The sequence below is a fragment of the Hirundo rustica genome, chromosome W (assembly GCF_015227805.2).
Source record: "Hirundo rustica isolate bHirRus1 chromosome W, bHirRus1.pri.v3, whole genome shotgun sequence".
In the NCBI taxonomy this organism is placed as follows: Eukaryota; Metazoa; Chordata; class Aves; order Passeriformes; family Hirundinidae; genus Hirundo; species Hirundo rustica.
This window is the reverse complement of record NC_053487.1, coordinates 13,223,214-13,367,392: the sequence shown is the minus strand read 5'-3', so window position 1 is coordinate 13,367,392 and position 144,179 is coordinate 13,223,214. Positions and strand designations below refer to the sequence as shown.

Here is a 144,179-nt window from a genome sequence, read left to right as displayed (position 1 = left end):
AGAATACCACTGAGACAATGACAATGGAGGAGTGGAAAACAATCTGGGGACCTAGTCTGTTAGAAACTTATAGTTACCTAGGGAAAGTGAATTGGTGCATAGTGTGGGAAGGGAAAAAGAATCAAGATTTTGGGCAGAAGTCATTATTCAAAGAACAATATAGGGAAAAGGTGGAGATGATGGAGTTATGGAATTGTACACAGGTACTAACCTGTGACACTCCACCAGTACAGATTGGACTTGAACCAGTGCGAGTGCTGTTGCAGTGGGGATGTGAATGTAGAGGATATAATCACACCCTTGCAACAGAAAGAAAAGGAGCCCTGGGATTGCAAGACGACCACGGTTAGGAGCCCAGGAAATTTAGTTTGGGTTATGGGACATGGATTATGGACTACGCACATGCCCATAGATGGTGCAGTTACACAAATTACATTAGGGGTTCCTACCTTATGCCCATTCTGGAAAACTTCTAAGCTGCAAGAAAAGGAATTGGTAAGCAGAAAGAAAAGGGAGATAGGAATGATGCTTCGATTCTGGAGATTGGCATGAACCTGATGATGGAGTAAAAGTAGGATGGATGTTAGAATCACTGTTTGCCCCTATATCATCTTACAGAAACAGGGAGATGTTGTACCGATTATTAGGACAGACGGAGAGGCTTGCAGCTACAACTAAAAAAGGTTTTAGAGACTTGAATCTTCAGCTGCAAGCGACTACTAGAATGACATTACAGAATAGAATGGCATTAGATTTGCTGCTACTTAAGGAACATGGGGTTTGTGGATACTTAAGAAACAGAGTGGACCATTGCTGCGTGCACATCCCAAACGTGACGGAGGAAATAGAAAAAGATATAGATCAATTAGAACAAATAGAGTCCAAAACAAAGGAGATACAAAAGGATGCTGAGCATAATTGGGTAGGAGCCCTGTTGAGCTCCTTAGGGATCCAGGTTTCCGGTTGGGTATCATCTATAATACAATATGTAATAATGTTTGTAACCGTGATAATTGTAGTGATCATTGTATATAGATGTCTTTTAGGAATGATTCTGAAAGAAGGGGCTCACACCAAAAGGGTAATTGTCCTGGTTTTGAAAAGACAGGTGTCTGCTATGGAGAGGCAGGCCTCTCTAGGAAATGAGGAATTTGAATCCTTCCCTCTGTGTTATTATAATTTGGAAGATTAAAAAAAAAACAACTTTTCAGTCAGAGCTATGGGGAAAAGGAATAACAGTCCTTTACTAGTAAATATAACAGGACAGACAAAAAACAACAGCAATTATAACAATAGTAGAACAGAACCAAGAACCCCGAGGGCAAACGGTGGAAGCTCCGGCGCTGATGGCTGGAAGCCGGGTGCGGCGGACTGTCCTCCGCAGGCAGGGGGTGTCCTGGCAGGCAGTGCTGGAGAAGCCGCAGCGGCGGGACCCGGGCTCACCCGAAATCCAGCAGGACAGCGAAGAAACTCCGAATTCCTGGATACTCCAACAGATGGTAGAATTCCCAGGACCAGACTCCTTCGTTAACCGTGGACTCCAGCAGCCAGCAGCCCCCTGATCTCTGCTCCCCGGAAGACCAGAGACACCCGACCCCCACCCTCAGCTCTCTCTCCCGGAGCTTTTTTTTCCCTCCCCCAAACTAAGTGATCAGCTTCTTTTTGTCCAGGTTAAGTACTCAGCATTTAGTCTCCTAGCAACTTGGGGGGGGGGGAAATTCTACAGGAGACTTAACCCTCAACATTATCCACCCTGAATTTTTCCCACACCAACATATTATGTTGAATTTAAACCTTTAAATAATATACATATATATACATGTGAATATAAATACAGACACAGTCACAGTGTTCACCGAAAAACAAGGTCCCCTTGAGGTATGCAGCGGGTCTCACCATCCTTTTGCATTACCCACCATGTGCAGCCAGGTCCCTGAGCAAAAACAACCCCAGGAGCGGGATTGTCTTTGCTGGAGGCAGAATTAATCCAAACAGTTTTTCCCAGCATTCCTCTCATGTGTACTACTGGAAGTTGATCTCCATCTCTTGTTCCCAGGGGCTCAGATTGGGCGGGGCCTGCTCGGTTGGTAGAACCTCGAGTGTTCACTAACCAGGTGGCCTTTGCTAAATTATTCTCCCAGTTCTTGAAAGTCCCTCCACCCAGTGCCTTCAAAGTGGTTTTAAGCAGGCCATTGCATCGTTCAACCTTCCCGGCTGCTGGCGCATGATAAGGAATATGGTACACCCACTCAATGCCATGTTCTCTAGCCCAGGTGTTTATAAGGCTGTTCTTGAAATGAGTTCCATTGTCTGACTCAATCCTCTCAGGAGTACCATGTCTCCACAGGATTTGCTTTTCAAGGCCCAGGATGGTGTTCCGGGCAGTAGCATGGGGCACAGGGTAGGTCTCCAGCCATCCTGTGGTGGCTTCCACCATGGTCAGCACATAGCACTTGCCTTGGTGGGTTTGGGGAAGGGTGATGTAGTCAATCTGCCAGGCTTCCCCGTACTTATACTTGGACCATCGCCCGCCATACCACAGGGGCTTCACCTGCTTGGCCTGCTTGATGGCAGCACACGTCTCACAGTCATGGATAACCTGAGAAATACTGTCCATAGTTAGATCCACCCCTCGGTCTTGTGCCCACTTATAGGTGGCATCTCTACCCTGGTGACCTGAGGCATCATGGGCCCATCAAGCTAGGAACAACTCTCCCTTGTGTTGCCAATCTAAGTCTATCTTTGACACCTCTATCTTTGCAGCTTGATCTACCTGCTCGTTGTTTCGGTGCTCCTCATTAGCCTGACTCTTGGGGACATGGGCATCTACATGGCGGACTTTTACAGGTAGCTTCTCTACCCGAGTGGCAATGTCCTTCCACTCATCTGCAGCCCAGATTGGCTTTCCCCTACGCTGCCAATTGGCCTTTTTCCACCTGTCCAGCCAACCCCACAGAGCATTGGCCACCATCCACAAATCACTGTAGAGGTAGAGCTTTGGCCACTTCTCTCTTTCAGCAATGTCCAGGGCCAGTTGAACAGTTTTGAGTTCAGCAAGTTGGCTTGACCCACCTTCTCCTTCAGTGGCTTGTGCAACCTGTCGTGTGGGGCTCCATACAGCTGCTTTCCATTTCCGGTTCATCCCTACGATGCGGCAGGAACCGTCAGTGAAAAGAGCATAGCGTGTTTCTTCTGCTGGCAGTTGGTTGTATGGTGGACCCTCTTTGGCACGTGTCACTTGTTCCTGCTCCTCTTCATCTGTGAGACCAAAGTTCTCACCTTTCGGCCAGTTTGTAATTATCTCCAAAATCCCAGGGCAATTTGGGTTTCTAATGCGGGCACGCTGAGTGATGAGGGCAATCCATTTGCTCCACGTGGCATCGGTGGCATGATGGGTGGAGGGAACCTTTCCTTTAAACATCCACCCCAGCACCGGTAGTCGGGGTGCCAGCAGGAGTTGTGCTTCTGTGCCAATCACCTCTGAGGCAGCTTGAACTCCTTCATAGGCGGCCAAGATTTCCTTCTCTGTTGGAGTGTAGTTGGCTTCGGACCCTCTGTAGCTTCGGCTCCAGAATCCCAGTGGTCAGCCTCGAGTCTCCCCAGGCACCTTCTGCCAAAGGCTCCAGGACAGGCCATTGTTCCCGGCTGCTGAGTAGAGCACGTTCTTCACATCTGGTCCCGTCCTCACTGGGCCAAGGGCTACTGCATGAGCGATCTCCTGCTTGATCTAGGCAAAGGCTTGTTGCTGTTCAGGGCCCCAGTGGAAATCGTTCTTCTTGCGGGTGACCAGGTAGAGAGGGCTCACAATCTGGCTGTACTCAGGAATGTGCATCCTCCAGAAACCTATAGCACCTAGGAAAGCTTGTGTCTCCTTTTTGCTGGTTGGTGGGGACATTGCAGTGATCTTATTGATGACCTCAGTGGGAATCTGCTGCCATCCATCTTGACACTTTACTCCCAGGAACTGGATCTCTCGGGCAGGTCCCTTGACCTTGCTCTGCTTGATGGCAAAACCAGCTTTCAGGAGAATTTGGATGATTTTCTCTCCTTTCTCAAACACTTCCATTGCCGTGTTCCCCCACACAATGATGTCATCGATATACTGTAGGTGCTCCGGAGCCTCACCCTTTTCCAGTGCAGCCTGGATCAGTCCATGGCAGATGGTGGGGCTGTGTTTCCACCCCTGGGGCAGTCGGTTCCAGGTGTACTGCACGCCCCTCCAGGTGAAAGCAAACTGAGGCCTGCATTCTGCAGCCAGAGGAATGGAGAAAAAGGCATTAGCAATGTCAATTGTGGCGTACCATTTTGCTGTCTTGGATTCCAGCTCGTACTGGAGTTCCAGCATGTCCGGCACAGCAGCGCTCAATGGTGGAGTCACTTCGTTCAAGGCACGATAGTCCACAGTCAATCTCCATTCTCTGTCAGACTTGCGCACAGGCCAGATGGGGCTGTTGAAGGGTGAGTGGGTTTTGCTGACCACCCCTTGGCTCTCCAGCTCCCGAATCATCTTGTGGATGGGGATCACGGCATCTCGATTTGTCCGATACTGTCGGCGGTGCACCGTTGAGGTGGCAACTGGAACTCGTTGCTCTTCTAACTTTAGAAGTCCTACTGCAGATGGGTTCTCCGACAGTCCAGGCAAGCTATTCAATTTCTTAATGCCCTCTGCCTCCACAGCTTCTATTCCAAAAGCCCACCTGAGTCCTTTAGAGTCTTTGTAATAACCATTCCGGAGGAAGTCTATGCCCAAAATACCCGGGGCCCCTGGGCCAGTCACAATTGGATGTTTCTGCCACTCCTTCCCGGTCAGGCTCACCTCAGCTTCCAACAGAGTCAATTCCTGTGATCCCCCCGTCACCCCAGCAATGGAAATAGGTTCTGTCCCCACATATTCCGATGGTATCAGGGTACACTGCGAACCAGTATCAACTAAAGCTTCATATTTCTGTGGCTCTGATGTGCCAGGCCATCGGATCCACACCGTCCAATAGACCCGGTTTTCCCGTGCCTCTCCCTGGCTAGAGGCAGGGCCCCTCTAGCACTGGTAATTATTCCCCTCCTGGGCATACAAGATAGAGGTTCCTTCACAGGGATCTGACATATCATCCTCACTTCTATAATACCTGGCAGCCTGGTCATGCGATGTCGAGGCTACCTTCATCTTAGTGGGACCCCCTCGGTTAGTGTTTCTCTCCTTGAGCTCGCGCACCCATGCTGCCAGGGCAGAAGTGGGTTTCCCATCCCACCTTCCCATGTCTTCCCCATGGTCACGCAGAAAGTACCACAGGTCAGCTCGTGGGGTGTACCCTCTCTCTCTAGCTGGGGGCTGTTGAGCTCTGACTCTGGGGCCTATAACTTGCACCGGTGCCACATGGGAACTCTTCCTCCTCATCTCCTCCCTCACCTCCCTTATCTCCTCTGTCACCTCCTCCATCCTCTCCCTGAGTTCCTTAGCCACGGCAGAGACCTGAGCCTGCATTGGGCCACTGATGATACTCTCATAATTTCTGAAGCTTGTTGGCTACAGAACCCACTGTCTCTCGGTTGGTATCAGGATGAATTGTTGCAATGTATGTGGCGTATTGAGATGGTCCTAGAGTTGCCAGATTCCACAGCATTTGCCCTGTGCACCTGACTTTGTCGGGGTCATTATCATGCTGTCCACCCCTCCCAAAGAGTACCTCCAATACTGCCACTTCTCTCAGCTGTTGGATCCCTTCCTCAAGGGTCTTCCAGCGCATTCTATGATGGTGCTCCTGCATTCTGTCTCTGTGGACAAACCTCTCCCGTACACTCATTAAAAGCCGCTCCCAAAGGGAAAGGGGCCCTGGCTCCCTTACGAATACCTGATTCACACCTGAGTCCTGGGTCAAGGGTCCCAAATTCCTTGCCTCACTACTATCTAGCTGCATGCCTGTACCTATAAGGTCCCAGACCCTAAGCAACCAGGCTGTATAAGCCTCACATCCCCGCCGTGCAAGATCTTTTTGCAGATTACGGAGACTTTCATATGTCAGGGACTCAGTGATGATCTCAACCTCTGTCTACCCCCGTGGTTGTGAGGGCCCTCCTTTCTTATCCTTGTTGCCTGGGTGCTCTGATTTCACCTTATACTTCTTTGTTTCCACAGGGGCCACTGCTGCTGGCTGTGGCTGCCCCTGTGGTTCAGCTGGAACCTGGACGGTTGTAATGTCTGTGGGTTCTGCTGCTGCACCATCAGACTCTCCTTTGTCGGGGCAGGGGGAGGGTTTCCCAGCAGCTGGGGCTAATGAGGCTACTACAGGGGAAAGGTACTCCCTCAGCATCTCACCTATCTCCTTCACCCAATCTGGGTGGTTTATTCCTGAGGCAGGCTGTGGGACAGTGTCAGGTTGTGGGGCAGGGTCAGGCTGTGGGACGGGCTCAGGCTGTGGGGCAGGGTCAGGCTGTGGGGCAGGGTCAGGCTGTGGGGCAGGGTCAGGCTGTGGGGCAGCATCCTTATTCTCTAGGGTAGGTATCAGGGTAGTTATCCAGGTCAGTGTCCCCTTATCTCTAAATGCTAAACAGAACAGGCATACCAGCAACACCAGCCACTGTATGATGTCATTAACATTCAGAGATTTGAACCCTTCAAAGACTGGTGGGGTAGGCCCAAAGAGCTGGGTGAAGGGTTGTGAAAAAATTTCCCCTGGTGTCATTTCTTCACAGTAGGTACCGTTGTTAAAGTAACTCCAGAAACACACAGTTAGTGTATGATAGCCCTGAATCCATGTGCCTGCCTTCCAGAGGAAATTAAAAATCCACGATTTCCTCACTTCGTTAACCCATATAGCAAAATTGATGACAGCCACAGTAACCTTAGTTACAGGGCCCATGTTTAGAAAAGGGCCTGCAAATGGGAGAAATACTGGCCACACCCACATGCCACCCAAACCAGGTTAAGCCAGACCACATGATATCCAGTGCACAAGCAATGTAGGCACTTAAGAACTGTTATTCCTTTTTCTCTCAATGCCCCACGATATGGGCGCCAAATTCTGTCCTTGGTTTTGAAAAGACAGGTGTCTGCTATGGAGAGGCAGGCCTCTCTAGGAAATGAGGAATTTGAATCCTTCCCTCCGTGTTATTATAATTTGGAAGATTAAAAAAAAAAACTTTTCAGTCAGAGCTATGGGGCAAAGGAATAACAGTCCTTTACTAGTAAATATAACAGGACAGACAAAAAACAACAGCAATTATAACAATAGTAGAACAGAACCAAGAACCCCGAGGGCAAACGGTGGAAGCTCCGGTGCTGATGGCTGGAAGCCGGGGCGCGGTGGACTGTCCTCCGCAGGCAGGGGGTGTCCTCGGCAGGCAGAGGTGGCAGTGCCTGGAGAAGCCGCAGCGGCGGGACCCGGGCTCACCCAAAATCCAGCAGGACAAGCGAAGAAACTCCGAATTCCTGGATACTCCAACAGATGATAGAATTCCCAGGACCAGACTCCTTCGTTAACTGTGGACTCCAACAACCGTGGCCCGCGCGGTGCTCCCCCCCGGAAGAAGAAAAAAGAAAAGCCGCGAGATCCCCCCACCCTCCGCTCTCTCCGGGAGCTTTTTTTCCCTCCCCCAAAACTAAGTTATCAGTTCTTTTGTCCACGTTAAGCACTCAGCACTTAGTCTCCTAGCAACTTGGGAGGGGGGAAAAAATTCCACAGAGACTTAAACCCCAACAGTAATACAAGCAGTTACCCGAAGAGAAGTGATACAACCTCGTGTAGCTGAGACTCAAACCTAAGAAATTGAGCATCCTTGCAATGGAATTGAAGAATGCTCAAGAGGGGGGACTTGCTGGAAATTAGCCATGTTGCTAGGAGAAGTACAAGGAAAGAATGTGCTGACAAACGAAGCATGAGGAACGGACCAAGACGTCGCGGTTAGGTGCTCACGGTGGTCAAAGAAGAATAGAATTTATGGTGGGAGCCTTTGTGTAAATAGAGATAGGGAAGCAGGTGTTGTGGGAACGGGATATAGTCTATAGAAATTAGAAGATTAATGTTAAACTGAAATGTCATGTATAGCACGTACGTTGATGATGTAATCTGTAAGAAATAGTATAAAACCTGTAAGAAAATGAGGGTCGGTGGGATTCTGATTTGGGACGCTAGTCCCCGGGTCCCTGGGCCCGAATAAAGCACCGCATAAACTACTTTGTGGTTTGTGTTTCTCTTCGTTGGGCAACAGTTTAAAGTTAGAAAGTGTATGTTTATTATGGCCGGGCAGCACTCGGGATATTTCCCTAATTCAAACTGCGAAATTCACAGGTAATTACAAAGCCTTTTATTTACAAAAGTGTTGAATACCCAAAAAACAAATGCATATTCATACCCCTGTCGCCTCTTATTCCTTGCTTTGTATGCTAATTGGCAAAAAGGCTATTAAGCATGCGTACTTTGTTTCCTAAAATGAGTCGGGGGTCTATTCTGGGGAGGGGGTCACCTGAAATGAGGAAGTAAGATGAGTCTTCCTCGTTCTGACCTTTCTACCTTTTCAATGCATTCGTGACAAAGAATCCTTGGTAGAACTTCGTTTCCTGCGTTGAATGGGTTCTTAAGGCCCAAAGTTTGGTAGCTGGGGTTGCAGTGTGTGCCTGGAGCAGGCACGGCACCTGGGACAGACAAGTCTGGCTTCAGGGCTTCATTTTTAAGGCAATTTCTCAGAATTACTTTGCTCAGGGGGAAAGTGCTTTCCAGAACCCAGCACTTTGCTTAGGGGCAATCTTTAGAGTGAGATCTCAACTTTATGTGTCTGAGGACACTGGGGGTCAGTCAGATCAATGTTAATTAGATCCAAATGACAAATATTCCAGTTTCAGTGGCATTGCATTTAGCTGCAGCAGCAGAATTGACCCCTAATTGGAGGAAAATGGGAGAGTTTTTTGCCTTCAAGATTACTTGGCTAATGCACCAGAGTCAGACTGTGAGGCATATTATTTATTTACTTGTGCTTTAATTATTACTAATTATTATCCTGCACACACCCCACTTTATCCCTGCTGTCTTGGAGAAGCAGCACCAGTTAGTACCTTTACTGATAACAGATGCCTCATAAGGGAAATCTTTGGGGTACACAGACAGACTCAATCTTTTTAGTGTGTTTAGTAGGAAACTGTGCCAGAGAGAGAATGTGAGGAGAGAAAGCCATGAATCCAGGGACTGGGTTCTGGTGGAGGAGGATATAGAAAAACGCATTTTCAAATGGTTATCACACTGCTCCATGCCCTTAGAGGAGTTACCAGGGGGTGATGACACACACTTCTGGTAGGGAGGAATGAAGAGAGCATTATTTTGCTCGGTAAACCCGTTGCCAGGTTAATCAGTGTGGCGGTGCTCCCAGAATGGCAGTGTGATATATGTTTTGAAAAAAATTCGTGTTTCAAGTGTATTATATGTTATAAAAACTGTGTTACAAGCTAGGGTTTCCAAAACCTGTGGAGACATTTCTGGCTGCCGAAACTAATTTGCAGCTGTAAGAATTCCAGACAATTGTAGGGCCTTACAATAGAAAAGGACTGGCTGGACAGGAAATGCCTCATCCATCAAGGGTGGGTCCGCTACTTTCTCCGGTGATCAACACATGATATAGATTTAGGAGAGGGGGAGATGTCACGTATCAGCATCCCAATGGAGTTCTCAGAACCCAATTCAAGCCCGACTTTGCCAGGAAAGGCATTCAAAACCAAGCAGCAAGAGAAAGAAAGTATCTGAATATGCACAGTAGACACAAGCTAACAATAGAATTGCCTCAAGGAAAAAAAACTGTATAAAAACTGCTCCCTGAACCTAGGAGATTGTGAACGGGGAGGGACTGGTTCATTTGTGGCCATCCCTGCATTCACCCAGCTTCTATCGGAATTGTCTTTTATTGTGGCTGTCCCAGATTGCTTTTAAATGGTGAAATAAAATTACTTTATATTAAATTGGCTATGTATCCTCTATAACAGCAGGATGGAGAGAGAGCTCCTCTGCCAAGGAGAAACAGCAGGACCCTGACTTGCTCCAGTTGAGTTAGATAAGTGTAGTGGTTTCACGTTCACTAAATTTTGGTCTTGGTACTTACTATTTCTGTGGGAGAGAGACTAGGAGAAAAACAAAGCAGGCTCAACTTTAAAATTAACAAATAGTTTTATTAACATACACTAAAAGAATAGAAAAAAAGAAAGTTAGAAAAAAACTAAAACGGAATGAAACTTCAAAAAACACTCTTCCCTCCCCTTACAAATGGTTTACTTTCTTACAAAACAACATAAAGAGACAAAACTTGTAATTTTCAGTCAGTTTCACTATCTGACAATAGTATTTTATTAATTTATTAGGGGAAGAGTATCTTTTAGAGTCATGGATCTCACTGACAACTTAGAACAGTTCTCTTGTGGGCTTTAAACTGTCACAAAAACAACCGCCCAGAGAAACTTGCCTTTGTGACCCTCCCAGGAGCAGTTTCCCAAGCTGCTTATGGGTTATGGGTCTTAGACTTTTGCATACTGGGGTGTTACCTTTTAAAGATGAATAACTCTAAAGCAAAGGATTCTTTACCTCAAGGTACAGAGATATCTTCTCACTTTTTCACTGGCGCAGGGGGCTTCTTGTTGGGGAGGATGAAGCTAGAAAGCCTTATAAATATGACTGCTTAGATTCTGAGAATATGAAACCTGTAAGTGAGATAGAATTGAAAGCAAGTTTCGATGTCTGAGATGTCCTAGCTACTGAATGTCTGGAAAAAAAATTATATGGCCAGCTGAAGGTTACCTGCAGATAGGTCCAAAGGTCAAATGGGATGTTCTGTCTCACCCCTCAATGTATGGTTCATCCCACACCTGTAACCCTCCCTTGAAGTATCAGGTATCTGTAACCCCATTGGCCCAAGTCTTGTTCCAGCCCACCTTGAAGCCCCCTTATCAGGGGGCTGAGAGATTGGCTCTTCCTCTTTGCCTGGCATCTTGCCCCCAGGATCTTCCTCTTGGAATTTCCTCTCCCTACATCTCCCTTCCCCCACTCCATACCTCTCCCTTCCCCCACTTCCTAGGCCTTGCCACGAGTTGCGCCTGGCAACTCTAAGCAAGGCCTCACATTCTTTATAATAAACCTCACCTTCTAAAACCCAACTTCAGAGATCTCTCATCCACATTTCATCCATGCCATCCTGGAGTCCAGCGAAGCAATATCTACAGCTTCTCATCTTTATTTGTGTTTAAGCATTTTATAGGATATTACTTAGTTTATCACAAACACGTTTGCTCGAATCTACTCACAAATTAAAGCAATCATCTCCCCAAATGCATATCTCTCATGATTTAAAGGAATGACTTAAATATAGAGTTAATTTCCGTGGCTCAAGTAAGAATAGAACAACTAACTCTTCAACCCTCTGTCCCAATAGTCTTTTCACTCTTGCTTTACTGACTTTATGCTGTTGTTCTTTATGTTTACTCTGTCTTTTCTTACTCTCTCAGAGAAGGGCTAAGCTCTGGAAGCTTCATGTTGCTAAAAAAGAGTTAAATCTGCTCAGAGTCTTTGTGTCTCTCTCTGTAGCTTGTGGTGTTAGATGGTCAAGGCCGCGCTGGTGAGGGAGGAAGAACTCACAGAAACATCAGAGATTGGAGCACTCGGGCAGTCCAGAATCACAAAAAACCAGGCAGGATCATAAATGCCTCCTCAGCCCACCCCTCAGTGTAAATCGGGGTGGCTTCGGTCCAAATGGTGCCCATAGCTCTTATCAGGGGCCCAGCAGAGATCCCTCCCTGCTCCAGAGAAGTCTGAAGAAAGTAGCTGTTGCAAAACAGCAACCTCTCCTTCTACCCCCCCCCTTCACCTGGGAGCCGATGGAATCCAGGCAGGCCTCAGGCCAGCTTCCCCCCCCCCCCAAGAGGGGGGAGCAGCAGGCCCAGCTCGATGTTATCTGTCTCTCTCTGGCTAAAGGAAAGAAGAAAAAGGACCTACCTACAGGAAATTCACGGGGTTTTATATGGTACTTCCCAAAGTTGTAGCTAACAATTTCAGTGGTTAGAACAGACGCTAATATTCCAACTAACTCTCTGATAGGTTGCTGTCTCTTCCAAAGAAATTCCCAGGTCCTGACTTGGAGAATTATTCTACATTCTTCTATAACTAAAAAGCCAAACTGTACTAACCCATGACAATCTACCCCTTGACTTTGGGAATATACATATAAACCCCATTACTAAGGTTACATACAGTATACAACTTCATCTATTTAAAGTAATAAAACTATTCCACCCCTAGGCATTTTACTATAATTCTACTTAAGTAATACTTACTTTGCTTTTAGATTCTCCTAGTCAAACTTATCTCACAGTTTTATTAATTGCCCACATTCTCCACTAAATTGTCATAGTTTTAATTTTAAACCAGGCAGAAACACCAATTAATGTAGTGGTTTCACGTTCACTAAATTTTGGTCTTGGTACTTACTCTTTCTGTGGGAGAGAGACTAGGATAAAAACAAAGCAGGCTCAACCTTAAAATTAGCAAATAGTTTTATTAACATACACTAAAAGATCAGAAAAAAAGAAAGTTGGGAAAAAAACTAAAACGGAATGAAACTTCAAAAAACACTCTTCCCTCCCCTTACAAATGGTTTACTTTCTTACAAAACAACATAAAGAGACAAAACTTGTAATTTTCAGTCAGTTTCACTATCTGACAATAGACTTTCATTAATTCATTAGGGGAAGAGTATCTTTTAAAGTCATGGATCCCACTGACAACTTAGAACAGTTCTCTTTTGGGATTTTTTAAACTGTCACAAAAACAACCGCCCGGAGAAACCTGCCTTTGTGACCCTCTCAGGAGCAGTTTCCCAAGCTGCTTATGGGTCATGGGTCTTAGACTTTTGCATACTGGGGTGTCACCTTTTAAAGATGAATAACTCTAAAGCAAAGGATTCTTTACTTCAAGGTACAGAGATATCTTCTCACTTCTTCACTGGTGCAGGGGGCTTCTCATCTTTATCTCTGTTTAAGCATCTTATAGGATTAATATTACTTAATCTATCACAAACACCTTTGCTCAAATCTACACACAAATCTAAACAATCATCTCCCCAAATGCTTATCTTTCCCATGATTTAAAGGAATGATCTAAATATAGAGTTCATTTCCATGGCTCAAGTAAGAATAGAACAACCAACTCTTCAACTCTCTGTCCTAATAGTCTTTTCACTCTTGCTCTACTGACTTCATGCTGTTTTTCTTTATGTTCACTCTGTCCTTTCTTACTCTCTCAGAGAAGGGCTAAGCTCTGGAAGCTTCATGTTGCTAAGAAAGAGTTAAATCTGCTCAGAGTCTGTCTCTCTCTCTGTAGCTCGTGGTGTTAGATGTGTTAGGAAAATTAATCTATGAACACCAGAGGTTTATGTCCAAAAAGGAGACAGAGGAATCCTTTTACTTTATTTGAATAAAGGGAGAGCCCATGGGGCATTTCCCCTTGGGTCTCTCAGTTTTTCGGAGGATGCAGCCTCCTTTTTATCCTAATTTCCCGGCCGCATTTCCCTCTCTCTTTCCCCATTGGCTGAGGTACTTGAGAGGTACAGACTTCCCGAAATGCCTAAGACCTACGATTCCCCTTTTTATGTATAACCCCCCCCCCCCGCTAATTTTTAATTTTTATGGAATTTATGGGTTTTTCCCATTGTTGCTTTCATCTTTCAATATTCAATTTCATTTACAAACAAACCTATGGTTTGTTTGTAAAGGTAAGTATCTTCTTTTCCATTCATCAATCAGTAGAATCCTTCCCATTGTTTCTCTTATCACTCAGTGCTAGTTTTATCTACTAGCAGACTCAGAGCTTCTTTGTAAAGACAAATCTCATTCCTCTCAGATGTTCAAGGCCGCGCTGGTGAGGGAGGAAGAACTCACAGAAACATCAGAGATTGGAGCACTCAGGCAGTCTGGAATCACAAAAAACCAGGCAGGATCATAAATGCCTCCTCAGCCCACCCCTCAGTGTAAATCGGGGTGGCTTCGGCCCAAATGGTTCTTATAGCTCTTATCAGGGGCCCAGCAGAGATCTCTCCCTGCTCCAGAGAAGTCTGAAGAAAGTAGCTGTTGCAAAACAGCAACCTCTCCTTCTACCCCCCCCCCTTCACCTGGGAGCCGATGGAATCCAGCCAGGCCTCAGGCCAGCTCCCCCCCCCCCAAGAGGGGGGAGCAGCAGGCCCAGCTCGATGTTACCTGTCTCTCTCTGGCTAAAGGAAAGAAGAAAAAGGACCCACCTACAGGAAATTCACGGGGTCTTATATGGTACTTCCCAAAGTCGCAGCCAACAATTTCATTGGTTAGAACAGATGCTAATATTCCAACTAACTCTCTGATAGGTTGCTGTCTCTTCCAAAGAATTTCCCAGGTCCTGACCTGGAGAATTATTCTACATTCTTCTATAACTAAAAAACCAAACTGTACTAACCCATGACAATAAGTCACCCTGTGAAAGGTGTCAGGCTGTGCTTTGCACAGGCCCAAGAAAAGCACCAATAGCTTTTCTGAAGCCAGAGGCAGCAAAACCCATGGAATTATCACATACTTGGTTACAGCCACAGGCCTGGACCTAGTCACACTCCTGGCTGCACACTGAGCCATCTGCAAGAAAACTGCCTGGCTAGTCTGGATGGAGAGAAGGAGGGGTATAAATGTGCCTGAAAGACTTTCCTCCATGCAAATAATCACCAGCAAACACTTGTGGGTTTTTTGCAAGAATGGATTACAATTGTGCTGGCTTGAAGGCAAAACCAGCGAGAGACTCCAAGTCAGAAAAAACAATTTAATAGGAGAGGAAAAAAAGTAAAATAAAATAAAATAAAAAAACCCACATGCAATGGTACAAAAGATCACTGACAGAGTCAGAATACAACCTGAAACCGTGGTGGTAGCAGTCCAGATGAAGTGGTCTTGTTGAGGCAGTGTTCCCGCAGAAAGGTCTGGTAGCTCTTGTCCTCTGGGAATCCAGTGGGTAAGGCTGCCTGTGCTGTCCCAAATCCCAGATTATATCCAGGTGGGAATGCTTGGCTCCTCCCCCTGGGCAGAGCATCTCACAATGGACTGATATCATTTTATCAGTTTTGTAATGGGTCCTTGGTTGCCTATTAAACAGAGATAGCTCCTGGAGGGAGTTATCTATGAGTCATGCAGCAGGGCATTGAGGGGCCATTAACAGAAGATAGTCTGGAGGCAGGGGGCAAGGGAAACAGTGCACAACTTAGTTTCAACATCCCATGTAGATGGTGATAGAATACATACTTTGGGCATGTTGAGGGTCAAGTTTCCTGTAGAATTTTTCCCCCCCCACAAGTTGCTAGGAAACTAAATACTGGTAGTTAGACAGTGCTTAACCTGGACAAAAGAAGCTGATCACTTAGTTTTGGGGGAGGGAGAAAGCTCCCGGAGAGCTAAGGGTGGTGGTCACGGCTCTCAGTCTTCCGGGGAGCACGGATCGGGGGACTGCTGGCTGCCGGGAGTCCACGGTTAATGGAGGAGTTTGGTCCTGGGAATTCTACCATCTGTTGGAGCACCCAGGAATTCGGAGTTTTCTTCGCTGTCCTGCTGGATTTTGGGTCAGCCCGGGTCCCGCCGCTGCAGCTTCTCCGGCACTGCCCACTTCGCCTGCCCAGCCACCCCCCTGCCTGCCGAGGACAGTCCACCGCGCCCGGCTTCCAGCCATCAATGCCGGAGCTTCCACCGTTTGCCCTCGGGGTTCTTGGTTCTGTTTTACTATTAGTATAATTGCTGTTGTTTTTTTTGTCTGTCCTGTTATATTTACTAGTAAAGGACTGTTATTCCTTTTCCCCATAGCTCTGACTGAAAAGGTTTTTTTTTTAATCTTTCCAAATTATAATAACACGGAGGGAAGGATTTGAATTCCTCATTTCCTGGAGAGGCCTGCCTCTCCTTAGCAGACACCTGTCTTTTCAAACCAAGACAGGGCACATTTTACATTGTAACCTAGGACAACAATCTATTCACATTCTGCTGCATTAAATTAACATGACAGATTAGCTCACAGCAATGGCTCATTTAGGGGGAAGATATCTGGAACAGCTTGATGGGAGCAATGTTCTCTAAATGTCTTGCAAAAGACCGTCCTTTGACCTGTAAAAGGCTGTCTTTTGACTGGTTTTTAGTGGGATCCTCTTTATCCATGACATTTTAGCCTAAAGACATCATGCATTATTAAATCCTCCTCCTCCGTGCTCCATCCTGGAAGTCTCATGGCAACAGAAGAGATGTGAATCAACTCCTACCTTCCCTGCAATGCATCGTATGCTTATCCCTCTTCTTGCTAAACCCTGAGTAGTCTGGAAATTGCTGTGCGTCAAGGAAATGGTGCTTCTGAGATGTAACCAAGCTGTGCTGGTTTCAGGGCAGGGCTTTGCACAGAGATGATTCCCAGTGGTGCAGCAGCAATGGTGAATTATCTGCAAGGCAGTAGATTTGCCACCTGATGGAGGCTGTAATTAAGCACAGCAACTGCATGTAGAGGCTGCTGGGAGAGACTTCTGAAAATACCTTCCAGTGAAGTTTTTTCCACGCATGAGGCACTGTGCTGGTTTTGCATTGATTGACATTTAGTGAGAAGGGAAGAAGCCACCCATGGAAATGATTTTTCTAAGAGGAGCTGCTAAGAGTCTCCCCTGAGCCTGACAAAACCAATCAGTGACTAGTTTTGAATACTGATACCTTGTTAAACCACTAGGAAGCTGAACACGCCTCTATGAACACACATGTTAAAAATCGAACAAACCCCAGGAAAGCTCACTTTTCTTCCAGCCTAGGAACAGGTAACAGGCCGGCCTGGCCCCCTCTGCGCAGCTGTGCCCCTTCCTGAGGAGTCTGCCGGGTCCTGTCCCAGCCAGGCTGGGCTCCAGCAGCTGCCAGGCAGGGGAGGGGAGGCCAAGAGGCCCTGTCCATGTCAAGCTGGGCCCCAGCGGCTGTTAACATCCTGCCACCTGGCCGGTTACACCCTCCCGCCCCCCTCCAGTGCAGGCCTGGCAGGGCCAGGCCAGACCAGGCCCTGCCTCTGCCGCAGCGCCATCCAGACTGAGACCCGAGATCCTGGCACAGCCCCAGCATGGCCTGAATCTATCACCGTGACTGCTTCAGCCACCACCCAGCAGAAACCATCACCACAGGCCTCAGGTGGGATATTAACTCCTCTGTTGCACAGATTAAACTTGCAGGACATTGATCCTCTTTCAAGTAAGAGAAAAGGACAGAGTGAAAACACATAGAGAGACAACATGAAGACACCAAGGTCAGGGAAGAAGGAGTTAAGTCCCAGATGGGAGGAGAATGAGAAGATGCCTTATTCTTAGGCTGAAATTCTTTTGCAAGGCCATGGTGATGGACTGTTGATATACTAGAATATCCCTTTAATTCATGAAAACAGTATGGGGAGATGGAGTGTTCAAATTGCATATATGAGCAAAGGCATTTGTGCTGAAGCAAGTAAATGTTGAAGTAGCTGTGATCTCATGAGAAGCTTGAACAGAGAGAGGAAGATGAGAGTGATGAAGACCCTCTGCCCCCAGGGAAGAAGAAGACCTCTGTTCTTAGAGATGAAGATGATCTCAGAGATAGACGAAGAGAACCTTTGCTTTTGAACAAATCATCCTTAAAATAGTACCCCATGAGTTTGACATGGCCCATGAACACAGCTGTGGGAAGGCTGCATGAGATGGGAGGGACTTCACAAATGCAGATTTCTGGGCGGCTGCTGTTTGTGAGAATTGAAGCCATGAGAGAACTGTTTTCTTGTGGAGAAGTCTCCATGACATGGCAAAAGAGACTCCTCTCCCTAAAAGAACTGATGAAAGACTATTTTAGAGGTAGTCACATGACCTAAATCCTAAGGTTTTGTTTCAGTACATTGTCAGTGGGAAAGAAAAGAAGGTTGGGGGGGGGGGGGGGTAGAGAAGTGTTTTGAAAGTTTTATTCTGATTATTACTAAATTTTTTTTTTCTTGTAGTTTTGTTAATTAAGTTTTCTGTTGGGGAGGATGAAGCCAGAAAGCCCTATAAATATGATTGCTTAGATTCTGAGAATGTGAAACCTGTAAGTGAGATAGAATTGAAAGTAAGTTTTGATGTTTGAGATGTCCTAGCTACTAGATGTCTGGGAAAACAGTTATGTGACCAGCTGAAGGTCACCTGCAGCTAAACCCAGAGGTCAGATGGAATGTCCTGTCTCACCCCCTAATGTATGGTTCATCCCACACCTGTAACCCTCCCCTGAAGTATCAGGTATCTGTAACCCCATTGGCCCAAGTCCTGTTCCAGCCCACCTTGAAGCCCCCTGATAAGGGGTCCCGAGGGGGCTGGATGCCCTCTTTGCCTGGCACCCTTCCCCGAGGACTTTCCTCTCTTGGAATTTCCTCTCCCTACCTCTCCCTTCCCCCACCTCCCAAGGCCTTGCCACAAGCTGCGCCTGGCAGCTCAAAGCAAGGCCTCATATCCTTTACAATAAACCTTATCTTCTAAAACCCAACTTCAGAGATCTCTCTTCTACATTCATCCACACCATCCTGGAGTCTACAGCAGAGAAGTAATTTCTACAGTTTTCTTTATACCCCTTAAAGTTTGAGCCTGCTTTGCTCTTCTCCTAATCCTATCTCACATCAGAAAAGGAGTAAATAATTCTAGTGGGTGTATTGGCATTTAGACAACATTAGACCCACCACATTGATTGGTGCATTGGCTGGGAAACAAAAAATTGGCAAACCAAAATCACTACAGGCAGGAACTCTCTCCTGTGCTTCCCTTTAGATTGAGCCTGGCTCTGAGTAGTCTTGTGAGCACAGAGGGACTGAGGGAGCAGACGCCCCATCACTGACAACTTGACACCTTCCTTGCATGTGGCAGTGTTGGGATTCATCCTCCTGGTATCTTTTTCTGCTCTGTCTTAGCAGTTGCAGCAAGTGAGGAGCTCTGCTTTTTTTCCCATTGGAAGAGAGGAGGGTGGAGAGTGCTGCTGTGATTACAGCCCCTTCCACTTTTCCAGACCTCTGGAAATGGATCTTCATTAACGGTATTGTCAGTTACAATGGATTCCTTTTCATTCCCATCACTAAAACAATTCTGGTGCCTGATCACTCACATTATTGCCACTTATATTTGGAGCTAATTGATTCCTTGTGTTTATTTTCTCAGGCGCAGAAAAAGCATCACTCATTGCCAAGCAGAAGCTGCCTCCACCCTCAGCCCTGCTCTTTCTCCGCCTGGATGTGGTTTCTCCTCTCTTTTCCTGATCACTTAGGGGCAGATGAAGACATCCACCTCAAGAGTAATGAAACACTGTCCTCAGCACACCCCTGAGGGGCTGGTAAGAAGAGACATGGGGAGGTGACATTTTTTCTGTACTGACAGCAGGGTCCTCTGAGGGCTGTCAGTACCAGCTCAAAGAACACAGGAGAAGCAGAAATCAACCCTGGTTTATGGGCAAGCATTAATTATCCCATAGCAGATGCACTGACACTTTCTATTCTTTGCTTCAAAAGTAATCATTTCCAAATGCAAGAGAAAATTGAAGACAGGTCAGAGAGGTTGCCCCCAGGCAGCCAACCTTGCAAATAGCGATTTATTTTGACAGGGAAAAGGAAGAAGAATGGATTTTACTCTTGGATGTCTGTGTTTAAGAAGAGGATTTGCTTTCCTTGTAGCTCTCCCTTATGTTTCTGGATTTTTAAAACACTTATAAAATAATAGATATCTAGAACAACAACAAAACAAATGCCTTTTAACTTGTTTTCTATAGAAACAGGATTAGGATTCAGTGTCTTCTTTCAGCTGAAAGAGTCAAAAAGCCAGTGCCATGCTACAGCCTGGAAAAAGGCTGGAATCATATCCAAGTGTTTAATATTTATCAGATGATGGTTTCTTTTCTCATTTGTTTCAAAGAATAGGGCATAAATAAAAGGAAGGGCGCATTTCTTTTAAATTTTAAGGGACAAGATGTTGAATTTTACATTTGTGGAGCAACATGCATTGGTAATGTGCACACAAGGAGCTTCAAAACAATTATAGCAATCCAATATTAGAGATCAAAAATAAAGCAAAGGAGGGGATTTGTAGCAGTGTGTTATTTGGATGGTGGAGCTGCTACCTATATCCCAATAAGCATCTCCTGTGGAAAAGCTCCTTGGAAAGGATTCAGGCAAAGCAGTCAGGCCCACACACCACACATGCTACAGCTAGCTCAGCAAAGAGAGGCAAGAAGGGCCTTTGTATGATCAGTTCCAGCGAGGTTTATTCCTGGCGCCCAAGGGAAATCAGGAACAAAGACCTTGCCATGTGCTGTGCACAGGCCTAAATAGGGGTCAGGAACCAATGGTCTGCAGGCATGGGGGTGGTACAAAGGACAGGGTAAAGGTCAGTGATCTATAGGGAAGACGGGGCCAGCCACCAGGGACATCATAACCAATGGGGAAGCAGGGAAAGAAGAAACCATGAGATTTAGGGGCAGTGGGGGAGAATGAGACTGGGTTATTACACAGTGTTGCAAGGCATCATGAGGAAGGTCTTTTCTTTCAGCTTGGGTGGAAACTCTATGGTAGATCTTTCCAGGGCAGGACCCTGGAAATTCCCCTGAGGGGTTTGAGGGACTCCACAGGAATTCAAGCATGTAATTTGTTCATTGCTTATTTATCAGCCTCAACATGAATATTTTCCTGAGAGGTAGACTCGGGGCTGAGTTACACCATGCAGTCATGGAACCTTCCTTTGAAAAGGGCTGTTTACATTAAAAAAACAAACAATAACTGTAGCAGGATTTTTGGAGACAGACACAGAGAGGATTGACAGTGATGGGAAAGTTCTGTTGTTTTAGCACTGTCAAGGACATTGAGCCTGAGAACCAGGACACTGAGGCTGAGAACCAGTTTTTTCCCTCAACAAAATTGAAAAAAACAAGTAACTGCAAAAGAATGCTTATGCAGATAACACTAGCCAATAGCGAGTAGTAAAATGCCGTGTGAACAGCTTGTGCACTAGAATGATATATGTATATAAGAACCCTGTGTACCCTCAATAAATGGAGCATTCACCACTACTTCTGTGAAGAAGGTGTTTGACTCTGGCTGTTCCCCGTGTTTTTGTTTTTGTTTTCTGTGATATATGACCTAAAGTTAATTCGTGTTAAGAAATGCAATATGTAATTAATCCACAATAAAATGTAATAATATGCAATATAAAATTGATCTCCATTCAGTCTAAGTTGAGATCAGTAAACCTAAAAGTATGTTTAGGGTTAACTAAGCCTAAAACTGCACGGGGGAACACGAGGGTTGGGGGATAGAAGGAATTCCTGCTGGGAACCGCTTCGGGACAACCCTACAGAAAGGCACAAAGAACAGAAAATGGGAGATGGGCGCACTAACGATCGAATTATTAGATCAGATCGATATCTTATCTGTTCCGGCCCGATGTTACCATTTCCAAACCTCCTCCGGACACGGCAATCATGGCATTGTTCCACTTTGAGAATCCATTCAACGGACCCCGGACCTGAACATGAATACCTAATGAAGCAACCACGGAGGGGGAGTCCTACGGTCTCGGCCCACTCTCAGCGAAAGACTGTATAAAAACCAGCGGTATTGGACCCAATTTGTGAACAGAGGGGGTGACAGACTGACAGAGTCTGTTACCGTGTTCACCTAGTGCCGAAACCCCGGGGTTCGACGCTGTTCCTTTTAATTGTGGTTGTAGGAGACTAAATTTAAGTCTCAAAATAAAATTCTAAATTTTGATTTACTGAATTTGGCTTGTCGATTAATTACATTTTCGTTTTGTTTTTCTTTTTTTTTCAAAATCACCTTTAATTGGGGCCTGAACTTCGGACCTTGGGGTGACAACCTGGAGGAGAAATTAGCGGTGGGACGCTGAGCGGTTGGACGCTGAACTCGCTGACAGATGCAGCTGCATTGAGGTGAGACCCTCCGGAAAATAGCGGTCAGACGCTGATCTGCCGAGAGATGCATCAGCATTGAGGTTGAGGCTTGCCGTCCTTGCAGAGTGCGAGGCTGAGCTGGTAAGGGGAGCAGGGGGCAGTTTCTTGAAAAAAGGTGGAAGGCTCGCGTACTCACTTCCCTGCCCCATTGATGAGGCAAGCATGGAATGTGATTTTGCTGCCGCATTGAAGTTGCTTATAAGTATACTCTCTAAGAGAGGAAAAACAGTAGCAGAAAAAGTACTGCAAAAGCTGATTAACTGGGCGCGGGGACAAGGTCATTTAACAACTCCGATGACACTGTTTCGGGTGGATGCATGGCAAGCACTGGGAGATCTGATGTGGGAACTGTTACTAATAAGGATAAAGATATAAAGGATTTTCGCTCCACATGGCATGTCGTAACTGTTATAAATGAGAGGACCAAATTCGATAAATCAAAATTTGGAATTTTATTGAGAGACAAAATAACAGTCTCGGACAGCCACAATTAAAAGGACAGCGTCGAGCCCGGGGTCGCCGCTGGGTGAACAACGATAACACACTCTGCCAGTCTGTTATCCCCAAGTTCACATTTTTGGTTTGCAGCAGTCTCTTTTTATACACTGAATTGCGGAGAGAGGCTCGGGATGTCGACGGTCCTCCCTCCAGGGTATCTTCATTAAACATGCAGGTTTCAGTTCTAAGAGTCTGAATGGATCAGCGGAGGAGGACAATGCTGTTAATGGTCGGATCCAGGTGTGGTGTGGAGATGTTAATTCCAGACGGAGACCATCTAGATACGGATCTGATACAATCATCGGGTCCTCCGGGCTATCATCCCCGTTTTCCATTGCCTTTTGTTTCTTTTCAACGATTCCTGGCAGTGACAGTCTTCTGTCCTCCTTTCTGGTAATTCCAATCAAGCTTTCCTCGTGTCCCTCCCATGCCTTTTCAGGCTGGAGAAATTCTTGTATTTTATTAAGTCCCCTTCCCCCGAGTTAGCTCACAAAATGCTATTTTAAACAAAACTTAACTTCCAACATGCTAGTTTATACAGAACTTATACTTATACAGTTGGTATTACATTTTATATCCTATTAACATGAATTAACTTTAGAACATATGTTACATTCCTTTTAATGATTCCCAGCCGAGGCATGTTTGTGTCTCCCTCCTGGTAATTCTAATCATGTTTTGTCTCGTGTCCCCCCTTTTGTCTTTCCAGGCAAGAGAAATTCCTGTACCTTTACTGAGCTGCTTTCTTCTGAGTTAACTTATAGCATATTGGATTAAAACAAAACTTATAGGGATGGTATTACATTTTGTATCTTTTAACACGAATTAACTTTAGGACATATATCACAGTAACTAACACTCTGAGAGACATGCAAGCTGAGGCAAAGATCGCTGCGGCCGCTGTTCAGGCTCTTACTTCAGGAAGTGAAGCGCTGCCACCCCCCCCCCCCCCCCCCCCCCCCCGCTGCTGCCATCACCATCGCATCCCCCATCAGCCCGAAAAAATCGTTTCGGTTTTGGAGTTTTTCTCGGGAACAAAGCCCCCCCTCTGATCAAAGGCTTGTCAGCAACCCAGTGTTGTACGGTGGCTGAGATGCTTCAAAAAGCCACCGGAACCGCTCCCGCTCCGCCGCTGCCAGTGCCGCTCGACCCCGCTGTCTCCGCCACGCCTGCGCCTAGTGCCCCCCCTTTTCCAGATGTGCACGAAGAGATACGAGGCGACCAGGAAATGGCAACGGGTGGTCTCTGCTGTAGACCCCCTTCCCCTGACAGTGTTCCGCTGCCAGACGAATTAGAGGAGAGCCCTAATGAGGGAGCAGTGCTTCCCCCGGCAAAACCCCCGGCAGAACCCACGATTGGTTTAAAAGAACTGACCGAGCAAATTCAGACGGTGATGCAGCGCCCGGATGAGAGGGCGCATGCCGCAACTGAACTGTTGCTAAATAAAGCCGAAGAACTATTTACAATAAATGCTAAAAATCAGGAGGAGCCAACATCTTTCAGCTCCCAGTTAACTCCAATGCAACAATTGCTGCAACAAACTGCAGAAAGCAGTCCCCTTGCAACGCCTTTGCCTGCTCCACCTGTGGCTCGATGGTCTGGAATTATACGTGATGCTATACTAGAAGGACAGTGGGAACCCGCAGGACACATAGCATGTCCTGTAGCACATCCTGTTGTATTCAGAGATGGTAATCCTGTGTATGAGCAGCATGAATGGAAAATCTTACAACAGGCAAAAAATACAGTAAAAGAGCACGGCTTGAAATCTGAAACTGCTCGAGCAATGCTAGATTGGATTCATACTGCAGACATCAATTCTCCACTAGATTGTGCAAATATTGCCCGACTGCTGTTATCTCCATCACAATACCCAGTTTGGCAGCGGGAATGGGTGCGACTGGCTAAGGTGGAAGCGAATCGCCCCAGAGAGCAAAATGAGATTCTATTCGGACTGACAGCTGACATGGTTACTGGACATGGGAGATTTGCCAACGTAAATCTGCAATTACAATACCCTTTGCCACTGTTTCAACTTGTAGCATCAACTGCTCGGCAAGCATATTATGCAGTACCAGATTCCTCACCATCACCATCCTTCACTGCTGTATGACAAGGCCTAACTGAGAATTTTACACACTTCATAGACCGGCTATCACAAGCTCTTACCAACCACCCCGGAATGGACGAAGCCTCTAAACAAGGAATGTTTAAAATGTTAGCCTTTGAAAATGCCAATCCCAAGACTAAATCCATATTAGCCACACTTCCCCAAGGAGGCGAAGTAGCCAACGTGATCGAGTTGACACTGCGAGCTGAGCAAGGTCAACAAGGATGAGCTATTGCCAAGGCAGTAGCTGCTGCAATACAACCTACTACAAATGTTATCGCCGCTGCAGTACAGAAGTTAGGGAAACAACACCTTCCCTTCAGAAAAACGGGAGAAAATAGCATTTCTACAAGTTGTTTTAGGTGTGGAGCTCAAGGACACCTTTGGAACACATGCACAGCCACCGTGTGGTGTGACATCTGCCAACAAGACACCCATGCCACAAATGTCTGCCAAAAGACAAAAAATGGCCAGAACAGCGCGTCGGGTCCCCACGCTGTGACACAAATGGCCGGCCCAACGCTATCAAGCAACTACCACCTCCAGCCACAAGAGGAAGCCTGGGGATCGATTTGGCAGCAGCAGTAGATGTAACTTTGATCGATTCTCGAGTGCAACGCATCCCCACTGGAGTTACTGGTCCAATATATGATAAGAACAGTGCACTAGGAGCATTGCTACTAGGCAGATCCTCTACTGGCTTGGCTGGACTGATTGTTTTACCTGGAGTAATTGATGCAGATTACACTGGAGAAATTAAAGTAGTAGCCTATGCTTTACATCCTCCAATGACTATTAAAAAGGGCACATGCATTGCTCAGTTAGTATTGTACACAAAGGAAGCTGTGAAATCAGACGTTTTTCGATCTGCCCCACAAAGAGGGTCCCAAAGTTTTGGGTCCACTGGTGAGGCCTTAGTCAACCTGGTCCAACAAATGAAGAATCGTCCACTGATTACCTTAAAGTTCTCTTCGGGCACCTGGGAACATACCTTGAGCAAAGTTATGACTGATACTGGGGCGGAGGTCACCATTCTCGATAAAAAGGTGTGGCCCCAATCCTGGCCTCTTGTACAATCCATCGATGTAGTTCAAGGAGTAGGAGGTGGCCAACAACCATTTCAAAGCCAACATCCCATTACCCTTCAACTGCCTGAGGGACAGAAAGTAATGTTGCGACCATACGTAATGGCTCTTCCAGGTGACCTCGGAGGATTGCTAGGGCGGGATGCCCTAAGCCAGTTAGGAGCTACAGTGGTCATTCCAGGAGCAAATTTTCAGTAGTGGCCATTGCCCAGGAGCCTCCCACCCCTGCAATCTGCTGGAAAACAGATGACCCTGTTTGGGTGGAGCAATGGCCACTCACCCAGGAGAGGCTCTGCATCGCACATGAATTAGTACAAGAACAACTTCAAGCTGGGCACATTAAGCCGTCCATCAGTCCATGGAATACCCCTATTTTTGTTATCCCAAAAACGTCTGGAAAATGGCGATTGCTGCATGATCTACGAAAGGTAAATGACCAAATGTGGCCAATGGGAGCACTGCAACCTGGTGTGCCGCTCACCACCATGCTCCCAGATGGATGGCATCTCACCGTCATCGATTTAAAAGACTGTTTTTTCACTATTCCATTACAACCACAAGACACTGTGTGATTTGCATTTACTTTGCCATCTATCAATAAGGCTGAGCCTGCCCAATGATTTGAGTGGGTGGTCCTTCTGCAGGGAATGCGCAACAGCCCCACCATGTGTCAGCTTTATGTTGCCTGGGCTCTGCAGCCGATCCGAAAGCAGTTTTCTGAGACAATCATTTATCATTATATGGATGACATCTTGTTTTGCCAAGCTTCACCAATTACAGACAACATGTTGTCTGACATCACAGCTAGATTGTCTACAAAGGGCCTGGTTGTTGCCCCATAAAAAGTTCAACGCTCAGCTCCTTGGAAGTATTTAGGGTGGATAATAACTGCAGCCACGATCCAACCACAAAAACCAACTATTAAAACTGCGATCCAAACGCTATCAGATGTCCAACAGTTGACAGGAGAATTACAATGGTTGCGTCCAATTGTTGGATTAACAAATGAGGACCTAGCACCATTTACCGCCCTCTTGAGAGGTACGGATCCAGCCCTTCCCGTAAATTGGACTCCAGCTCTTTCTAGTCACTTACAGACTGTGCTACACAAAGTTGCTAATGCAGCCGCTGATCATGCATTCCCCAATATCCCAGTGTCCCTGTACATTGGCAATCTTATGAAAGCCCCATTTGCACTCCTGTACCAAGTACCGACATGGCAAAAAGAAAAAGGGGGAAAACTGGAACATGAACAGGGACAGGAACTGATGCAGGAAAATCAACATCTGGTGTGCCTGATGAAGACTGAAAAAATGGCTTGCAAAATCTTAGAATGGCTCTTTCCACCTCAAACTGCTCCTTGGAGTGTCTGGCAAAGAACGGAGGTTGTGGCTAAGCTACTTCGAAAAGGCAAGCAGCGATGTAAAGAAGTTTCTGGAAAAGAACCAGCAAAAATGGCTATGCCATTGAGAATGGATGCACTAGAGTGGTTACTAGCCAACTCGTTGGAACTGCAGCTTGCATTATTAGGCTTTCCCAGTCAAATTCAGGCTGAAAAGCTGAGTCATCCAGCTTTACGCTTCTTGGACCAACAGGAATGGCAGCCACGGCCGAATGTGCAGTCCCGACCATTACCAGAAGCGCAGACAGTGTTTACAGATGCAGGCCGGAAAACATGGCTAGCTGTGTATGGCAGAAAGATTCCAGCTGGCACCATCATAAGATACAAGGAACGGCAGAAGATTCATTACAAACATTAGAACTACAGGCAATAATATGGGCCCTTGGGCAGTGGAGAGATGTGGACTTAAATATTGTCTCTGACTCACTATATGTAGTAGGAGTGGTACAACACATTGAAGATGCACCACTGCGTATGCCTAAGAGAGAAATTTTGGGAAGACTGTTTATTCAGCTTCAACGAACCATAAAGATTCGAACAGCGCCATGTTGCGTTATGCATGTCAGAAGCCATCAAACTATGTTAGGACTAGGGGAAGGCAATGACAGAGCAGATCGATTGGTCGCGCTAAGTTCTACCGCTCCTGTGGACTCATTTGAGATGGCTCAGCAGAGTCACAGCATGTTTCACCAGTCTGCAAAAATGTTGAAGAGACAGTTTCGATTAAGTTGGACAGACGCCCAGGGCATTGTAAAATCATGTGATCAGTGTAGTAGACACAGTGGTAGTTTAGGACTGGGAGTAAATCAGCAAGGCCTAGTTGCTTGTGAGCTATGGCAAATGTATGTTACGCATGTACCGGAATTTGGTCCTCAAAAATATGTCCATGTTACTGTAGATACCTTTTCTCACATGATATGGGCAACAGCACAAACAGGGGAACGAGCAATACACGTTATTCGGCACTTGTTAGCATGTTTTGCCATTTTGGGGGTTCCCCAGGCTATAAAGACAGACAATAGACCAGCATATGTATGCCAGCGTGTGAATAGATTTTTACAACGCTGGGGAGTCAAACATGTAACTGGGATCCCTCATAGCTCTACAGGTCAAGCTATAGTAGAAAGAGCTAATCGAACCCTAAAGGAACTATTAGACAAACAGAAAGATGCAGATGACAGAGATCCGCACAATCAGTTGTGCAAAGCACTGTTTACATTGAGCTTTTTAAGTTTAGCTGGGAATGCAGAATTACCCCCGACTATGTTGCATTATAGTAAACACAATAACCTGCAACAATCAGAAATATTTGTTAGATATAAGGATCCAAAAACTGGTCAATGGGAAGGTCCTAGTCCACTCCCATTTACTGGACGAGGCTACTCTTGTGTCTGCACAGCATCTGGACCACAATGGGTACCGAGTAAATGGACTCAGCCAGCAGAGAAAGAAAAGAAAGAAGAAGATCATGGACCGTCAAGTCCTTGCTGAGACAGCTGGTAGCTGAGACCACTGGCGAACAATGCCCTCCTGACCTAGGCTTGGTTTGTAGCATGCATTTTTGGTCGCCAAGGCCCCTTGGGATCATTGGAACTTTCCCAGGACTTGCATGAGTGGCAGGAAAAAGAGTGTCCTCAGTGTCAGGGAGTAATAGTTATAGAAGTGAGCTGCGGAGTTTGTGGTGCACAATTTGAGAGAGAGACAACAAAGCTTTGGCGTGAAGGTGGTTTGTGTGACCATTGTTATAGTGGTACCCTTGGTGCTTTTCATCAAGCAGCACAGGTAGTGTTGGGAATACCAAACCCTGTTCCTGGAGATTTTGGTGGAGTAGCAGATTGGAGATTTGCGCAAACAGTGTGGGCCATTAAGAGAGAGATATGGCAGGTCCGCATGGTAAAACGCTCTCGCGTGTTGTGTGCCTTCTGCTCATGGTATCAACAAGTGTTGCAGGATTCCCTCAATTAGCTCATTGTATAGACATAAAAAATCCTAAAATTCTAGTCCTATGCTAGGACAGTGTTAACATCCATGTTTGTACCAGGAGCAACAGCTGCTAGAGCAATGACCACATTGAAGCAGATGGCATGCTGGACAAAATCAGAATTGAATTTGACTAGTCAAATTTTAGATGAGCTATCAGCGGGTGTTACCAGTGTTAACCATGCTGTTTGCAAAACCGTGCTGCGATTGGTTTTTGTTTTTAGTACATAACCAAAGGTGTGAAGAGTTTGAAGGAATGTGCTGCATGAACCTGTCAGACCATTCTGGATCAATTCACAAAAATTGCAATTAATGAAGAACAAATTACATGATTTAAAAGAAAGTGATAATGTACTTAGAGATTAGTTAAGTAGCCTTAGGATTACAAGATAGCTGAAGTTTGTTATTAAGCAAGTGTTTGTTATATTATTATTTATAGTGGTAAGATTATTAGTACTAAGTTGTGTAATGCCATGTATTAATAATATGTTGTGTAAGATAATATCTAATGCTTAGCTTGTGCAAAAGAAAAAGGGGGAATTGTAGCAGGATTTTTGGAGACAGACACAGAGAGGATTGACAGTGATGGGAAAGTTCTGTTGTTTTAGCACTGTCAAGGACGATGAGCCTGAGAACCAAGACACTGAGGCTGAGAACCAGTTTTTTCCCTCAACAAAATTGAAAAAAACAAGTAACTGCAAAAGAATGCTTATGCAGATAACACTAGCCAATAGCGAGTAGTAAAATGCCGTGTGAACAGCTTGTGCACTAGAATGATATATGTATATAAGAACCCTGTGTACCCTCAATAAAGGGAGCATTCACCACTACTTCTGTGAAGAAGGTGTTTGACTCGGGCTGTTCCCCGTGTTTTTGTTTTCGTTTTGTTTTTCTTTTTTTTCCAAAATCACCTTTAAATAACAGGAGCATTCTTCTAACTGATCACAGCTGAAGCAAAGAAGTTTTATTTCCAGCAAAAGAAATTTGTTAAGAGAATTAGTGGCTGTCTGAGGCATCAAGCTGTGTGTTATAATGAGATGGGTTATAAATAGTGTCATTAATTCGCATGTCCTTCTAACACATGCCACTCCAGTTAATGTACAAATCCCAAATCCCTCAATGCAAAATGCACTGACCCCCTCATAAAAGTATCTGATGGAGAAGCCCAGTTTGCATGTAGCTGCTGCCTGGTGCTCCAGATCAGGAATAGAGGGCAGTGGTTTGCTTCTCAGCTTAGAGGCAGAAGTATTTTTGTCACCAGAAAATAAGGCTTTCCTCATATCTCATGCTGCTTTATGAAGTGTTGGGATGTGTTATGGGGCAGCACATCTCCCTGGGCCCTGCAAGAAGAGGCTGCCCTTACACCAGTGCTGGAATTCTCCTGCATCCTCTGAAACCTCTGCTTGTCTTGAAGCATCCCTTGAAATCTTGCTGACAGGGCCCTAAAGGTAAATACACATTCTTCAACCCTCTGCTTACCTCACTAGCAGCAACTTTTTTGACCAGGGAAGAGTCTATACTGATGGCAGCTGGCATTTGTCTCTGAGGTCCTGCTGAACAGGGGAACTGCAGACAGTTCCTGCATACTGGCCCCTTCCCTTGCAGGCAGCCTCTGAGGTTTCTCTCCTGTTGGAAAAGAAACACTATGGGGAGCAGAGATGGGTTGCTTTCTGTTCCTGGGGCTCTACAGAAAGAGTCCAACATTATAAATCTTGCTCTGTGTGCACCAATACCAGTGAACAGCCTTATACCATCAGGAAAGGCAAACCGGGCCAAATTGTTTTTTCCTTTTTCACCATTTTTCTAAGAGGCCTCTGAAGAATGAACATATTTCTGTAAAGTGCCTGGAGAGAGCAATTATCTTCAACACGTGTGGAGCTTCCAGTGAATCCATTCTGCTTCACCTCTGGGACGCTCTGGGATGTCAATGCCACAGCCATGTACAGCTGGGGCAGCAGAGAAAGGAAAGTGCTGTGGCAACCCACAAACTTCATTTTCTTCTCTGTCAGCATCACATGCAGCCTGAGTAATATTTGTCCTGTTTCCATTTTAAGAGATTGAATGTGTTGGGTGTTTTCAGCAGATGGGCAAACCATGTCTCTGCAGTATCATGGCTTTTGGTGGTGACAATTTCCATGGTGTTGGTGTTCCCTCAGTCTCAGAGTTAGCACAATTTAATTATCTCCAAAGATGGTGTTTAAATTGCCCATCTCATTAATAAATTAGACCCTGGTAATTATGGGCTTTTCTGAATAATCTAATAGGGACACTTCTGCTTTGATGAAGGGAGTTTAACTATAAAACTAAGATTTATAATGTGCTTACAGGAACTGGGATCAACAGGAATGCCTTGCCTGGAGAGTGAAGGTTCTCTCTGCTCTGTACAGCCAAAGTCCAACTTTAGATGGGCAAAGGAGATACTGGTTTAAATGCATTAAAGTCTCTGAAACACATCAACATTTGCTTGTGCAGAGACAGAAGGATGAAACCTGTGTTGGAAGAGCTCCCTGCTCAGGGTTTGTAGGGGAAAATCTGCTCTGAGTCTTGTTGCCAAGCCAAAATGCAATGATGGTATCATTCTATTGACTTACAAATCATGAGATATGTAGAAATAAAACTAGTGGGTTTTTTGTTTTGTTTTTTCTCTTCTTTTTAGGATTTAAGTCTTCAAAATGCACACAATTAGGCTTTATTCTGAGCCTTTTGGAGAAGCAAAGGAGATGCTAAGATTCTCCCTGTAATCACCTGCCTCTGGGATCTGCAGCTCTATAAATTAATGGTACCAGGTATCAGAAGAGCTTTTGAAATCTCAGGGGTTCAGAGCTGGCTTATCCATCTGCAGCAGGCAATGTGTTCCCTGCGGTGACAGGGAAATGCTACTGGTGGTGTGCAAGAATATTCTGAGTAATTGCCAGTGCACGTATTCAAAAAAAGAAGATATAAATCCATGGCAAAAAATGTGGAGAACAGAGATCCAAGTGACCTCCAGGACTAGGAAGGACTCAGGGCAAATGGAGTGAAGAAGGAACTGGGCTGTGATTTTTTTGGTAGAGGAGCCAAAAGTCAACCCAAGGCTCAAAAACAAGCTTTAAATTGCAAATAACCAATGTGTGAAGCATCTACAGATAGCTCATTGTGTGAAATTATGCTCTTAATCTGTTGTCCTTGGGTAACTTTATGATGCTTGTATCCCCAATCATCTGTTCTGTTTGCGCTGTATATTGAGTTCTGTGCCTTTAAGACTGGTTCTAAGAGCAAGGAGAAGTGAAGTTTGTTTTGAGAGAACTACGTGACTCCTACACATTCTTCTCCGGACGGGCTGCTGTTTGGCGGAGGCTTGGACAGACTGCAGGACAGAGATTTTTTTTGCTTTTAGTTAGTTTCAGCTAGCTAGGGCAGAGAAGTTCCCTGGACTGGTTTTTTCCTTTTTCTTGGAACTGTTTAAACCTGCTCTGGACTGAAAACCCAGGGGAGCACCGGGGCTTGAACCTGCGGCCCACCGGGGCCTGGACCTTGGCATTTTCCAGCAGCACCAGAGGGACTGGGACTGATGAGAGACTAAGAGAGAGCCGAGCTACACCCCCGGCAAGAACTTTCTCAATTTGCCATCTCACTCCAGAAGGAAAGGTTTTATTGTTTCATGTTATTCATTCTTTATACTTGTATGCACTTTGTTTGTTTAATAAAATAGTTTTTTCCACTTTTCTCCAAAGAAGTTTTTTTTACCGGACTGGTTGGAGGGAGGGGACACTTGGGTTTGCTTCCTGGAGAGATCCTATTCAGGGGTTTTCTCCCAAATTTGTCCCTAAACCAGGACAATACTTTTTTATTGGTGCCCAGTGTGGGGCTCAAGAGAGTGGAAAAAACTTGTATTGATTATTAATTGCATTTTGGTTGTTCTTTTTGTGGGGATAAACAGTCAGTAGCCATGTTGCTTCTTGAATTCCTAATGTCGCTTAGAATGGAGTCTTTTCTGTGGTTCTGTTCCCTAGGCTTTTTTGAGGTTTTAATACCTTTCTGGTCCCTAGGTTTGTTTTCTTACCCAGAAATAGCTCCAATATTGTCCCTAACATACAGCTTTTACACTAGGGATGCACAAATTAGAATAGTTATTTTGCTGGGCTTAGTGATTATGGCTTACAGGAAGCTTATAAAGGTACTGGAGTTTGTGCCAGGTATGTTGGGTTTATGGTTTTTTCATCCTACCCTGCGTCCTAGTTCCAGCAGCATGTTTTGGGGATTTATCAATAATTGCACCCAGTTTGTTAGAGGAGGAGTAGGGGATGAGGCTCTTCAACCTCACCTTTCCTTCTTCTCTTTTGAGTCGGTTACATCACTTCTGGAGAATTTTCAGGGTCTCCTGAATGTTAAAGACCCCACCTTCCTGGTATTTCACCTGGTGACCTTCCTCTATATAGTTTGTAGCTTTTCTAGAATAAGTCACACACTGCTAAACACTGTAGGGCAGCAGATAGAGGCAAGGGAGCAGGGAGATAAATCAGTCACTCAGGCTGCAGCCAACCCCACAGCTACTCAGGTTGCAGCTAAACCAGACAGTGAGGCTAAGACACCGGCAGTTGCTGCAGTAAAGAAGGGAAAGAAGCACACGCACAAAACCAATCAACCAGTAGAAGATGATTCAGGTTAATGATCCTCAATGCCTCCTGACACTTAGTCAGGAGCCGAACCAAGTGACACACAATCAGAAGCTGAAGCAACTGATGATACACAGTCAGAAGCCGAACCAACTGATACAAAATCTGAAGCCCAATCAACTGGCACAAGATCAGGAGATACTATTGAGTCCTTTTGCCTGAAGGACCTTTGTGGCCTAAGAAGGGATTACACTCGACGACCTAATGAATCTATAATTAGTTGGTTAGCCCATCTTTGGGATGCTGCAGGCAAGGCTACAATGCTAGATGGCACTGAAGCAAGGCATTTAGGGTCCCTGTCACATGATCCAGTTATCGACCAAGAAATGATGAGGGAGGCTCACTCTTGCAGTCTCCGAGAATGGGTCCTGAAAAGCGTAGCACAAAGATATCTGTGTGCAGACAATCTCTATATGCAGCAAACCCAGTGGAAAACCATTGAACAAGGGATTCAGCGTTTGAGAGAAATGGCAGTGGCAGAGATTGTCTTCTCAGATGACCTAAACACTAGGAACCCCGACTTGGTACCATGTACACCTGTGATGTGGGGAAAACTTGTACAACTTAGGCCAGAAGAATACCCTTCTGCTTTAGCAATAATGAAGCGGGATGACACAGAGAGGAGACTGTGCTTGATATGGCGAAGAAGCTCCGACCATATGCAGATGCCGTGCATGGTCCAACACATGCAAAATCGCAGCTCTGGAAACACAGGTGCGGGGATTAGCAGACAAGATGGAGGAGAATCACAAAAAACTCAGGGAGGAAATGAAAGAGGGCTTTTTCCAAATCTCTGCAATACCGGTCAGAGGTTCTGGCACCACACGCAAACGTTCCCCAGATATAGAGGGAAAAGGCATTACACGGGCTAAGCTGTGGGTCCTCCTGCGTGAATGTGGAGAAAACATGAAAAGATGGGATGGAGAATCTACTGATGCTCTGGCACAATGGCTGTGTGAATTGTTGGATGGCAAGACTATGAGAGGAAGTTCTACCAAGAAGGAAGCAGCTCCGGTTACCCAGGGAAATAAGGATAATCAGGCTTAGAGGGGCCCTGCCTCTTGCCAGGTAGAGGCTAGGGAAAACCGTGTTTTTTGGACTGTGTGGATTCGTTGGCCTGGCACATCAGAACCACAAAAATATGAGGCTTTGGTTGACACTGGTGCACAGTGCGGATTACTCTCATCAAGACGTGGGGGAAGAATCTGTTTCCATTGCTGGCGTGACAGGGGATTCCCAAGATTTTACTTTCGTGGAAGCTGATGTGAGCCTGACTGGAAATGAGTGGAAGAGACACCCTATTGTGACTGGCCCAGAGGCTCCATGCATTTTGGGTACAGACTTCTGAAGGTGATTTTTGAAAAGAAAGAAAAACAAAACGAAAACAAAAACACGGGGAACAGCCAGAGTCAAAAACCTTCTTCACAGAAGTAGTGGTGAATGCTCCATTTATTGAGGGTACACAGGGTTCTTTTATACATATATCATTCTTGTGCATAAGCTGTTCACACGGCATTTTACTACTCACTATTGGCTAGTGTTATCTGCATAAGCATTCCATTGCAGTTACCTGTTTACACTTTGTTGAGGGAAGAAGCTGGTTCTCAGGCTCAGTGTCCTGGTTCTCAGGCTCATCGTCCTTGACAGTGCTAAAACAACAGAACTTTCCCAGCACTGTCAGTCCTCTCTGTGTCTGTCTCCAAAAATCCTGCTACAATTCCCCCTTTTTCTTTTGCACAAGCTAAGCATTAGATATTGTCTTACACAACATATTCTTAATACATGACATTACACAACTTAGTATTAATAATCTTACCACTACAAGTAATAATATAACAAACACTTGCTTAAGTTACCCTAGGACAATAACAAACTTCAGCTATCTTGTAATCCTAAGGCTACTTAACTAATCTTTAAATACATCATCACTTTCTTTTAAATCATGTAATTTGTTCTTCATTAATTGCAATTTTTTTGTGAATTGATCCAGAATGGTCTGACAGGTTCATGCAACACATTCCTTCAAACTCTTCACACCTCTGGTTATGTACTAAAAGCAAAAATCAATCACAGCACGGTTTTGTAAAACAGCATGGTTAACACTGGTAACATCCACTGATAGCTTACCTAAAATTTGACTAGTTAAATTCAATTCTGATTTGGTCCAGCATGCCATCTGCTTTAATGTGGTCATTGCTCTGGTGGCTGTTGCTCCTGGTATAAACATGGATGTTAACACTGTCCTAGCTTGGGACTAGAATTTAGGATCTTTTATGTCTGTACAGTCCAACTCATGTATGGCATGTTTTCTCCGAGTAACTTTTGCTAAAGTCATCAATGTGGTTATGTTAGGGTGAAACAGGGTAAGCTTCCCTAAATAGCATGGGCCCTCATGTGGGCTGGCTGGGACTCCATTCCAAGCGCCGTCCCCACATATCAAAAATGTTCCTGGTGGAAAGTGTCGTGCTGGTTTGCCAGTCAAATTACATTTGGAATAAAGTTGTTGGTGTACACTGCTACTAGATAGTCAAGCTGAATTTATTGCAGCCCATTTCTGGCTATGTATATTTAAACTCTGCTCTGTGGGGGGCTCAAAGGACACCCAGCCTCCCTCACTTCTATTCGTAGAGCAGGCATTCATACATTCAAGGAGGTCTAATTCTTCAGGTGGTGAAGTAAGCATATCATCAAGTTGCTCTATAATTTTACACTGCCAGCCTTCATCAGCCTGGGCAGCTGTGAAACCTGACAACTACACTGTGTTGTTTGCCACAGTAAAATTCAGAAATGTCTCATTTTTCACATAACCTTTATATTGGTGAGGGCTCCAAAGGGGTGTTCCTGTTCTGAATGGTTCTTGGGGATTGGCCAGGCTAAGGCAAATAGAATCCTGTCCAGTCACATTGGCAAATGTCACCCATACATTAGTTCTCTTAGAAAATTGATGAGCTAGTTGAGAAGATCCTGCAACACTTGTTGACACCATGAGCAAAAGGCACGCAACACGCAAGAATGTCTTACCATGCGGACCTACCATATCTCTCTCTTAATGGCCCACACTGTCTGCGCAAATCTCCAATCTGCTACTCCACCAAAATCATCAGGAACAGGGTTAGGTATTCCCAACACTACCTGTGCTGCTTGATAAAAGGCACCAAGGGTACCACTATAGCAATGGTCACACAAACCACCCTCATGCCAAAGCTTTGGTGCCTCTCTCTCAAATTGTGCACCACAAACTCCACAGCTCACTTCTATAACTATTACTTCCTGACACGTAGGACACTTTTTCTTGCCACTCATGCAAGTCCTGGGAAAGTTCCAACAATCCCAAGGGGCCTTGGCAATCAAAAATGCACACTACAACCCAGCCTGGGTGTTGAGGTTTAAGTCTCCTGTGGAATTTTTGCCCCCTCCCAAGTTGCTAGGAGACTAAGTGCTGAGTGCTTAACCTAGACAAAAGAACTGATAACTTAGTTTTGGGGGAGGGAAAAAAAAAAGCTCCCGGAGAGAGCTGAGGGTGGGGGATCTCGAGGCTTTTTTCTTCTTCCGGGGGGAGCACGGATCGGGCCACGGCTGGCTGCTGGAGGCCACGGTTAACGAAGGAGTCTGGTCCTGGGAATTCTACCATCTGTTGGAGTATCCAGGAATTCGGAGTTTCTTCGCTGTCCTGCTGGATTTTGGGTGAGACCGGGTCCCGCCGCTGCGGCTTCTCCGGCACTGCCACCTCTGCCTGCCGAGGACACCCCCTGCCTGCAGAGGACAGTCCACCGCGCCCGGCTTCCAGCCATCAGCGCCGGAGCTTCCACCGTTTGCCCTCGGGGTTCTTGGTTCTGTTCTACTATTGTTATAATTGCTGTTGTTTTTTGTCTGTCCTGTTATATTTACTAGTAAAGGACTGTTATTCCTTTTCCCCATAGCTCTGACTGAAAAGTTTTATTTTTTAATCTTCCAAATTATAATAACACGGAGGGAAGGATTCAAATTCCTCATTTCCTAGAGAGGCCTGCCTCTCCTTAGCAGACACCTGTCTTTTCAAAACCAAGACACTGGGTCAGGAGGGCATTGTTCACCAGCAGCCTCAACCACCAGCTGTCTCAGCAAGGACTTGATGATCCTTCTTCCTTCTTTTCCTTCCTTGCTGGCCGAGACCATTTACTCGGTACCCATTGTGGTCCAGATACAAAGCTCAAAGGCTTGGGTGCAGCTGTTGTCGAATTCGCCTCAGAGGTGTCCTGATCGCTGACCAGCAGGTTTCAGAGTGATGGATTCCAGGGCCCTTGGAGATCTGTCAGTCTGGGACAAATTTGAGATCAGCTGCTCTGGCCAGAAGTGTTCCTCTTATCTTCTCCGGAGCTGACCATCTGGCTTTTTATCTTCAGAGGGCTTGTGGTGTTCACTGCGTGCAGAAGGCTTACTGTGACCCTGTTCAGCATGAAACCGCTTTGTCATCAATGCACGAGCAAAAACCACCCCAGCCTGGTTCCCACCTGTCAACTGCTGCAGCCACACAACTTAGTAAGATATTTCTGGGTTTTTACCAACTCAAGTCTTTAGTAAATAAATTCCAAGTGGACACTAAACAAGTATTTCTCTAAGACATGATGAAATGTTAAAATTAAAAGCAAGTCAGATTGCAGCTGTAATTATACTACATTAGAAACTCCAGTTGGTGGGGATCCATTCACCATATAGACAGAAATAAGTAATCAAGGTAATTACAAAGACAGAGCATTTGTTTCCTGCATGCTTTTATAGGCTTGGAACCAGCAGAGTTGACTACATGGAAAGCTGACTAGGGTGAACTCGAAATTCACTCTCTCAGGCAGGAGACTAGTTAAGAAGTGTTACTGATAACAAAGGAGAAAAGTTATACAACACTGATTATTATAAATTACTTTGTTCTCATCTGCTTTTAGCATTTGTCTCTTACAAGTCTTCATCCATTCCTGTAGAAAGCTAAGTCTTTTTCCATTCCCCTGTGGCAGCTCCCATCCCTAGTGATGGTTCGAGGGCATGGGGCAGCCCTTGATGTGGAACACGTGGATGTGCAGGTGGGCAGCAATTCTGGTTGCACACACTGACACAATATCGGAGCAGGTTAAACAGGGACAGGATCAGGGCAACCCAGAGGACAATATACTTATCAATAAAGCGGTTAAAACATTTGGTCAAGGAACAGCAATGCTGGGCTTATGAATGCTGTGTCATATAAATACATTTCACTCTTGGTCACGTGGGCAACCACCAGTTGATTTGTGATCTTGGCTCACACAAAGCTAAAAGTCAGGATGTAGAGGCAGAGGTGCCTCTCAAAGAGCTGCACAGCAGATTTCTTGTAGATCATTGCAGCCAAGGCAATCACAGAGCCAATATGAAGAAAAGGTGAGAGGACACTTGTTCCTGCTAAAGTGGATCTCTTTTTTGCCAACTCCAGTTTGCACAGGAGAATATGGTTCCTGCCACAGTACAAAGAGCTGGGAGTATTTTCACCTGAATGTTCAGTCTTGGAATCAGAGATTGCTAAAAAGATGGTCTTCCAATCACTGCCAGTAAATGCATGATTATTATGAAGATTTGTATTTTAGTCACATCAATCATGCTGAAGTGCAGCGTTCCTGAGACGTATGTCTGTCAGTGTGCACAGTAAAACATGAATGTCACAGCAAAACAGCAGAAGAACATCCAATCAGGGTTGGTGTCCAGCTGCACAGCAATACAAGTTTCTAAAACCACAAAGACTGTGGACAATGAATCACAGCTATGATCAAAAAGCTCTCTTAACGGAGTGCTGCTATTTGTCCTTCTTGCTTGTTTTCCATCTGTAGCATCCAGGGACTGGAATGCCACAGGCACAAGCAATGAATGTCCAGGAAGGCATCTGCCTTTGAAGCTGTTGAGCAGTAACATACGAATAACAGAGTTGTAAATATATTATTAACAGTTTGATGATGGTGGTCAGATTGGGGGCAATCCAGGCTGGAGAACTGATATCTGGAGTATGAATCCAATCTAACATTGTTCGAGCACTTTTCAGATTTCAAGCTGTGCTCTTTTACTGTGGTTTTTTTTTTTTTTTTTTTTTTTTTTTTTTTTTGCCTGTTGCAGGATTTTCCATTCATGCTGCTCACACACAGGATTGCCATCTCTGAACACGACAGGACACGCTACAGGACATGCCATGTGTCCTGCGAGTTCCTACTGTCCTTCTAGTATAACATCACATATAATTTTTGACCATCGAGTCACAGGGGGGCAGGCAAAGGTGTTGCCTGGGAACTGCTTTCTGCAGTTTGTTCTAGCAATTGTTGCATTGGAGTTAACTGGGAGCTGAATAATGTTGGCTCCTCCTGATTTTTAGCATTCATTGTGGATAGTTCTTGGGCTTTTTCCAGCAGCAGCTTGGTTGCTGCTTGCCCTCGCTCATCCAGGCGTTGCATCACTGACTGAATTTGGTCAGTTCTTTTAAACCAATTGTGGGTTCTGCCATGGGTTCTGCCGGGGGTTCTGCACCATCATCGGGGTCCTCCTCCAATTCGTCCGGCAGCGGAACATTGTCGGGGGAAGGTGGTTGACAGCAGGGGTCACGGGTTCCTCTCTCTTGGTCGACCGGTGTCTCTTCGGGCACAGCCGGGAAAGGGGGGGGACTCGGCACATGCGTTGTGGGAGTGGCGGCGCTGGGAGCGGCCCATGGAGGCGGAGGCGGCAGGGGGGCGGTGCGGACTCTCAGGGGCCGCTTCCTCCTCGTCCTGCCTGTTGCTGCGGGGCGGCGGGAGCGGCGGGCACGATGGAGCCTCTGCCGTGGAGGGACGGGGGCGGTCTGCGGGCCGGGAGCGGCGAGCCGGGCATCGGCCAGCGACGGTGCCAGGGCGCCGGAGGCGGCCAGAGGGCACGGCAGGGGCCCCGCGGCGCCTCCCCAACTTCGCAGTGCCGCGGAGTTGTTAAATGTCCATTTCCCTGCGCCCAGTTAATCAGCTTTTGCAGTACTTTTTCTGCTACTGTTTTTCCTCTCTCAGAGAGTATAATAATAAATAACTTCAATGCGGCAGCAAATTCGCATTCGATGCTTGCTGTCGTCAATGGGGCAGGGAAGTGAGTACTCAGAGCCTTCCACCTTTTTTCAAGAAACTGCCCCCTGTTCCCCTTACCAGCTCAGCCTCGCACTCTTTGCGAGGACGGCGAGCTTCTGCCTCAATGCTGATGCATGTCTCGGCAGATCAGCGTCTGACCGCTATTTTCCGGAGGTCTCACCTCAATGCAGCTGCATCTGTCGGCGAGTTCAGCTTCCAACCGCTCAGCGTCCCACCGCTAATTTCTCCTCCAGGTCGTCACCCCAAGGTCCCTGTTCAGGCGCCAATTGAAGGTGATTTTTGAAAAGAAAGAAAAACAAAATGAAAATGTAAAACAAAAACACGGGGAACAGCCAGAGTCAAAAACCTTCTTCACAGAAGTAGTGGTGAATGCTCCATTTATTGAGGGTACACAGGGTTCTTATATACATATATCATTCTTGTGCATAAGCTGTTCACATGGCATTTTACTACTCACTATTGGCTAGTGTTATCTGCATAAGCATTCCATTGCAGTTACCTGTTTACACTTTGTTGAGGGAAAAAAGCTGGTTCTCAGGCTCAGTGTCCTGGTTCTCAGGCTCATCGTCCTTGACAGTGCTAAAACAACAGAACTTTCCCAGTATTGTCAGGCCTCTCTGTGTCTGTCTCCAAAAATCCTGCTACAGACTTCCTCCGAAATGGGTATTTCAAAGATCCAAAGGGATTCAGGTGGTCATTTGGGATAGCAGCTGTAGAGAAAGGGGGTGTTAAGCAGTTGAATACCTTGCCTGGACTATCAGAGAACCCATCTGCTGTAGGTCTTCTGAAGGTGGAAAAGCAATGAGTGCCAATTGCCACTTCGACAGTGCATCGCCGACAGTACAGAACAACTCGAGATGCCGTGATTCCCACCCATAAGATGATCTGTGAGCTGGAGACCCAAGGTGTGGTCAGCAAAACCCACTCACCCTTCAACAACCCCATTTGGCCTGTGCGCAAGTCTGACAGCAAATGGAGACTAACTGTGGACTACCGTGCCTTGAATAGAGTGACACCACCATTGAGCACTGCTGTGCCAGACATGCTGGAACTCCAGTACGAGCTGGAGTCCAAGGCAGCAAAATGGTATGCCACAATTGACATTTCTAACGCATTTTTCTCCCTTCCTGCAGGCCTCAGTTTGCTTTCACCTGGAGGGGCGTGCAGTACACCTGGAACCGATTGCCCCAGGGGTGGAAACACAGACCCACCATCTGCCATGGACTGATCCAGGCTGCACTGGAAAAGGGTGAGGCTCTGGAACATCTCCAGTACATCAATGACATCATTGTGTGGGGGAACACAGCAATGGAAGTGTTTGAGAAAGGAGAGATCATCCAGATTCTCCTGAAGGCTGGCTTCGCTATCAAGAAGAGCAAAGTTAAGGGACCTGCTCGAGAGATCCAGTTTCTAGTAGTAAAATGGCAAGATGGACGGCGTCAGATTCCCACTGAAGTCATCAACAAGATCACAGCAATGTCTCCACCAACCAACAGGAAGGAAACACAATCTTTCCTAGGTGCCATAGGTTTCTGGAGGATGCATATTCCCGAGTATAGTCAGATTGTGAGCCCTCTTTACCTGGTCACCCGCAAAAAGAATGATTTCCACTGGGGCCCTGAACAGCAACAAGCCTTTGCCCAGATCAAGCAGGAGATCGCTCATGTGGTAGCCCTTGGCCCAGTCAGGACAGGACCAGAGGTGAAGAACATGCTCTACTCTGCAGCCGGGAACCATAGTCTGTCCTGGAGCCTTTGGCAAAAGGTGCCTGGGGAGACTCGAGGCTGACCTCTGGGATTCTGGAGTCGAAGCTACTGAGGGTCTGAAACCAACTATACTCCAACAGAGAAAGAAATCTTGGCCGCCTATGAAGGAATCCAAGCCGCCTCAGCGGTAGTAGGCACTGAAACACAACTCCTGCTGGCACCTCGACTACCAATGCTGGGATGAATGTTCAAAGCAGAAATTCCCTCTACCCACCATGCCACCAATGCCACATGGAGCAAATGGATTGCCCTCATTACACAGTGTGCCCGTATTGGAAACTCAAATTGCCCTGGGATTTTGGAAATAATTACAAACTGGCCGGAAGGTGAAAACTTTAGTCTCACTGATGAAGAGGAACAAGAGCATGTGACATGTGGTGAAGAAGCTCCACCATACAACCAATTGCCAGCAGAAGAAATACGCTATGCTCTTTTCACTGACGGTTCCTGTCATATAGTTGGGATGAAACGAAAGTGGAAAGCAGCTGTATGGAGTCCCGCACAACAGGTTGCACAAGCTACTGAAGGAGAAGGTGGGTCAAGCCAACTTGCTGAGATAAAGCTGTTGAATTGGCCATGGACATTGCTGAAAGAGAGAAGGGGACAAAGCTCTACCTCTACACTGATTCGTGGATGGTAGCCAATGCTCTATGGGGATAGCTGGAGAGCTGGAAAAAGGCCAACTGGCAGTGTAGGGGAAAACCAACTTGGGCTGCTGATGAGTAGAAAGACATTGCCACTCGGGTAGAGAAGCTACCTGTCAAAGTCTGTCACATAGATGCCCATGTCCCCAAGAGTCGGGCTAATGAGGAGCACTGAAACAACAAGCAGGTAGATCAGGCTGCAAAGGCAGAGGTGTCAAAGATAGATTTAGATTGGCAACACAAGGGAGAGTTGTTCCTAGCTTGATGTGCCCGTGATGCCTCAGGTCACCTGGGCAGAGATGCCACCTATAAGTGGGCACGAGACCGAGGGGTGGATCGAACCACGGACAGTATTTCTCAGGTTATCCATGACTGTGAGACGTGTGCTGCAATCAAGCAGGCCAAGCAGGTGAAGCCCCTATGGTATGGCGGGCGGTGGTCCAACTATAAGTATGGGGAAGCCTGGCAGATTGATTATATTACACTGCCCCAGACACGCCAAGGTAAGCACTATGTACTCACAATGGTAGAAGCCACCACAGGATGGCTGGAGACCTACCCTGTGCCTCACGCTACGGCCCGTAACACCATTCTAGGCCTTGAAAAACAAGTTCTTTGGAGGCATGGTACCCCTGAGAGGATTGAGTCAGACAATGGAACTCATTTCAAGAACAGCCTCATCAACAACTGGGCTAGGGAACATGGCATTGAGTGGTTGTACCATATCCCCTATCATGCACCAGCTTCAGAGAAAGTGGAAAGATACAATGGCCTGCTTAAAACCACTTTGAAGGCACTGGGTGGGGGATCATTCAAAAACTGGGAGCAGCATCTAGCAAAGGCCACCTGGTTAGTTAACACCCGAGGTTCCACCAACAGAGCAGGCCCTGCCCAATCCGAGTCCCTACATACAGTAGATGGAGAGAAAGTCCCAGTAGTACATGTCAGAGGTTTGTTAGGGAAGAGAGTTTGGATCAATTCTGCTTCAAGTACAGAGGATCCCATCCGTGGGATTGTCTTTGCTCAGGGACCAGGTTGCACATGGTGGGTAATGCAGGAAGATGGAACCACACGATGTGTACCGCAGGGAGATCTGATTGTTGGGTGAGAACTGTGTGTAATTATCACTATGTGCTGAATGGTACTGCCACTGTATGTAGCTGTATATTGCATATTGTTTTTATATAGATGTATGTGTGTGTAGAGCTAGAGTATATATACATTAGTTTTGGAAAATTGACGATATGGGGATACAGGGTGCATGTGTCCTAGGGTAACTTTATGATGCTTGTATCCCCAATCATCTGTTCTGTTTGTGCTGTCTATTGAGTTCTGTGCCTTTAAGACTGGTTCTAAGAGCAAGGAGAAGTGCAGAGTCTGTTTTGAGAAAACTGCCTGACTCCTACACATTCTTCTGCGGACGGGGTGTTTGGCGGAGGCTTGGAGAGACTGCAGGACAGAGATTTTTTTGCTTTTAGTTAGTTTCAGCTAGCTAGGGCAGAGAAGTTCCCTGGACTGGTTTTTTTTTTTTCCTTTTTCTTGGAACTGTTTAAACCTGCTCTGGACAGAAAACCCAGGGGAGCACTGGGGGCTTGCACCTGCGGCCCACTGGGGCCTGGATCTCGGCATTTTCCAGCAGCGCCGGAGAGACTGGGACTGATGAGAGACTGAGAGAGAGCCGAGCTACATCCACGGCAAGAACTTTCTCAATTTGCCATCTCATTTCAGAAGGAAAGGTTTTATTGTTTCATATTATTCATTCTTCATACTTGTATGCACTTTGTTAAGTAAAATAGTTTTTTCCACTTTTCTCCAAAGAAGTTTTTTTTACCGGACCGTTTGGAGGGAGGGGCCACTTGGGTTTGCTTCCCAGAGGGATCCTATTCAGGGGGTTTCTCCCAAATTTGTCACTAAACCAGGACATCTGTGCAAAAATAGCCTGGTTCTGCAATAAGATTCTGCTGGCTGTCCAGGGTTTGCTTCAATATCTGTGATGGGGTTCTTGTTGGGTTTCTGCCGTGCTGGGATGAAGATGAGACTGTGTGTTGGCTGATTTTATTCCTGGTCTGACTTCAGCAGCTCCTCAGTAGATTGGGTCAGACATTTGTCTTTTCAGTGTTTACACCCTATTCCTCAGGATAGTGCACTTTGCCTTGATGAGAGCCTTCGCTCTTCTCATTGCTGAGAGCTGCCAGTCCTGGAAGTGACATAAAACATATATAGCTTTTTCTGGAAGAAATTAAAAGTGGCTGTTTTATATTGGTAGATGTCACACACCAACTGGCTTACAAATGTAACATTAATGCCTAAATAAGGTGATTATCACCTTTATAATTGCTTAATAGTGTGATATATGTGCTAAAGTTAAATCGTGTTATCAAATTATAAAGGGTAAATGTTAACTGTATAAATATGAGTGTTAAAGATGTGCTCAAACTAACATAGGTAAAGGTAAAATGTAGAAACCAAAATGGAAAAATTTCCTCAGCTTGGGAAGCACGGGAGGGACACGAGGAAAGTATGATTTGAATTACCAGAGAGGGGGCCTTGAAACTATCGCTGCCAGGAATCCCTGAAAAGATACAAAGGACAACGGAAAACGGAGATACAAGTCCGGAGACCAAGATAATCACTTCAGATGGATATCTCTACTCGTCTCCGTCGAAATTAACATATCCACGACACACCCGGGCTCGGCCATCAGCTGCATTGTTCCACCCTACCGGTCCATTCAGACTCCCGATACCGGGGCTTGCATAATTAATGAAGACGCCTCGGAGAGGATAACGTCAGAATCCCGGACTTCACTCCGCGATCTAGTGTATAAAAAGGGGTGGCTGGAGACCAAAATTGTGAACTTGGGGGGATACCAGGCTGGCAGAAGCTGATATCCGTGTTCACCCAGCGGCGATCCCGGGCTCGACGCTGTCCTTTTAATTGTGGCTTTCTGAGACTGATATTTTGTCTCACAATAAAATTCTAAATTTCTGATAAATCGAATCTGGTCGATTTTATTTATAACAATAGCATCATTTTAAAGGGAATTATCAACATCATATATTACATTCTTCCCCTACAGTAAATGGTCTCTCCCTGCTGTATTTTATAACTTACTGTAAATTCATTCAAGCAGTATATTTTGCTTTGAGTAAGGTACCCTCAGTTACTTTATCTGTCCAGGATAAATTGAGATAATTTTTTCTGAGCCTGGAGTTTGCTCATGGCATCCATCTCTGTCCCTGAAAATTTACAGTTCGAGTTGAACAGGAGTTGAGAAATGATAATACTGTACTGTAGAAAATCACAGCTCACCAGTCTGCAGCCAAGCTGCGTACAGAGGCTGCATTGAAGCAGCCAGGATTTTAATAGGAATTGAGAAACACAAAGGAATGTAATGTATTCTCTGCTGTTTATTCTGATAAAGCAATAAGAACATTACAAGAAAATGACACTAGCTATTTACCATGGCATTGCGAGATTACACAGTAGCATATCATCACCCCAGGCACCATGGCTTGTCACTAGTTTCCATTTTTGCCCTTGAAGGGTGTCTAGGTTTGGAAGACAGGTATCTGCTAGGAAGGGGCGGGGTCTCTCTAGGAATGGGGAATTCCAATCCTCTCCCTCCAAGTTATTATAATTTAGAAAATTAAAGGGGCTTTTCAGGCAGAGGTATGGGGAAAGGAATAACAGTTCTTTACTAGTAAATATAACAAGGCAAACAAGCAACACCAACTACAGTATTAATAATAAACAGAACCAGGAACCTTGAGGGGCTTTGTTTCACAAAGCCTGGGGCAGTCTGATCTCTTGGGACTCCGAGAGCACCAAGCTGTAACGGTGGAAACTCCGGGGCTGTTGGCTGGAAAGGCAGGTTGCCCCCAGCAGGCAGGGGGATGTCCCGGCAGGCAGGGAGGTGTCCTGGCAGGCAAGGGGGTGTGGGGCTACAGCGTAGCGCAAAGAGCAGTGCTGAAGAAGCCGCGACTCCTGGGCAGGGCTGGCCCAGATCCTGCAGGGCAGACAAAGGAGCTCAGAATTCTGTGGCACATGAGCAGATGATGATGGTATATCTCCCAGGACTGGACTTTCTGTTGACCGTGGATTTCTCCTGCAGCAAAAAGCCGCCTGGCTGTCCTCTCCGATGCCCAGAGCAAACAGAACCTCCAGCTCCCCCAGCCTTGTCCTTTTCCCTCCCCCAAAACTCATGTGATCTTCCCCCTCCTGAAGTCTTTTGTGTTGGTCAAGCACCATCTAAACACCAGCACTTTGTCTCTTAGCAACTTATGGGGAAAAATTCTTTAAGGCAAAAAGGAACAAACCTAACCCCCAACAAGGGTTAAGAATTTATTGCTAGAGTTACAAAAATGTTGGTAGAGCTGTAGAAATATTGCTAGAGTTATAGAATACTTTTTGGAGGGGGTGGAAAGAAGATTTCAAATAAAAGATATTTCCATCCCTTTGCTGACAATTCCATGTTCCCAAGGCTTAGTAAATCTCATATCTATGACCACTGTGTTGTCAAATTGGATAAAAGCCTTCAGGCTGGCACTGATTACCTTCCTGAAGAAGTTGTGGAGTCCCTGTGAAAACTGCTTGTTTGAAAGCTCTGGTTTCACAGCTTTTACAGTGGGAATAAGATCTGACATTGAGGTCAGTTGAGCTTTGCAGCAGCTCTGGGGAGACCTGGCTATGGTAATGAAGTCTCCATATTTCCATGCCTTTTAAGAAGTCCTACTAGCTGCCCCCAGATGCAACATTTTTATGGGTCCATCTGGACTCTGGTTTGCACTTCCATCTCTGGAAACCCAAGGATCAGTTCATGGCACAGTCCAGTGTCTGTGTTGGGATGGATGTTGGCAGACACCTGTGATATATGACCTAAAGTTAATTCGTGTTAGGAAATGTGATATGTAATTAATTCACAGTGAAATGTAGTGATATGCAATATAAAATTGATCTGCGTTCAGTCTGATTTAAGATCTGTAAACTTCAAGTGTGTTTAGGGTTAACTGAGAATAAAACTGCATGAAAGGGACACGGGGGTTGAGGAAAGAAAGAATTTCTGCCAGGAACAGCTTCAGGACAACCAAAAAAACTAAAAGAATAGAAAATGGGGAGAGTGGTCGTACCTTCCCTGGAGATGGGCGTGCTAACGATCGAACGATTTGAAGGAGATTGGTATCTTATCTGTTCTGGCCTGATTTAACATTTCCAAACCTTCTCCGGACCCGGCAATCATAGCATTGTTCCACTCTGAGAATCTATTCAACTGACCCAAGACCTGAACATGAATACCTAATGAAGCTACCACGAAGCAAGAGCTCTATGGTCGCCGTCCACTCTCAGCGAAAGACTGTATAAAAACCGTCAGTGCTAAGCACAAAGTGTGAACAGAGGGGGTTACGGAGCAATAGAACCCCGGGGTTCGATGCTGTTCCTTTTAATTGTAGCTATTAGAAGCTAAATTTAAGTCTCAAAATAAAATTCTAAATTTTGATTTACCGAATTTAGCTTGTCAATTTATTACACACCCCATCATGGAATGTCTTTTGTTGCAAGTCAGAGTTACTGCTCAAACATAGAATACTTATAGGTGGAAAAATAATATTTTTTGGGGTCCCCCTGGTTATGGAACTGCCTGTGGCCATAGAATGGGTCATCAGCACTCAACATCCCAAACGCTTTTCCTGCAGCAGTGGAAGCATGAACAGAAGAACTGTTCTCTTCTGCTCCCCTCTGAAGAGTCATTGTTTACTTCTCACTAATATCGAGTGTTTTATTTGAGTGTTTAAATATGCAAAACTCATTTCAGATTTGTATTATTAGAATTTTTAAGTGGACAAGGGTGCAATATTCTCATTACAAGGGAGAAGTGTCACATTTTAGCTCAAAGGGTGTTGTCAGTGCCAGACTACAAAACACAGGTAATGAAATATGCAGACTTTTAAAAACGGCAGTGAAAGAAAGCCTGGCAGTGCTGCAAACCTCTCTTGTCAGCTCAAATGCATGTGACAAAGGAAGGGAAACATGGGAGCTTTGGCTTGTCCTGTAGCAGAAAGGTTCAAAACATCTTTGGCGATGCCTCTCGGCTTTGCTGGAAATCCCATTCAAACCTGACTCTTTGAAGACAAGCAATGTGTTAAAAATGCTATGGACAAATCAGTAGCCAATTTAATATAAAGTAATTTTATTTTGCCATTTTAAAAATAATAACAATCTGAAATAGCCACAATAAAAGAGACAACCTCGATCCCGGGTTATGGAAGTTGGGTGAACGTAGAGATGGTCACAAATGAACCAGTCCTCCCCCATTCACGATTGCCTAGATCCCGTGGGCAGGTTTTATACAGATTTTCTCCCCCAAGGCAGTTTTATTGTTAGTTCATATCTGCAACACATATTCATGTGTTTTCTTTCTCTGGCCACTTGGTCCTGAATGCTCCTTCCCGGCAGAATCGGATGCCTGAATGGGGTTCTGAGAAGTCGGGATTTGGATGTTGATAGCGACATCTCTGGGTCTTCCTCTTCTAGACTGGTATCATGTGTTAATCACCTGAGGAGGCAGGTGGCTCTTCCTTGATGGATGGGACATCTCCTGTTTGGCCATTCCTTTTGGTTGCTAATCTGGGCTTTGCCCTGCCATTGTCTGGAATCTCTACGATTGCAAATCAGTCTTGGCAAACAGGAGAGTTTCCACAGCTTGGTGGAAACCCTCTGCTTGTAATACAGTTTATAGTTTATAACATAGAGAACACGAATTTATTTCAAAATACCCATCACAGTCCCCCACCTCTTTTATAAACATATTAAATTCGTGTTTCTTTTAATATTTTTAACAAACTCTTCTACCTTCTATGTTCTACTATATTACTAACAGTACTTTTTACATTTTAGAGTGATGATAAGTTATCCTCAAATTTGCTATAGTCATCCCATTCTTCTTGTGATATCTCACAGTATTTCTGGTGGACAGCATTTTCTTTCTTTATTTTTCTCTCAAATTTTTCTAAAGCTTCTGCTGCATTATTAGCCTCTTTCTTTTCCTCTAATTTCATTATTCTGGACATCTTAGGGATCTGGCCAGTTTTTCCAACAGCGAGTTCGGGATCTGTGGGCAGGGCTGCAATCTGCATGACTTGCACCGCAGAGTGCATCAGTCGAATGAGACAAGGTATTAAATAAGGCAGAAATATTATTCCAGCAATGGAACATAATACAAAAAATGCTACTTTTTTCCACTAGGCACCTTGTCCAAACAACTGGTCCCACCAAGAGGCCTGGAGGATAGAATTCCATTTTTGCACAGGTACATGGGCTACCTTTTTAATCTCTGCTGCTAGGTCCCTGATGGTCTCCCCATAGTCTATTTCTATACAGCATTCTGATTCATTGAATTTCCCACAAACTCCCCCTTCTTCTGCCAATATGTAATCTAAGGCTATTCTATTTTGATTTACGAATGCCCTCATCTGGGAGTGTTGTCTGGCCAGCAACTCTAGGGCATCTGAGGTATGATTCGAAACAATCTCTACCACAGCTTGGAGTCTTATCAGTCAATTTAATAGACAGATAGGAGTTCTATAACCCCAACTCCCATCATATGCCCAGGTTGCAGGACCATAATATTCTATAATTCTCTCTGCTGGCCATTCCTCCTCTCCCCATTTCTGGTCTCTGCCTGACATAGGAAGTTCTTTCTTTAATCCTCTTTTTTGTCTATTTAGTGTTTCATACAGAGGGGCACCCAATAAATTGCTTTCTGCCCTTGGTAATGTAAAGAAAAGAGGCCGAATCATTCCTAGGGTACAGGACCCTTTCCACTTTCTGGGTAATTCACTATAGGCTTTCTTTCCACATAGCCAATATATACCATCAGGTGCTTTCCATCTCACATTTACCTTCTCTGGCTCTTTCCAATATTCTCTCAGACCTTCCAGGGACTGGTAATGAAACATGATTTTAAAGAGTTAAGATTTTAGCTAAGGGTTAGAAGCAATTTATATTGATCAAGATGTAAGTTAGATTAGTAAATGGTAGGTTAATGATTATTAGATGTCCAAGCTAGAGCTAACTGTTATGAGCTTGTTTATAGAAAAAGTGGAGTAAGTGAACCGTCATAAGAACAGATTGAAACCACTAAGAACAATGACCAGCACCTGGACTTGGTATCAATCAATCACAAAGCAGGGGACCTTGGATCGTGCCAGAGGGTCACAGAGACCTGATGAAGACTCTCCTGACTTCATCCTTTGAGGCCACTGACCCAATTCGAGACCACCGACCCAATTCAAAAGAAGAATTGCACACGCATGAAGGACTAATAGCCTCATTTTAATAGAGAGCGGGGATGGGAGGTGCTGGGGTTATGCATATGTATTGTATGTAAGATCTTGGAAAATAAATAGAGAGCAAAGAGCCTTGTTTGAGGCAGCCACGCCTTTTGGAGATGACTCCTGTGCTGCCGGCCAGTGAATAAACATACCACTTTCTGTCTTTAATTAGTTAGAGGGTCTTTGTCCGTGACTATATCGGTTTTCAATGACTCAGTAAGGGTTAGCTCCGGAAACCTTATGCCAACATAACCCAATTGAATCAAGCCATTCACAGGTTTCCTTTTTCTCTTGGCTCCAGAACCCAGTTGGGGGTTCTGGTTGCCAAATCTTGGTTTTGTCACTTGAGTTTACAGCTAAGGTGGATATACAGGGGGTATATCCTACCAACTCATTATATTCTCTGCCTTCCCTGCTTATACAGATAGTTCCAATTATTCTTTCATCTAACATCCACCCTTCCGGTCTTTGATAGTTTTTGAGATGAGGGCATTATCCCACTTTAAATGTTGTTCCGGAGCTAAACTCTCACCTGTCCATGGCCACTTCTCTGCTGACTAGAGCCCTCCACAAATCCAGCAATTGGATAGACCTAACTCTGTTGCAATTTCTTGCATTAAGTCTATAAATAGGTTCTGATTGGGGGAAGGTAGTCTGTAGCCTTCCCCACGAGACTAGATGGCCGCCAAAGGTAAAGGAAGAGTCTTGACTCTCTGGCTTGGTGGGATAGTTCTGCTTTTATTCTTATGTCCTGCTCAACCTTGAGACCCTATCCGATGGAAAGCCGATGCCAGAGAGTGCTGGCCCCTCCCCCGCTGTGGCTTTTTCCCCCAGGGGGCAGGGCCCATAGGCGAGACCCCAGAGGCTTCGCCCAATCAGTTTTCAGTGGGAGGAAACAAGATTAGGTTACATCTCAGTGAGGGGGGTGGGCACAGCTGGGCAGGCACAGATAGAAAAGAACATTACAAATATAAACCCACTTAATGCACCACAACAGTAGTCTCCAATCACTGTATTGTTTTTCCAAGTGCTCATAATGTTCACTCAGAGTTTTTAACCTTTCTTGTCCCACCCTTTTCTTTCTTATTTCTGATTCTTGCCTTTTCAGTTCTTGAGCTATCAATTCCATTTTACTTTCTGGATCTAATCCTTCCTCATTCCTTGAAAATCAAAAAGTTTTATTGAATTGTAGACATATTCTATCATCATCACTCTTAAGGAGATCAAGTATGATAGGTTCGTTACCTAGTGATGTCTCTTTTTCATGTTTCAAGTTCTTTCCTACCCAGTACATCTTTCCACCCATACTACACATTTCTAATTGACCTTTATCATAACATAACTTATTAACTTGGTAGTACGCTACAAAAGTAGATTTCATTTTTCCTCCTATCCACACCATTTGGTTACACTGTCTACATGTGGGGATGGTCAGCATCCGTCCGGTCTCCCGTTTGTATATTGCATGGAAGGATGCTTTTTGCCCTTTGAATATAGGCTCAGACTGCCCATCTCTAGGTATTGCTTTCGGGTTGTGGCATATCACCCCCTCTTCCAATTTACATAAATTGTATCGAGTGCTGTTGAAAAGACAATACCCATTCTCCTTACCCGGCTGACAGTTATACTGAGCTTGGTATTTTATAACTTTTGTGGCAATTTTCCCTTTTAGGCATTGCTCACATTCATTGGTGGGATTCTGCCTCAGCGGATCCTTGGGATGCAACCCTCCTGCCTGGCACATGGCTAGGCTCAGGACCATCAGGATTCCCCACCGGTGTACTCCTCTGCCTTTGCCTTCGCCCACGGGGTAGCAGCCAGGGGCGAGGTAAACCATCTTCTTGGCAGCAGGAGTATTCTCAGGGGTCCTAGTGCTGGTCTGTCACCGAGACACACAAAGAAATCACACGCAGACAAGAGATTTTCGCAGAGGTTCCTCTGATCCGGCTCCCAGCTGAAAGAGCGGAGAGAAGAGGAGCCCCTTTGTTTATTTTTTTACTTTTTATACATTTGTGGGTCTAGCAGAAGATTGGCTTTTTGGGGTTTCCTCCCCTCAGCCTCAGTGGCCAGACGAATTGTCAGTTACAATTGTTTTCAGGTTAGAAATATGCAAACAAAGGACAGAGAATGAAAAACAAAGGATTTGTTTATATTACTTCTGTGGGAAACGTAGAAAACTGCTCTAATATTCTACAGTAACTAAAAGATCTGACTCCATTTATGAAAATCAAAAGGCTAATAAAGAAACTCAGAAAAACCAGGATAACACTGGTCTGAACCGCAAACCTCCTCTTAAAAATGCCCCACCTCAATAGCTTGATGGTGTCAGCTCTGCAGGGTACCTTATTAGTCCTTCGGCACTCGACTGAAAGGACCTCAGCTTTTGCATCCAATTTTCCCCTTATACCTTTTTTGTATAATAAGTACCACTCTGGAGAATCTAACTCCAGTAAACTTGCCCGAGTAGCAAACACTAGAAGACAGCTAGTCTCCTCCTCCTTTTCTAAACACTTGGTACACAAGCCTTTAGGTCTGTACCCCCCTCTACAGTGAGCCACCCAGATTTGTTTACACAAAACACATTTGAAGTAAATAAATGGGAAATATTCACAACCCTTTTCCTTGCAACTTATCTGGTCTTCTGTCATTTACGGTGGCACTGTAACTTGATCTTTAAGTCTCCAGGAGAGGAGGACACTTTCCACTCCGGGGTGCAGTCCTGAGGCTCGATCTTTTTCACTCATGATGCGTGAGTCCAACCTTTTTCTGCTGTTCTAATAGCTGTATCTGTGGTGAGGAGGACAAGAAAAGGACCTTCCCAATGAGGTGTCAGTGGGACCTCCCTCCAGATTTTGATTAACACCTCATCTCCTGGTTGTATTTTGTGTATAGCAAAACCTAAAGGGTTGCTCTGAGTTATCAGTCCATGCTTTCGCAAGTCCTGCAGGTTCTTATTTATAGCTATTAGGTAAGGTTGAATCTGGCTGTCTTCTATTCGGGGATGCCTCACCAGCATCCCGTGTTGGTAAGGCATTCCATACAGCATTTCAAATGGTGACAGCCCACTTTCGGAGTGTGGCATAGTTCTGATGTTTAAAAGTGCTAAAGTGAAAATATACTTCCCTCTAGCCACCCCCCCAACCCCCCCCCCCCCCCCCCCCCCCCCCCCCCCGGCTCTCGCTAGCTCAGTTATTCAGGGGTTTTAGGGAAATATATTTCAGAGAGACAGAATAAAGATTTCAAAAGAGTGGCTCTCACCCCAGCTCCAGTCCAAGCTTTATTCTCGATGTGATGTTCCAGGAAGCCGAGAAGAGAGAGAGAGAAGCAGGAATACAGGGGTATAGCTAGTTTTGGGCCAAGGAAAGATATTGGCCCTGAGCCAATAGGGTCGGGAGAAAGTATGATAGGGAAAAAGTGTTAAAACTACATGACACAGGTTTCAGGGGGATTCTGAGGGGGAAAACCATTCCTCAGAGGAACACAACATCTCCCCCTTTTTTGTTTAAGAACATTAGTAGAAGAACATTAGGTTACACGGAATGTGGGTTTTCCCACCAATTACAATTGGTGGGGGAGTTAGCCTGCTTTAGGTTAGCCAACTCTATGTGGTTGACTTCTGAGGTAGAAGGTATGAGACTATTAATAGCCTTGAAAATCAAACAGCATAAGATCCCGAACACTATTGTTACAAGAAAAAGAATAACAAGAAATAACAAAATTGTTTTAACTATAGAAGTCCACCACCCTGTAAGTCCCCAGCCTTTGAACAGTTCTTTGATCCAACCCTCAGATTCTTGCTTCACCTGTCCAATCAAGCTGTTCATGCTTCGAAGGGCAGCATGGATGTTTGGAGCCTTCGAGGTCAGGTTTAGGCAACACAGTCCTTCAAATTCCTGGCATTCATGTCCATGAAGTAACAAGAGATAATCTATAGCAGCACGGTTCTGGAGAGTGGCCTGTCTGGTAATTTCCTCATCTTCTAGAAGAGAGCTGATGGCGGTGGATGTTAAATTTGCCTGTTTGACTACCCAGCACTCTAGATGGCTTAATTCACCTAGAGCTTTGGCTGCTGCGACCCACGGAAGGAACAGGGACACAGCGACTCTTTTTGACTTGGCCCAATGAAAAATTTCTGAATCACAATTTGGATCCAATTGGTCAGCATTCCTCTTTTGAATTTTGTTTACCAATTTGTTTTGATGAGTCCATTCACCAATTAAAGTTTGGTTGGGTGCCAATATGGACAACTGCCGTATGGTACACGGCCCTCCTAAAAGCCGAGACGGAATTCCTGCCCATGCCCAATCCCCACAAATCAAGGACAATCCCTTGGGGAGGCTTCTGGGTCTTGAGTGAGATGGGTTTTCTGCCTCAATATGGCTTATCTGATGACACCATCTTTTTGCAGAAAACTCCCCCTGATACTGTGTTATATTGTGGTACTCATTAATGTTAGGAGGTTTTGGGTCGATAGAAAAATGTATGCAGAATGATGCAGGGGAGGAACCCAATAACTCTAATTCTTGGGGTTCCTGAGATACCTTGGGCAAACTTGGCAACCACTCCTCTAAGGGGTTCACGATCATTCCAGCTTTCTGCTGATGACCCTTGTATGGTCAAAAGGTGTTTGGCTCTGGAATTTCATTGGACCTATGTGTGTCTAATCCTGCTGGAAATTCTCCAGCCTGTAATGGAATTCCTACCAGACAGGTGGACATAGGATTATCTGTTGATGCAGTGGACAAACATATGTTTTCCTGCTGAAGTGTCTGTGCCAGGGTCACCCAGACATTTTGACGCGGCTGAGGGATGATCCATGCAGCTGCCAGACTGTTCAGCAACAACAAGATGACAACTTGTATGGGGTTCATCACAGGGTTAAGTGTGAGGTAGGCTTTCTCTAAAAAGAAAAACAAACATTTTTAAAACACGTTAAAAGTTTCTGTTTCTGCCAGAAGGAGTCCACATCTAGGAAGATTCTTTTTCCTCCTTCCGGCCGCGTCTTCTTTTGGATGCAATGGCTACTTGCCTCTTATCCCCTTCTGCAGGAGCTGGATTTTTAGGGACAAAAGGTTTCACCCACTTCTGGGGAATCCACCGAGGGCCTGAGAGAGTGGCCACGCACGCATAGCCACGACCCCAGGTCATGAGCTCATAGGGACCTTTGGTTTCCCAAGTTTCTGGATCCCTAATCATGACTGGTGGACGCTGAGACAATTTGAACTGATTGCCACTGTTAAAATGGCATACCACTGGTGGACTCATGTTTTCAAATGAACAGTTCAGAAAATTGATGGTAAACATGGCTTTGCAGAGTTTCTCATGTGGAGACATCCACACAGTTGTACTACTCTGTCTAGCCAGGACCTGTTTGAGCATGTGATGTGCTCACTCAACCACAGCTTGACCTGTGGAGGAGTGAGGGTTGCCAGTCTTATGTTCCACTCCCCACTGCTGGACAAACTCCAGGAACTCCTTGGATGCGTATGCTGGGCCGTTATCAGTTTTGATTTCTTTTGGAATCCCCAACACTGAAAAAGCTTGCACTAGGTGTTTCTTGGCGTGTTCAGTCTTTTCTCCTGCATGGGCAGAGGCATACACTGCGTCTGAATGTGTGTCAATGCTTACATGAACATATTTGAGGCATCCAAAACTAGGAATGTGCGTGATGTCTGTCTGCCATACCTCACAACTGCCAAGGCCCCGGGGGTTAACTCCCATACCCATCGATGGCATCGCTTGGACCTGGCAGTTGGGACAGGTGGCCACAATGGCTCAAGCCTGGCTCCGTGTTAGCTGGAACTGATGGATCAGGCCTGGCACATTCTGATGGTATTGTTGGTGACTCAGCTTTGCCTGTTGGAAGATATCAGGGAGACGTGCTTTTTCAATTGGTGCAGCAAGGGAATCTGCCTGACAATTCCCCTCTGCAATTTCACCTGGCAAATCCGTGTGTGATCTTACATGCATCACATAGAACAGATGTTCTCGATGAGAAATTAAATAAATTAGCTTTGAAAGCAATCTGAAGAGATGCTCATTGTCAATTTCTTTGAGCACAGCCTGCTCCGCTCTGGACACTACCCCCGCCACGTAAGCAGAGTCTGTTACCAAATTAATTGGTTCCGAGAACTTCTCAAAGGCTCTTACCACTGCAGCTAGTTCAGCCACTTGGGGGGATCCCTCCACAAACTCAGTATCAGCTTCCCAATGCCGAGTCTGAGGATTTCTCCAAGTCATCACCAACTTGTGGGAAGCCCCGGATGCATCCGTGAACACTGTGAGAGCCTTGAGTGGCCTCCGACTCCTCTTCTCACGAGGAATGAGGTGGAATTCCTCATTGAGCAACTTGTGAGAAAGGGCATGGACTGATATTTGTCCCCTGTAGCTGTCCAGAGACAATTGGAGACTGGCATTGCTCTGGAGCAAATGCTCAAACATCTCTTTGGTCAATCTCTTGGGAGGGTTCCTTCCCTCCTTAGAAAGTTTGACCGGAAGGTGAATACATGTAAAGTCACAACCAGCCAGTTCACACAATCTCACCCTTGCCTTCTGAATCAGTTGAGCTATCAACTCTTGTGGCTCAGTGATGGTCTTGGATCTTTGGTGAGAGAGGAAGACCCGCTCTATGATCAAGAGTGAATCTCTCTGCCCTTCGATCCATTGAAAAATCAAACCATGCAAATGTGGCAGTTTTCCTAGAACAATGAATTGGAAAGGTATGTTTGGCTCACATCGATGAGCCTGCCTCTCTGATAAGGCCTTCTGTACTTTTTCGATTGCTGTCTTTGCCTCTGGGGTCAGTTCCCTGGGAGAAGCCAGCTCCCTCTCCCCCTTCAATAGATTGAAGAGAGGGTCTAAATCTTCATTTGTGAGGCCTAGCCAAGGTCTTACCCAATTCAAAGACCCACACAAAGAGTGGAGATCTGCTAAGGTTTTGGGATTACACTCAATTTCCAATTTCTGCAGAACAATGGTCCTTGCAGCTATTTGTAGACCTAGGTACTTCCAAGGTGGCATCCTTTGAACCTTATCTTCCTGCAATTGAAATCCAGCAGAGGTTAAAACCTTAACCACTAGGTCAAGCGTGTGTTGGAGTATAGAGTCATTGGCGGCACACACAAGTAGATCATCCATGTAGTGAAGGATGATGGCATCCTTTCTCTTGGCACGTACCGATGACAGTAATGAGGCTACGTACTGTTGGCATATGAAAGGACTAGATTTCAGACCTTGTGGAAGTACTTTCCAGTGATATCTCTTCATTGGGGCTTCTCGATTAATGGTAGGAACCGAGAATGCAAACCGTGGGGCATCTTCTGGGTGCAGAGGAATTTGGAAGAAACAATCTTTGATATCTAAAACAGCCAATTGCCAGTCTCGAGGGAGCATTGTTGGAGAAGGCATCCCTGGTTGGAGTGGTTCCATGTCCTCTATAATTTTGTTTATTTCTCAGAGGTCATGGAGCAACCTCCACTTGTCCTTTCCTGGTTTATTACAAAGACTGGGAAATTCCAAGGGCTTGTTGTCTCTTCTAGGTGACCTTGAGCCACCTGCTCCTCCACAAGCTCCTCAAGCGCCTTGAGCTTCTCTTTACTCAATGGCCACTGTGCTACCCATCTTGGGGTATTGTCCAACCACTTTAGTTTGTGGGTAGGGTGCTCCACAGTGGCTATTTCCAAAAATCCTGGGGTGTCTTAGGAATGACCAATTGGACTCCCCACTGTGACATGGTGTCTCTCCCCCATAAGGGAGCCTTATAATCAGCAACGAATGGACGGACATTTGCCAATTTCCCGTCAGGTCCCTCAATTTGCACTATGTTTTTTGAGATTTTTGCCATTGTGATTCCTCCTATGCCCTGAAGTTTGCCTGCCACAGGTTGCAACTCCCAATGTGATGGCTACATGCTCTCAGGTATAACGGTAACGTCTGCGCCGGAGTTGAGCACCCCCTCCACAATGAGGCGGTCTGACCCACGGGTTAAGTTACATGCCAGAGAAGGTTTGTTCTCCCCCACCACCTCCGCCCAGTAGACTTCCGGTGATTTTCCATCCGCTAGGATCTCTGCCGGAACAGGAATGGCCTAGGCAAGAACTTGCCCCTCCACCAGGTAGAATGGTGGGTGCATGCAGCGTGCCAACAGCATGAGGCCTGTTATCTTTCCCTTAATGGTCATGGGAGCTACCTCAACCTCCAAGGGTATGTGTGCTGTGTCCCCAATAACAAAATACTCACTGTTCGGTTCCATGTGGTTAACCTTCATGTCCTGTGAAATGTTTTGCAGGTCCACTGTAATTACTGTCCAATCAGTAGATCTGAAATGAAAACCTTTGGTAGTCACAAGCCTATATCGGCCTCGTGGCTGCCATACTTTGTTAGTTGAACATTTGACATTTTTATTTTTGTGTACCCCTGTTGGAGTCCAGGGCATTCCTCTGGTTGCCCTGGAGGGACAGGGACTTGGGCAGGGGGGTCTGGGACCCCAGCCCAGAGCTCAGAGAGACACTGGCTTTAATCTCAGTCCATGGGAAAAACTTCCTACAATGAGAGAAGGTTTACAGGCCACGAGAGTGTGAAAAATAGTAGTTTAGCTTATCACAGGGTGGAAAAAATAGTAATTTTAGATTCCTAGCATTGAAGTGAATGGGGACAAGATGGAGATTCTGGGGCGTTGTCTCCTTCTTCTTCCTTCTCCTTCCCTCACTTCATTTCTGCAGTGACGTGGCACAAAGTAGTTAGTGAGGATTGGGTCAAAGTAAAGATGACCTTTTTAGTAATAGTGATAGACATTGGTAAGAAATAGTAAATAAGAAATACGTAGCAATTAGTATAAAAGATAAGGACAACCCATCTCGGGGGGAGACGTGAGAAGTCCATGCAGCTGCGAACATCTTGTCGGACTCTGAAAGAATTGTAAGATAAGAAACAATAAACAAAGTATGCAACCTTGAAAAATCTAAACCTGAAGACTCCGTCTCTTCCTTCGGTTTGGCTCAGAGGTGTGCAGGGGGGCAAAGGACCCTGAAACCACCTGAAAAACGGGGAAAGCCCCCGACATCTGGCATCCCTGACTGGCACTCCTGAAAAGGAGCACCGAAAAGGGTCACAGCAACCTCTGCAGAAACATCAAAAGCTCCCAGAAGATCAAGCTGCCAAGCCAACAACTCCAGAGAAGAAACACCTATCTGGCCAGAAGACCAGCTCATTCCAATTCGTCCCAGACGATGGTTTTCCAAAGGGCCCTGGAACCCATCACCGAGATCTGCTGGACAGAGATCGGGACACCTCTGAGACGAATCGGACCACAGCTGGAGAAAGTTTTCACTTTGGTAAGACCAGTGAGATTTAGAACACACCGCGCGATGGGGGGAACTAGTTCGCAAGAAAGAGTTATAATACTAGAAAATCTAAAAGAAATAATATCAAAATATAATTGTGATATATGTCCTAAAGTTAATTCGTGTTGATAGATAAAATTTAATATCATCTAAATAAATGTAAGGTTTTATTTTAATCCAACAAACTCTGAGTTAACTCAGAGTTAAGCAACTCAGAAGAGAGTGCAGGAATTCCTCTCGCTTGAAAGGACAAGGGAGGGGGAAGCACGAGACATAACATGATTAAGAATTACCAGGAGGGAGACACAAACATGCATTAACTACCAGGAGAGAGACACAAACATGCTTTGGCTACAGGTCGTCAAAAAGGAATGTAACATCTGCTCTGAAGTTACTTCATGTTAATAGAATATAAATTGTAATACTGAATGTATGATTATAAGTCCTGTATAAAGTAGCATGTTAGAAGTTAGGTTTTGTTTTAGCATTTTGTGGGTTAACTTGGGAAGACGGGGGATTCAACAAAATACAAAATATCCCTAGCCTGAAAAGGTGTGGGAGGGACACAGAAAGAGCTTGTTTGAATTACCAGAGAGGGGGCCTAGAAACTATCGCTGCCGGGAATCCCTGAAAGGATACGAAAGACAACGGAAAACGGAGGTACAAGTCCGGAGACCAAGATAATCACTTCAGATGGATATCTCTACTCGTCTCCGTCGAAATTAACATATCCACGACACACCCGGGCTCGGCCATCAGCTGCATTGTTCCACCCTACCGGTCTATTCAGACCCCCGATACCAGGACTTGAATAATTAATGAAGACGCCTCGGAGAGGATAACGTCAGAATTTCGGACTTCACTCCGCGATCTTGTGTATAAAAAAGGGTGGCTGGAGACCAAAAATTGTGAACTGGGGGGGGATACCAGGCTGGCAGAGCTTGATATCCGTGTTCACCCGGCACCGATCCCGGGCTCGGTGCTGTCCTTTTAAATTGTGGCTTTCCGAGACTCATATTTTGTCTCATAATAAAATTCTAAATTTTGATACTTTAAAATTTGGTCGATTTTATTTATAACAATTCTGGTGACCCCGACGTGATTGGAGTGATACCGGGACCCCCGAGGGACCCCCGTCTCTGACCAGGAGGCGCCCTGCTGAATTCAGCAGCCTGGCGGAGCTGGGGTAGCCGGGTGGAACCGATCAACCACACGACGAACAAAAACAGCAAAAGCCACATTTAAAAGGGAGATAGGCGAGGTCAGAGCTCTCGGGGAACTCGGGGAGGTTTTTCTTTGGAAGCAGAACCTCTGGAGCCGCGGCGAAGAAATCTACTCATAAAAATCTACGTGCACGAAGAATCCACGCAGGAAAAGGATCGTAAGTATTGCGTGGTTGAGTGGGGGTGACCGAGCGTGTGAGTGAGACGTGATTTTATCACGAAGCGAGTGGGACCCCAAAATCGCAGTTCCATTGTCCCGCGAGGGACGTGGTCGGTTGCGGGGGAAGCAAAAGTTTCGGGGGTAGAACGCACCTCACACGTTAAGCCCTGAAAACTCGGGGAGTTTTCGGAAAGGGGGGGGTCGGTCACAGGAAGGCTGAAAGGGAAGGTTACGTCCTTACAAGAGTTCCGGGGACTGGTAAACCTTTCAGCCTTGGACCAGGGACGGTCCGGGGAGGAAGTAAGGAGAAGGGAGAGCTCGCACACACCAGAGAAAACCCGGGGGGGGAGCGATCACCCACAAAGGGCAAGTATCTGGTAAACCCACACCATGGGACAGACAAAAAGCAAAGCTAGTAAAAGGAATCTTAGGAAGACAAAGCGGGGAACCGGTAAAGGAATCCCCGAAATCCCAGTTGAGAGCCCGCTGGGATGGATGTTAGAACATTAGGAAGAATGCCCCATAAGGGAAAGAAAATCCAAGAAACAGATGGTGCATTATTGCATAGAAGTATGGGGTGGGGTAGAAATACGGGATCACGTAATTTGGCCCGTGTTTGGAACATTTGAGGAATGGATATGTAAGGCACTGGTACATTATGTCAGAGAAAAGGGAACTACGGAAGAACGGGAATATGCTGGGGTCTGGGGTAAAATTGATGCAAAATTATTACCCATAAGGATAAAGGACCCTGCCGATGTTTCCGGGGATAAGTGGGAACCCTTAGACAACTTACCTCCACCTTACATTGTACCCTCACCCCCTCCCCTCCCAGAGCAAAATAATCCACAAAACCCTGGGAGATTGGGACCCCCTTTGGGACGAAGGGTCCCTATACCCCCGTCTCTTCCATCTGCCCCTCCGTTGGAGTCACAGACAGGGGCCCCGGTCCCACCGGTCAGGCTCCCTCCCCCGCTAGAACCGGTACAAGCCACTCAGCCACTGGGAGGGAGGACACAAAGTACAAACACCTCTGCACCAACACGGGATGACCTGCTGCCCGATTTAGATCTGGCGGCTTTCTTTAATTCTCCTGCAAACACACAGCAGAGTTGGGCAGAAGCAAAACACTCACCTCCCGCTAGGAGGACTAGGAGACAGCTAAAGAGAATGAATGAGGTGGAGAGTGAAGGGGAGGGTGAAAAAGCAAATCTTTTCCCCTTAAGGGAAATTCCCACTGCTCCGGGAATTATCGGGTACGTAAACGTCCCGATTAATACCAGTGATGTAAGAGCCTTTAAAAAAGAGATGGGAAAGCTTATGGATGACCCTTTAGGGGTCTCCGAAAGGCTAGACGAGTTTTTGGGAACTAGCATCTATTCGTATGAAGATCTCACAGCTATTCTCAGGTCCTTGTTCAATACGGAGGAAAGAGAAATGATCAGACAAGCGGGGATAAGGGAATGGGAACGGAGGAACCCTCAGAGCACTCCTGGAGATCAGAAATGGCCAAGCCAAGATCCCCGATGGAATGCTCAGACCGAGGAGGGTAGGAGAAGTATGATTGATATGAGGAACATCATCATACAGGGAATCAGAGAAGCCGTGCCCCGGGGACGAAATCTGAGTAAGGTTTTCAGGGAATGTCAGGGGAAAGATGAGACTCCCACAGAATGGTTAGAAAGATTGAGAAAAAGCCTCCAGATATATTCAGGGACAGACCCCTATTCTCCCGTGGGGGAGGTACTGTTGAAAACCCAGTTTGTAGCAAAATCGTGGGAGGACATCAGGAAAAAGCTGGAGAAGATCGAGGGATGGCAGGAGAAGGGACTGCAAGAATTGCTGCGGGAAGCCCAGAAAATCTATATGAGAAGGGATGAGAAAAAACAGAAAATACAGGCTAGGGTGTTAGTGGCTGCTGTAAGGGAAGCCCAGAAACAGGAACGCCCGCAAGCTTCGGAGAAACCCTTAAGGGGCCAATACGTCCGCAGAAAGGAACCTCAGGGAATTGAATGGAGGGGTTGGAATGTTTTTACTGTAAGAAAAAAAAAAAGGACACATGAAACGGGATTGTCCAAAGAGGATAAGGGATGAAAAGATGTTTCAGGAGGACTAGGGACGTCAGGGGCTTTATCTTTTGGGGTCCATAACATCGGGAGAGCCCTTGATAACATTGAAGATAGGACCCAAGGAACAAAAATGGATTTTTAGTAGATTCAGGGGCTGAGAAAAGTACATTTAAACAGTTGCCCCAGGATGCCAAATAAGCAAAGATTCTATGGTGGTTATAGGAGCTAAAGGGGAGCCGTTTAAGGTACCCATAGTTAGAAATGTGGAAATAGAATCGGAGAATAAAATTTGTTTGGGAGATATGTTGTTAGTAGAAGAGGCTGATTACAACCTGCTGGGTAGGGATTTGATTGTTGCACTGGGTATTAACCTCATCGTAAGGAATTCACAGATTATGGTTAGCATATACAAACTAACCTGTGAAGATGAGGACAAAATTAACCCCAAGGTATGGCATACAGGGAAGGAAGCCGGGAAATTGGCTATGGAACCTATATCAATTGAGATTGAGAAGCCTGGAGATCCCATAAGGATCAGGCAGTACCCAATCCCTTTAGAAGGGAGGCGGGGACTGAAACCTATAATAGAGGATTTGATCAAAAAGAGCATATTGGAGCCGTGTATGTCCAGACACAATACCCCAATACTGGCTGTTAAAAAGGGAGATGGGAATTATAGGTTAGTGCAAGATTTAAGAGCCATAAATGAAAGGACAAGAACTCGGTTCCCTGTGGTGGCTAACCCCTACACCCTTCTGAATAGGATCTCCCCGAAGGATACTTGGTACAGTGTTATAGACTTAAAAGATGCATTTTGGACCTGCCCTTTAGCTGAAGGCAGCAGGGATTTTTTTTGCATTTCAATGGGAGGATCCAGATACTAACAGGAAACAACAGTTAAGGTGGGCCTCACTTCCCCAAGGATTCGTGGACTCCCCAAATTTATTTGGACAAGCGTTAGAACAGTTGCTAAGTCAGTTCTCCCCTAGGAAAGGGACCAAAATCTTACAATATGTAGATGATCTATTGGTGGCTAGTGAAACAGAGGAAGGTGTAAGGGAATGCACTATTGATTTATTAAACTTTTTAGGGGAAAAGGGATTGAAGGTGGCAAAACAAAAGTTACAGTTCACAGAATCTGGGGTGAAATACTTAGGGCATTGGTTAGTAAAAGGGAAAAAGAAATTGGATCCTGCAAGGATAGCTGGGATTGTAGAACTGCCCCCTCCTAAAACCAAAAGACAAGTACGTCAGCTATTGGGGCTGTTAGGGTATTGTAGACAGTGGATAGAAGGATATAGTGAAAAAGCTAAATTCTTGTATGAAAAATTAACTGCAGAAAAGATAAAATGGACAGAACAGGATGATAAGGAATTAGAGCAATTAAAGGGTGCTTTAGTAACTGCCCCAGTATTAAACCTCCCTGATATAAATAAGAAATTCCAATTATTTGTAAATGTAGGGAACCACACAGCACATGGGGTGTTGACACAAGAATGGGCTGGAGATAGAAAGCCTGTAGGTTACCTTTCCAAACTATTGGACCCTGTAAGCAGGGGGTGGCCTACATGTTTACAGGCAATAGTAGCGGTTGCCTTATTGGTAGAAGAAGCCAAAAAGATTACTTTTGGGGCTCCCATCACAGTTTATACTCCACATAATGTAAGAACAATTTTGCAACAAAAAGCTGAGAAATGGCTCACGGATGCAAGACTGTTGAAGTATGAGGCCATTCTCCTTCATGCTCCAGAATTAGAATTAAGAACAACACAAGCAAGTAATCCTGCTGGGTTCCTGTTTGGGGAAGCTTCATCTGAGCCTATACACAATTGTATAGACCTAGTAGAATTACAGACAAAGGTTAGAGAAGATCTGGAGGACGAGGAGCTCGAAGAAGGGGAAAAATGGTTCGTAGATGGGTCAGCCAGGGTTATAGAAGGAAAAAGAAAATCAGGGTATGCAATTATAGATGGAAAAACTGGGGAAGTAATAAAATCAGGCCCCTTGGGCACTTCGTGGTCAGCTCAGGCATGTGAATTGTATGCTGTATTGCAAGCTCTCAAAGGACTTAAAGGAAAAATAGGGACTATCTTTACTGACTCGAAGTATGCCTTTGGGGTAGTGCATACTTTTGGGAAAATCTGGGAGGAGAGAGGACTAGTGAACACTAGGGGAAAAGGTTTAATACATGAGGATTTAATAAGGCAAATTCTCAAGGCAGTAAGGGAACCAAAGGCTATTGCAGTGGTATATGTGAAGAGTCACCAAGCTGGACTGCAGTTTAGAATACGTGGGAATAATCTGGCTGATCAGGAAGCCAGGAAAGCAGCTCTCCTAACCCTGGACACCCCGGAAAGCAGAACAGAAAATCTTAGAGAAGTTTCTCCTCATCCCACAGAAAAGGAGATTGAGGATTTCAAGAAAATAGGGGGAAGTTTAATAAATGGGAAATGGAAATTGACTGACGGTCGGGAATTGATTCCAAAGGCTTATGCCAGGAACATATTAAAAAGATTACATGCACAAACTCATTGGGGAACTCAAGCTTTAGCAGAACAATTTCTAAAGTTCTTTGGATGCAAAGGTATTTTTGAGTTAGCAAAGCAGGAGGTTCAGAGTTGCTTAGTATGCCAGAAAATTAATAAGTCAAAGGTCAAGCACAGTGCATTAGGGGGACGCCCCTTAGCATATTGCCCCTTTGGGAGAATACAAGGGGATTTCACAGAGTTACCAAAAATAGGTAGATATAGATATCTGCTAGTGATAGTAGATCAATTAACACATTGGGTGGAGGCATTCCCTAGCCCTAGGGCTACAGCTCAAACAGTAGCACGAAGATTATTAGAGGAAGTAATTCCCAGATATGGAATCCCTGATTCCATAGATTCAGATCAGGGAACCCATTTTACATCTAAGGTCATAAGAAGCCTGGCAGAAGCTCTGGGAATCAGATGGGAATATCATACACCTTGGCATCCTCAGAGCTCAGGTCAAGTAGAGAGAATGAATCAAACTCTGAAGGCACAGTTGTCAAAACTTATGCTGGAAACTAAGATGACATGGATCAAATGCCTCCCTCTAGCCCTCCTAAATATCAGGACACAACCTCATTCAGGTTCGGGATTATCTCCATTCGAGATGCTGTACGGAATGCCCTATGAGCATGGAATGCCAGTTGGACATCCCCGGGTAGAGGATTGTCAGATCCAGTCTTATATTGTTGTGATTAACAAAAATTTACAGGAACTCCGGAAGCGTGGACTGGTAGCACAAAGCACCCCGCTGGGGTTTGCTATCCACAAGATCCAGCCGGGTGATCGAGTGTTGATCAGAGCGTGGAAAGAAGCACCGCTGTCATCGCATTGGGAGGGGCCTTTCCTCGTCCTCCTCACAACAGATACTGCCGTGAGAACAGCAGAAAAAGGCTGGACCCATTCCTCCCGAGTGAAAAAGGTGGAACAACACAGCAGCTCTCCGCAGTGGAAAATCACCTCAGCGCCTGGAGATTTAAAGCTAAGAATTCACCGAGACACCCAATGACCAGCACTTATCGGATAAGTTGCACTCAGGCAGGATGTCCCTGCTATCCTTTTGTTCATTTTAAGTGCGGGTATTGTGAACAAGTTTGGGTAACTCATTGTGTCCAGGGAGCTAGACCTTGGAATTTGTGTGTACCTTGTTACGAGGAGGAAGTCAGGCTTACCAATCTATTCCTATACGTTGCCACAGAATCGGGATTGTTCGAATTGGATTCTCCTGAGTGGTTCCACTATTTCACCAAAGGGATAAGGGGAGGATTAAATAAAAGGGCGGATCCACTCGTAATTGAGTGCAGGAGAACGTTGAAAGTACCCTGTAGAGCAGATCAAATAAGGAGAACTAGGTGGGAGCAGTACAAAAGGCGATACGCTCAGAGAAGCACCGGCAGGGACCCGGAAGAATATCCCTGCTGCCAAGAAGATGGATTACCCTGCCGCTGGTGGCAACCCAACGGGCGAAGGGTGGAGCAGAGGGATAGGTCTATGGGTAACCCTGGTGATCCTGAGTCGAGCCATGTACCCCACGAATGGCCTCCACGAACCCCAAGAGGGGATGGGGATGGAAACTAGTCTCCCCATGATCCCTTCAAACCTTACCCGGAACGGAGTTTTGGAATCCAGGGTACGAGTAGACTGGCTTACACTAAAAAGGGGGGAGAATCGCAAATGGAATGAAGGGGTTAAATTGAACAAATCCAATCACCCGATGGCAATGGCTAGGAAAAGAAGAGAGGTAGGCAGTCTTCCTTTGATCACAACATGCAAAGAATGTAACAAAACTGTCTGGATTGGAGGAAAAAGAGAGAGTACTTTTGTGGGATATCTACAAGTTAACCCCTTATGTTATGATAAGAGGAAACTGAAAATGTGTGCCTTGAACGGGAAAACATATTGGGTGGGACAAAATGAGAAATTACAAACAGCTGCTTTAGCTAATGGACCTATATTACTCGATATGTTGGGGGAAAACGATGAAAGGGTTTGTTTAAGAATGGACAAAGTTTTCTGTTTTTCTAAGGATGAGGAAGGGTTAGACCCTGAGAACAAGATACAAAAGGTAGCCCTAGAATTTAAACGACAAGAATTGGCAGCTAAGAAAAAGAGAATGGAGCAGGAGAGAATGAGGACACTAAGTGAACAATATGAACAATTGGAAAAACAATCTAATGATTGGAGTCTGGCTACTTCCAGCAAAAACCTTTTCCTGGATTTGGTACAAGAGATTGCTACCGAATTAGGGCTGACTAATTGTTGGATCTGTGGAGGATTAAAATCCGCAGAAAGATGGCCCTGGAAAGGTGAGAGTTTAACTCCTGAACAGTTGCTAAAATGGGATAACAAAATCTTAAACACTTTAACCCGACCAGGAGGGTGGACACTGGATGAACGAGTAATAGGGACAATCCGTATAAGTAGAGAAGGGAATGTTTACAGTGATGTAGTGGGATACACTCCTTGTCTATCCACTCTAGCTGTAAATTCCAACAATAGATCCAAAATGTGGCAACCAGAACCCCCTAATGGGTACTGGGGAAAGGAAAAGCAAGAAAAATGTAACTGGGTAGAGGAAATTGAACTCTGTTGGCATGAATTCACTAACGCTAACCCTTATTACTCCTTAACTGAGCTGGTGGAATTTTGGGACAAACCGGAAAATATAAATATTAAATGGAAAGCACCCAGCAGAATTTATTGGATCTGTGGGAAAAGAGCATACAGTGAACTGCCCCGGAAGTGGAAAGGGTCTTGTACCCTAGGTATGATTAGACCCTCTTTCTTTACACTCCCCAGAACTGGTAGCAATTTACTAGGGGCTCCTTTGTATGAAACCCTCAGCAGGAGAAAGCGAGAGGTAAAGAAAGGACTCCCACAAGTGGGAGGGAATCAGAAATGGGGAGAGGAAGAATGGCCTGCAGAACGCATCATAGAATACTATGGTCCAGCCACCTGGGCACAGGATGGAAGTTGGGGATACAGAACCCCAGTATACTTATTGAACTGGCTAATCAGGTTACAAGCTGTAGTAGAAATAGTGTCTAACCACACCTCAGACGCCCTGGAGTTGTTAGCCAAACAACACTCACAGATGAGAGCTTTCGTGTACCAAAATCGAATAGCTCTGGACTATTTATTAGCAGAGGAAGGGGGCGTGTGTGGGAAGTTTAATGACTCAGAATGCTGTATCGAAATAAATGACTATGGAGAAACTATCAGAGATTTGGCTGCAGAAATTAAAAAAGTGGCACATGTCCCAGTGCAGAAATGGAATTCGATCCTAAAAGCATCATGGTGGGATCAAATATTTGGAACAGGAGATTGGTGGGAAAAGGTGGGGTTCTTTATCCTGTGCTCAGTAGCTGGGTTAGTGTTCTTACCTTGTTTAATACCTTGCCTAATAAGACTAATTCACACCGTAGTCCAAGGAATGCAAATAGCAGCCCTTCCTATGGACCCTGAATTAGCTTCAGGGGGATTAGCCAAAAACAAAGCCACCTCAAAAATTATGAACTTAACTGAGGAAAAGAGTACTGCTGCCCAGGTGTTAGAGAAATTTGAAGCTCAGATACAGGAGGGAAACATAGAGAGAACATATTGGAACAAAACAACAGGGGAAAGGTTAACTGAATAATGGTTAAGAGGCTTTTTTATCTTGACAGAGAAAAAAGACTATAACCAGAACACGAATTAAATTGGTGAATTTGGAAGAGGGGGGATTGTAATAAATGTGCTAAAGTTAATTCGTGTTATCAAATTATAAAAGGTAAATGTTGAACTGTATAAAATATGAATGTCAAAGATGTGCTCAAATGAACATAAGTAAAGGTAAAATGTAGAAACCAAAATTAGAAAATTTCCTAGCTTGGGAAGCACAGGAGGGACACGAGGAAAGTATGATTGGAATTACCAGAGAGGGGGCCTTGAAACTATTGCTGCCGGGAATCCCTGAAAAGAAAAAAAAAAAAAACCACGGAAGAAGAAGATACAAGTCCGGAGACCAAGATAATCACTTCAGATGGATATCTCTACTCGTCTCCGCCGAAATTAACATATACACGACACACCCGGGCTCGGCCATCAGCTGCATTGTTCCACCCTACCGGTCTATTCAGACTCCCGATACCAGGACTTGAATAATTAATGAAGACGCCTCGGAGAGGATAACGTCAGAATTTCGGACTTCACTCCGCGATCTTGTGTATAAAAAAGGGTGGCTGGAGACCAGAAATTGTGAACTGGGGGGGATACCAGGCTGGCAGAGCTTGATATCCGTGTTCACCCGGCACCGATCCCGGGCTCGGTGCTGTCCTTTTAAATTGTGGCTTTCCGAGACTGATATTTTGTCTCATAATAAAATTCTAAATTTTGATACTTTAAATTTGGTCGATTTTATTTATAACACTTAGATCACAGAAAGTGGATGGGCTGTTACACCAGCGAATCAAGTTGTAGTCCCACCCCTGATCCTGTGGGAACTAGCTGGAAGAGAACATGAAAACACACATTTTGGGGTTGAAAACCTTGTAAAACATCTAAAAAAGCTCGTAATAGGAAAGGGAATGACTGATATTGTGCAATCAGTAGTGAGCAAATGTGAAATCTGCTGTAAAAACAGCCTTGATATGAGGAAAAGAGTTGTGTTAAGAGTGACAAAGGCAGGGGATCATCCTGGAGATTAGTGGCAAATACATTTTGTGGAGTTACCATGCAAAGAGGGATACCGGTACATACTGGTGTTAGTTGACACCTTCAGCGGATGGCCAGAAGCTTACCCCTGTCACACTAACACAGCCAAGGAACGGGTGAAAGTTTTGCTCAGTCATATAATTCCGAGGTTTGAGGTTCCTTTTGGGATGTCATCAAATAGGGGGCCACATTTTGGTAGAACAGTGATTAAGGAAGTTAGTCGGACTTTGGGAATTACTTGGGATCTGTATACACCTTACAGACCCCAAGCGAGTGGTAAAGTTGAATGTATGAATGGAACCCTTAAAACACAAATTAGCAAAATTTGTCAGGAAACCTCTATGACACGGGTTCAGGCCTTGCCTATAGCTTTACTGAGGATCCGCATACAACCAAGGTGGATGGATAACATTAGTCCCTATGAAATATTGTATGGCAGGCCATATCAGATTCTGCATGTTCCAGGTGAAATTCATAGGGGGAAACGATTTACAGAGATATCTGATGGCTTTATATTGCATATAGGTAGAGCCTTATGAAATCAGGGCCTTGTTACCCTTGTAAAATTATGGCTCAGGCTTGCTATTTCGGCTAAGTAGAAAAGAACTATAGGAAAAGGAATCAGCTGAATTAGAGGTAGAAAAACAAGTTATATAACCATTACATATTCACATTGTGGTTTATGGTGGTTGGTTTAAATACATTTGTTATGCTAAAATGGAATGTAGCTGGTAACGGGCTAACTGCTTAAAAAGGCCTTGTTTTTACAATAATGTGGCTCTCCTTTGCACATCCTGGGTCCTCTGCATTGCTCTCCTTTAACATCTGGCGCCCTAAAGACAGGAGATAAAGTTACGGTGAGGAGGTGGACTGCAGCTGACAACAAAGTCCCGCGGACCCAGAACACCGGGATTCCAGATTGCAATGAGGTTATGGACTGCAAGTCGACCAGGCAGCCCTTACAAGCCTGGAACCATCTGACTGCAAGCAGACAGAGCTCAGACCCTGATGCAACAACAGGGGAATTTCTTTGCAAACTACAATGTGATGGAGAGCAAAATGCCTTTAAGGTTAGGTCAGTGGTGTTTGCTGGACAAAGAACCACGGGACTGTGAGTATCCTGGGACTTGGGAGGTGTCCTGATAGCATCGGTGCAGCTTAAAGATATTGCAGCACTTTCTCTGCATTGGAGCAACTCTTATTACAGGTTAAAGAACCTTGTAACTCTTTCCTAAATGAGAGAGGTCTTGATGTTAAAAACTCCTGTGTGCAGCTGCAGCAGGGAGTGCTAGAAAAGATACTGATAACGAACTTGGGCATGGATACAGGGAACGGCTCGATCCTCAATTTAGTGCACGATGTTACAGGCACTAACAAAGTTCCCCTGGAGCTCCCCCCGGAGCAGGAGGCTCCCCCTGTAGCAGGCCGAACCTCCGCCACGGCTACTCTACAGGCTGCTGTGGACAGTACCTCCCACGCAAGCGGCTTCTGGGCTACCACCTCCCCCCACAGTGGGTCCTTTGCTGGCTGCCCCCCTCAACACCAGCTTCCCCGTGGCTGCGGCCCCAGCCCTTGTAGGGCCCCCTCGACATTTGCTCAGCCCTTGTCGGCCCCCTTGGCCTCCCCTGGCCCCACCAGTGCCAGCCTCCCATGGTGAGGCCTCTTCACTATACTGCCTCCCCTTCAGCAGCTGCTCTCCTGCTGCGGTACCTCCAGTGTCTGCCTCTCCAACCATGGCTTCTTCTCTGCCCTCTCCTCCCACAGTTGCTCTGACCTCCACAGCCCCTGTTCACTCAGAGGCAGTTGTCCCTTGATAGCTCGGAATCATAAATCATGGCACACGGCATACTGGCTGACTGAGAGATGTTGGCCTTTGCTAACTATCCTAGCTCAGCCTACCCGTCTGACCCCAGAACCATAAATCACAGTGGATTTACGGCCTACACAGAGTGCTGATGCTACAGCACATCACTGTCAGAATGCCCAGAAGACATTGAAACACTGAGATCTTAGGCTACTCTACTATCAGAAAATTGTGGAAATTGGTATGGGAGAACTTGTCACTCAGTTAACAGGTGACTCTGCCTACTCAGTCCCCAGAATGCAGATGGGCTATCCTCTTGATATTTGTGACATCATTACCAGAACTCTGTTGAAACTAAGCTTGTATTTTCAGTGAGCTGTGGGTTGTGACAGGACTGTTTTATTCAAGGCTGTCTGCGTGAATGTGATGTCTTCCTGCATATCGGTAGCATAGCAAGGTCTAAATTCTTTAACAGAAATGCTGATATATTGCATGATTGGTAAAACTTGCCATGTGGGATGTATACTGCCTTTTCAAGAATTTTGATTTAAAAGTCTGATTAGACTGAATACTGATCCTTTACTAAGTTATAATTATGTTAGTTGTTACTATGAAAATTAGAAACTTGTATACTTGGTAGAATATTTGCAAGTCGGTACCCTGAGAGTACCATTTATCACTATGTGGCTAATGTTTTAGTTTGTGGACAGGAAGGCTCACATTTGTAAGATACGGTGCCCCCTTAGAAAATTTTGGAGATCCCTCCTTGGAAATCTTTTTGGTGGATATTAATGGAACAGCAATTAACTTTCAAGCCCGGTGTCAGCACATTGCATGATTTATGACACTTACTGGGAGCAATTAGCTGGGTCATAAATCAGGCATTCCTTTGCTCACTTGATGAAAAACCTTGAGCTTTATCTGCAGCAACTATTTGAGAATTAGATGTAATTAGCATATTGTGCTAGCTTTGCCTGCTTGCTTGCCTTTTTACCCCACAGCTCTGATAAGGTAATTTTATTGTGAATCTTTCACCATGAAGACACGTGACAGCTTTTCGGATAGGTAAAGCTATTTAGTGACTCAAGCATAGTTATTCTTCCTTGCTACGTATAAATTTGACTTGATATCAAAACAGTGTGAATACATTGATGGACCACAGGTGCAGTAAACAGTAGTTCAGCCCTTTAGAATCATCTGAAACCATGACTTTGTAGCTGTTTATATACAAGTGTCAGTCTTACACACCCATTGACCTAACCAAGTTACTTATGCAAAACTCATGGCAGTATTATATAACTAGGACCTTGTTGTTTTAACTTTAAATGTTTATATCCCATTACCTTTAATAGTCCAAGCTCAAATGTATTGTACAGGTAATCTCAAAAAGCTATCTTAGCATCTGCAAACTGAGCAAGTTTGAAAGGCAATTTGCCAAGATATACACTTGTTATTTTTCTGAATAAAGCTGCACTTTAAAATACCCTGGCAAAGTTATGCTTACACCAGAAAAGTCCTGACTATGAATGAATATTTCCAATAACATTTTCACTTCCCATGAGCTATTCTCAAAATTATATTAAGCAAAATCACAACATATTTGCCACGCCTTTATAATCTCTCCAGTAAATCCATGTTGCTGCTATTTCAGTTACAAATCAGTTGTTTGCTTGCATATTGTTCATTGATGTTTAACTGTCATATAACAAATTTCCAGTAGCTTTCTTGTAACGATGGAGTCAAAATGAGGTAAATTCTGTCGTATCTGAAACTTTTAAAGGAACACTCTCAACTCTGACTTTAGTATTGTTGCATTTAAGTGATGTTGATTTTCAGTTCTGTTAAGTTTAAGTGTTGTTAAATTTTAGTGATGTTAGGTTTACGTTCTGTTAATTTGAAATTCTGTTGCATTTAATTTCTGCTACGTTCAGATTCTGTTAAATTTAAGTTCTGTTAAGATTAATTTCTGTCAAGTTTAAGTGTTGTTAAGTTTAAGAGAGGTTAAATTTAAGTGTTGCTCAGTCTAAGTTCTGTTTTTTTAAGTTCTGTTAAGTTCTATTAAGATCAATTTCTGTTCAGTTTCAGCAATGCTAAGTTCTTTTCAGTGTACTTTCTGTTACATTTAAGTAATGTTAAGTTTCAGTGAATTTAGGTTTAAGTTCTGTTGAAATCTGCTCATTTAAATTACAAGATACAGTTCCCTTGTTATAGAGATAAGATGGAACCAACTAAAATAATTATGGTGAAGAATCGGTAAGCAACTGTTTAAGAATATAAAAGTATATATTGTATAAAAATATGTGAAGATGCGGTTTATTAGATTCCTAATTTCATCGAAGATTCTATGAGTATAGATGTTCTGCATTGGTCAATCAGGATAACTATTCATAGCAATCTTTGCTGTTTTATCTTCCATAGGTAGCACAGAAAAATGAGTCACAATTCCAAATTATGGCTGTTATTAATTGTAAGCTGTTTAGTGCTTTCTTTCTTGCTTTTACTATGCTTTAATGTCATATATGCATTGATGTGTGGAAAATATCTTGACTTCTTAGGACAGTTACTGCTGATGTCCTAATGATTCTGAATATGTTGTTAATGTCATAGTGTGAATTCACTGACGTTTCATAATGGGCATTATCCATAAAATATTATTTGAGGTTACACATATGCATTCCTTCGGTTGTTTGCAGTTTGTTCATGGTACCATTGACTACTTAGCTAAGGATAAATGATAAAGCCAGCTGCTTTACAAACTTCCACATACCACTGTGTAGCTATCTACTGGACATGTATAATTATAAGAGACTTTCCCAGCTGATATTTATTCAGGATTGCTTGTAGGATACAGTAGGGTGATCCTTCCAGTTAAGGTCTTGGCTCTGGCCAAGCCCTGGCTCTAGCTGGTTTGACATATGCCAACAGACCCAGGTGTTTCTGCACCAAAACTGTACTCAGGTCACTTTGACTTGCTGATTTGGGCTTATAACACCTGGACCCCCTTTTGAGGTAAACTTGGAAACCTTGTCCCAGGAATGGTTCTCCAGATCCTCATTGTGAAACAGGGCTTGCCAGCTGTTGTGGACTCTGGGTGATGGTACAGTATTTAGGCAATTGATGATGTATCATTCTAGATCACCATCCTGTCTCTTATGTGCTACTGATTATGTGTATTACCTTGCTTATTTCTGATCACTGTGAGTTTATTGCTTTACCACATGTATTGTTTCACTTTTATGTTGCCTTCATGCCCATAGTGAGAGACGGCACCTGTTGTCAAAAGAAAAAACCAAAAAGGGGAAATACGGCTCCTCAAGAACATTTAGATAATGCAATATTTACACCAGAAATTTTGAAAGCAGATCATTGCATTTTGATCCCTGTCACAGCAATACTGCTCTGAAAATCTGTGTGTGCACAACCAATTTCTAAAAGTTTAACCTAAGGATCCCCAATTGGGTGTGCAATGGCAAGGCCTAGCTGATTTACTAACATAGGAGAAAAGGTATGGATGTATTTTATTGCCAACAGGTCTAAAGTGGTTACCTGCTCATCTGGACAAACATTGATCGCCACCAAGGAGATGAGACCCAGTGAGAGGAGAAATGACCTGATCACCATCCAGCCCTTGTGGCCAAGGCAGGAGAAGGAGTAGGACTGCCATGAACATGGCTGTGTCTGGAGGCTTACAGAGGCACCCTCCTAACAGAGGCCTTGTGTCCCACTGCCCTCACCACCATGTTATTGTGTTCCTGCTTACCTTCTTCAGTTATTCCGTTTCATGCTTCCAGAAAGACACTCAGTAATGTCAAAGACAGCATGTCTAGCTAATGGACTCCCTCCTACCTAAACAGCACGACCCCTGAGCTCCAGCCATATGAATTTCTGAACAGTAGTCATTTACTTCCACTTCCTTGGGACACTGGACATCATCTTTTCATTTTTGTATGCTGGGGGTCTCTTTGTCTGTGGCATCATTGGTTTTGATGGGATTTGTTTTTTGATTTTGATATGTATTCCATGTATCTTATCCTGTGTCCAGCAGATGACCAGTAATAATCTTAATAAGATAATGGCCTTACAGGTGCAGACTATTTTGGAATTAGGGTACATGAACCCTTTGCACAAAAAACAAAGAAAGGGGGAGGTGTTGCATATAGGTAAAGCCTTATAAAATCAGGGCCTTGTTACCCTTGCAAAATTATGGCTCAGGCTTGCTACTTCAGCTAAGTTGAAGAGGACTATGGGAAAGTGACTCAGCTAAATTAGAGGTAGAAATACAAGTTCTATAACCGTTACATGTTCACATTGTGGTTTATGGTGGTTGGTTGAAATACATTTCTTATGCTAAAATGGAATGTAGCTGATAACGGCCTAACTGCTTCAAAATACCTGTTTTTTTTGCAATAATGCGTCTCTCTTTTGCACCTGCCTGGGGACTCTGCATTGCTCTTCTTTAACAGCTTTAGGTTGCACTTTGCAGAAGCTCCATCCTTACATTGTGCTATCCAGACCCATAGGACTGGACATACCTGCACATCCCTTCCAACCTGGAGACTGGGTCTATGTTAAGTGGTGGGACAGCGATCCTTTACAGTCCAAGCGGAGAGGACCATTCCAAGTCCTGCTGACTACCCTCACCACAGTCAAAGTTGCTGGCAAAGGATTCGCTACTCCAGAGTTAAGAAGGCTTCTGCTCCTGAAACAACTGGAAAAAAAGAGACTGATACAAATGAGGACAATGCGATTTGAATGGTATGTGAATTAAATGGTTCTGTGCTTAAAGAACTGTTCATAATAGTTGTAATCATAATGCTTGTTTGCATGTGTTGGGGGTTAGGTTTGTTCCTTTTTTTTTTTTTTTCCTATAGAATTTTTCCCCATAAGTTGCTAAGAGACTAAATACTGATGCTTAGGGGGTGCTTGACCAACACAAAAGACATGGCCGAAAGTCGGGAGGGGGAAGATCACACGAGTTTTGGGGGAGGGAAAAGGACAGGGCTGGGGGAGCTGGGGGTTCTTTCCTGTTCTTGGCATCAGAGAGGATGGCCTGGCTGCGGTTTGCTGCAGGAGGAGTCCACTGTCAACAGAAAGTCTGGTCCTGGGAAATCTACCATCATCTGCTTGTGTGCCCAGGAATTCAGAGCCCCTTTGCCTGCCCTGCTGGAGCTGGGCCAGCCCTGTCTGGCCATCGCGGCTTCTTCAGCACTGCTCACTTTGCCGGGACATCCCCCCTGCCTGCTTGGGGACATCCTGCTGTTCCAGCCACCAGCCCAGGAGTTTCCACTGTTCCAGCTTGGTGCTCCCAGAGTCCCAAGGGAACAGACTCCCTCAGGCTTTGTGAAACAAAGCCCCTCGAGGTTCCTGGTTCTGTTTATTATTAATGCTGTAGTTGTTGTTGTTTGTTTGCCTTGTTATACTTACTAGTAAAGAACTGTCATTCCTTTCCCCATAGCTCTGCCTGAAAAGCCTCTTTAATATTCTAAATTATAATAACTTGGAGGGAGGGAATTGGAATTCACCATTCCTAGAGAGGTCCTGCCCCTCCCTAGCAGATACTTGTCTTTCAAACCAAGACAGCATGATAGCCAACTGCGTAAACATCACTGATGTTAGGTATTTACTGTTGTTAGATATATACTGCTGTTAGATACATACTTTTAGTAGATATTTAGAATAGACACTTGACAAGGTAGAGGCTTTTTCAAGCCTGTAAAGAGGGGGAACGATGCCTCAGAATTTAGCTTTTATATTTTTCAATTCCTGTACTACTTTAGTGTATAGTTCTAAAACTCCATAGCCTGTCAGCTACTTTTCTCCCATTTTATTCAGACAAAACAATTCCTCTCTAGGCCTGGAACTCAAGGACACCCTACTGTCTCAGGCCCCAAGAGATGTAAACAACAGTGAATTGGGGGGGCAAACTTGGAGTATATGACTTCATTACCTAAAACAGTAATTGGAGAATTAACCCCTGATATGTAAATAGACCAAGCTTATAACTGTATGAAAAACTCGTGACCATCGTCCATCTTGGGTGTAGCCTCTCGGAGGCTTTTGACTGCCCAAGGTGTACCTACTGAAGGCCTTTAATAAATACCTGCTTTTATTCTCCTAATCTTGTCTAGCCTCTGTTCTAGGTAGCCACTCTAAGGCATTCTTCTGCAGACACCCCCATAGGGCGTTAGCCACCATCCAGGAGTCAGTAGAATACAGGCCACTTTTCTCATTCAGCAATCTCTAGGGCTAGTTGGATGGCTTTCACTTGTGCAAATTGGCTTGACTGACCTTCACCTTCAGCAGCCTCAATGACTCATTGGGTGGGACTCAGCAGCTTTCCACCTCTGATGGTTTCCTATAACACAGCAGGATTCATCAGTAAATAGAGCATAGCTTCTCATTTTCTGGTAACTCATTATAAGGTGGTGCTTCTTGGGCACGAGTCAGCTTCTCAGGCAATGCTCCAAAATCTCTGGCTTTTGGCCAATCCAAAATCTCTCCTAGGGTTCCTGGGAAATGGGGTTTTCCCATTCAGGCTCATTGTGTGATTAATGCTACCCACTTACTCCATGTAGGGCTGGTTGCATGATGCGTTGAGGGAATGTTTCCTTTAAACATTCAGTGTAGGACAGGCAATTGCGGTGCCAAGAGGTGTCAGGTTTTTTCCCCGAGATTCAGGTGGTTTTAGAGTCTGCCCTCTGAAAAGCTCTGAGCCAAACGCAAGAAAGAAACGGAATCTTCAGGTTCTGATTTTTCAAGGTTGCGCACTTCGTTTATTATTTCTTATCTTACAATTTTCTCAGTGCCCCACAAAGGTCTGTGCAGCTGCTCGGGCATCTGGTGACTCCTCGACTCCTCCCAAACGGGGCTGTCGTTATCTTTTATACTAATTGCTATGTATTTTTTATTTATCATTACTTGCCAATACCTATCACTTATACTAAACAGGTCATTTCTACTTTGACCCAATCCCTTTAAACTACTTGGTGCCACCATCACTGCTGAAAATGGAGTGAGGGAAGAAGAAAGAAGAAGCAGGAGACAACGCCCCAAATCCTCCATCTTGCCCCCATTCACTTCAATGCTAAAAACCGAAATCTACTGTTTTCTCACCCTGTGATGAGCTAAACTACTATCTTTCACACTTTTGTGGCCTGCAATCCCTCCCGCAGTGCAGGAAGCCTTTCCCATGGACTGAGATCAAAGCCAGTGTCCCTCTGAGCTCTGGGCCAGGGTCCCAGACGCCCCTATCCAGGTCTCTGACCCTCCAGGGCAACCAAAGGAATGCCCTGGACTCCAACATCTCCCCCTCCTGTTTGAACCAAAAACAACTCTTTGGCAACCCTGTCCATGGCCTGCCGTATGCATCGAAGCAAACACGGCAAGATCATGAGGATTACAAGCCCTACTAAAATATATATAACTATTTTTAAAATTTCCATCTACAATGGTGAAAAGTCAAACAAATTGAAAACACCATCTATCCATGACCTAGTTACCTCTCTAAGTTTGTTCACACTCTCCTGCAATTGCTTGATGTTCTCATGAATGGATTTGGAATGATCTGACAAATTTATGCAGCACATTCTTTTAAATTCTTCACATCCATGCCCATGGGTCAGCAATAGATTGTCTATCACTGCTCTGTTTTGGAGACTTGCTCGTCTTACACTGTTAACATCTAACAACATGTCACTCAGTGCAAGAGAGGTGGCTCGGGCATGTTTGCTCAGCCAACAATCCACCCGATCCAATTGTGTCAAGGCTACTCCTGATGCTGCCTGTGGTGAAAAAATTGCAACCGCAATTCTCTGAGCCTTGCTCCATGTGTGAACATCATTATCACAATTTGGATCATACATTTTGACAGATCTTTTCCCTCTATATTTTTGTTCTCTCATCAATGTCATGTTGGGTGTTAGCAATGAAAGCATTCCAATGCTGCATGGACCACCTGTGGCATTTGCGGGGATTGCGGGCCAGATTTTGTCCCCACAAATGAAAAAGTTTCCTCTCGGCAATCGAGCTGGAACATGGTTGGATGGCTTGTCAAACATCTTAGTGTGATTACACCAAGATGATGAATTTCTGTAAAAATTGAGGTTTGGAGTGACATCTATAGTTTTATTTTGTGCCACTCCAGAAAGGCCGAATTTCACACAAAATTGCATTTGGACTGATCCAAGAATTTCCAGTTCCTGAGGTTCAAAAGAAGCCACAGGAAGGAACTTCGTCCAAACATCCTATTGGTCTGCTGGATTCACAATGGACTTTAAAATTGCTGGAGGGATGTTTTCTGGAATCGGCCATTTGCTCACTGGCAACCTCACTAAACATGTTGAGAAGGGTTTCCCTGGTCTTGAGTGAGTCAGGCAGATGGTGTCCAAACCTGATGCATTGGCTAGAGTTTCTCAAACATTCTCTTTTGGTTGAGCCATGGGCAAAACTGCCGCATTGCTCAAGGCAACCAAGGAGAGAATGAGGCGCAAGGATAGTTCTTTCATTTTCAATGGCTTTTTTTCTATGGGAATCCTTAAAAATGCAACACCACCCAAGCCTCAAAGAAAACTCAAGTCCCAGAGTCTCTTTTGCATGTAGAATGAAGGGATGTCTGCTGTCTTGACACCAGCTCACGTCTGCGTGCCCACTTCTCTTCTTCCGGTCTTGGGGTCCGTCTCTGCTTGCGTCTGGACTCGGTACGGTTTCACGTGCCTCGCCGCCAGCCACTTCGGTCTGACCACTGTGGAGACACAAGCATATCCCTTGCCCCAAGTTATTAATTTGAATGGCCCTTCAATCTGCCCTGTTTCTGGGTTTCTGACCAAAACCAAAGGATTTTCTTTCAGTTTCGCTCTTGTGCTGTTTGAAAAATGCCTGATAATTGGTGGAGTTGGCTCTGCAAAAGAGCCATTTAGAAAATTCAACACATACAAGGCTTTATTTAAGTGCATGTATGGTGTTGCGTCTGCTTCTCCTCGTTTTTGTCTGTCCAAAATGGATTTCAATGTGTGATGTGTCCTTTCAATGATTGCTTGACCTGTTGGAGAGTGTGGGATACCAAAGGTATGATGGACACCCCACCTCTTCAGGAATTTGTCAAGCACTTTCCCTATATATGTTGGTCCATTATCTGTTTTGATTTCTTGCGGCACACCCAATGATGCAAATGCCTGCAAGAAATGTTGACAAGCATGTTGTGCTGTCTCACCTGTGTGCAATGATGCAAAGACTGCACCTGAAAATGTGTCAACTGAAACATGAAGATTTTTGAGTTTCCCAAAGGATGGATATTTTGTGACATCGGTTTGCCATAACTGCAAACTGTGCAATCCTCTTGGATTGACTGTTCCCATGGAAGTAGGAGGCTGTACAAGCTGACAATCTGGGCAAGCACTAATGATTTCCTTTGCTTGGCTTTTGGAAATGTGAAAAGTTTCCATTAGTGCTTGAGCATTCTGATAGAAGAATGCATGACTCAATTTTGCTTGTTCAAAAATGTTCGGTAAAGTCTTTGAAATTGGCATGGTCAATTTGTCTGCATGTGCATTACCTTCTACTAAAAATCCTAAAATCCTAAATGAGATAAATGTGCCTTGATGTGAGAAACAGCGTACTTACATTTTCTGTGTTACAACAATGTTCTCATGCACTGCAAACATGAATACCGCACCTTGGACAAACATCCAGTGAGCTTGCGATCTCTGCAAGTTCTGGACAGTCCTTCTTGAAGTGCCCTTGTTTGCCACAATTGTAGCATTGCCTTTGCTGAAAATTCACGAATGCTTCTTTGACAGCCTTTTCCACCTGATCCCCCAAAATCGTGGCAATGTGCTGTGGTGTCCCCACCTTGCTGCATGCTTCTAGAATTTCTGCCATAGAGGGTTGACTTGGCATTGCACTGATGACACGTTTGCATTCTGGATTGGCATCTGCAAATGCAAGACACCGAATCAAATGTGACTTCACCCCTTCATCAGTGACTTGCCTGTCCACTGCTTGTGTGAGACGATCGACGAATGAGGTGAAGGATTCTGAAGGACTTTGCTTTATATCTGTGAAACTACTTTCTGTAACTCCTGCTGGTGGAATTTGCACTATTGCTTTTTTGGCTGTATTCTTGATGTCTGCCAACATGTCTTGAGGAAAAAGTCTGGCCTGACGTGCTGGATTGTCAAGTGATGGATCGCCGGCCAATTGTGCCGCAGTGAAGCCTGCATTCACTCCCCTCTGGTATTTGACTCTGAGCTCATTAAGAGCTTTTCTCCATTTTGCTTCTCAGATGATAAATTGTGAGTCAGTCAGGATCAATGAAGCAAGGGATTTGAGGTCATATGGTGTTAAATCATATATATTAAATGTCTCTTTTAAAAGTTGTTTGAAGTATGGAGACTCCAATCCATTATCACGAACGGCTTTCATCAAATCCCTGACGACTTCACGATCCAATCGCTCTCATCTTGGGTTTGCATCCTGTGCATCATAAGTCACTGGCATAGCCATGCCTTTTGAACCTATCGGAAGTGTCTCCCCTTTCAATGCATATTTCCTTATGTCCGTCTAGTCTGTTGCAAGAAATTCCGGTGTAGCAGAAGCTTGTGTCTTGTCCGACGCTGGAATTGACTGCTGTGTTTGCTGTTTTGCTGCTGCTTCATCTTTTCTAGGATCCACGTGTTTTTGAGGCTGCACCTCATCTTGTTTTGTTTGCTTTTCTTTTTCCTTTTCCTTTTCCTGCAGAACAGGAACTAGCGATTGTTGGGCATCATCAAATTTCTCTGCAGCACTTTTCCTTGGAAGAAAAATCTGAGAGAAAGAAGACATGGGGTCGTGTTGAAATTCTGAAGCTGCTTCAGTAAATTGTCGAAAAAACTGCTTCATAAAGTCCTTAGATAACAAGAAGGATGAAGCTTGCTGTGAAAACTCAAGTGCTTTTGCTTTCCGGACAGGAATGCCCTTGGAGGCAGTGATTCTGATGATGTCATCATCCGTAATTGATATGTCCTGATCCTCCTCCGCAGCCTCATCATCCCTCACCATTGGCAAAGGTTCTCTCGGCTTTTGTTTGAACTGCTGTTCTCAAGAAGATGATTTTTTATATGAAACTGGAAAAAAGCGGTGCAACGTGGGTGTCTCATCGGTGAAAGATGCCTCGCTTGGTGTGATTGATGGCCTCCGCGCCCGCGGCCTCGCTGCTCCGCCCCTGGGTGACGATGGTACGTCAACAGCTGGTTTCTTCGGGCTCGGAGTTCTCAACATGCTTTCAAGTTCTGGGTACATCTGTAAAATCTGAGATAGTTTTGGACGCGCGCCTATCCTCAAAAACTCAGCAGCTGTTTCTGAATCACTGTGGGCAGGAGATTCAGAAACCAACAAGCTGCTGGTGGGCGGAATCGGGATCCGTGGCGTCTGCCGCCTGGGGGTGGCACTCTCGAGACACTCTCCGCCTCGGCCACGCCCTATCCCTGCCTGTTCCGCCTCCACTTGTCCCGCCCCTGCCTGTCCCGGCCCGGCGGCGCCTGACGGAGTGTGCCCTCCCCGCTCACGCCCAGGGTTCGCCCCTTCTCTTTCGTCATCAGAATCTGTCCCGCCCAGAGCAGGATCGCGCTTCGAGCCTCGTCCCGCCCCTGCCGCGCCTGCGCTTGGATTCTCCGCTGAGGCTTCTGGGAATTGTAGTGTTCTGCTCGGTGTTTCCGGGTTCGGCCTTCTCACTGCGCTCCGCGACGCGGATGTGCTTTGAACTGTGTTGCTTCCCGTAGCTTGCATCATCGGCGTGCTTCGAATCACCGACCCGGTTCCCGGCTCTTCCCGCGCCCCAGTACGGCCGCCTGCGATCTCGGCTCGCTCGTCCGCGAACTGGTTTCCCCCGCGATCTGCTCCCGCCCCGCCCGACGCGCTCTCCGACTGCGTTCCGCTGTGCTCCGCGCCCCGGCGAGATAGGTTAGGATCGCCCCTGCGCGCACGTGTCGCAGTTCCGCTCTCGGCTCCTGATTCGGTCGGAACTTGTTGTTCTGACGGCGCTTCCCCCTCTCCTCCCTCCCCCCGCGCACCCGGTTCCTGCACAGGAAGGGAAAGGAGCAGCGGGGTATGGCTGCTGCTGCGCGGAGATTGTGGCGGGGTAAAGGGACTTCGAGGTGGGCTTTCCCCCCCCCCCCCCCTTCTTGGGACGAATGTAGTGTGTCTTCGGGAACTGCTTCGAAATAAAGCATGTCCAGTTCCTCCTGATTGCTCGGATGAATTAAAAGTTTCCTCTTTCCTGGGACTAGTTTTGGGGTTTTTGACGAAGTCTGTGACGAACCCTGAGAGAGCTGAGGGCTCTCCCCTCCCCCATTTCCCGGAGGAGGTATTAAACCTGGGGATAGCAGTTTTTTCTGTCCTGCCTCAGTCTGGCCGACAGATTGCTATCCTCCCCTTCACTGCTTGGCAGCTGTCCAATCCTGGAACTTTCACTGGTATTTTCTGCTATAGCTTCTAACATAATTTTACCTGCGGACAGAAGTTTCGCAGCTATCTTGTCTTTTTTTGTGGCTCTATCATACAACTCCCTATTTGCTTCCTGCTAAAACCTTGGCTCAAACAGGGAACAGGTCTCACAATGTGGGTAATTACAACGGACTTAGAGCATTAAAGCCTGGAGCTCTTTCTCTTTTAGAGCTACACTGTATTTTGAAACGATCCCTTTTAGGGCTTCTAAAATAGAGATTTGTTCTTGTGAAGTGGTTCCCCCCATGATCTAGATCTAACTGTTCTTACCAAAGCACAAAGGCTTGTGTGCAGCTGTGGTCGAATTCGTCTCAGAGGTGTCCTGATCACTGTCCAGCAGGTTTCAGGGTGACGGATTCCAGGGCCCTTGGAGATCTGTCGGTCTGGGACGAATTTGAGAAGAGCTGCTCTGGCCAGAAAAATTTTTCTTCTCTGGAGCTGACCGTTTGGCTTTTGATCTTTCGAGAGCTTGCGATGTTCACTGCAGAGGATTTATTGTGATTCTTTCGGTGCCCCTTTATAGGAGCCCACCCAGGGACGCCAGTTGTCGGGTTTTTTCCCCGAGATTCAGGTGGTTTTAGAGTCTTTTGCCCTCTGCAAAGCTCTGAGCCAAACGCAAGAAAGAGACGGAGTCTTCAGGTTCTGATTTTTCAAGGTTGCGCGCTTCGTTTATTATTTCTTATCTTACAATTTTCTCAGTGCCCAACAAGGATCTGTGCAGCTGCTCGGGCATCTGGTGACTCCTCGACTCCTCCCAAACGGGGCTGTCGTTATCTTTTATACTAATTGCTATGTATTTTTTATTTATCATTACTTGCCAATACCTATCACTTATACTAAACAGGTCATTTCTACTTTGACCCAATCTCTTTAAACTACTTGGTGCCACCATCACTGCAGAAAATGGAGTGAGGGAAGAAGAAAGAAGAAGCAGGAGACAACGCCCCAAATCCTCCATCTTGCCCCCATTCACTTCAATGCTAAAAACCGAAATCTACTGTTTTCTCACCCTGTGATGAGCTAAACTACTATCTTTCACACTTTTGTGGCCTGCAATCCCTCCCGCAGTTCAGGAAGCCTTTCCCATGGACTGAGATCAAAGCCAGTGTCCCTCTGAGCTCTGGGCCAGGGTCCCAGACCCCCCTATCCAGGTCTCTGACCCTCCAGGGCAGCCAAAGGAATGCCCTGGACTCCAACAAAGAGGAGACGCTTCTTTCCCAACAACTTCTGAGATGGCTCGAACTCCCTCATAAGCTGCTAGTATCTCTTTTCAGTTGGAGTATAGTGGGCTTCTGATCCTCGATAACTCTGGCTCCAAAACCCTAATGGTCGACCTCAGGTTTTTCCTGCGGTCCTTTGCCAGAGGGTCCAGGAGAGACCCTGCTCCCCAGCTGAAGTGTAGAGTATATTTTGCACAGCTGGTCTTGTCAGAACAGGCCCAAGAGCTACTGCTCGAACTGTTTCCTGTTTGATCTGCTTAAAGACCTGTTGTTGCTCAAGGCCCCACTGGAAATGGTTCTTCTTCTGGGTCACTTGATAGAGGGGGCTCACAAGCTGACTATAACCTGGAATGTGCATTCTCCAGAACCCCACAAGTCCCAGGAAAGTTTGTTTCTGTAGTGGTTTCACATTCACTAAATTTTGCTCTTGGTACTTACTCTTTTTGTGGGAGAGAGACTAGGAGAAAAACAAAGCAGGCTCAACCTTAAAATTAACAAATAGTTTTATTAACATACACTAAAAGAATAGAAATAAGAAAGTTGGAAAAAACCCTAAAACTGAATGAAACTTCAAAAACATTCTTCCCTCCCCTTACAAACTGTTCACTTTCTTACAAAACAACATAAAGGGACAAAACTTGTAATTTTCAGTCAGTTTTACTATCTGACAATAGTCTTTCATCAATTCTTTAGGGGAAGAGTATCTTTTTGAGTCATGGATCCCACTGACAACTTAGAACAGTTCTCTTGTGGGTTTTAAACTGTCACAAAAACAACCGCCCGAAGAAACCTGCCTTTGTGACCCTCCCAGGAGCAGTTTCCCAAGCTGCTTATGGGTCACGGGTCTTAGACTCTTGCACACTGGGGTGTCACCTTTTAAAGATGAATAACTCTAAAGCAAAGGATTTTTCACTTCAAGGTACAGAGATATCTTCTTACTTCTTCACTGGTGCAGGGGGCTTCTCATCTTTATCTCTGTTTAAGCATCTTATAGGATTAATATTACTTAGTCCATCACAAACACTTTTGCTCAAATCCACACACAAATTAAAACAATCATCTCCCCAAATGCATACCTTTCCCATGATTTAAAGGAATGATCTAAATATAGAGTTCATTTCCATGGCTCAAGTAAGAATAGAACAACTAACTCTTCAACCCTCTGTCCTAATAGTATTTTCACTCTTGCTTTACTGACTTCATGCTGTTGTTCTTTATGTTCACTCTGTCCTTTCTTACTCTCTCAGAGAAGGGCTAAGCTCTGGAAGCTTCTTGTTGCTAAGAAAGAGTTAAATCTGCTCGGAGTCTTTGTTTCTCTCTCTGTAGCTCGTGGTGTTAGATGTTCAAGGCCGCGCTGGTGAAGGAGGAAGAACTCACGCAGAAACATCAGAGATCAGAGCACCAGGCAGTCTGGAATTACTAAAAAAACAGGCAGGATCATAAATGCCTTCTCAGCCCACCCCTTGGTGTAAATCGGGGTGGCCTCGGCCCAAATGGTGCCCATAGCTCTTATCAGGGGCCCAGCAGAGATTTCTTCCTGCTCCAGAGAAGTCTGAAGAAAGTAGCTGTTGCAAAACAGCAGCCTCCCCTTCCCCCCTTCACCTGGGAGCCGATGGAATCCAGCTAGGTCTCAGGCCAGCTCCCCCCCAAGAGGGGGGAGCAGCAGGCCCAACTCGATGTTACCTTTCTCTCTATGGCCAAAAGAAAGAAGAAAAAAGACCCACCTACAGGAAATTCACAGGGTTTTATATGGTACTTCCTAAAGTCGCAAGCTAACAATTTCATTGGTTAGAACAGACGCCAATATTCCAACTAACTCTCTGATAGGTTGCTGTCTCTTCTAAAGCAATTCCCAGGTCCTGACCTGGAGAATTATTCTACATTCTTCTATAACTAAAAAACTAAACTGTACTAACCCATGACAGTTTCCTTCTTATTAACTGGTGGAGACATAGTTGCAATTTTGTCAACCATCTCTGTAGGTACATGGCCACCCTGCCATTTTATTCCCAAGAAGTGGAGCTCCTGTGAAGGTCCCTTTACCTTACTTTACGGCAAGACTAGCTTTCAGAAGAATTTGGATTATTTTCTTCCATTTTTCAAAAACTTCTTCTGTTTTATTGCCCCACGCAATAATATCATCAATATATTGCAGGTCTTCTGGAGCTCCAGCCCGTTCCAGGGCAGTCTGGATCAATCCATGGCAGATGATTGGGCTGTGTTTCCTACCCAGGTTAGTTGGTTCCAGATGTACTAGACACCCCTCCAAGTGAAAGCAAAATTTAGTCTACACTCTGCCACTAGAAGGATTCAGAAAAATGCATTAGCCATATCAATTACGGCACCATTTGTCTGCCTTTGACTCCAGCTCATATTGAATTTCCAACATGTCTTGTACAGCAGCACTCAGAGGTGGCATAACTTCATTAAGGCCACGATAGTCTGCATTTAGCCTCCATTCCCTATTAGACTTTCCCACTGGCCATATGGCACTGTTAAAGGGTGAGTGGGTCCTGCTGATCACTCCTTGGCTCTACAGTCCATGAATTAGTTCATGGAAGGGAGTTACAGAGTCTCGGTTGGTGCAATATTGCTGTTGGTACAGTCCTGGTAGCAATTGGTACTTGCTGGTCTTCAACTTGTAGCAATCCTACAATGAAGGGATCTTCTGAGAGGACAGGCAGGGTGGATAACTGATCTTCTCTGTATTCACTGTACTTACACCAAAAGCCCACTGGTACCCCTTTGGATCCCTGAAGTACTCTCTCCCGAGGTAGTCAATGCCAAGGACACAAGGGGCCTCTGGGCCTGTAACAATGGGGTGCTTTTCCCACTTGTACCTTGTTAAAGTCACCTCGGCCTGTAATACAGACAACTCCTGGCATCCCCCTGTCCCTTTAGAGATCCAGATGGGTTCTGCACTACAGTACCTTGATGGGGTCAGTGTGCACTGTGCACCAATATCTACTAAAGCTTTATACTTCTGTAAATCTGATGTGCCAAGACATCAAATCCACAAAGTCCAGTATGCCCAGTAATCCCTTTCCTCCTCCTGGCCAAAGGCAGGAACCCTCTATTACTGCTCCTGGTTAGACTGTCTGGCCTTTGCCATGCCAGATCAGAAGCCCCCTTACCAGGGTTAAAAGAGGTGATTTCAGTTCTTTTATGTCTGGGAGATCCCTGATCTCTCTGCAGCAGCTACCCTGGCAGTATTCTTGGATGACCCCTTAACAGTTCTCTTCCCTCTCAGTTCACAGACACCAGCTTCCAGTTTGGAGGTAAGTTCAGAGTCCCACTTGCTCATGTCTTCCCCCAGTCACACAGAAAGAGCCATGTGGCCTGTTGTCCTAGGGTAACTTTATGATGCTTGTATCCCCAATCATCTGTTCTGTTTGTGCTGTATATTGAGTTCTGTGCCTTTAAGACTGGTTCTGGGAGCAAGGAGAAGCGCCAAGTTTGTTTTGAGAAAACTGCCTGATTCCTCCACATTCTTCTCCGGACGGGGTGTTCGGCGGAGGCTTGGAGAGACTGCAGGACAGAGATTTTTTTTGCTTTTAGTTAGTTTCAGCTAGCTAGGGCAGAGAAGTTCCCTGGACTGTTTTTTTTTTCCTTTTTCTTGGAACTGTTTAAAGCTGCTCTGGACTGAAAACCCAGGGGAGCACCGGGGCTTGCACCTGCGGCCCACCGAGGCCTGGACCTCGGCATTTTCCAGCAGCGCCGGAGAGACTGGGACTGATGAGAGACTGAGAGAGAGCCAAGCTATATCCACGGCAAGAACTTTCTCAATTTGCTATCTCACTCCAGAACGAGAGATTTTATTGTTTCATATTATTCATTCTTTATACTTGTATGCACTTTGTTTGTTTAGTAAAATAGCTTTTTCCACTTTTCTCCAAAGAAGTTTTTTTACCGTACCAGTTGGAGGGAGGGACCACTTGGGTTTGTTTCCCAGAGGGATCCTATTCAGGGGTTTTCTCCCAAATTTGTCCCTAAACCAGGACAATACATTTTTATTTGCACCCACTGCGGGGTACGAGAGAGTGGAAAAACTTGTATTGATTATTAATTGCATTTTTGGTTGTCCTTTGTGTGGGGATAAAACAGTCAGTAGCCATGTTGCTTCTTGAATTCCTAATGTCTCTTAGAACGGAGTCTTTTCTGTGTTTCTGTTCCCTAAGCTTTTTTGAGGTTTTAATACCTTTCTGGTCCCTAGGTTTGTTTTCTTATCCAGAGATAGCTCCAATATTGTCCCTAACATTCAGCTTTTACACTAGGGAGGCACAAATTAGAATAGCTATTTTGTCGGGCTCAGTGATTATGGTTTACAGGAAGCTTATAAAGGTACTGGAGTTTGTGCCAGGTATGTTCAGTTTATGTTTTTTTTCGTCCTACCCTGCGTCCTAGTTCCAGCAGCATGTTTTGGGGATTTATCAATAATTGCACCCAGTTTGTTAGAGGAGGAGTAGGGGATGAGGCTTTTCAATCTCTCCTTTCCTTCTTCTGAGTCGGTTACATCACTTCTTGGGAATGTTCAGGGTCTCCTGAATGTTAAAGGCCCCACCTTCCTGGTATTTCACCTGGTGACCTTCCTCTATATGGTTTATAGCTTTTCTAGAATGAGTCGCACACTGCTAAATACTGTAGGGCAGCAGATAGAGGCAGAGGAGCAGGGAGATAAATCAGTCCCTCAGGCTGCAGCCAATCCCACAGCTACTCAGGTTGCAGCTAAACCAGACAGTGAGGCTAAGACACCGGCAGTTGCTGCAGTAAAGAAAGGAAAGAAGCACACGCACAAAACCAATCGACCAGTAGACAGTGATTCAGGTGAAGGGTCCTCAAAGCCTCCTGACACCCAATCAGGAGCTGAACCAACTGACACACAATCAGAAGCTGAAGCAACTGATGATACACAGTCAGAAGCCGAACCAACTGATACAAAATCAGAAGCCCAACCACCTGGTACAAAATCAGAAGCCCAACCAATTGGCACAAGATCGGGAGTCCGACCAACTGCTACAAGATCAGGAGATACTATTGAGTCCTTTTCCCTAAAAGACCTTCGTGGCCTAAGAAAGGATTACACTCAATGACCTGATGAATCTATAATTAGTTGGTTAGTCTGTCTTTGGGTTGCTGCAGGCGATGCTACAATGCTAGATGGCACTGAAGCAAGGCATTTAGGATCCCTGTCACATGATCCAGTTATCGACCAAGAAATTATGAGGGAGGCTCCCCCTTGCAGTCTCTGGGAATGGGTCCTGGGAAGTGTGGCACAAAGATATCTGTATGCAGACGATCTCTATATGCAGCAAACCCAGTGGGAGACCATTGAACAAGGGATTCAGCACTTGAGAGAAATGGCAGTGGCAGAGATGGTCTTCTCAGATGACCTAAACACTAGGAACCCTGACTTGGTACCATGTACACCTGTGATGTGGCGAAAACTTGTGCGACTTGGCCCACAAGAATACTCTTCTGCTTTAGCAATAATGAAGTGGGATGACACGGAGGAGACTGTGCTTGATATGGCGAAGAAGCTCTGAGCATATGAAGATGCCATGCACGGTCCAACACATGCAAGAATCGCAGCTCTGGAAACACAGAAGCGGGGATTAGCAGACAAGATGCAGGAGAATCACAAAAAACTCAGGGAGGAGATAAAAGAAGACATTCTCGAAATCTCTGCCGTACAGATCAGAGGTTCTTGCACCACACGCAAAGTTCCCCAGATAGAGAGGGAAAGGGCATCCCACAGGCTAAGCTGTGGGTCCTTGTGATGGTTTCAGGCAGATTTTAGGAGAAACCCTCCCACGGGGCCCCCCTCCCCTCCTCCAACTGGTTCGGGAAAAAAGATTTCCTCAGAGAGAAGTGGAAAAAACCTGTTTATTAAACAGGCAAAGCACTCCCAGCACAATACCCGATGACAAGAGCTTCGTGCCGCTTACGGAGGGATAACAAACTTAAAGAAAGTCTCCTCGAGGGTCGTCACTGTGCTCCACTGCTCCGTCTCTGCTGACGCTGGGAGAAAAGGAGATGTGCAGGGCTGGTCTTGGTGGGGTGGATCCCCTGTGGAGGCCCCCGGTGCTTCCCCAGGTCCTTAGTCCGGAGAGGTTGGAACAGTTCCGAGGAGAGGACAAAAAAAGCAAAAAGGAAGGAAAAAAAAACAAAAAAAGAAAAAGAAAAAAAAGCAAAAAGCTTCAGCTATTCTACAGCGTCTAACTACGCTAGCACTAAACTAACTAACTGCCAGGGAAAAAACAACAGAGCTTCTTTCGTCTTGCCGTGTTCCAGCTCCCCCGCTTCAAGGTCACTCCGATGAGCAGAGTTTTCCTGGGGAAAAACAAACCGCGCTTGCCCTCCCCCCTGCACCCAACAGACGATTGGGGATACACAGTCACCCCAGGACAGTCCTCCTGCGTGAATGTGGAGAAAACATGAAAAGATGGGATGGAGAATCTACTGATGCTATGACGCAACAGCTGCATGAATTGTTAGATAGCAAGACTGTGAGAGGAAATTCTAGCAAGAAGGAAGCAGCTCCGGTTACCCAGGGAAATAAGGATAATCAAGCTTAGAGGGGCCCTGCCTCTAGCCAGGTAGAGGCTAGGGAAAACCGTGTTTTTTGGACTGTGTGGATTCATTGGCCTGGCACATCAGAACCACAAAAATATGAGGCCTTAGTTGACACTGGTGCACAGTGCACATTACTCCCATCAAGACATGTGGGGGAAGAATCTGTTTCCATTGCTGGGATGACAGGGGGTTCACAAGATTTTACTTTGGTGGAGGCTGATGTGAGCCTGACTGGAAATGAGTGGAAGAGACATCCTATTGTGACTGGCCAGAAGCTTCATGCATTTTGGGCACAGACTTCCTCCAAAATGGGTATTTCAAAGACCCAAAGGGATTTAGGCGGGCATTCGGGATAGCAGCTGTAGAGAAAGGGGGTGTTAAGCAGTTGAATACCTTGCCTGGACTATCAGAGAACCCATCTGCTGTAGGTCTTCTGAAGGTGGAAGAGCAACAGGTGGCAATTGCCACTTCAATAGTGCATCGCCGACAGTACAGAACAACTCGAGATGCTGTGATCCCCATCCACAAGATGATCCGTGAGCTGGAGACCCAAGGGGTGGTCAGCAAAACCCACACACCCTTCAACAGCCCCATCTGGCCTGTGCGCAAGTCTGATGGAGAATGGAGACTGACTGTGGACTACCATGCCTTAAACCAATTGACTCCACCATTGAGTGCTGCTGTGCCAGACATGCTGGAACTCCAGTACGAGCTGGAGTCCAAGGCAGCAAAGTGGTATGCCACAATTGACATTGCTAATGCCTTTTTCTCCATTCCTCTAGCTGCAGAATGCAGGCCTCAGTTTGCCTTCACATGAAGGGGCGTGCAGTACACCTGGAACCGACTGCCCCAGGGGTGGAAACACAGCCCCACCATCTGCCATGGACTGATCCAGGCTGCATTGGAAAAAAGTGAGGCTCCTGAACATCTACAGTACATAGATGACATCATTGTATGGGGAAACACAGCAATGGAAGTGTTTGAGAAAGGAGAGAAGATCATCCAGATTCTCCTGAAGGCTGGCTTCGCTATCAAGAATAGCAAAGTTAAGGGACCTGCCTGAGAGATCCAGTTTCTAGGAGTAAAATGGCAAGATGGACGGTGTCAGATTCCCACCAAAGTCACCAACAGGATCACAGCAATGTGTCCACCAACCAACAGGAAGGAAACACAAGCTTTCCTAGGCGCCGTAGGTTTCTGGAGAATGCACATTCCTGAGTACAGCCAGATTGTGAGCCCTCTCTACCTGGTTACCCACAAGAAGAACAATTTCCACTGGGGCCCTGAACAGCAACAAGCCTTTGCCCAGATCAAGCAGGAGATCGCTCATGTGGTAGCCCTTGGCCCAATCAGGACGGGACCAGAGGTGAAGAACGTGCTCTACTCTGCAGCCGGAAACCATGGTCTGTCCTGGAGCCTTTGGCAAAAGGTGCCTGGTGGGACTCGAGGCTGACCACTGGGATTCTGGAGCCGAAGCTACCGAGGGTCTGAAGCCAACTATACTCCAACAGAGAAGGAAATCTTAGCCACCTATGAAGGAGTTCAAGCCACCTCAGAGGTAGTAGGCACTGAAACACAACTCCTGCTGGCACCTCGACTACCAGTGTTGGGATGGATGTTCAAAGCAGAGGTTCCCTCTACCCACCACACTGTGGGAGATTAGGGACAGGCGGTCAGAAGATATCGCGTTGTACGGGCAGACAGAACCCCTCCCTCAATACTTAGTTGGTTAGTGTCCTTGATAAGGCAAGCAACACCTAACTTGTAACGTAAGCAGACGGAAGTGATGTAGCAAACAGAGGTTTTATAACTCCATGTAACCAGTTAATAAATGCCATTAGCCATCCACCACACTGGTGTCTGTGAGCTGGTGGTCCGAGCAGCCTGGGTGTGGCTGCCGTGTCGTTCCTGGAACCAGGTCGCTACGCCTCAGTGGAGGTAACAAGTGGTGCCGAAACCCCGGGAGTTGCCCGGGAGAACGGGAGTCACCTGGACGGGTGAACGACGGCCGAGTGGCGGGGCCAGCTCGGCGGGAGGGACGCCTCCGGACCCACGCAGAGGATGGAAGCCCGGGTGAAGGTCATTTCTCAGATTCATAAGCAGTGGGGAATTGATTGTAAAGCAAAAGATTTTACCCTCGCAGTGACGAGGCTTTTGCAACTTAGTATTATTGATAGACCGGTGGATATCCTCCACCCAGATGTTTGGGATCAATGTACTAAGGCTCTTGCCGAAGACACAATGTCTTCCGGCTCGGGGAAAAATCTTAAGGCATGGGGAAGGGTCGTGGATGCACTGCAGAAGGCTTTGCATGAACAGGACACCTGGAGAGCTGCCCGAAATTGTTTAAAGGTTTCCCCCCAATTGGGTATCGCAGCAGCGACGCAAACTTTCTCAGAGGGAACTGTTGTTGAGAATTTTCAGAGTGTAAAAGAATGTCGTCTGAATGTTAGTGATAATGTTCAGAGTGTTGATAGGGTCAGTTCTGCCGAGTGCAGAGGCTTGAAAAAGCAAGAGCTCGCTTCAAAGCCTCCAAGCTCAAGGTCGCTCACTGAAGAGATAAAACAGATGCAGTCATTTTACAACGGTCTAGCTGAAGAAGCTAGGAATGCTGAAAAAGCGGGGGAGGGACCTCCACCTTATGCGCCTCAAGATAGCGCTGAATCCGAGAGGGAAAGCAGCACCTATACTACAGAGAACAGAGAAAGTCATTTAGATAGTGAGCTCGTTGCCAACGAAAACAAAGAGAGCTCGTTTGCTAACGCGGGGGCGCGCGAGCAGAAAAAGGGAGGAGAGCGCAAAGAGAGAGCTGAAGCTAATCTTTGCCAAAAAGCACGTTTTTCTAAGGCAAGAAGCTCCCACAGTAGGAGGCGGGGGGAGCGCAGGTGCAGGGGGCGGCTCAGCCCCGAGAGAAAGGGGCGGGGGCCAAGAGGGAAGGGACGGCCCAGCCCTGAGGGAAAGGGACGGGGTCGGAGCCTGACCAAAAGGGTCCAGAGCCCGGAAGCAGCCAGTCAGTCGACTTCCGGCTCTGATTCGGACTTCAGCTGGGACTGGGATAGCCAGTCCTCTGCTGCCAGCTCTGGCTCTGGCTCTGACAAAGAAGAAGTAACAGTATATAAAATCAGTAACAACAATGTTTCTACTTGGGCTGAGGGGAAGTCAGAACAAACTCCCCTCACAGACTGGAAGAAGATAAAAATGGCATGCTTTAAATGCAGCCAGGCATTTAAATTGGGCAAACGTGCAAATTATCAGACTCCCACCTTCAGTGCCCCAGTCATTCAAACCCTATCAGATTCTCACAGCATGCAGACACAGGAGAGAGGCCATATCTGGCACCTCCTCCTCATCTCGTCCTTTAGCTATCTACCAAAAACCTAAGTCAGATCCTTACAATCTGTTTCTTAGTGTGTTAAATGCTACCTTTTTGTCGTTGAACCAATCCAATCCGAACTTTACAAAATCATGCTGGTTATGTTATAACGCAGAACCTCCTTTTTATGAGGGTGTCGCCCTTGATGCTCCTTTCGAATATTCTGCAGCAAACAATCCACACAACTGTAAGTGGGACACACCCCGGAGAGAAATTACCCTGAGTCAAGTCACAGGCCGAGGCAAATGCTTTGGCAGTGTAACCGTAGCAAAGCAGATGGGAAATATCTGTACTGAGTTCATCCAGCCTAGTCAAAAGACTGATAAGTGGGCAGTTCCGTTCCTATCAGGAATGTGGGTCTGTCAACAAATCGGAATGACTCCCTGTGTGTACCTTAGCAAACTCAAGAACCTTGCTGACTTTTGTGTCCAAGTTCTGATTGTTCCTAGAGTCCTGTATCACCAAGAAGAAGAAATGCATTGCTTTTTAGAAGAAACCATCCTGCTCCGCAAAAGAGAAGTAATAACAGGTATAACCATTGCAATGCTCCTTGGCCTAGGAGCCACTGGCACAGCCACAGGTGTTTCAGCTCTCGTGACCCAACATCAAAGACTTTCTCAGCTGCAAATGACAATTGACGAAGACTTACTGAGAATTGAAAAATCCATCTCCTCTCTGGAAAGATCTATCTCCTCGCTTTCGGAAGTCGTCCTGCAGAACAGGCGAGGACTGGACCTCTTGCTCATGCAGCAAGGAGGCCTGTGTGCCGCCTTGAGAGAAGAATGCTGTTTTTATGCAGACCATACCGGAGTCGTGCGAGACTCCATGGCCGAACTGAGAGGAAGACTGGCCCAGAGAAAGAGAGAGAGAGAGGCCCAGCGAGGATGGTTCGAGTCATGGTTCAATCAGTCCCCATGGCTAGCCACCCTTGTTCCCACCTTAATAGGCCCTCTCACCATGATACTCCTGACACTGATTTTTGGGCCTTGCATTTTGAACAAGTTAGTGTCGTTTGTTAGAAGACGTTTAGAGAAAGTCAACATCCTATTTGTCGAATGCCTGCAATTACCGTGAAGTACGCTTGTTACTAACATTTTATACCACTTTTGTATCCTATTATACTAACTTTAACAGCTTTTGCATTTTTATGACATTTATACTTTTATAACATTTATACTTTTATACTTTTTTACTTAGTCATGGGAGGGGGGGGAAATGTGGGAGATTAGGGACAGGCGGTCGGAAGATATCGCGTTGTACGGGCAGACAGAACCCCTCCCTCAATACTTAGTTGGTTAGTGTCCTTGATAAGATAAGCAATACCTAACCTGTAACGTAAGCAGCCGGATGTGATGTAGCAAACAGAGGTTTTATAACTCCATGTAACCAGTTAATAAACGCCATTAGCTGTCCACCACACTGGTGTCTGTGAGCTGGTGGTCCGAGCAGCCTGGGTGTGGCTGCCGTGTCGTTCCTGGAACCAGGTCGCTACGCCTCAGCGGAGGTAACTGTAGAAATAGCTTCCTCCTGCTGCTGAGGACTCCAGGACGGTGTAGATGAATGTAGACGAGAGATCTCTGAAGTTGGGTTTTAGGAGAAGGGGTTTATTGTATAAGATGGGAGGCCTTGCTCAGAGCCGCCAGGCGCAGCTGAAGCATGGCCTTGGAAGGTGGGGGTAGTGAGAGATAAGGAAATTCCAAGAGCAAGATGCAAGAGGTAAACAAAGAGATAAGAGGAGAGAAGGAACAGAAGGAACAGAAGAAGAGAAGAGACAGAAGAAACAGAGAAGAGGCAGAAGAGAAGAGAGAGGCCCACTCTCGCAGCCCCCTGATAAGGGGTCTCGAGGTGGGCTGTAACAGGGTTGTGCCAATGGGGTTACAGATACTTGATACTCCAGGGGGGTGTTACAAGTGTGGGATAAATCATACATTGGGGGTTGTTTTCCTAGGCATCCAGCAGCTAGGACATCTCAAACATCAAAACTTACTTTCAATTCTATCTCAGTTACACGTTTCACATTCTCAGAATCTAAGCAATCATATTTATAGGGCTTTCTGGCTTCATCCTTCCCAACAGGTAACACCACACCACCAATGCCACATGGAGCAAATGGATTGCCCTCACTACACAGTGTGCCTGTATTGGAAACCCGAATCACCCTGGGATTTTGGAAATAATTACAAACTGGCCGGAAGGTGAAAACTTTGGTCTCACAGATGAAGAGGAACAAGAGCAAGTGACGTGCTGAAGAAGCTCCACCATACAACAAATTACCAGCAGAAGAAACACGCTACGCTCTTTTCACTGATGGTTCCTGTCATATTGTTGGGATGAAATGAAAGTGGAAAGCAGCTGTATGGAGTCCCACACGACAGGTTGCACAAGCTACTGAAGGAGAAGGTGGGTCAAGCCAACTCGCTGAGCTCAAAGCTGTTCAACTGGCCCTGGACATTGCTGAAAGAGACAGGTGGCTAAAGCTCTACCTCTACCTCTACACTGATTCATAGATGGTAGCCAATGCTCTATGGGGATGGCTGGAGAAGTGAAAAAAGGCCAACTGGCAGCGTAGGGTAAAACCAATTTGGGCTGCTGATGAGTGGAAAGACATTGCCAGTTGGGTAGAGAAGCTACCTGTGGAAGTCTGTCATGTAGATGCCCATGCCCCCAAGAGTCAGGCTAATGAGGAGCATCGAAACAACGAGCAGGTAGATCAAGCTGCAAAGATAGAGGTGTCAAAGATAGACTTAGATTGGCAACACAAGGGAGAGTTGTTCCTAGCTCGATGGGCCCATGATGCCTCAGGTCACCAGGGTAGAGATGCCACCTATAAGTGGGCACGAGACCGAGGGGTGGATCTAACCATGGACAGTATTTCTCAGGTTATCCACGACTGTGAGACGTGTGCTGCAATCAAGCAGGCCAAGCGGGTGAAGCCCCTATGATATGGCAGGCGATGGTCCAAGTATAAGTATGGGAAAGCCTGGCAGATTGATTATATTACACTGCCCCAGACATGCCAAGGTAAGCACTGTGTACTCACAATGGTAGAGGCCACCACAGGATGGCTGGAGACCTACCCTGTGCCTCACGCTACGGCCCGTAACACCATTCTAGGCCTTGAAAAACAAGTTCTTTGGAGGCATGGTACCCCTGAGAGGATTGAGTCAGACAATGGAACTCATTTCAAGAACAGCTTCATCAACAACTGGGCTAGGGAACATGGCATTGAGTGGGTGTACCATATCCCCTATCATGCACCAGCTTCAGGGTAAGTGGAAAGATACAATGGACTGTTAAAAACCACCCTGTAAGCACTGGGTGGGGGATCATTCAAAAACTGGGAGCAGCATCGAGCAAAGGCCACCTGGTTAGTTAACACCCGAGGTTCCACCAATAGAGCAGGCCCTGCCCAATCTGAGTCCCTACATACAGTAGATGGAGAGAAAGTCCCAGTAGTACATGTAAGAGGTTTGTTAGGGAAGACAGTTTAGATCAATTCTACTTCAAGTACAGACAAACCCATCCGTGGCATTGTCTTTGCTCAGGGATCAGGTTGCACATGGTGGGTAATGCAGAAAGATGGATCCACACGATGTGTACCTCAGGGAGATCTGATGGTTGGGTGAGAAACATGTGTAATTATCACTGTGTGCTGAATGGTACTGTCACTGTATGTAGCTGTATATTGCATATTGTTTTTATATAGATATATGTGTGTGTAGACCTAGAGTATATATATTAGTTTTGGTAAATTGACGATATGGGGATAAGGGGTGGCCTGTTGTCCTAGGGTAACTTTATGATGCTTGTATCCCCAATCATCTGTTCTGTTTGTGCTGTATATTGAGTTCTGTGCCTTTAAGACTGGTTCTAAGAGCAAGGAGAAGCGCGGAGTTTGTTTTGAGAAAACTGCCTGACTCCTCCACATTCTTCTCCTGACGGGGTGTTCGGCGGAGGCTTGGAGAGACTGCAGGACAGAGATTTTTTTTGCTTTTAGTTAGTTTCAGCTAGCTAGGGCAGAGAAGTTTCCTGGACTGGTTTTTTTTTCCTTTTCCTTAGAACTGTTTAAAGCTGCTCTGGACTGAAAACCCAGGGGAGCACCGGGGCTTGCACCTGCGGCCCACCGAGGCCTGGACCTCGGCATTTTCCAGCAGCGCCGGAGAGACTGGGACTGATGAGAGACTGAGAGAGAGCCAAGCTACATCCACGGCAAGAACTTTCTCAATTTGCTATCTCACTCCAGAATGAGAGGTTTTATTGTTTCATATTAGTCATTCTTTATACTTGTATGCACTTTGTTTGTTAAGTAAAATAGTTTTTTCCACTTTTCTCCAAAGAAGTTTTTTCACTGGACCGGTTGGAGGGAGGGGCCACTTGGGTTTGTTTCCCAGAGGGATTCTATTCAGGGGTTTTCTCCCAAATTTGTCCCTAAACCGGGACACCTGTGCTTAAGGCTTCCCTTCCCTCTGATCGGGTTGGGTGTTAGGAATGGAGATGAGAGCTTAGACAGGCCCTGCCTTTGATTCAGTTTTTGGCAGTAGCTCTGTTTGAGATGGCCTGCACCCCAAATGGTTCTTGCTCCCAAGTTCTTAAGAATGGCCAGTTGGGTCTACTACAACATGAATTATTTATTGAATAGATGCAAAAATAACAGACATAAGACTTTAAACAGGCTACTTACTACACAGGAATAAAACAAAAAGAACTGCCAGTAGATTAAAAATAAAACAGTGCAAGATAAAAGGTACCTATATTACAGCTAGCAAAGAAATAATATAGATTAGGAGTCAATGTGACTTACCACCAATTTGATGATGGAGTATGCATAATGTCCTTTCACTTAATTCCTGAGAAAGTAAGCTTAAAATTTGCCCCCAAACTTTGGGGAAAAGCCCTACACGTTTCCAGAGGTTATGTGCCTTTCAAGGCAAGATGTTTATTGTATCCTATCTCTCTGGTGTCAGACATAACTTCTTGCCAGACAGGTGATGCCTATATAACTTAGGTCCAAGTTACAAGGTGCTTATATAGCATGAGTTAAAAGATATCAGTATAACCTGATATATCTATATAACCTGATATCAATATAACCTAAATCATCACTTTTATATAGCTATATAACCTGATATCAATATACCCTGAATCATAGTTTTTTATACCTATATAACCTGATATAACTAACTTTCTATACAATGTAATGGCTAGTGTATGGTTAATTAGTTGCTTAATGCTGCATAGACAAAAAAAAGAAGAAAAAAACCTCACCAGGTGGATAATTTCAGAAGTAGATAAGTATAGTACTAATGAGAAATTAGCAATTGTAAAGCAAATTAGACACAAAATAAAGAATTTAGACCAGTTAGGACCAGACAGACCAAGGAGCACGGTAACTATGTCTTGTCGCTGTTTCTGTCCTGCACCTGGTGGACGCTGACCTCCGACTAGCTCAGGTCTGCACAGCTACAAAATGTTCCAGTTCGGATAGGCACGCAGGTTATCTTTACCTGCTGGCTCGGCTTCTCAGCAGCAGCTGGACCAAATAGTGTCATGACAGCAACGGCAATAAGAAAAGGCTGGCTCTCAGCTTAGCAGGTTAAAAGATATTTATTCCGGCCGAGCTGTGGGAGTCCCACAGCTGGTCCAAACCGCAGGCCAAAGAGGCCAGGGAGCGAGAGAGGAGAGCAGAGCAGAGAGGATTTGAATCTCCCTCCTCCACCTTATAACCGGGGGAGGGGTTCAAGGGAGGTTACAACAAGACAACAAATCAGGGGATTCAGGGGGTAGCAAGGTGTGCCCACTCCCAAGCCTTGGACCACTAAAATCAAGAGCCAAAGGAATCCCCCCAGGCTACCTATCACCTGAAGCCCTCTCCCTGAGATTTTGCAATCTGGGAGGGATCCCAAACTGCTAGACAGGCTGCCCCAGAGTTGGGGGGGGGGGGGGGATGGCTGAGGGGATGTTCCAAGTCAGGTGAGGGGCGGGAGGACTGACACAAAACACCTTGTTATACAGAAAACACAAAAGGGTTACAGAACTGGGGATACATTGAAATGAACTATAACATAAAACTTCTTATAAAAACCTAATAAAACAATTCTTGCACCGCCACAACTATGCGTGCTCTGAAGACAAAGTTGAAAAGTTCAGATGTGAAGAAGACTTTGGAAACCTTCATCAAAGACCCCTGATGACCCTCGAATTGGAGAGGCACAAGTGCAGTGCAAAAAAACCTATCAAATAACCATGAGATCATACCATGTAAAATAGTTCCAGCGTGTATGTGATGATGTTATAATGACATAGTAACACTAAGCAATACTTACTGTATAAATATACAACAGCACTTGACAAGGGTGGGTGAATTAGGAGGAGAAATCCCCCTCACCTCTAGCACTACAATAAATACCTGCTCTATAGACACCGGTCTATGGGATTTTATTTCCAGCCTGTCTTTCGTGCATCACAGGCCTGGGTTACCTAGCCAATTCATGTGAGGGGGAGAATGCCCGGAACTATTGCACCAGCTGATAGAACAGATAAGCTCTTCTGTGTTAGGGGGAAACATCCTGTCACAATTCCACCCCTTGACTGAAGACACTGACTTTACCTCATGGAGTGGTAGCACAGGTACCTCTGGCCTCCATGCTACAAAAGCATCCACTTTCACATGTGTACACCATTGCTGAGTGTTTTCATATGCATTGTTCTCCTAACTATCACTATTTCTTTAAAAAGTGTTAAACATTATATTGATATTGATATTGATATTTATATTGATATTGATATTGATATTGATAAGAAGCACCTGCTGTTGCTTCAGTTTATGTATTAGATCATGTAACAGATATATACATATAAATATATATATATAAAATTTAAAAATATTAGTGATAAGCCAAGGCATTACAAGACATAGTGTTAAATTCAGAGTGTTCATGGTAGTTGAGGATGTCAGGAAAATTAATCCACAAATGCCAGAGGTTTATGTCCAAAAAGAAGACAGACGAGTCCTGCAACTTAAAGGGAGAGTCCAATGGGGCACATGCCCGCAGGGCTTTTTCTCATGAGGTTTTGGAGGGCGCAGCTTCCTTTTATCCTAAACTCCTGGCCACATTTTACCCGCTTCCTTTCCCCATTGGCTGAGGTACTAGGAAGGTACAGCCTTCCCAAACCACCTACCACATATTCCCCCCTTGAACTGTTTATTTTATTCTAAAGTTCAGAAACTCAAGCCTGTGCAGACCCAATTCTCTGTTTCAGGAGTCAGGCTGTTGGAGCTCTGCAACAAACCTGCTGCCCGAAGTCAGTAAAGACAGAGATCCATTTCAAAGACATAAACTCCCATACCTTTACCCGCTGAATTATTTGTAAAGACATTAGCACACATCTTCCCTCTCAATCGCTCCTCTTCTTATTTCTCAATTTGTCTTTACAAACCTTAGTCATTATTAACTTAACTCTTTTCTTTTTATTAACAACCTGGAACATTTGAAACACCCCCTCCTGACTTTTCTATGTCTAGTCCCTGCACCAGGTGCCACTAGTAAATACAGAGACAGAGAACAAAGTAGACAATCACAGTTTATATCAGCCCACTAATATCTGGGGCTTACTGATCCAGTCCACATCTGCTGAGAGTTAGCCATGGTCTCCCATCCTTTTCTTCCAGCTGAGAAGTCCAAATCTCCAGGGTTTTAGAGACCTTTACCCAAGTGTGATGGGTCCACTCATGTTCTGTTGTCTTGATGGATGTTTCTGTGATCAGTAACACTTGGAAAGATCCACGCCACTTCAGCACTAGTGATGCTTCTTTCCACTCTTTAACCAGCACCCAGTATCCTGGCTGAATGCTATGAACTGCAAAGTCCAAAGGTAGGGTCTGTGCCAGCTGAGCTTCCTGTCGAAGAGACTTCATGAGAGACAGTGTTCTGGCCACATATTGTTTTAAATAAACATCACTTATCTCCACCCCCCCACCAGGTCAAGAACTAACAGGGTAAGAAATCCCAAACATTAGTTCAAAGGGAGATATTTGAATATCCTCTCTGGGTCTGGGTCTTATTCTTGCCAGAGCTAATGGCAAAAAACGTATACATGGCACCTTAGTTTCTATCACCAGTTTCAAAAGGTGTTTCTCTATTTCCCCATTCATCCTTTCCACCTGACCCGAGCTCTGGGAGTGCCGGGGGTATGGAGGTTCCATTGTATTCCTAAAGCAGCCATAACCCCTTGAAGCATCTTTCCTCTAAAGTGAGTTCTCCTATCTGAGTCTATTGTTCCCACAATCCTATATCCTGGTATCCTAGGGTGACTTTATGATGCTTGTATCCCAAATTGTCTGTTCTGTTTATGCTGGATAATAAGTTCTGCACCTTTAAGACTGGTTCCGAGAGTGAAGGGGGGAGAAAAGAAACGCTCAGTTTGTTTTCAGGAAATGCACTTGCTCCTCTGCATTCCTGGTCATGGACTGTGTTGTCTGCAGCACAGACAGTGGGAGAAAGCCCTCTTTGGCTTTTAGTTAGCTTTCTACTAGCTAGCTGAGGCAGAGAAGTTCCCTGGGCTGTGGTTTTCTTTTTCTTGGAACTGATTTGCTCAGCTCTGGACTGAAAACCCAGAAAAACACTGGGAGCTCACACCTGCGGCCCACTGGGGCCTGGGACGTGGCATTTTCCAGTGCAGGAGGGACTGATAAGAGACTGAGCAAGCCAAGCTACATCCCACGACAAGGACTTTCTGAATTATCTACCTCTTCAGAACAGTGAGAGGTTTTATTGTTTAGTATTATCTATTTTTCAGGCTTGTGAATACTTTGCTTGTTAAATAAACAGGTTTTTTTCAACTTTCCTCCAAGGAAATCTTTTCCTGAATTGTTGCAATGCATTAATTGGGTTTATATTGTGTCTCATCGGATTTTTAATCACATGGTTTGTCCTTGCTCAGCTGTAACCCAACCCTGTTCCCCTCCCACTTTATCCTTGATTCGGTAGTGGTTTGTCCCTGCCTCTGAGCCCTGTCCCCTGGGGAAAAAGCCCCGACACAGGAGGGGCCTAGCTCTCTCTGGCACTGGTGAGCCATCGGGAAGGGCTCCAGCCAAGCAGGGCAGGACTCAAGAATAAAAGCAATTATATCCCACCCAGTGAGAGAGAGCAGACTCTTTCCTTTTGCCATCAGCGGTCGTCTGGTCTCATAAAGAAATACCACAATTGGCGCCTTATGTGCAGCTCGAAGCCACAAAAGGTTCCCAAAAAGCTGGAAGAACCACTCGGAGAGCACGTGGCTAAGGAATCTCACGCAGGTACGTGAGTCACGAAACATAGCCCACATACGCAGAGACACAGACCCGTCAGGCTTGGAGTTCGCTGTGGAGTCTCCGAAACACAGGATTCCACAGGCAGGGCTGTAGTTTTCTCCTTTGGACTTAAAGAACCCACCTGTTATAAATAAGATGGACCAAATTAGATAAATCAAAATTTGGAATTTTATTGAGAGACAAAATAACAGTCTCGGACAGCCACAATTAAAAGGACAGCGTCGAGCCCAGGGTCGGCGCCGGGTGAACAACGATAACATACTCTGGCAGTCTGTTATCCCCCAAGTTCACATTTTTGGTTTGCAGCAGTCTCTTTTTATACACTGGATCGAGGAGAGAGGCTCGGGATTTCGATGGTCCTTCCTCTGGGGCATCTTCATTAATCATGCAGGTCTCAGTTCTGAGAGTCTGAATAGGTCGGGAGGAGGACAATACTGTTAATGGTTGGGTCCAGGTGTGGTGTGGAGATGTTAATTCCTGACGGGGACGATCTAGATATTGATCTGAGGTAATCATCTGGTCCTCCGGGCTATCATTTCCGTTTTCTGTCGCCTTTTGTTCTCTTTCAAGGATTCTCGGCAGCGGCAGCGGCATTTTCTTGTCACCTTTTCTGGTAATTCCAATCATGTTTTTCCTTGTGTCCCTCCCATGCCTTTTCGGGCTAGAGAAATTCCTTTATTTTGTTGAACCACCTTCCGCTGAGTTAATTCATAATGTGCTAGTTTGAACAAAACTTAACTTATAACATGCTAGTTTATACAAAACTTATATTTATATGGCTTGTATTACATTTTATATCTTATTAACACGAATTAACTTTAGAACATATATCACAATCCCCCCCCTTCTAAATTCACTAATTTAATTCGTGTTCTGGTTATAGTCTTTTTTTCTCTATCAAGATAAAAAAAGCTTCTTAACCATTTGACCATTCTGACAGTATTTCTCCAGCTGCCTCATTCCAATAGGTTTTTTTTTCTATGCTCTCTTCTTGTATCCAAGTTTTAAATTTTTCTAACACCTGAGCAGCTTTACTCTTTTCTCATTCAGTTTCATGATTTTTGAGACGGCATTGTTTTTATTTGACCCACCTGAGGCCAATTCAGGGTCTATAGGAAGCACTGCCACTTGCATTCTTTGGACTACTGTATGAATTAGTCTAATCAGACAGGGTATTAGACAAGGCAAGAAGACTAATCCAGCTACAGAGCACAAGACAAAGAATCCCACCTTTTTCTACTAATCTGCCCTAAATATTTGATCTCACCAGGAAGCTTGGAGTATAGAATTCCATTTCTGCACTGGGATATGTGCCATTTTTTTTATTTCTGCTGCTAAATCTCTAATTGTCTCTCTATAGTCATTGATTTCTATGCAACACTCTGAGTCATTACATTTTCCACACACACCCCCCTCTTCTGCTAACAAATAGTCTAGGGCGATTCCATTTTGGTATACAAACGCTCTCATCTGTGAGTGCTGTCGGGCTAACAGTTCCAGAGCATCCGAAGTGTGATTTGAAACTATTTCCACTACAGCTTGTAATCTAATCAGTCGGTTCAATAAGTATACTGGGGTTCGGTAGCCCCAGCTTCCATCTTGTGCCCACGTAGCGGGGCCATAACATTCTATGATGCGCTCTGCAGGCCATTCTTCCTCCCCCTATTTCTGATTCTCTTCTACTTGTGGAAGTTCTTTCTTTATCTCCCGTCTTCTCCGGCTAAGAGTCTCATACAAAGGAGCCCCTAGTAAATTACTGCCAGTTCTGGGGAGCATAAAGAAGGAGGGTCTAATCATCCTTAGGGTACAGGATCTTTTCCACTTTCGGGGTAACTCGCTGTAAGCTTTCTTCCCACAAATCCAGTAAATCCCACTTGGGGCTTTCCATTTGATGTTTATGTTTTCTGGTTTTTCCCAAAATTCTATCAAGTCAGTCAGGGAGTAATAGGGGTTAGCATTTGTTAACTTGTGCCAGCAGAGTCTAATTTCTTCTATCCAGTTACATCCTTCCTCTTGTTTCTTTCCCCAATACCCATTTGGGGTTCGGGTTGCCACATTTTGGACTTGTTCGAGTTTACAGATAGGGTGGATAGACATGGGGTGTAACCTACTGTCTCACTGTATGCATTTCTTTCTCTGCTAATACAAATTGTTTCTATTACTCGTTCATCCAGTGTCCATCCCTCTGGCCGAGTCATTGTTTTTAGGATTTTGTTATCCTACTTTAGTAGTTGTTCAGGGGCTAAACTTTCACTTTTCTAGGGCCATCTTTCTGCTGATCTCAATCCTCTACAGATCCAGCAGTTAGTTAGCCTCAGTTCTGTAGCAATTTCTTGCACTAGATCCAGGAAGAGGTTTTTGCTGGAGGCAGATAAGCTCCAATCACTAGATTGTTTCTCTAATTGCTCATATTGCTCGCTAGGTGTCCTCATCCTTTCTTGCTCCATCCTTTTTCTTTTTGCTTCTAATTCTTGCCTTTTGAGCTCCAAGGCTACCTTTTGTATCTTGTCCTCTGGGTCCAACCCTTCTTCATCTTTAGAAAAACAGAACACCTTTTCCAGTTTCAAACATACTCTTTCATCATTTTTACTCAACAAATTCAGTAATATGGGTCCTCTGCTTAAGGAAGTTGTCTGCAGTTTCTTATTCTGTCACACTCAATATGTTTTCCCGTTAAGGGTACATATTTCTAATTTTTTTTTTTTTTTTTATCATATTTTCTCTTTGAACAAAGGGATAGCAGGGACATCCTGCTTGGTTACAACTTATCCGATAAGCGCTGGTCATTAGGTTTCCCGATGGATCTTTAGCTTTAAGTCTCCCGGAGCTGAGGTGACTTTCCACTGCGGAGAGCTGCTTTGCCATTCAACTCTTTTCACCCGAGATGAGTGGGTCCAGTTTTTTTCTGCTGTTCTCACTGCCGTGTCAGTGGTGAGGAGGACGAGGAAAGGTCCCTCCCAGTGCGGTGACAATGGGGCTTCTTTCCACGTTTTGATCAGCACCTGGTCCTTTGGCTGGATTTTGTGAATAGCAAATCCCAGAGGTGTGCTTTGTGCTATTAGTTCGCGTTTTCGGAGCTCCTGTAAATTTTTATTAATTAAGACAAGATAAGACTGGATCTGGCAATCTTTCATTCAGGGGTGTCCAACTGGCATTCCATGCTCATATGGCATTCCATATAGCATTTCAAAGGGGGATAAACCAGAACTTGGATGGGGTTGAGTCCTAATATTCAGGAGAGCTAAAGGAAGGCACTTTACCCATGACATTTTAGTTTCTAGCATAAGTTTTGATAATTGAGCTTTTAGAGTCTGATTCATTCTTTCTACCTGGCCTGAACTCTGGGGGTGCTAAGGTGTGTGGTATTCTCATCTGATCCCTAGGGCCTCTGCCAAGTGTTTTGTGATTTTTGATGTGAAGTGGGTTCCTTGATCTGAATCTATGGAGTCAGGGATCCTATATTTAGGTACTATTTCCTCTAGTAACTTCCGTGCTACTGTTTGAGCTGTTGCCCTGGGGCTAGGGAATGCTCCTACCCAGTGTGTTAATTGATTCACTATTACTAGTAAATAATTATGTCTTCATATTTTAGGCAGTTCAGTGAAATCTATCTGAATCCTCCTAAAGGGGCGGTATGCTAAGGGGTGTCCCCCTGGTATATTTTGTCTGATTCTAAATTTATTAATTTTCTGACACACCAGGCAATTCTGAACTTCTTGCTTTGCTAATTCAAAAATATTTTTGCATCTAAAAAACTTCAGGAATTGTTCTGCTAATGCCTGAGTTCCTCAGTGGGTTTGAGAATGCAACTTCTTTAGTATTGTTTGGGCATATGCTTTTGGAATTAATTCTCGACCATCAGTCAGTTTCTATTTCCCTTTCTCTAATGTACCCCCTATCTTTTTGAATTCTTCAATTTCTTTTTCTGTAGGATGTGGGGGAAATTCCTGGGGACCATCTGTTATGCTTTCAGGGATGTCAAGGGTGAGAAGAGCTGCCTTCCTGGCTTCTTGGTCAGCTAGATTATTACTCCTTATTCTGAATTGTAATCCTGCTTGATGACCCTTTACATATACTATGGCAATAGCCTTTGGTTCTCTTACTGCTTCGAGGATTTGTTTTATTAAGTCCTCATGCACTAAATTTTTCCTCGAGTGTTTATTAGTCTCCTTTCCTCCCAAATTTTTCTAAAAGTATGTACCACCCCAAAAGCATACTTAGAGTCAGTAAAGATGGTCCCTATTTTTCCTTTCAGCTCTCTCAGGGCTTGTAGTACTGCAAACAATTCACATGCCTGGGCTGACCAAGAAGTACTTAGGGGGCCTGATTTGACTACTTCCTCGGTTTTCCCATTTATGATGGCATAACCTGATTTTCTTTTCCCTTCTATGACTCTGGCTGACTTGTAATAGACTATGAACACGAAGAAAAATTCCAATAGGAATTTATTACATTGCAGCAGGCAAAGCAAAGGCAAATACAGCGCTGGACGGCAGGGGAGTCTCGCTCCACCAACTGCCGTGAATTGGCAGGTTTTTCAGTCTTGCTTTTATCTTGCTTCTTTCCTCCGATGATGTATGTGTGACGTGTTGCTGGGAGGGTCTCTTTCTGTCTCTCGGTGGTCGCAGAGATGAAGGCTGTAGTTGTCCTCTTCCTTATATGGTAACTAAGCTGGAATTCCTGAAACTTAAAGCTGATTAAGCAAGTAGAGAAAGAGAACAGGAATGGGCAAAGGTATGTTTGCCTATAAGCTTAGATAGTAACATAGTAACTTCCTGTTATCTTGAGTTATTTGATCTCCAGTGAACAAAAAATAGTTAATGTTTATCACAGACTCATCTACAAACCATTTTCCCCCCTCTTCTATCTATTGCTTGCAGTATCCTAGAAGTCCTAGCATTTTGGCGCACCTGCCTTTTGGTTTTTGGGGAAGGTAACTCTAATATACCAGACACCCTTTCTGGGTCTAACTTCTTCTTTCCCCTAGTAATCCAGTGCCTGAGATATTTAACTTTAGGCTCTGTGAACTGTAATTTCTGCTTTGACACCTTTAAACCCTTTTCTCTTAAAAAAGTTTAACAACTCAATGGTACAATCTCTCACATCTTCTTCTGTTTCTCTTGCAACTAATAAGTGGTCTACATATTGCAGGATTTTTGTCTCTTTTTTAGGGGAAAACTGACTTATCAATTGCTCTAAAGCTTGCCCAAGTGAGTTGGAAGAATTTACAAAGCCCTGAGGCAGGGAGGCCCATCTTAACTGTTGCTTACAATTTGTTTCAAGTCTTCCCATTGAAATGCAAGAAATCGCGACTGCCTTCGGCTAAAGGGCAGGTCTAATATGCATCCTTTTAAGTTACTTACACTATAGTATGTATCTTCTGGGGAGACCCCGCTCAGAAGCGTGCATGGGCTTGCTACTGAGTTTTAGCTCTCTCATTCACTGCTTTCAGATTCTGCACTAGTCTATAACTCCGGTCTGTCTTTCTCACGGCTAGCATCAGTTTACCACATCAGGACACACACGGCTTTGAAATTCTCTTGCTCACTAGGTCATCTACTACAGGCTTCAGTCCCCGTCTTCCCCCCAGGGGAACAGGACACTGCTTCACCCCATGGGGTCCCCAGGTCTCTCGACTTCAACTGAAATCGGATCTATGTTCAACTTCCCGGCCTCTTCTCCCGTATGCTACACTTCGGGGCTAATTTTCTCCTCGTCCTCACAGGTTAGTCCACTGATACTGACCACTAATTGAGAATTTCTCACGATTAAGTCAATTTTTAAGGCAACTATCAGATCTCTGCCTAATAGGTTGTAATCAGCTTCTTGTATTCTTTTCTTGCAACCTCTCTTTTGTGTGCTCTTTTTCTTACAATAGGAACACTTCGGTCTCTCTTCCTGATTCCTAGGGGCCCCTTTTAGCGGACGGACTAGTCCTTTTGAGGGCTCCCTCTTCAGGGTTTTTTCTGTGTTTTGGGGACACCCCTCCTCCCCATTCCCGGGCCTCTCTCCCGGCTGCTACTAGCACTTCAGCCCGTGCCCTCTGTCTCTTCTCATCCTCCATTCTCTACTTCGCTTAATTCTTTTAACTGTCTCCTAGTCCTCCCAGCGGGTGGAGTGTGCCTAGCCTCCAACGAAACTGGCGGAGCGGGGGCTGCCGGGCTGAGGAACGCCGCCAAGTCCAACTCAAGCGGCTGGGGATCGAGGAGCGGAGTCGGGGTCTGGGGAGCCCGCGGCACTCTCCAGGGCGGTCGGGGAGCCGGCACGGGCTCCATCGGAGGAGGGAGTCCGGCCGGTGGGAACGGAGCCACTGCCCGTGGGGGCTGCGACTTCAAGGGAGGAAAGTGAGACGTTAATTTTGAGGAACTAAGGATTTTTTAGGAAAGTTAAGATAATAAGTTGCTTGTGATATATGTCCTAAAGTTAATTTGTGTTGATAGATAAAATTTAATATCATCTAAATAAATGTAAGGTTTTATTTTAATCCAACAAACTCTGAGTTAACTCAGAGTTAAGCAACTCAGAAGAGGGTGCAGGAATTCCTCTCGCTTGAAAGGACAAGGGAGGGGGAAACACGAGACATAACATGATTAAGAATTACCAGGAGGGAGACACAAACATGCATTAACTACCAGGAGAGAGACACAAACATGCTTTGGCTACAGATCGTTAAAAAGGAATGTAACATCTGCTCTGAAGTTACTTCATGTTAATAGAATATAAATTGTAATACTGAATGTATGATTATAAGTCCTGTATAAAGTAGCATGTTAGAAGTTAGGTTTTGTTTTAGCATTTTGTGGGTTAACTTGGGAAGAAGGGGGATTCAACAGAATACAAAATATCCCTAGCCTAAAAAAGTTTGGGAGGGACACGGAAAGAGCTTGATTGGAATTACCAGAAAGGAGGACAAACGACTGTCACTGCCAGGAATCGCTGAAAGGAAACAAAGGGCAATGGAACACAGAGATGATAGCCCAGAGAACCCGATGATGGTTTCAGATCTGTATCTCGATGGTCTCCTGCCAAAATCAGCATGTCTACTGTGATAAACGCCGATCACTTGTTTTAAAATTTTAAAAGTTTAATAGTAAATAAGATGGTTATAAAAATAGAATTAGAGTAAAAAATTTAACAGTTTTAGAGTTAGGACAATACAAGACAATAAAAACAAAGTTACAGACGTCTGGGTGCCTCTCCCGAGCTACAAGCTCTGAAGAAGGACCCCTGTTAACAAAAAATTATCTCTTAAAAGCAATAGCCTGTTAAATATTCATACAATTTATACATAATGCATAAATTCCATTCTAACTAAGAATTGTCTCTGGTTAGTATCACTTTTTTCCTTTAATCTCTATGGCGTCCACTAGGCTGAGAAAAGCAGGAGGAGCTGGTCTCTTCTGATAAGAAAGTAGTAAATTCTTTCTTCTTTGAAAGATTTATATTTTCCTGTGGTTGGAACATAAAAACTACATTTTAACTACAAAACTACATTTACCATACTATCAAAATATTAATACCACATTAACAATTAGCACAACATAACACATATAGTAAATATCTTGCGTAGAGCCATATAATATGCACTTTTCACAATCCTCCCTCTTTCTTTTTATAATTAATTTGGCTCGAGCAATATTCATTGTTTTCTAGCTTTCATTATTCGCTCATTTTTTTCACAAATCAATCTCGCTTCTTTGAAGGGGTCTTCTATATTATTTTGTTTCTTTAACACCATAATCCTTTGTGGTGGTGTTGTTGTAGGCAACTTTTGGTCCATGTTCACTAATTGCATGCCTTGTACTACACTGGTGATGAGCCGAATGAAACAGGGAATCAAACAAGGAAGAAATATTAAACCAGCTGCAGCGCATAAAAGGAAGAAGCCTAACTTTTTCCACCATTCTGCTCCTAACACATTATCCCACCAGCTAGTATTTAGCATTGATTCCCACTTTTGAACTGGTATGTGGGCAATTTTTCTGATATCATTGACTATGTCCAGGACGGCATCTCCATTGTCATCTATTTTTAAACAACAATCTGATGTATTGAATTTTCCACAAACACCCCCTTCTTCAGCTAACAAATAGTCTAAAGCTAACCTATTCTGATACACAGCCGCTCTTGTTTGGGTTTGTTGCTTTGATATTAATTCCATTGCCTGACCACTTTTGTTCGTTATTATCTCTACAGCAGCCTGAAGTCTTATAATACGATTTAGCATATAAATTGGGGTTCGATATCCCCAACTCCCATCTTGTGCCCAGGTGGCTGGCCCATATGTTTCTAGTATGCGTTCAGGGGGCCATTCTTCATCTCCCCATTTTTGGAATCCTCCAATCAATTCTCTTTTGTTTCTCTTTAGATCCTCATAAACTGGTATCCCTAATTGATCTCCATCAGGTCCTGGTAAAAGAAAAAATCCTGGCTGTATAATTGCTAGAGTACAGCTCCCTTTCCACTGGGAGGGGAGTTTTGGGTATGCTCTTTTTCCACATATCCAAAATAAGCCGTCTGGAGCTTTCCAATAGTTAAATTTCTGTTGATCTATATTCTCCCAAAATTTGGAAACTTCTGGGATGCCATAGTAAGGATTTTTACTTGTATCATTACATTGAAAAAGGTTTGTTTTGTTGTCATACTTACAATTCACTTTCTTTGCTTTTTCTTGGGTCCAATACACGGTTGGTGCTTCTGGGACCCACCATACAGAAGTTCCATTACTAACCTTATATCTTTTACAGGGTGTTTTTCCTACTTCATAGAGGAAGCTTTTCCCAGTGCGCCAGAGACATTCTTCCCCTATCACTGTTGAGCTTAAAATCCACCCTTCTGGTCTGTTTTCTCCACTTGTACTTGCTTGGTTCCATTTTAGAAGCTCAATTGGGCCTAAGCTGCTGCCTTTCCATGGCCATTCTTCTGACATCAAAGCCCCTCCACAGACCCAACAATTGGTTATGTTAAGTTCCTTACTTATTCTTTCCCCCAATTCTACAAACTGATTTTTACCCATCCTTGAGATATCTATTTCTTTCTCTAATTGCTGTTCAAGTTTGGTATACAAATCGTTGATGGAAATTGGCACAGGCTTAGGTGGTTTTACTGACTTAGCCTTTTTGCTTATCAACTGCTCTTTTACTAAATCTGGTGCTTTTTTCCCAGTAATGTAGGTAAAACAACTCCATCTCTCCTCTTTTGGGCACTGACTTCCCATCCTGCTACCACTTGTTCCTAAGTTCTCTGCAATCCAGTACTTTTTCCCTTTTTGTATGCAATTGCCCAATTTGGATGGGTTGTAACAGTGGCTGTTGACATGAGTGTGAGAAATGAAAAAAGAACCTCGGTGTCTTTCCATGTACAGCTTTTGGTAACATCTGTAACATGGCCTTGTCGATATCCCAAAAGGGAGAAGACAAAAATTGAGTGACAGAAAAAGGAGTAACAGAGGTCCAGTATGGCTTATACTCCCACCTCCCATGCCTATGGGGTTGCAACCCACAGCAGGTGTATTTGATCTTCTTGGTGGCGAATACAGAGGCCAATCTGGTCTTGCCCTCTATTTCCTTGTCACTTCCTCTTAGCTAATTTCCAGACAAATCGTTTTTGACGCTCTTTAACTGTCGTTTCCCACTGTTCTTCAGGTATCTCCCATTCAACAGGCACTAATAATTCCCATCCACAAAACAAAGTTATTATTTCAGTTTCTTGGAATTCTATTTGGATAGGAGATCGATTTGGTCCTTGACACTTCCTGCAACGAGAACGTCGCTTGTGTGAACTACAATACCAATTCTTCCCACAATTTAAACATTTACATTTAACCCAGCTAGCATGTCTGGTATTTGGGTAGATCAAACAAGGTATTTGGTCTGCCACTGATGGAAGTTGCAACTCCTCTTCCTCCTTGTATAAATCACAGGCTAAGGCGTGAATACAAGAGTTCTCTGTCCGAAAGAGTCCTGATCCTCCTGTTTGGAGTGGAAGTATTCCTCCCCAGGGAGGGTATCTGAGGCATCTCAAAACTTGTCTAGACGGAACTTGAAACCACTGATATAAGCTTGGCCTTATCTCCCAATTAGGTGTGATCCTGTGTATGTTTCTTGGACCATTTGGGTCAATAGTTTGCATGTTTTTTCCATCAACTACTGCATAACCTGACATCCTTTTTCCTTGTAAACATCTGGAGGAACCATCTACATAGATTATTTCCCCTTCTGAAAGGGTTTGTTCTTCAAGATCTTCTCAAACTTTTGTTTGGTATTGGATAATTTCTAAACAATTATGTATTAGGTTATCTGCTGGTTCTCCATATAGAAATTGAGCTGGATTTAAACTCCTGTTTACTTCTAATGTCAGATCATCACTATCTATCAAGATTGCTTCATATTTTAACATTCTAGAGTCTGTCAACCATTTTTCTGCTTTCTGATTTAACACATTTCGAACCGCATGAGGTGTGCACACAATTAGTTTACCTCCAAAAGTAAGTTTACGACTTTCTTCTACCAGAATTGCAGTAGCGGCTATAGCTTGAATACATACTGGCCAGCCGTGGCTCACTGGGTCCAACATCTTTGATAGATAAGCTACTGGTCTCTTTACTCCTCCCCACTCCTGGACCAGAACTCCATGAGCTACCCCCTGTTCTACATTTACATACAGATGAAAGGGTTTTTCTAGTGAAGGTAAACTTAAAGCTGGTATTGAGGCTAATTTTAACTTCAATTTTTCTAATTTATCATCATCTTCCTTGGTCCATTTTATATTATCTCCCTCTGTCAATTTTTCATACAAAAATTTTACTGCCTGTGTGTACCCCTCAATCCATAATCTACAATATCCCAACAATCCGAGTAGTTTTCTGATTTCCCTCTTTGAAGAGGGAGGTGGAAGGGATAAAATTCCTGCAATTCTCTCTGGACTAAGCCTTCGACTACCCTTACTTATCAAGTGTCCAAGATATTTTACCTCTGGTTCTACAAATTGCAGCCTCCCTTTTGATACCCTTAATCCTTTTTCCCTAAGAAAATTCAAAAGTTTTATTGTAGCTTCTCCAACTTCATCTTCCCCAGATAGTAAAAGATCATCCACATATTGGATAATTTGTATTCTAGGAGGAGTGGAAAAGGCTTGCAGTATTTTTTCTAAAGCTTGCCCAAATAAGTTTGGAGATTCTGTGAACCCCTGCGGTAATTTCGTCCATCTTAATTGCTGCTTTCTTCCAGTTTTTGGATCCTCCCATTCAAAGGCAAAGATATCTTGGCTCTCCTCGGCTAGTGGACAGGCCCAAAAAGCATCTTTAAGATCCACTACACTAAACCACTGATGCTGGGGTGGAACTTTACTTAGAAGTGTATAGGGATTGGGTACCACTGGGTAACGAGACCGAGTTCTTTTGTTAACTTCCCTTAAATCTTGTACTAGTCTATAACTCCCATCAGGCTTCTTTACTGGGAGAATAGGGGTATTATGGGGAGACATGCAAGGTTCTAGTGTCCCGTCCTTTATTAGTCCTTCTATTACTGGCTTCAAACCTTCCCGTCCCTCTAAAGATATGGGGTATTGACGTACACGTATGGGACAATCTTCTCTCTCTATTGTAACACTTATAGGGTCAATATTTAATCCTCCCCTATTTCCTTCCCCAGCCCAAACTTTCTTGTTAATTTTTTCTTCATCCTCTTGGCCTAATTTTAAAACTTCAGCTGTCATTTTCCCATCTTCTGGTATAACCCCTATTCCTAATTTCACTTGTAAGTCTCTTCCTAGTAGGTTGCTACCTGCCTTTGGAACCAATAAAACATCTCCCATCCAAATTTTAGTTTCCCCTTCAATTACTACATCTTTAATAACTGGAACTGTAAAAGTTTCTCCTTTTGCCCCTGTTACTTTTGCAGTATCTTTACTCACACTATAACCTTTGGGTACATTTAGCAGGCAGGTTCTTTCTGCCCCTGTATCTACTACAAATTCCAATTCTTCTTGGGGACCCACTTTCAGAGTTATCACAGGCTCTAGATGGTACTTGTCCCCTAAAAAATAGAGCCTTTGACCTCCCTATTCCTCCTCTGTGCTCATTTCTTTGAAGATTTTCAGATCTATTACCTGCTTAGGACAATTTCTCCTATAATGTCCCTCACCCCCACAGTAAAAGCAGGCATTCCTGGAATGCTGCTGAGACTTGGTTTGTATTGGGATTCTATTTTTCTCCTTTTCCCTGTCTTTATTAATTTTATCTCTAAAAGTAGTGCCTGTATGTTTTTGAATTTTTTGAAAATTGTTTTCTCGCATGGTGACTGCCATAAATTTTGCTTTCAGTTTAGCTTTCTCTTCATCTCTTCGAACATATACTTTTTGAGCCTCCTTTAGTAACTCATCTAATGATTTATTATGCCAATCCTCAATTTTTTCTAATTTTTTTCTGATATCTGGCCAAGCATTTGTAACAAAGTTAATCCTTAACAAAGCATTTCCCACATCAGTTTCAGGGTCTGTTCCAGAATATTGTTTCATATTCTTCCTAAGTCTGTCCAACCATTCAGTTGGAGATTCCTCTTTTTCTTGCTGTGCCTCAAAAGCTTTTTTAGCATTTTGCCCTCGGGGTGCCGCCTCTTTTATTCCCTTGATTATTAAATTACGATATTCATTCATGTGTTTCCTCCCTTCCTCATTATTTTGACCCCACTCAGGAGACACAGTGGGCATTTTGTCTTCTCCAGGGGGCCCCTGTGGGTTCTCTTTTTCCCAAACTTTTATTCCAGCTGCTCTGATTAGTTGCCTTTCTTCCTGAGAAAATATTATTTTCATTATAGACTGCATCTCTTCCCAGGTATAAATATTTGGACCTAAGAACTGGTCTAGTTGTTCAGCGGTGCCGATAGGATCTTCTAAAATTCCTTTGATTTCTTTTTTAAAATTCCTGACCTCAGAAGAAGTCAAAGGGGCATTTACAAAACCTGTCCCACCTCCCCCCATTGGGACTTCTCTCAGTGGGAATAGACTAATTTCTTTATCCCATTTCTGGTTTTCATCCTCTGCAGTCTTTTTCCCGTGTTTTGGGAAAGAATCCAGAGGGGGCTGTCTTTTAACAAAACTTCTAGTGTTTCGATAAGGCATTTCTAGGGAGAAATCGTTTCTCTGAGCAGTCGCTGTGGTTACCAAGGGAACGGAGCTCGGGGCTGCAAGGGGGGGAAGGGGAGGGCATAGCGCCGAGGCTTGGTCCTCCAAGGGCGGAGCGTAGGCGGGGTTTGCTGCCGGGACAGGAGGAGGGAGCAGTTCTGGGGGATTCCAAAGGGGAGCGTGGGCAGGTTGCATGGGGATGGTGGCAGCTGAGTCAGCGGCTCCCGGCAGAGACAAAGGAGCGGCCGCAGCGCCCAGCGCAGCCAGCTCAGGCAGGGCAGCCGGGGATCGGGCAGTGGGGGAAGCAATTGGAGATAGGACGGCTGGGACCGACGGGACCCCCGGCACAGTCGGGGCCGCAGCCCTAGACTACGCGTTAGGAGAGGCCCCCGGCACGGCTCCCAAGGCGGCTGCAGACCAGGCGGCTGGGGCAGACAAATTCACTGGCGGGGCCGGGGATGGGGCATATGAGGGGACCGGCACAGCTGCCGCGGGCTGCGAACCGGCGCTCGGGACGGGAACCGGGGCAGGCGGGGCTGCCGGAGGCTGCGAGTCCGCGCTGGGGGCGGGCGGGGCTGAAGCGGGACCTGGGACAGGGGGCTCGGCCGCGGACGGATAGAGCGGGAAAGGAGGGGGCAAAGCCTGCAAAGGATCCCACTCTATTTTCTTCTTTTCTTCTTGTTCCCTTCCCTTTTCTTTCCCCTTTTTCTTTTCCTGTTTCGTCTCGGGCGTTTCTGATACATTAAAGATTTTTATTCTCCTAAAATCTCCTGTCCAACATGTGGCATATTCTCTTTCTTCAGGATTAAACGGTTCTTTTGAATTTACAAATATATTTAGAGCTTGACAGATCCAGTTCTCAAAAGAGCCATATCTTGGCCAATAAATGTGGTCAGATCTTATTTCCTTCTCTGCCCATTCTATCATGCAAAATTGTATCATCTTTACCTTTTCCTTTTTTCTTGTACAAGGGTTTTTATCCCAGTTAGCTAACATAATGCCAAGAGGGCTATCTTGAGGTATTTCTGTTGGTAATTTTTTACACTTTTTTTTTTTTGTATCCAATGTACTGTTTTTCTGCCCCATTTTTCAAGATTTTATCTATTCGTCCCTCACCTCTGTTTTTCACTTTCTCTTACAACCTAAAGACCACTTCTATCTATGCACACACACACAAATCCCTTCTATTGCACACAAATACAATACACCTCCCTCTAAGGAGATATACCAGCCAACATTTTATGTGCTTTACTCTTACTTCATTCCTCCTTCACTTTTACACACTCTTTCACACTCTTAGGACATGAAGCCTGTCGTCAGAGAATCGTGGCTCTGTGTGTCCTCCCCGTATAGCTGGGCCTCTGAGGAGGGCTCAGAATCTGGTCGCCCCAGGTGCCGATCCACTTATGAGGCTAATTTGCGTGTCACTTACACTTTACTGCCCCCCCTACTCCACACGCCAGGAGAAAAAGGGCTGAATTGCAGGTCACGCACACGCTTTTCCACAGCCTCCCCACCCGCCCGGGGAAACTATGGCCGGTTTTTGCAGGTCACACACACTTTGCCACAGCCCCCACCCGCCCGGGGAAACTGAGGCCTATTCGCAGGTCACACACACTTTGCCACAGCCCCCACCCGCCCGGGGAAACTGAGGCCTATTCGCAGGTCACACACACTTTGCCACAGCCCCCACCCGCCCGGGGAAACTGAGGCCTATTTGCAGGTCACACACACTTTGCCACAGCCCCCACCCGCCCGGGAAAACTGAGGCCTATTCGCAGGTCACACACACTTTTCCACAGCCCCCACCCGCCCGGGGAAACTGAGGCCTATTTGCAGGTCACACAACAAAACAACAACAAAACAACAACAAGGTACCTTTTACTTTTAAATCACCTATTACCATTTTAGGTGTTACTGGCCAGTCCCGGTGCTCTTGGATATCCCCTCAATCCAGCTGTGTTGTCCAACCCCAAATGCTCTCGGGCACTTTAGCCCTCAATCTAGCTGTGTTGTTCAACCCCAGATGCTCTTGGGCATAACCTCAATCCGGCAAAACCCTGGGTGCTCTTGGCACAATCCCTCAACCCAGCAGGTTTCAGTCCTGGATGCTCTTGGGCATTTACCCCTCAATCCAGCAGACTTTTAGCTTAACTCTGGGTGCTCTTGGGATATTAATCCCTCAACCCAGCAAAAGTTTTAGTCCTGGATGCTCTTGGGCACTAACCCCTCAATCCAGCAGACTTTTTGCTTCACCCTGGGTGCTCTTGGGATATTAATCCCTCAACCCAGCAGGTTTCAGTCCTGGATGCTCTTGGGCACTTACCCCTCAATCCAGCAGACTTTTTGCTTCACCCTGGGTGCTCTTGGGATATTAATCCCTCAACCCAGCAGGTTTCAGTCCTGGATGCTCTTGGGCACTTACCCCTCAATCCAGCAGACTTTTAGCTTCCTAGGGGTCCCACCCCTTTTCTAAAATTCAGTCCCAGTTTCCCTGGGGGGGTTCTCTCACTCTTCTTATCACTCGCTTCGTCTCTTTACTGGCCGTCTTTCTCGCGAAAGAACGGAAACGCAGCGTCAGAAACTCCGCACTCGCTTAGCAGGTCTGGGATAACCAGCTGCCTCTCATTCACACACATTCATCCCCCCCTTTAACCACCCCTCCAAACCAATACTTACCTGTCCTTTGTCCTTGGGTCTTTGTCTTCGTGTACACTTTAGTCTTAGGGGCTAACTACCGCGGTTTTAGGGAATCTCTTCCCTTTCTTTGCTTTATTGTCTCCTCTTGTCCATTGATCGTAACCTGCATCTGCCGGTCACAGCAGGAGAACACAGAGCGAGGCTGCCAAACTGGGCAGGGCGCGCCGTCCTCACTCTGATTCCCCTAAGGCACCAGCAGTGAGGTGTTATAACCATCCTCTGCTACCATAATTGTGATAAACGCCGATCACTTGTTTTAAAATTTTAAAAGTTTAATAGTAAATAAGATGGTTATAAAAATAGAATTAGAGTAAAAAAATGGAACAGTTTTAGAGTTAGGACAATACAAGACAATAAAAACAAAGTTACAGACGTCTGGGTGCCTCTCCCGAGCTACAAGCTCTGAAGAAGGACCCCTGTTAACAAAAAATTATCTCTTAAAAGCAATCGCCTGTTGAATATTCATACAATTTATACATAATGCATAAAATCCATTCTAACTAAGAATTGTCTCTGGTTAGTATCACTTTTTTCCTTTAATCTCTATGGCGTCCACTAGGCTGAGAAAAGCAGGAGGAGCTGGTCTCTTCTGATAAGAAAGTAGTAAATTCTTTCTTCTTTGAAAGATTTATATTTTCCTGTGGTTGGTACATAAAAACTACATTTTAACTACAAAACTACATTTACCATACTATCAAAATATTAATACCACATTAACAATTAGCACAACATAACACATATAGTAAATACCTTGCATAGAGCCATATAATATGCACTTTTCACATCTACACCACACCTGGAACCGACCATCGACAGCATTGTCCTCCTCCGCTGATCCATTCAGACTCTTAGAACTGAAACTTGCATACTTAATGAAGCTGCTTCAGATGGAGGACTTACATCATCTCAGGCCTCTCTCCGCGATCCAGTGTATAAAAAGAGGCTGCTGCAAACCCCAGATGTGAACTTGGGGGCTAACAGACTGGCAGAGTGTGTTATCGTTGTTCACCCGGCGCCGACCCTGGGCTCGACGCTGTCCTTTTAATTGTGGCTGTCCGAGACTGTTATTTTGTCTCTTAATAAATTTCCAAATTTTGATTTATCGAATTTGGTCCTCTCATTTATAACAATTTCTGGTGACCCCGATGTGATTGGAGTGATACCGGGACCCCCGTCGGACCCCTGTCTCTGACCAGGAGGCGCCCTGCTGAATTCAGCGGCCTGGCAGAGCTGGGAGAGCCGGGTGGAACCGATCAACCACACGATGGACTAAAACAGCAAAAAGCCACATTTAAAAGGGGATAGGTGAGGTCAGAGCTCTCAGGGAACTCGGGGAGGTTTTGGGGAGCAGAACCTCCGGAGCCGCGGCGAAGAAATCTACTCGTAAAAGTCTACGTGCACGAAGAGCCCACGCAGGAAAAGGATCGTAAGTATTGCGTGGTTGAGTGGGGGTGACCGAGCGTGTGAGTGAGACGTGATTTTATCGCGAAGCGAGTGGGACCCCAAAATCGCAGTTCCATTGTCCCACGAGGGGCGTGGTCGGTTGCGGCGGAAGCGAAAGTTTCGGGGGTAAAACGCACCTCACACGTTAAGCCCTGAAAACTCGGGGAGTTTTCGGAAAGGGGGGATCAGTCACAGGAAGGCCGAAAGGGAAGCTTACGTCCTTACAAGAGTTCCGGGGACTAGTAAACTTTTCAGCCTAGGACCGGGAAAGGTCCAAGGAAGGGAGAAAGGAGAGCTCGCAATCACCAGAGAACACCCTGAGGGGGAGCGATCACTCTTAAAGGGACAGTATCTGGTGGACCCATACCATGGGGCAAACGAAAAGTAAGAATAGTAAAAAGGCTTTAAGAAAAGCCAAACAGGGAACCGGTAAAGGGATCCCTGAAATCCCGATTGAGAGTCCATTGGGATGGATGTTAGAACATTGGGACAAGTGCCCCATAAGGAGAAAGAAGTCAAAGAGTCAGACGGTGCATTACTGCATGGAAATATGGGGAGGGGTGGAAATACGGGACCATGTAACTTGGCCCATTTTTGGGACATTTGAGGAATGGGTTTGCAAAGCACTAACACTTTATGTTAAGGAGAGGGGAAGTGAAGAGGAACAGGGATATGCAGGGATCTGGGAAAAGATCGATGCTAAGATTTTCCCTGTGAAATTAAAGTGTCCTACCTCTGTCTCAGGGGATAAGTGGGAACCTTTAGATAACCTTCCCCCACCTTACCTAGTGCCCTCACCCCCTCCCCTCCCAGGTCCAGATGAACCTCAAAACCCCGGGAGTTTGGGAGATCCTTTGGGGCAAGGGATCCCCGGACCCTCACCCCCTCCTCCATCTGCCCCTCCGTTAAGGTCACAACCGGGGGCCCCGTTCCCCCCGGTTGGGCTCCCTCCCCCGCTAGAACCGGTGCCGGCTCCTCGGCCATCGGGGGAGTGGTGCAGGTTCCCCACGCTCCTGCCCCGCTCCTCGATGGCCAGCCGCTTGAATTAGATCTGGCGGCGTTCTTTAGTCCCGCTCCCATGGCACCGCAGGTCCCAGCAGAAGCTAAGCATACCCCACCCGCTAGGAGGACTAGGAGACAGCTAAAGAGAATGAATGAGGCAGAGAGTGAAGGGGAAGGGGAAAAGGCAAATCTATTTCCCTTAAGAGAAGTACCAACCGCCCCTGGAATTATCGGGTACGTAAACGTCCCGATTAACACCAGCGATGTAATAGCTTTCAAAAAGGAGATGGGAAAGCTTATGGATGACCCCTTAGGAGTATCTGAAAGGCTGGATGAGTTTTTGGGAACTAGTATATATTCCTATGAGGATCTCACAGCCATTTTGAGGTCCTTATTTAACACGGAAGAGAGAGAAATGATACGACAGGCAGGAATAAGGGAATGGGAGCAGCGGAACCCTCAAAGTACCCCGGGAGATCAAAAATGGCCAAGCCAGGATCCCCGATGGAATGCCCAGACCGAGGAGGGTAGAAGAAATATGATCGATATGAGGAACATAATCATTCAGGGAATCAGGGAAGCCGTACCCCGGGGGCAGAATCTGAGTAAGGTTTTTGGGGAATGCCAAGGGAAGGAGGAAACCCCTACCGAATGGTTAGAAAGGTTAAGGAAAAGTCTACAAATATATTCAGGAACAGACCCTGACTCTCCTGTGGGAGAAGTCTTGCTAAAAACCCAGTTTGTAGCAAAATCATGGGAGGATATACGGAAAAAGTTAGAGAAAATTGAAGGGTGGCAAGAGAAGGGATTACAGGAGCTATTGAGGGAAGCTCAGAAAATATATATGAGGAGAGATGAGGAAAAGCAAAAAATACAAGCTCGAGTACTGGTAGCAGCTGTAAGGGAAGCCCAAAAACAGGAATGGCTCCGGGCTTCAGAAAAACCTCTAAAGAAAGGACCATCGAAGGGACCAGTGCGTCCACAGAAAGGGACCCCGGTGAATCGAGCAGAGGGGTTGGAATGCTTTTACTGTAAGAAAAAAGGACACGTAAAAAGGGATTGCCCGAAAAGGATGAGGGATGAAAGGATGTTTCAAGAAGATTAGGGATGTCAGGGGCTCTACATTTTGGGGTCCATAACATCAGAAGAGCCCTTGATAACATTAAAAATTGGACCCAAGGGAACGAAGATGGACTTTTTAGTAGAGTCTGGGGCCGAGAAAAGCACATTTAAACAGTTACCCCCAGGATGCCAGGTCAGCAAGGACTTTATGGTGGTTATAGGGGCAAAAGGGGAACCTTTTAAAGTTCCCATAGTAAAGAATGTAGAAATTGAATCAGATACTAAATTTTGTTGCGGGGACATGTTATTGGTGGAGGAAGCTGATTATAACTTGTTAGGAAGGGATCTGATAGTAGCACTGGGTATTAACTTAATTGTAAGGGATTCACGGATCATAGTTAGCATATATAAACTAACATGTGAGGATGAAGATAAAATTAACCCTAAAGTATGGCACACAGGGAGAGAGGCCAGGAAGCTAGACATGACCCCTATTTCAGTTGAAATAGAGAGACCCGAGGACCCCACAAGGATCAGACAATATCCTATCCCTTTAGAAGGAAGACGGGGACTGAAACCCATCATAGAAGATCTAATAAAAAAGGGCATTTTGGAACCTTGCATGTCAAGGCATAACACCCCAATTTTAGCCATTAAAAAGACAGATGGAAGCTATAGGTTAGTGCAAGATTTAAGAGCAATAAATAAAAGGACAAAGACACGGTTTCCTGTAGTTGCCAATCCATATACTCTTCTAAATAGAGTCTCCCCCGAGGACACATGGTATAGTGTCATAGATCTAAAAGATGCATTCTGGACCTGCCCTTTAGCCGAGGGCAGTCGGGACTTCTTTGCATTCCAATGGGAAGACCCTGACACTAATCGCAAACAACAGCTAAGATGGGCCTCACTTCCTCAAGGGTTTGTGGATTCACCCAATTTATTTGGACAAGCCCTAGAGCAATTGCTAAGTCAATTTTCTCCCAGGAAAGGGACAAAGATTTTGCAGTATGTAGATGACCTATTAGTGGCTGGTGAAACAGAAGGGGATGTAAGGGAGTGTACCATTGAATTATTAAACTTTTTTGGGGAAAAGGGTTTGAAGGTGTCTAAACAGAAATTACAATTCACCGAGCCAGGAGTAAAATATCTCGGACACTGGCTCAGAAGAGGAAAGAAAAAGTTGGATCCAGAAAAAATAGCCGGGATTTTAGAACTGCCTTCCCCCAAGAACAAAAGGCAAGTACGCCAATTGTTGGGGCTGTTGGGTTATTGTAGGCAGTGGATAGAGGGGTATAGTGATAAGGCAAAATTCCTATACGAAAAATTGACAAAGGACAAGATAAAATGGACTGAACAGGATGACAAGGAACTGCAAAGACTAAAGGAAGCCTTGGTAACTGCACCTGTCTTAAGCCTCCCCAACATAAACAAAAAGTTCCAGTTATTTGTGGATGTAAGTAATCACACAGCCTACGGGGTTTTAACACAGGAATGGGCTGGAGATAAAAAACCTGTAAGCTACCTTTCAAAATTATTAGACCCTGTAAGCAGGGGATGGCCCACATGTTTGCAGGCCATAGTAGCTGTGGCCTTATTAGTAGAAGAAGCTAAAAAGTTCACATTTGGAGCTCATATGGTAGTCTATACCCCACACAATGTGAGAACTATCTTACAACAAAAAGCTGAAAAATGGCTCACGGATGCAAGGCTTTTAAAGTATGAGGCCATCCTCATCCATGCTCCAGAATTGGAATTGAGAACAACCCAAGCAAGCAATCCAGCAGGATTTCTGTATGGGGAAGCACTGGGGAAGCCTATGCATATTTGTTCAGACTTGATAGAATTGCAGACAAAAGTAAGGGAAGACTTAGAAGATGAAGAATTAGATGAGGGGGAGAAATGGTTTGTAGATGGGTCGGCCCGAGACATAGAAGGGAAAAGAAAATCAGGGTATGCCATCATAAATGGGAAAACCGGGGAGGTGGTCAAATCAGGTCCCCTAAGCGCTTCTTGGTCAGCTCAGGCATGTGAATTGTATGCAGTACTACAAGCCCTAAGAGAGCTAAAAGGGAAAACAGGGACCATCTTTACTGACTCTAAGTATGCTTTTGGGGTGGTACATACTTTTGGGAAAATTTGGGAGGAAAGGGGACTAATAAACACTCGAGGAAAAAACCTCGTGCATGAGGACTTAATAAGACAAATCCTCGAAGCAGTAAGAGAACCAAAAGCTATTGCCGTAGTATATGTAAAGGGTCATCAAGCAGGATTACAATTCAGAATAAGGGGAAATAATTTGGCCGATCAGGAAGCCAGAAAAGCAGCTCTTCTCACCCTTGAAATCCCTGAGAACATACCAAAAGGTCCCCAGGAATTTCCTCCGCATCCCACAGAAAAAGAAATCGAGGATTTTAGAAAGATAGGAGGTACATTAGAGGATGGGAAATGGAAACTCACTGACGGTCGAGAATTAATTCCAAAAGCATATGCCCGAAAGATACTGAAGAGATTGCATTCTCAAACCCACTGGGGAACTCAGGCATTAGCAGACCAGTTCCTGAAGTTTTTTGGATGCAAAGGTATCTTCGAATTAGCGAAGCAAGAAGTTCAGAATTGCCTAGTGTGTCAGAAAATTAATAAGTCAAGAATCAGGCAAAATATACCAGGAGGACGACCTTTAGCATACCGCCCCTTTGGGAGGATTCAAGAAGATTTCACTGAGCTACCCAAAATAAGAAGGTATAAGTATTTACTGGTAATAGTAGACCAATTAACACATTGGGTGGAAGCATTCCCTAGCCCCAGGGCAACAGCACAAACCGTGGCTCAAAGGTTACTGGAAGAAATAGTACCTAGATATGGGATCCCTGACTCCATAGATTCAGATCAAGGAACCCACTTCACATCAAAGATTATAAAACACTTAGCAGAGGCCTTGGGGATCAGATGGGAATATCACACTCCTTGGCACCCTCAGAGTTCAGGCCAGGTAGAAAGAATGAATCAGACTCTAAAAGCTCAATTATCAAAACTTATGCTAGAAACTAAAATGTCATGGGTGAGGTGCCTTCCTTTAGCTCTCCTAAATGTTAGGACCCAACCCCATTCAGGTTCTGGTTTGTCCCCCTTTGAAATGCTATATGGAATGCCATATGAGCATGGAATGCCGGTTGGACACCCCCGAATAGAAGATTGCCAGATCCAGTCTTATCTTGTCTTAATTAACAAAAATTTACAGGAGCTCCGAAAACGCGGACTAATAGCACAAGGCACACCTCTGGGATTTGCTATTCACAAAATCCAGCCGGGAGACCAGGTGCTGATCAAGACGTGGAAAGAAGCCCCATTGTCACCGCACTGGGAGCGACCTTTTCTCGTCCTCCTCACCACTGACACAGCAGTGAGGACAGCAGAAAAGGGTTGGACACACTCATCTCGGGTGAAAAGAGTTGAACAGAAAAGCAGCTCTCCGCAGTGGAAAGTCACCTCAGCTCCGGGAGACTTAAAGCTGAAGATACATCGGGAAACCTAATGACCAGCGCTTATCGGATAAGTTGTAACCAAGCAGGATGTCCCTGCTATCCCTTTGCTCATTTTAAGTGTGGGTATTGTAAGCAGATTTGGGTGACTCATTGTTACAGAGGGGCCAGGCCGTGGGGTTTATGTGAACATTGCTTTGAGGAGGAGACCAAGCTTACAAATCTATTTCTATACATTGCCACAGAATCGGGTCTTTTTGAATTAGATTCTCCTGAGTGGTTTCATTATTTCACAAACGGAATAAGGGGAGGACTAAATAAAAGAGCGGAGCCACTCGTGATTGAGTGCAGGAGAACAGTGAAAGTACCCTGTTTAGCTGACCAAGTGAAATTAGCCAGGTGGGAACAATTCAAAAGGTGATACGCTCAAAGGAGCACCTGTAGGAACCCTGAAGAATATCCCTGCTGCCAGGAAGATGGTTTACCCCGCCGTTGGTGGCACCCCAACGGGCGAAGGGTTGAGCAGAGGGATATGCCTGTGGGTAACCCTGGTGACCATGAGCCTAGCCGTGTACCCCACGAATGGCCTCCCCAACCTCAAGGAGGAGACGGGGAAAGGAACTGACCCCCCAGAGGTTCACTCAGAACTTACCTGGGATCAGGTCTCGAAATCCAGGGTACGAGTAGACTGGTCTACATTGCAAAAGGGAGGGGACTACAAATTGAATAGTGGGCTTCAAATGAACAAAACCAATAACCCGCTGGCAATGTCTAGGAAAAGAAAGGAACTAAAAGGCTTACCTTTTATTCCCACCTGCATGGAATGTAATAAAACTGTATGGATTGGGGGGAAGAAGGAAAGTACCTTTGTGGGATACTTACAAGTGAACCAATTGTGTTATGATAAGAAAAAGCTAGACATGTGTACCCTTAACGGGAAAACATATTGGGTAGGACAGAATAAGAAATTGCAAACCAATTCTTTAAGCGGAGGACCCATATTGCTGGATTTGCTGAGTGAGAATGATGAAAGGGTATGTCTGAAACTAGAAAAGATGCTTTGTTTTTCTAAAGATGAAGAAGGATTGGACCCAGAAAACAAGATACAAAAGGTAGCCTTAGAGCTAAAAAGGCAGGAATTAGAAGCAAAGAGGAAAAGAATGGAGCAAGAAAGGATGAGGACACTTAGTGAGCAATATGAGCAATTAGAAAGAGAATCTAGTGACTGGAGCCTGTCGGCCTCCAGCAAGAATCTCTTCCTGGATTTAGTGCAAGAAATTGCCACCGAATTGGGGCTAACTAACTGCTGGATCTGTGGGGGATTGAGATCAGCAGAAAGGTGGCCCTGGAAAGGTAAGAGTTTGGCCCCTGAACAACTGCTCAGATGGGATAACAAAATCTTAAAAACAATGACTAGACCAGAGGGATGGACACTGGATGAATGGGTAATAGGGACAATTTGCATTATCAGGGAAGGAAATACCTACAGTGAGACAGTAGGTTACACCCCATGCCTATCCACCCTAACCGTAAATTCTAATAATAAGTCCAAAATGTGGCAACCCGAACCCCTTAACGGGTATTGGGGAAAGAAAAGAGAAGAAGGGTGTAAATGGATAGAAGAAATTAGACTCTGCTAGCACCAGGTAACAAATGCTAACCCATACTATTCCCTGACTGACTTAGCGGGATTTTGGGAAAACCCAGAAAACATATATATCAGATGGAAAGCCCCAAGTGGAATCTACTGGATTTGTGGGAAGAAAGCTTATAGCGAGCTACCCCGTAAGTGGAAAGGGTCCTGCACCCTAGGAATGATTAGACCCTCATTCTTTACACTTCCCCGAACGGGCAGTAATTTACTAGGGGCTCCTTTATATGAGACTCTCAGCAGGAGGAGACGAGAGATAAAGAGAGAATTTCCACAGGTAGGGGGGAATCAGAAATGGGGAGAGGAGGAGTGGCCTGCAGAGCGCATTATAGAGTATTATGGCCCTGCCACATGGGCCCAAGATGGGAGCTGGGGCTACCGAACCCCAGTATACTAATTAAATCGATTGATCAGGTTACAGGCTGTAGTAGAAATAGTTTCAAATCACACTTCGAATGCTCTAGAGCTGTTAGCCCGACAGCACTCGCAGATGAGAGCATTTGTATACCAAAATAGAATTGCCCTGGACTATTTATTGGCAGAAGAAGGGGGTGTGTGTGGAAAATTTAATGACTCAGAGTGTTGCATAGAAATCAATGACTATGGAGAAACAATTAGAGATTTAGCTGCAGAAATTAAAAAGGTTGCACATGTCCCAGTACAGAAATGGAACTCTATACTCCAAGCCTCTTGGTAAGATCAACTATTTGGGGCAGGAGATTGGTGGAAAAAGGTGGGATTTTTTATCCTATGTTCTGTAGCTGGATTAGTCTTCTTGCCCTGTCTGATACCCTGTCTAATTAGATTAATCCATACAGTAGTCCAGGGAATGCAAATAGCAGCACTCCCTATGGACCCTGGATTGGCCTCAGGGGGAGCAAATAAAACAAAGGCAGTCCCAAAAATCATGAAATTGAGTGAGAAAAGGAGTAAAGCTGCTCAGGTGTTAGAAAAATTTGAAGCTCGAATGCAGGAAGGAAGCATAGAAAAAACCTATTGGAACGAGACAACTGGAGAAATATAACCTGAATAATTAAAAATGGTTAAGAGGCTTTTTTATCTTGATAGAGAAAAAAGACTATAACCAGAACACGAATTAAATTGGTGAATTTAGAAGAGGGGGGATTGTGATATATGTCCTAAAGTTAATTTGTGTTGATAGATAAAATTTAATATCATCTAAATAAATGTAAGGTTTTATTTTAATCCAACAAACTCTGAGTTAACTCAGAGTTAAGCAACTCAGAAGAGGGTGCAGGAATTCCTCTCGCTTGAAAGGACAAGGGAGGGGGAAGCATGAGACATAACATGATTAAGAATTACCAGGAGGGAGACACAAACATGCATTAACTACCAGGAGAGAGACACAAACATGCTTTGGCTACAGATCGTTAAAAAGGAATGTAACATCTGCTCTGAAGTTACTTCATGTTAATAGAATATAAATTGTAATACTGAATGTATGATTATAAGTCCTGTATAAAGTAGCATGTTAGAAGTTAGGTTTTGTTTTAGCATTTTGTGGGTTAACTTGGGAAGAAGGGGGATTCAACAGAATACAAAATATCCCTAGCCTAAAAAAGTTTGGGAGGGACACGGAAAGAGCTTGATTAGAATTACCAGAAAGGAGGACAAAAGACTGTCACTGCCAGGAATCGCTGAAAGGAAACAAAGGGCAATGGAACACAGAGATGATAGCCCAGAGAACCCGATGATGGTTTCAGATCTGTATCTCGATGGTCTCCGGCCAAAATCAGCATGTCTACACCACACCTGGAACCGACCATCCACAGCATTGTCCTCCTCCGCTGATCCATTCAGACTCTTAGAACTGAAACTTGCATACTTAATGAAGCTGCTTCAGATGGAGGACTTACATCATCTCAGGCCTCTCTCCGCGATCCAGTGTATAAAAAGAGGCTGCTGCAAACCCCAGATGTGAACTTGGGGGCTAACAGACTGGCAGAGTGTGTTATCGTTGTTCACCCGGCGCCGACCCTGGGCTCGACGCTGTCCTTTTAATTGTGGCTGTCCGAGACTGTTATTTTGTCTCTTAATAAATTTCCAAATTTTGATTTATCGAATTTGGTCCTCTCATTTATAACAATCTTGCAGTTTAAAGATGACTTGGTAGTCCGTGTCCCGTGATGGGGCAGCGGCGGCAGTAAAATAACCGGTGTTGTTGTCGTGTATTAGGAGCAGCGGTGGCTCCGGTTACAGTTTGTGGTTCAAAGGTACCTTGACAATCCGTAATCCGTGTGGCGAGCCCGTGCTGGGACGCGAAGGGTCCCGTTGTGGGTCCCGGAAAATCCCGATTGCGGCCCCGAGTGCACGGAGTGTGTGTGGTGTGAACGGATCCGTGTTCTGTGGTCTCGTGGTTTTGTGTGTTTGTGTCTTCAGGTGTGGAAGAATTATTGGTGCACCGTATGTATCGTGGTCTGTGGGAGTTTGTGTAAGCGTTTTGATTTGTGTGATTTTGGAGTGTGTTAGTAACCTGTGTAAATGGTTTTAGGAGTTTTGCAAGCTTGAAGTTGTAAAAACCTTTTGAATTCCCCACCTGATCAGCGGAGGGATACCTCTGTTTGCAGGACGGAAGGATTTAAAGTGTTTGTGTTGTATCCAGATTGTGTGCTGGAGGGGAATTAGACTGTGTGTGAGCTTGAACAGCGAGTGCTTTTGGCAACAAGATTTTGCTGACGTTTTGTTAGGTGAGAAAAAAAAAAAAAAAAAAAAAAAAAAAAAGCATTTGTGTTAGTTTAAATTGTTTGGTTTTGAACTAAAAGGAGCAAGCAGCTAAGGAGGTTTGAAACTTGAGCCAGCCCCAGCAATTGGGAGGGGGTGATTTGTTTCCCTGGTAACCGCGGGGGAATCCGGCCTCTGCAGCTTTGGGCCGCGTCTCTAAACTCCCTGTAAAACCCTAAGAAGTTCTTTTGGCGAGTGAGTGTTTTAGTTAAAGGGAAAAAGGTTTTGCTTGTTTGTGAGGCTTGCAGTTGCTAGAGTGTGTGGCAATATTTTAAAGTCCTGGTGGTGTAGTCCTTAACCACAGAGTGGAGAGGCAGCGTGGGATCAGGGTTACCCCCCCACCTCCTTCTCACGGAGGGATTTAGTGTGTTTGGGGTCGTGAGGGACCCCTGGCTATTTTCTTTGCGAGCCTAAATCGGTTGGTGTTTGGAGTTGGGTCTCTCTGAGGAAAGGCTTTGATTGTGTGCAGAAAGCAGAGAGCCCAGAACTTATGCCCAGAGCTAGCAGAAATAGCCGATAAATTTTTGGTGCTGAGAAGCGCGATTGAAGTTGTCTACTTTGTGTTTTGTAACATCTTGGACCAAAAGGGATTCTAAACATGGGGGCAAATGAGAGCAAAGAGATTCCCAGAGGAAGCCCTTTAGGGTGTATCTTAACACACTGGAAAGAACTGGTGGGCTGTGGTGGTACCGAAACTAAGAGGGAGCTTGCTAAGCTTTGTACACAATGGTGGCCATTATATAAACTTGATGAAGGTGTGAAGTGGCCAGTAAACAGTACACTGGACTATGAGACATTATTACAATTGATGCTTTTCCTTCGGCGTGAACAAAAGTGGCAAGAAGTAGCTTATGCTGATATGTTTTTCACTCTCAGGAATCATCCCGAGTGGCAAAGGGATTGTGGAATGAGGTCACCATCTGATCCTTTAGTATTAGCCCTTGAAAAGGATAATAACCTGCTCGATAAATCAGAGGTGCACCCATCCTGACAAAGTACACAAAGCAGAGGCTTTGGAACAAGAGACAGAAGACATACTTAAGCCAGCCCCTAGGAGGCAGGAAAGGAGGAGGGTGGTGGGGGACACAAATTCAGAACCATCATTGACTCCAACCCCCCCCACTTCATCTTTAGCTTCATCTTCCTTTGGGAGGACAGCAACTGAGGTAGGGGTTTCTCCACCCACTCCTAAACCCTGGGATCCACCACTGCCTAGCAGTGACAGTGAGTGGGATGAACCTGAACCCCTCCCACCAGGTCCTAAGATTCCCTCACGAGGACCTATAGCATCAAGGACCCGAAAACAAACCAGAGTTGTCGTACAAGCACCTCTAAGACAAGCAATAACCTCTGATGGGGAAACAAAACTGATTAAAGTTCTCTTTTCCTCAATTGATTTAGAAATTTGGGAAAGGATTGCTAAGGGCTATTGAAGTGATCCAATAGAGGTTGCTAAGAAAATGAAGTTTATGGTTAAGCAGCATTCACCTGATTGGGCAGATCTGCAACTGCTACTTGATGCCTTAACAGAAACTGAGAAGCAATTAGTTTTGAAAGTAGCTGGGGATCTAGCTGAGGATGATTGTAGGACAACACAGGAGGATGTTAAAGATGTATTTCCCCTTCAAGACCCAGGCTGGGATCCTAATGATGATGAGGGGTTAGGACGGTTAAAGAGATACCAAGAACTAATAGTAAAAGGGTTAGAAAGAGCAATCCCCAAAACCATAAACTGGTCAGCCTTATATGCTATCAAACAGGGCCCCTCTCAAACACCTTCTGAATTTCTAGATCACCTGCGAGACGCAATGCGCCAACACACCACCCTGGATCCTGGATCTGATGAAGGAACGCAGCAATTAATAAATTTATTTTTAGGACAATCCACAGGAGATATCAGGCGGAAACTCCAGAAGATCCGGGGCCCAAACAGCCGGAATTTAGAAACTTTATTAGATGAGGCCTGGAGAGTTTTTAGTAACCGGGAAGAAGGGTATAAACAAGGGATGAAGAAACTAGCAGCAGCAGTAAAAGAAGGAGAAAAAGGGAAACATGGGCAAGGTACACCAAAACAAGGACCATCCGAACTAGGAAAAGATCAATGTGCATTTTGTAAGAAATTTGGTCACTGGAAAAACCAGTGCCCAGAATTAAGAAAGGGTAATGAACATAGAAAAGGTGATCAGAAAAGGGAAAAAGTAGTTGCTCATATAAAAGAGGACTGAAGGGGACCGGAGGGCCCTACCCTAGGGGACCCTCTGGTTATAGTTAAACTGGGGAACAAAGAAAAAGAAGTGAAATTTTTGATAGATACAGGGGCAACATTTTCAGCGTTGAATAAGGCCCTAATACCTGTAACCAATGACTATGTTATGGTAAAGGGGGCAACTGGCCAATCTGAAAGAGCTTATTTTTGTAAACCATTGAAGTATAAATTGGGAAAACAGTGGGGCATCCATCGATTTTATACATGCCTAATGCTCCATCTGCACTTTTTGGCAGAGATTTGCTAGAGCAGCTGGAAGCAAGAATAATATTCAAAAATGGGGAAATTAGTTTGGAGGTAAAGGATCAACAATATATAGAACTGTTAAGCTTAATGCTAATAACCAAAGAAATTGAAGTGGCAAGTGAAAAGGAAAATTTTAGGAAAATAATGGATCAAGTATTTCCAGGAGTGTGGGCCTCCAATATACCAGGAAGAGCAAAGAATGCACTACCAGTGCAAATCAGGCTTAAAGAAGGAGGACAGCCAGTAAGGGTTAAACAATACCCCCTAAAGAAAGAAGATATAGAAGGGGTTAGCCCAATTATTGAGAACTTTCTGCAGCTAGGACTACTGAGAGAGTGTCAATCTGATTTTAATACTCCTATTCTGCCAGTAAAGAAACCTGATGGGTCATACAGATTAGTACAAGATTTAAGGGCAGTTAACAAGGTAACTGAAGACTTGTATCCAGTGGTTGCCAATCCCTACACCTTGTTAACCCGTTTAACACCTGAACTAACTTGGTTTACAGTTCTAGATCTAAAGGATGCTTTCTTTTGCCTCCCTCTCCATGAAGCCAGCCAGAAAATTTTTGCATTCGAGTGGGAAAGCCCTAAAACTGGAAGAAAAACTCAGCTCGCATGGTGTGTGTTACCGCAGGGGTACAAGAACTCCCCCACTATATTTGGGGAACAGCTTGCCAAGGATTTAGAGTCCTGGGAACCTCCACCAGGAGAAGGACAGTTACTCCAGTATGTGGATGATCTCTTAATAGCTACCCAGACCCAGGAGACATGCGTGGACTGGACGGTAAGCCTCCTAAACTTTCTAGGCCTGCAGGGGTATCGAGTATCCCAGAAGAAAGCCCAAATGGTGAGGCAAACAGTTATTTACCTGGGTTACGAAGTAAGTGCTGGACAAAGGACTCTGGGGCAGGATCGCAAGGAAGCAATATGCCAGACCCCAAAACCTCCGACAGTGAAAGAACTAAGAACCTTTTTAGGCATGACAGGGTGGTGCAGACTGTGGATTTATAACTATGGGTTGCTTGTTAAACCTCTGTATGCCTTGATCACGGAAGGGAGCAGAGATCTTCAGTGGACAAAAGATGCAACCCGAGCCTTCAACCAACTAAAGAAAGCCCTTATGTCAGCTCCAGCCCTAGGACTTCCAAACGTGAGTAAACCATTTTTCCTTTTTTCTCATGAGAAGCAGGGGATTGCCTTGGGAATATTAGCACAGAACTTAGGCCCGTACCAGAGGGCAGTGGCCTATCTTTCCAAGCAACTGGACACAGCAGCTAAAGGATGGCCAGGGTGCCTCAGAGCAGTTGCAGCAGTAGCAATAAACATCCAAGAAGCACGCAAATTCACCCTAGGCCAGAAGATGACTGTGCTAGTATCTCACACAATGTCTGCAGTCCTTGAGGCAAAAGGGGGACATTGGCTCTCCCCACAGAGATTTCTGAACTACCAAGCCATACTGGTATAACAAGATGATGTTGAAATTGTGGTAACTAACATTGTGAACCCAGCTTCCTTCCTCAGCGGGTGTATGGGAGAACCAGTGATCCATGACTGCCTGGAGACCATTGAAGCCACCTACTCGAGCCACCCAGATCTGAAGGACACTCCGCTTGAGGATGCTGACACCTGGTTTACTGATGGAAGCAGCTATGTCGTCAGTGGAAGAAGGCACGCTGGGTATGCAGTTACCACAAGCAGAGAGGTAATAGAGTCTGGGCCATTACCAACTAATACATCTGCACAGAAGGCTGAAATAATTGCCTTAATCCGAGCCCTAGAGCTGGCAAAAGGAAAAGAGATCAACATCTACACGGACTCAAGGTATGCATTCGGAGTGGTTCATGCTCACGGAGCCATCTGGAAGGAAAGAGGACTGCTGAATTCACAAGGCAAGAGTATTAAACACGCACAAGAGATACTGAGGCTATTAGATGCCATACAACTACCTGAGAGAGTGGCCGTAATGCACATAAAGGCACACCAAAAAGTGAGCTCTGAATTGGAAGAAGGGAATATGCTGGCGGACAGAGAGGCAAAAGAAGCAGCAAAAGGTGAGGTACCTGATGAGGCTGTTGAGGCAGCATTGATTCCAGATGGAAAAGTTTCTATTGAAGGTAAGCCAGTGTACAATAAGAAAGATAAGAATCTTATCAAGGTAGAAAAGGCAAGTTATAACCAGGAGGGATGGGCTGTAACAGAAGAAGGGAAACTTGTAGTACCCTCCTATTTGTTGTGGTCATTAGTACAGAGGGAACATGAGAAAACACACTGGGGAATAGATGCCTTGCATAACCATTTGAAAGAAAGAATCATGGCCAGGAAATTGCAGGGCACAATGATACAAGTAACTCGTCAGTGTAGTCTTTGCCTCCGAACTAACCCTAAAAATACCCCAAAGCCTAAAGTGGGACAAATTGGGAAAGGTTGTGGACCTGGGCAACAATGGCAAATTGATTTTACAGAACTGCCCAGGAAGGGAGGGTATCGTTACCTATTGGTGTTAACTGATACCTTTTCAGGATGGCCAGAAGCCTTTCCTGCCAGGACAGCTAAGGCCCGAGAGGTGGCCAAAGCGCTGTTGCAAGAAATAATACCACGATTTGGAGTTCCAGCCACCATATCCTCAGATAGGGGATCACACTTTATTTCGAAAATTGTGCAGCAAATAAGTCACCACCTGGGAATAGACTGGGAATTGCACACCCCATACCACCCTCAATCTAGCGGCCAGGTAGAAAAGATGAACCATTTGATTAAACAACAAATTGTAAGATTGGGGCAAGAAGCAAATTTGCCCTGTCCTCAGGCTCTCCCATTGGCCTTGTTGCGAATTCGGACAAAACCAAGAGCAAAAGAGAAACTAAGCCCTTTTGAAATATTGTATGGAAGGCCATATGCAGTTCAAGAGGGAACAGCATCCATTCAAGTAGGGGAAGAAACCCTACATGGATATATGGTGGCCCTAAATAAACAACTTAGAGAAATTGAGAAATATGTGGCTGGAACTCAAAACAGAGAACTAGATGGGCCAGTACATGATGTACAACCTGGGGATTATGTGTATGTTAAGTCTTTTGCAGAAAAAACCTTAGAACCACAGTGGGAAGGACCATTCCAGGTGCTCCTCACTACCTTCACTGCAATCAAGATCAAAGAACAGAAGGCCTGGATCCATCACTCCCGAGTGAAGAAAGCCCCAGAAGGAATTTGGAAAGCCACACCAGGCGATAACGAACTGAAGCTGAAGCTCACTCAGAACAATGAATAAATGGACTAAGAGTTATTTTGGACATTATGTGGAAAGTTGTAACTATTGTAGTAATTACCTTAACCATAACAGGAGTCAACGCAATACCACAAAGGTATAATGTGCCTGGGATATACCAGTGCCAAGGAAGAGCCTATGATCCTTACTCTCGTAAGGCTTTAAACAAGATACTAAAAGTCACAAATGCAAGCTTGTGGGAGGGAAGAAATGTTTGGGGATGTAAGTATGCATTCATACAGGATGGGTTCCACGAGGCTTACCATCCACCCATGAAACTCATCAGGGTTAGTCCTGAATGCTGTGATAAATGCTTGAGTAAATGTCTAGAGTTTAGGCTCAAAACAGAAGGGTGTGCGATAAGGGGTTATGACATTGACTTTAACATCACTCAGGTATGTACTGAGGACCATAAGAACCAGACCAAGATTACTCCACCAGTGCCAAGAAAGGCTGTGACTATACACCATGACACAGAGACCATCAAAGGCGTTTTTAAAAGGCTTGAGGAACATTTGTCTCATCATTGGTGGGATGTGCTTTTTGAGTAGTCACCAACAGCAACCGGAATATTGAATACCTTAATCCACCCTATAGCTGCGTTGCTTATTTTGGTCAGCATAAGTTTAGTGTTATCCATTGTAATACTTGTTTGGAATTGGAGGATGCTACGACGAGTGGCAGCTTTAACATCACTGTCAAAGGCATATGGCTTGGTCTTGAGAGACACTAGCTGTACAGCTTGGATAGATGAGGAAGACTCTGTATACTGAGTAAAAGAATTTACTCATTTCAAAGAAGAAGTGGGGAATGAGACGTTAATTTTGAGGAACTAAGGATTTTTAGGAAAGTTAAGATAATAAGTTGCTGAATTAGCTGAAGTAGATAGGTAATCTTTGTTCGCAGTTAACAGAAGCCGGATCTTAGATAAGCTACCCTGGATCTTGTAACTCATTTCTTGTCAGGTTTATGTTTATGTAGTTGTCCTTGTAATGAAAAACAAAATGCAGTAAATAGGACATAAGATAGCTGCAGATTTCCTGCTTAAAGCACCCATTGAACACAGGAAACTGTAAGTTCTACCAAGGAATCATTTGTCACGAATGCATTGAAAAGGTAGAAAGGTCAGGACGAGGAAGACTCATCTTACTTCCTCATTTTAGGTGACCCCTCCCCAGAATAGACCCCCGACTCATTTTAAGAAACAAAGTACGCATGCTTAATAGCCTTTTTGTCAATTAGCATATGAAGCGAGGAATGGGAGGTGACAGGGGTATGAATATGCATTTGTATTTTGGATATTCAACACTTTTGTAAATAAAAGACTTTGTAATTACCTGTGAATTTCGCAGTGCGAATTAGGGAAATATCCCGCATGCTGCCCAGCCGTAATAAGCATACACTTTCTAACTTTAAACTGTTAGAGAGTTTTTGTCCGTCACAGTTGGGTATCGATACTAGATCAATACCCATATTTCTTTAATAAATCAAAAGGAGGGCAATGGCATGGGGCCGGGGGTCCCCTGTCCTGAGGGGAACCCTGCTCCCACGGGGTCCCGTGGACTTCTCTAGTTTGGAAGGGGAGGGGGGTGAAGGTACAAGGTAAGGTGGGGGAATGTTATCTAAAGGTTCCCACCTATTACCTGAGGCGGTCCCAGGACCCTTTTGTTTTACTGGCAGAAATCTAGCATCGATTTTTCCCCAAATTTGTGCATACTCATGTTTCTCTTTACTCCCTCCCTCCTTTATAGAATTTACCAAAGTTGTACAAATCCATTTCTCAAATGTTCTAAAGACAGGCTATATTACATGATTCTGTACTTCTACTCTCTCTCATATTTCGATACAGTAGTGTATCATTTGTTTCTTAGACTTTTTTTTCTCATAGAACATTCCTCTTAATGTTCTAACATTCATCTCAAAGGACTTTCCATCGGGATTTTAGGGATACTTTTAACAGTTCCCTTCTTGGACTTCCCTGTGACTTTTCTTTGGGTTTTCTTTTCTTTTGCCCCATGTTGTGGGTCCACCAGATACTGGCCTTTTAAGGGTGATCGCTCCTTCTCGGGGTTTTCTCTGGTGATTGCGAGCTCTCTTTACTCCTCACTCTCTCCTTTGGACTGTTCCTGGTCTTAGGCTGAAAAGTTTACTAGTCCCGGAACTCTTTTAAGGACGTACCCTTCCCTTTTAGCTTTCCTGTGACCGATCCCCCTTCTGAAAATTCTCTGAGTTTCTGGGCTTGATGTGTGAGGTGTGTTGTACTCTCTAAACTTTCGCTTCCCCCGCAACTGACCACACCCCTCGCGGGGAAGTGGAACTGTGGTTTTGGGGTCCCACTCGCTTTGTGATAAAATCACGTCTCACTTCACACGCTCGGTCACCCCCACTCAACCACGCAATACTTATGATCCTTTTCCTGCGTGGGCTCTTTGTGCACGTAGACTTTTACGAGTAGATTTTCTTCGCCACGGCTCCGGAGGTCTTGTTCCCCAGACCTCCCCGAGTTCCCTGAGAGCTCTGACCTCATTTTATTTCCCTTTTAAGTGTGGCTTTTAGCTGTTAAGTCCGTCATGTGGTTTATTGGTTCCACCTGGCTTCCCCAGCTCCGCCAGGCCGCTGAATTCAGCAGGGCGCCTCCTGGTCAGAGACAGGGGTCCGGGGGTCCTGGTATCACTCCAATCACATCGGGGTCACCAGAATTGTTATAAATAAGATGGACCAAATTAGATAAATCAAAATTTGGAATTTTATTGAGAGACAAAATAACAGTCTCGGACAGCCACAATTAAAAGGACAGCGTCGAGCCCGGGGTCGGCGCCGGGTGAACAACGATAACATACTCTGGCAGTCTGTTATCCCCCAAGTTCACATTTTTGGTTTGCAGCAGTCTCTTTTTATACACTGGATCGCGGAGAGAGGCTCGGGATTTCGATGGTCCTTCCTCCGGGGCATCTTCATTAATCATGCAGGTCTCAGTTCTGGGAGTCTGAATAGGTCGGCGGAGGAGGACAATACTGTTAATGGTTGGGTCCAGGTGTGGTGTGGAGATGTTAATTCCTGACGGGGACGATCTAGATATTGATCTGAGGTAATCATCTGGTCCTCCGGGCTATCATTTCCGTTTTCCGTCGCCTTTTGTTCTCTTTCAAGGATTCTCGGCAGCGGCATTTTCTTGTCACCTTTTCTGGTAATTCCAATCATGTTTTTCCTTGTGTCCCTCCCATGCTTTTTCAGGCTAGAGAAATTCCTTTATTTTGTTGAACCACCTTCCCCTGAGTTAATTCATAATGTGCTAGTTTGAACAAAACTTAACTTATAACATGCTAGTTTATACAAAACTTATATTTATATGGCTTGTATTACATTTTATATCTTATTAACACGAATTAACTTTAGTACATATATCACACCACCGGAGTGCTGCGAAGAAGCCCCCCAAACGGCAGGCTGCTCCCTGGGAAGGTGACCACATGTTCGTGGAAATATGACCCTGGGATATGGGACTAGAAGCTCTTTTTGCACCAAAAAGGGTCAGTCTCAGGCAAAAGGAGTGATTGGGAAAGAAAGAAAAGTAAACTGTTTCCCCTTTTTTGCTTTTTTTTCTCTCCAGCGAGGATTTTTTCCTTTCAGTTTCTCAGTCACAGTTAAAGGGGACACAGAAACTCAAAATCTGAGCCAAAAATGGGTGCTAGGCTGTCTGTGTCTCAAAAAAGAGTCTATTACCAAATTTTAAGTGCCTTGGATGATGGGGGGACCCATAGTTCAAAGAAACAGCTGAAAAAATTAACTCTGTGGTTGTTTTCTCAGTTTCCACATTTATCCTTAGAGCAAATAAGCTTCCCAGAATTTTGGTAGGCTATAACAAAAAAAATAGTTGAATCTGGCTCCTCTAATAATAAAGAAAATGCAAATTTTGCTTTTTGTAGCTTAAAAATTAAGTTTGCATTGCAAAAGCAAAATGAAAAGGGAAAAAAGCCAGTTCTTTGTGAATTTTCCCCAGCTTGTACCTTTGCAGGCAGTCTGAGTGCTCAAACCTCCCATCTTAGTGGTCCCCAGGTGGGGGGGGTCACAAGATGGAGGGGATTCCTTTGTCCAAAATGGCCGAAGCCATGTGCTCCCGAGCCACGAGGAGTCTCTCCCTTTGTCTGTCCCTCCTTCCCGCAATCCCTTCTTCTCCCCAGACCCCTCCTTCCCTTCGGTGCTGCCCCTGGCACTACCCTCTCCTCTGACTCTGCCCCTGTCCTAGGGTAACTTTATGATGCTTGTATCCCCAATCGTCTGTTCTGTTTGTGCTGTATATTGAGTCCTGTGCCTTTAAGACTGGTTGTAAGAGCAAGGAGAAGCGCAGAGTTTGTTTTGAGAAAACTGCCTGACTCCTCCACATTCTGCTGCAGACAGCGTGTTCGGTGGAAGCTTGGAGAGACTGCAGGACAGAGATCTTGTTTTGCTTTTAGTTAGTTTCAGCTAGCTAGGGCAGAGAAGTTCCCTGGACTGTTTTTTTTTCCTTTTTCTTGGAACTGTTTAAACCTGCTCTGGACTGAAAACCCAGGGGAGCACTGGGGGCTGCACCTGCGGCCCACCGGGGCCTGGACCTCGGCATTTTCCAGCAGCGCCGGAGAGACTGGGACTGAGGAGAAGCACTGAGAGAGAGAGCCAAGCTACACCCACGGCAAGAACTTTCTCAATTTGCCATCTCACTTCAGAAGGAGAGGTTTTATTGTTTCATATTATTCATTCTTTATACTTGTATGCACTTCATTTGTTTAGTAAAATAGTTTTTTCCACTTTTCTCCAAAGGGTTTTTTTTTTTTTTTTTACCGGACCGGTTGGAGGGAGGGGCCACTTGGGTTTGCTTCCTTAGAGGGATCCTATACAGGGGTTTTCTC

At 45.0% G+C, this 144,179-nt stretch overlaps 1 protein-coding gene and 1 pseudogene across 1 annotated transcript; one reads left to right on the top strand and one right to left on the bottom strand.

Moving 5' to 3' along the window:
• Positions 1 to 38,703: 38,703 nt before the first annotated feature.
• LOC120764991 (choline/ethanolaminephosphotransferase 1-like) lies at positions 38,704 to 39,725 on the bottom strand (annotated as a pseudogene).
• A 1,060-nt stretch (positions 39,726 to 40,785) lies between these two features.
• LOC131378756 (uncharacterized) lies at positions 40,786 to 141,495 on the top strand. The gene is made up of 7 exons (XM_058423938.1): positions 40,786 to 40,798; positions 40,923 to 41,069; positions 84,373 to 84,567; positions 85,111 to 85,291; positions 133,058 to 133,224; positions 136,580 to 137,425; positions 141,485 to 141,495. The coding sequence occupies exons 1-7, from the start codon at positions 40,786 to 40,788 to the stop codon at positions 141,493 to 141,495; spliced, it is 1,560 nt and encodes a 519-aa protein (XP_058279921.1).
• The last annotated feature ends 2,684 nt before the right edge of the window (positions 141,496 to 144,179 follow it).

Coding starts and splice junctions, on each gene's coding strand:
- LOC131378756 (XM_058423938.1), top strand. Junction 41,070..84,372: donor TGTTCAGGCGCCAATTGAAG/GTGATTTTTGAA, acceptor CCTCCTCCGCAG/CCTCATCATCCCTCACCATT. Junction 84,568..85,110: donor TCCGCCCCTGGGTGACGATG/GTACGTCAACAG, acceptor TGCTTCCCGTAG/CTTGCATCATCGGCGTGCTT.